The 144,179-nt window shown below is 43.5% G+C and overlaps 1 protein-coding gene and 1 long non-coding RNA gene across 2 annotated transcripts; one reads left to right on the plus strand and one right to left on the minus strand.

The window, feature by feature from the left end:
- Positions 1-6,222: 6,222 nt before the first annotated feature.
- On the plus strand, positions 6,223-97,438 carry LOC126100220 (transcription factor SPT20 homolog). Its single transcript, XM_049910782.1, has 6 exons — positions 6,223-6,318; positions 44,449-44,577; positions 58,127-58,229; positions 77,804-78,690; positions 79,075-80,497; positions 97,152-97,438. Exons 1-5 carry the CDS (start codon positions 6,252-6,254, stop codon positions 80,478-80,480), a joined length of 2,592 nt encoding a protein of 863 aa, XP_049766739.1. The 5' UTR covers positions 6,223-6,251; the 3' UTR covers positions 80,481-80,497; positions 97,152-97,438.
- LOC126100221 (uncharacterized) lies at positions 78,585-79,416 on the minus strand. The gene is made up of 4 exons (XR_007522142.1): positions 79,293-79,416; positions 79,038-79,163; positions 78,780-78,908; positions 78,585-78,650 (listed from the first exon to the last, which is right to left on the minus strand). It is a non-coding gene; the product is annotated as an uncharacterized LOC126100221 (long non-coding RNA).
- Positions 97,439-144,179: the final 46,741 nt, after the last annotated feature.

Consider the following 144,179-nt stretch of genomic DNA (forward strand, 5'->3'; position numbering starts at 1 on the left):
AGTAGACTACATGTTTTTTTAAGTACTTTTCGATTATCGTCTCTTTTACTCTATTTCATATGACACCACGCATTGTTTTTAAGGCTTTGACAGGGGACCTTTACCTGCTGGGATATTTTATGCGCTGTATCCCATGTGCCCACTGTTACCAAATATCAGTAAGTTGTTTTGTATTTTCTTGGTAATCCAGTATCACTAAATAATGTCACACCACTAATATGAAATTTTATTTCTTCCATAGATCAATCCGAGGAAGCCTAAATAGAGGTGTGTGGATATTACAAGTCGTAGATCGGTAATAACACACTTTTGCAGTCGAATGAACATTTATTTAAACACTGAAGAAGGCGAATACAATATGGCTGTACGAACACAGCAAGCAGAGAGAGCTAGAAAGAAGTAGAGTCAAAGATCATCAGGTACAAAGACCTGGCGCTTCACCCCAGAGGCGCCACAGGTGAAACTCTCATTGGGAAATAATAACACTTACTTACTTACTTATACTGGCCACACAAGCTGCATCCGGTCCTTGGCCTCACTCAGTCCAGCCTTCCACATTTTTCCTGTCATCTACATTTCCATCTTTATCTCCCAGACCCAGTATCTGCATGTCTCCCATGTTGTTATCCCTCCATCTCATTCTCGATGGTGGTCTTTCCTTCAGCTTCTCCATCCATTACAGCCTTTATTACCATGTTGCCCCCCCCCTCCTTCTCACATGTCCATACCATCTTAGTCTCTTAATTTTCACATTCTCTATGATGTCAGGCAGTGTGTCTAATTGTCTGAGTTCTCTGTTTTTCCTTATTCTCCACTGTTAATTTTCTTTCACTGGTCCATATTTTTTTTTCTCAGTACTTTATTTTCAAAAGTGGTGAGTTTTATCTCTGTTTTCTTCGTCATGGTCCATGTCTCACTTGCATAGCACACTATTGGCTTGATGATGATCTTATATATCCTTATTTTTGCCTGCCTAGATAGTAACTTCGATCTTATGATGTTGTGCATAGCTCCTAGACATCTTCCCCCAGCTTGAATTCTTGTTACTATCTCTTGTTCTATCAGGTTTTGTTGGTTGATGTTGACACTGAGGTAAGTGAATGTGTATTGTTAGATTTCCAATTTTTAGATAGTTTGATCCCAAATGAGCTCTTCTTCCTACTACCAGGAACTTTGTTATATTTTCATTTATACTTAGACCCACTTTCTTTGCTTCTTCCATTAGCACAGTCCCCATTTTCTCCAGTTCTTACACGTTCTTTCCTATCAGCACAATATCATTCGCAAAAGCGAGGACATTTATCTTTTTTTCCTATGGTGACTCCTTCACTTTCTCGTGTTATCTCCTCAGGGTGTTGCTGAGTGCCATATTGAACAGGGTTGGTGATAAATATCTCCCTCTCTCTCTCCTGTTTTTATTTCAAATACTTCTGAGAACTCCCTCTGTACTTTCATCTACATTTAGATTCCATCACACACATCTGAGTTAGCCTTATCAGCTTGTCAGGTATCCCATACTCTGCCATTATCATCCACATTTCCTCTCTTACTATGCTGTCATATGCTTTGTTGAAATCTCCAGATTTACCTTTTCTGAATCCTCCTTGTGCTGTGTCTAATATTTCCTCAATGTATGGGTCGTGTTGTGTTGGCAGAAGTGCCAACACCATGTTACAACTGGAGGCCGAAATACACGCGTTTTAGCTCACGCAAGCTGGCGTGAGGAGGGAAGAACTATACTGACGTGAAGTCTGGAACATGACAAGGAATTAGAATTCAGAAAGCGGACGGAATTAGTTTGATACTTAAGTTTAATCCATTAATGATGAACGTCGCTCTTGACGGTACATGATTCACAATATTATCTGTTCAGAATACATTCAGTAACTCAATATGGCGCCTTGCTAGGTCGTAGCAAATGATGTAGCTGAAGGCTATGCTAAACTGTCGTCTCTGCAAATGAGAGCGTATGTAGTCAGTGGACCATCGCTAGCAAAGACGGCTGTACAACTGGGCGAGTGCTAGGGAGTCTCTCTAGACTAGACCTGCCGTGTGGCGGCGCTCGGTCTGCAATCACTGATAGTGGCGACACGCGGGTCCGACGTATACTAACGGACCGCGGCCGATTTAAAGGCTACCACCTAGCAAGTGTGGTGTCTGGCCGTGATACCACAGGTTGAGCCTGTTCAGTATAATTCTTGACATTAGTTCAAACCTTGTGCATAGGAGAGATATCACTCTGCACCTCTGTGTCAGCATTTTGTATCCTTTCCTGTATATGGGACACACAGGAGTAGTTTTCCATTACTCCAGCATTACTTCTATTCTCCATACCTCTTTTATTAGTTCGGCTAACCATTCACGTAGCTTCTCTCCCCCTTCTTTGATGAGCTCTGCCGATATCATGTCTATGCCAGGAGCCTTCCCATTTTTTAGTCTTTTTATTGTCTCCTTCACCTCCATCACAGTTGGTTCTTCTACATTTACATCTTCATCTACATCTACATGGATACTCTGCAAATCACATTTAAGTGCCTCGCAGAGGGTTCATCGAACCACCTTCAAAATTCTCTATTATTCCAATCTCGTATAGCGCGCAGGAAGAATGAACACCTATATCTTTCCGTACGAGCTCCGATTTCCCTTATTTTATCTTGGTGATCGTTCCTCCCTATGTAAGTCGGTGTCAACAAAATATTTTCGCATTCGGAGGAGAAAATTGGTGACTGGAATTTCGTGAGAAGATTCAGTCGCAACGAAAAACGCCTTTCTTTTAATGATGTCCATCCCAAATCCTGTATCATTTCTGTGACACTCTCTCCCATATTTCGCGATAATACAGAACGTGATGCCTTTCTTTGAACTTTTTCGATGTACTCAGTCAGTCCTATCTGGTAAGGATCCCACACCGCGCAACAGTATTCTGAAAGAGGATGGACAAGCATAGTGTAGGCAGTCTCCTTAGTAGGTCTGTTACATTTTCTAACTGTCCTGCCAATAAAACGCAGTCTTTAGTTAGCCTTCCCCACAACATTTTCTATGTGTTCCTTCCAATTCAAATTGTTCGTAATTGTAATACCTAGGTATTTAGTTGAATTTACGGCTTTTAGATTAGACTGATCTATCGTGTAACCGAAGTTTAACACGTTCCTTTTAGCACTCATGTGGATGACCTCACACTTTTCTTTATTTAAGGTCATCTGGCACTTTTCGCACCATTCCGATATTTCTTCTAAATCGTTTTGCAGTTTTTTAAATCTTTTTATGACTTTATTAGTCGATAAGCGACAGCGTCATCTGCAAACAACCGAAGACGGCTGCTCAGATTGTCTCCAAAATCGTTTATATAGATTAGGAAAAGCAAAGGGCCTGTAACACTACCTTGGGGAACGCCTGAAATCACTTCTGTTTTACTCTATGACTTTCTGTCAGTTACAACGAACTGTGACCTCTCTGACAGGAAATCATAGATCGAGTCACTTAACTGAGACGATATTCCCATAAGCACGCAATTTCACTACGAGCCGCTTGTGTGGTACAGTGTCAAAAGCCTTCCGGAAATCCAGAAATACGGAATCGATATGAAATCCCTTGTCAATAGCTCTCAGCACTTCATTTGAATAGAGAGCTAGTTGTGTTTCACAAGAACGATGTTTTCTAAACCCATGTTGACTGTGTGTCAATAGACCGTTTCTAGACCGTTTTTCGAGTAATGGTTGTACGTTCTGATTGTTTTCTGCCATGTTTCCATTGTTGCAGATATCTACCGAGTTGTTGAGAAGTTCTTTGAAGTATGTCCTCCAGTTCTCTAAATTTTCTTCATTTATAGTGATCAGTTTTCCAGTCTCGTCCTTCATTATCAGAGCCTTAGCTCTGTACTCTTTTCTATAGCTATTCATTGTCCTGTAAAACTGTTTACTATTGTTCTGGTTACAGTCCTTCTCAGGCTTCTCTACCTGTTTATATATGAGTGCTCTTTTCTCTCGCCTTATTATACTCTTTATTTCTCTCGTGGCTTTCCTCTATATTCTTTGGTTTTCATGGTTGTTATTGTACACATTGCCTGTCTGGCTTTCTTCTTGTCCTGTACTGCTTTTCTACGTGTTTCATTGGACCATGATTTGCGCTTTATATTGCTATCATTATTATCATCTCCTAGTAGCTCATGCACTGTCTCCCTCATAACTGTTGTCATCTTCTTCCATTTTGTGTTGATATCTTCATCTTCTTTTCTATTGTTGTCTTTCTCTAATTCAGCGAATCTATTTTTAAGCTTAATCTTAAAGTGTTCATTCACCTCCTCCTCTTTTAGCCTACTCACATCTACACTTTGGGTTATTTTACCACTGTTGTTCTTACTTGGTGGTTTTGGCAATGATTGTTTCATCTTTATAAGCACAAGAGAACAGTCTGAGCCTATCTTAGCCCCTCTCATTGTCCTAACATCTCTTATTGCCTTTTTATGTCTTTCTCTATAAAAACATGGTCTATTTGGTTCCTAATTAACCCATCTGGTGAGGTCCATGTTGCTTTATGTGTGTCTTTATGGGGAAATGATGTACTAGCTATTTTCGTGTTTCTAGGTATGGCGAAGTTGACAAGCCTTATACCATTATCATTTGATTTAGTGTGAAGGCTGAACATGCCTATATATGGTTGTCATTGCTGTACTTGTCCTATTTTGGCATTTAAGTCTTCCATCACAATTTTGATGTCATATTATGGTAATCTGGAGTACATCTGGTCTGGGGTGTCATAGTATTCGTCTTTTATGTCTTCCTCTTTGCCTAGAGTTGGGGCATGGACACTTATTAATGACAAAATTTTGTACATGGCTGCACGTTCAGAGACCGTGAATGGTTACAATTGAAAGAAAACAGCCCTCGGTCACTACTTTTAACGAATTAACCGGGTTTCAACACCGCTAAGAGTGTCTTCCTCAGAATTTAAATCAAAAAATGGTCTATAACGTGGTCACAGAATTATGACTAAAAACGTATGATACAAGAGCTTAAGTACAGAATCATCGTGAAAGACTGGCAGTACTTATATGTCATTTATAAAATAATAAACATGCCAAAAGGGCATTATTCACAAAGATATTTAAGATAAAAAATTGTGATGGCGAGCCACTAAGGGCTGCTCGTTACTTATGGACTCCATTTGCAACCTGTAACCGCCTAAGTAACGAGCGGTCCTTAGTTGTTCGCCATCACAATTTTTTATCTTAAATACCTTTGTGACTAATGCCCTTTTGGCATATTTATTATTTTATAAATGACATATAAGTACTGCCAGTCTCACGATGATTCTGTACTTCTACTTGTATCATATACTTCTACTCGTAATTCTGTGACCATTTATAGACCATTCTTTGATTTAAATTATGAGGAAGACACTCTTAGCAGTGTTGAATCTCGGTTAATTCGCTAAAAATAGTGACCGAGGGCTGTTTTCTTTCAATTGAACTTATTAATGAGATGTTTCTATACTTGCCTTTGATTCTGATGTAGCATATTCTTTCATTCACATTTTCTAGTGTCATCACATTGGCCATTGTTTTATTCTGAACCGCAAATCCTGTCCCAAATATGTGGTGACTATGCTTGTTTCCGCTGTATATGATCGTATGGGAAATAATGGAAATGAAGTCCCATGCTTCTTTACAGAGCGTAGGGGAACGATGCGGGAGACCCGCACCGCTTTACTAGGCAAGGTCCTAGTGGAGGTGGTTTGCCATTGCCTTCCTCCGACCGTGATGGGGATGAATGATGATGATGAAGACGACACAACAACACCCAGTCATCTCGAAGCAAGAAAAATTCCTGTCCCCGCCGGGAATCGAACCCGGGACCCTGTGCTCGGGAAGCGAGAAAGCTACCGCGAGACCGCGAGCAACGGACGGTGACTATAGATAAAAATAATAAATAACACTGCAGCCAAGACTACTTTTTTCTTCGTATCACAAATACCGGTTGCTGTACCAACCCCGTTATGAACTGGAAAAGGGATTAAATGGAAAATGAAATTACGGATCAGTGATATGTTTGTCTGGGCTGGTGGGGAGGGTGCAGCGGACAACGACCTGCACGCTGCAGAGGGTTCTGAGGACGGAAAACGCCACAGGTGCGATAGTCGACCGCGGTGCGCTTCCTCTGGCGGCCAGGGGGCGGAAGCGGTCGCACTGCGCTTCTCCACATAACGGCAGATCCGCCGCGCACGATACCCAGTGTCCTGAGCGAAGCGACGCCATGAGGACAGTGGTTCTGCTGTGCGCCGCCGCGGCGCTGCTGTCACTGCCGGCGCAAGTGAACTCTGGTAAGGCGACATCGCCGCTACCGCACTCGCGGTTTCCCTGAGTCTGAGGCTCAGGTGCCAACTTGTGAAATTCCTGTTCCCAAAATTTGGCTCTGAGTTGTCGAAATGCCTTCTGCTGCCAGTGTTCCACGGGTGTTTAAATGTTATTTTAATAATTTTAGTTATTTATTGGAATCAATCTGAAATTACCATCACATCGTAAATAGCCCAGTTTAAATACTTTTACATATCCTTCGTTTTCCAGTAGCAGATGCAGAATTTGTACAGCATAACAAGTTACGATCTCCCTGGGTATCTAGTCTTACTGTAAAAGTTCTGGAACTGGCACTGAAAAGTGAAAGATACATAAAAAATTTCAAATATCAATGTAGTTTCTGAATTGTCTCGCGACAAATATGTCGGCTATAGTGACAACTTTGTTTGTTGACGTACGATGTCTGGCTAAACAGTGCCTTTGGATAAATATCGACGAACGTCCCTCCCATAATACCGGGTGATCAAAAAGTCAGTATCAATTTGAAAACTGAATAACTCACGGAATAATGTAGACAGAGAGGTACAAATTGACACACACGCTTGGAATGACATGAGGTTTTATTAGAACCAGAGAAATACAAAGGTTCAAAAAATGTCCGACAGATGGCGCTTCATCTGATCAGAATAGCAGTAATTAGCATAACAAAGTAAGACAAAGCAAAGATCATGTTCTTTACAGAAAATGCTTAATATGTCCACCATCATTCCCCAACAATAGCTGTAGTCGAGGAATAATGTTGTGAACAGCACTGTAAAGCATGTCCGGAGATATGGTGAGGCATTGGCGTCGGATGTTGTCTTTCAGCATCCCTAGAGATGTCGGTCGATCACGATACACTTGCGACTTCAGGTAATCTCAAAGCCAATAATCGCACGGACTCAGGTCTGGGGACATGGGAGGCCAAGCGTGACGAAAGTGGCGGCTGAGCACACGATCATCACCAAACGACGGGCGCAAGAGATCTTTCACGCTTCTAGCAATATGGGTGGTTCTAATAAAAACCCATGTGATTCGAAGCATGTGTGTCACTTTTTACCTCTCTATCTACATTATTCTGTGGTTTATTAAGTTTCCAAATTTATACTGACTATTTGATCACCCGGTATGTTGATAATATTGGCACATCTTACGAAGATCCAAGATCTGAACTAGTCAAAAATAAGAAAATCATTCATATAAGAGCTTACAGCAGTCCTAATTTTGGTTTTCTGGTTCAAGAGTTGGTAGACCCTATGTCGGAACTCCGTTTTTCCACCGTGACTGAAGACGACGTGCCGAGGTGTTTCAACGGAGCAGTGATGTTATAGAAAGGCAATTTTCTCAAGACTGGATGTTAACCCTTCATCCCTAAATTGTTAGATGACTTAATTTTTAAGTTTTACGCTTTTCAAGATAACGCTTTTAAATTAAGAACAGAATTGCGTTAGACCCCTCCAGTGAGAGTACACGCTTCTGCTACACGGAAAGGAATGCGTTTCAAGTCGAATGCAGGCCATTCTGTTCAAGGGGAGTAGTGACAGATTTTCGACATTCTCGACACCTGATTTCTTTTTAAAACGGAAATTGTGGAAAAACTACAGTACTAACGTGATCTTAGATACCTAGCAACACGTTTTTTTCCAGAGATTTAGGTACCTGCCATGCAAGTGGCCGTATTGCAGTGCGATAAGATTAGAATTGTCTTTTGGAGCTGTTGTTCAAACGGTAGCTACTGTTATCTGAAGGCAAGCAACTTTAAACGTAACATCTACAATAGACCATACATTTTCCAACACATAATCAAGACGCAAGATACAGTTTAGTATCGGCCTTATAGAGAAATCATGTGCACCATCCTGCAAATGGCATTTTTCGCATGAGAAGACTACTCAATAAGGTGGTGTTTTCCTTCGAAAACAGTCAATGAGAATGATCAACAAATTCTACAAATAAAAAATAAGAAAAGTAAGAACTGTTTATTTAGGACCTTTTCATTTACTCTTCTTCTGTCGTTACGTAGCTGGTCCTTACTCCAATATTTAATCCATGTCTGAATCAACTGAAAAGATGTGTAAGGGCGATGAAAAAGTTTCCGTTCTACGGCTGTACAGTTCCAAAGTAGGTATGCTGATCAGGCAAAATTTCCGTTTAGCATTGAGGCAATCATCACAGCGAGGTAGATTGAGATACCCTTCTGGCAAAACACCGTTACCTGCTGCGTAAGAAGAACGTAACTGCCGGTTGCACATCGCCATCCGATAGGAAATGGAGAACCTTCAGTGCCTTTTATAAGGCATTTGCGATGTGGGGACGTTCGCTATGACGAATTTCGGCGCACCTTCCGACAACGGTGGTTTCGACAGACATGCTGGGCCATACTCTTTGTTCAGTCACCGATGGGTGTGTACCGACGTTTGTCCTTCGGCAGCCAAGAAAAGAATAGCGTCATGTTGGTACTGCTTGGGCGGATTTGGTAACAACGTCGCCATAGTTCACGTTTCCGTATTTACCGCTCGCACGACCGAAAGTCACGGATGCCACACTAATTGCTTGCCTATATGTAGGCGCTGATAAACCCGTATCTGAGTCGCGCTACGATGCATATACCTGCAGCAACGCCCTCAAACAGTAAATGTTTGATCGCGTCTTATGTTTAGGTTGCATTTACTATGTAATAAAGTCAGTGATCTAGAATTTTTTTAAAAGTCTGTATTATCCCTTCGATTCGTGACTGGCTGCCTGTACTGTGATCGCTCAGGAACATTTAGGACGCTCTGAGAACTAAACCACTCAAAAAGTTGTAACGAAATGAATTTGCTACGTCACAACTACGAGATAACCAAACTGCCGGATATTTAGGTAGCGATATGTACATAAAAACCATCGTTCTTCTTAATACAAAACAACTACATTTCACCCGATAACTGCACTGATTCTTTGATATGTCAAGAAATAGCTTGCAGACCGTCTCTAAAGTAACTTACGTAGGACACAGATTACTGAACTCATTCCAGAACCGCATGTACCACTGTTTTGTAACACTTCTTTTCATATTGAAGCACTGAAGCACATATTATTAACTGAATGTTGTACCTAGAAGCGAAAATTGTGCTTAAGCAAGACAGCTATACTCTTAAAGACAATGTTATCTCTGAAACTTCCTGGCAGATTAAAACTGTGTGCCCGACCGAGACTCGAACTCGGGACCTTTGCCTTTCGCGGGCAAGTGCTCTACCATCTGAGCTACCGAAGCACGACTCACGCCCGGTCTCACAGCTTTACTTCTGCCAGTATCTCGTCTCCTACCTTCCAAACTTTACAGAAGCTCTCCTGCGAACCTTGAAGTTTCATATCAGCACACACTCCGCTGCAGAGTGAAAATCTCATTCTGTAAACATCCCCCAGGCTGTGGCTAAGCCATGTCTCCGCAATATCCTTTCTTTCAGGAGTGCTAGTTCTGCAAGGTTCGCAGGAGAGCTTCTGTTAAGTTTGGATGGTAGGAGACGAGATACTGGCAGAAGTAAAGCTGTGAGACCGGGCGTGAATCGTGCTTCGGTAGCTCAGATGGTAGAGCACTTGCCCGCAAAAGGCAAAGGTCCCGAGTTCAAGTTCCGGTCGGGCACACAGTTTTAATCTGCCAGGAAGTTTCATATCAGCGCACACTCCGCTGCAGAGTGAAAATCTCATTCTGGAAACATCCCCCAGGCTGTGGCTAAGCCATGTCTCCGCAATATCCTTTCTTTCAGGAGTGCTAGTTCTGCAAGGTTCGCAAGAGAGCTTCTGTTAAGTTTGGAAGGTAGGAGACGAGATACTGGCAGAAGTAAAGCTGTGAGACCGGGCGTGAGTCGTGCTTCGGTAGCTCAGATGGTAGAGCACTTGCCCGCAAAAGGTAAAGGTCCCGTGTTCGAGTTTCGGTCGGGCACACAGATTTAATCTGCCAGGAAGTTTCATATCAGCGTACACTCGGCTGCAGAGTGATAATCTCATTCTGTAAACATCCCCCAGGCTGTGGCTAAGCCATGTCTCCGCAATATCCTTTCTTTCAGGAGTGCTAGTTCTGCAAGGTTCGCAGGAGAGCTTCTGTAAAGTTTGGATGTTAGGAGACGAGATACTGGCAGAAGTAAAGCTGTGGGACCGGGCGTGAGTCGTGCTTCGGTAGCTCAGATGGTAGAGCACTTGCCCACGAAAGGCAAAGGTCCCGAGTTCGAGTCTCGGTCGGGCACACAGTTTTAATCTGCCAGGAAGTTTCATATCAGCGCACACTCCGCTGCAGAGTGAAAATCTCATTCTGGAATGTTATCTCTATTTACCTGACAAAAATTATCTGACCTTATAAAAATTTGAGTACAGGTGTCCCGACTTCAGGAAATCGTTTGACACCGTCCTACAATTCCTAAGGAAAAAAAAAAAACTTAACTCCATCCGAACAGGCCTTGGAAGGTCCAACGGTTTCGATCGGTCGCCGTGTCATCCTCAGCCCACAGGCGTCACTGGATGCGGATATGGAGGGCAGGTGGTCAGCATGAGTTTACGAGGCCGGAGCCGCTCCTTCTCAGTCAAGTAGCTCCTCAGTTTGCCTCACAAGGGCTGAGTGCACCCCGCTTGCCAACAGCGCTCGGCATTACCGTTTAGTGAAAAAAATACGAGCTTAGTATCCGACGAGGTTTGCGACTTGTTTCAAGACTTCCTTACAGATAGAAATCAACGCGTCGGTTTTGAAGGAAAAAAAAATCGACAGATGTAAAGGTAATTTCCGGAGTACCACAAGGAAGTGTGATAGGACCATTACTCTTGTACACGGTATAAAAAAATGATGTAGCACAAAAAGTCGGGAGTTCCTTAAGACTGTTCGCAGATGATACCATTAACTACAGCAAAGTACGAGGGTCTTCCCAAAAGTAAGGTCTATTTTTTTCATAAGTACATATACCTGTTTATTTCTACAATGGTTTACACCAGTTTACAGCCTGAACATTTAGATATTTTCCGACATAATTTTCATTTCATTTTCATTTCATAATTTTCATTTCTGTCGATGGATTTTTGTAGACGCCGTGGCAGTTTTTGTGTGCCCCTGTCATACCAGCTCGCTGCCATGCTGATCAGAAAGTTATGAACCTCTTCTTTCACCTCGTCGTCGGAGCTGAATCGCTTTCCGGCCAAATATTCTTTTAACCTAGGGAACAGGTGATAGTCACTGGGCGACAAGTCAGGACTATAGGGTGAGTGGATGATTATGTTCCACTGAAACTGTTACAGGAGAACAACGGTTTGCCGAGCGAAGTGTGGGCGAGCGTTGTCATGGAGCATGTGTACGCCCTTCCTCAACATTCCTCTTTTCCGGTTCTGAATTTCCCGTTTGAGTTTCTTCAGACTCTCACAGTACCTGTCAGCGCTAATTGTGATCCCAGCGGTTCAGCTCCGACGACGAAGTGAAATTAGGGGTTCATAACTTTCTGAACAGCATGGCGGCGAGCTGGTATGATATGGGCATACAAAAACTGCCATAGCGTTTACAAAAATGCATCGACGGAAATGATGATTATGTCGAAAAATAGCGAAATGTTCAATCTATAAACTGATGTAAACCATTATAGAAATAAACAGGTCTATGTTCTTATAGAAATATAGGAGACCTTACTTTTGGGATTACCCTCGTAGAACCGCCAGGAGACAGTATCAATTTTCATGACGACCTACAGAAGATTGATCAATGGTGCAGGCTCTGGCAGTTGGCCCTGAACTTAAATAAATGTAACATATTGCGCGTACATAAGAAAAAAATCCACTACTGTACAACTTCATTATTCATGACAAATTGCTGGAACCCGTATCTGCAGTAAAACATCTATCTAGAGCATCCTTAAGTAGAATGACCACAGAAAACAAATAGTAGGAAAAGTAGGTGCCAGACTGAGATCCACTGGATGAATCTGAAGGAAATGTAATTCATCCACGTAGGGACTGGCTTGCAAGGCGCCTGTTTGATTTATCCTTCAGGATTGTTCATCAATTTAGGACCCTTACCAGGTAGGACTCATAGAACAGATAGCTAAGATCCAACGAAGAGCGGCGGGCTTTGTCATGGGATCTTTTAGTCGGCACGAGACCATTACCGAGATTCTCAACAAACTCCAGTGGCACACATTACAAGTGAGGGGTTGAGTTTCACGGATTACTAATGAAATTCAGGGAGAGAAATTTCGGGGAAGAGTCGGAATACATATTACTTCCTCCCACATACATCTCGCAAAATGGCCACGATAAGAACATTTGAGAAATTAGAGCTGCTACGGAGGCTTGCGCTCATTCATTCTTCCCACGCGCCGCTCCCGAGTGGAACAGGGAAGTGATCATCAGTTTGTTGAACCAAAATGGTTCAGATGGCTCTGAGCACTATGTGACTTAACATCTGAGGTCATCAGTCCCCGAGAACTTAGAACTACTTAAACCTAACTAACCTAAGGACATCACACGCGTCCATGCCCGAGGCAGGATTGGAACCTGCGACCGTAGCAGTCGCGCGGTTCCAGACTGAAGCGCCTAGATCCGCTCGGCCACACCGTCCGGCGTTTGTTGAACCAGAAGTACCCTCGGTCACATACCGTCAAGTGGATTGCGCATTATTCATGTAGATGTAGATATTTACCGTCACATCACAACGCACACCAAGTCTAAGGACCACAGTATAGGCCTATAACAAAGACGAATAACTCTGTAGTGTCCGACTATATGAGTAGTGGCGAACATCATTAGCGCGCCTCAACGTACTGGGAAAAAATTGATAAGCCCTAGGAAACACGAAGCTAATACCGTGCAAAACGGTGAGGAAGAGTGCACCAGGTGTTCAGGTAAGCCATATGCACGTCACGGCTTGGATCCTTACGGCTACCAAACTGCGGGCCCGTTGATTACTGCGCTTCACTCGCTGTTGTAACTACTGCCAGACGTTTTCCATGGAATTAAGGTCGGGTGATTAACCGGACCAGCTGACGTGTGACAGGGCGCCAGAGTGGTTTTCAAATCGGGAACGTTGGCGTGAAGTCCTGTTCACACCGTTGTTGCCATCTTGGAACATGGGAATGTAGCTGATATAGAAAACGTCGAAGTAAACATCGCGATTCATGTTTATGTTATCCTGAATGGGTGATCCGAGTCGATGCAAAAAATAGCACCAAATAATTAAACAGAGAACCGACTCGTGGAGATAACATCTTGGACCTACTAATAACAAACAGAACCGAACTTTTCGACTCTGTACGCGCAGAACAGGGAATCAGTGATCATAAGGCCGTTGCAGCATCCCTGTATATGGAAGTAAATGGGAATATAAAAAAACAGCAGAAGGTTTATCTGTTTAGCAAGAGTAATAGGAGCAGATTTCAGACTACCTAACAAATCAAAACGAAAATTTCTGTTCCGACACTGACAATGTTGAGTGATTATGGAAAAAGTTCAAGGCAATCGTAAAACGCGTTTTAGACAGGTACGTGCCGAGTAAAACTGTGAGGGACGGGAAAAACCCACCGTGGTTCAACAACAGTTAGGAAACTACTGAGAAAGCAAAGAGAGCTTCACTTCAAATTTAAACGCAGCCAAAACCTCTCAGACAGACAGAAGCTAAACGATCTCAAAGTTAGCGTAAGGAGAGCTATGCGTGATGTGTTCAGTGAATTCGAAAGTAAAATTCTATGTACCGACTTGACAGAAAATCCTAGGAAGTTCTGATCTTACGTTAAATCAGTAAGTGGATCGAGACAGAATAGCCAGACACTCTGGGATGATAATGGCATTGAAAAAGAGGATGACACGTATAAAGCTGAAATACTAAACACCTTTTCCAAAGCTGTTTCACAGAGGAAGACCGCACTGCAGTTCGTTCTCTAAAACCTCGCACGAACGAAAAAATGGCTGACATCGAAATAAGTGTCCAAGGAATAGAAAATCAACTGTACCTGACGGGATAGCAATTCGATTCTACACAGAGTACGCAAAATAACTTGCCCCCCTTCTAACAGTCGTGTACCGCAACTCTCTAGAGGAACGGAAGGTTCCAAATGATTGGAAAAGAGCACGGGTAGTTCCAGTTTTCAAGAAGGGTCATCGAGCAGATGCGCAAAACTATAGGCCTATATCTCTGACATCGATCTGTTGTTGAGTTTTAGAACATTTCTTTTTTTTGCTCGCGTATCATGTTGTTTCTGGAAACCCAGAATCTATTCTGTAGGAATCAACATGGATTCGGGAAACAGCGATCGTGTGAGACCCAACTCGCTTTATTTGTTCATGAGACCCAGAAAATATTAGATACAGGCTCCCAGGTAGATGCTATTTTCCTTGACTTCCGGAAGGCGTTCGATACCGTTCCGCACTGTCGCCTGATAAACAAAGTAAGAGCCCACGGAATATCAGACCAGCAGTGTGGCTGGATTGAAGAGTTTTTAGCATACAGAACACAGCATGTTGTTCTCAACGGAGAGACGTCTACAGACGTTAAAGTAACCTCTGGCGTGCCACAGGAGGGTGTTATGGGACCATTGCTTTGCACAATATATATAAATGGCCTAGTAGATAATGTCGGAAGTTCCAACGGCTTTTCGCGTATGATTCTGTAGTATACAGAGAAGTCGCAGCATTAGAAAATTGCAGCAAAATGCAGGAAGATCTGCAGCGGATAGGCACTTGGTGCAGGGAGTGGCAACTGACTCTTAACATAAACATATGTAATGTATTTCGAATACATAGAAAGAAGGATCCTTTATTGTATGATTATATGATAGCGGAACAAACACTGATAGCAGTTACTTCTGTAAAATAACTGGGAGTATGCGTACGGAACGATTTGGAGTGGAATGATCATATAAAATTAATTTTTGGTAAGGTGGGTGTCAGGTTGAGATTAATTGGGAGAGTCCTTAGAAAATGTAGTCCATCAACAAAGGAGGTGGCTTACAAAACACTCGTTCGACCTATACTTGAGTAGTGCTCATCAGTGTGGGATCCGTACCAGATCAGGTTGACAGAGAAGATAGAGAAGATCCAAACAAGAGCGGAGCGTTTCGTCACAGGGTTATTTGGTAAGCGTGATAGCGTTAAGGAGATGTTTAGGAAACTCAAATGGCAGACTCTGCAAGAGAGGCGCTCTGCATCTCATTGTAGCTTGCTGTCCAGGTTTCGAGAGGGTGCGTTTCTGGATAAGGTACCGAATATATTGCTAACTCCTACTTATACCTCCCGAGGAGATCACGAATGTAAAATTATAGAGATTCGAGCGCGCACGGAGGCTTTCCGGCAGTTGTTCTCCCCGCGAACCATACGCGACTGGAACAGGAAAGGGAGGTAATGACAGTGGCGCGTAAAGTGCCCTCCGCCACACACCGTTGGGTGGCTTGCGGAGTATAAATGTAAATGTACATCACGGAACTACCTCCGGTCTGAAATAAACATGCAACTTAATGCGTGTGAAACACCTCGTTGGAAAGTCCACTAGACTCTTTGCATCGCTTTGAAAATAGAGAAAATGGCAACTCGACGAACAACTTTACACGCTTCTACTCAGCTATCTTCCAGCATCTGTGCTGTTTGGCCTATTCTCCAGCTGTATGAACCACTGCGAGCAGCAACCGTTTTGTTAGCTATCCGATACCAGAGCGCCACTACCTGCAGTTCCCTTAGCAATGTTCGTTCAGAATCTGGCAGAGACGGACCAGCATTCTCTGCCACTAGCATCTGCTCATCAACAAATCGGGTAATGTCTTTCAGTCTGTGGTCCTGGGCACGTCAAAACACGGCAGTTCCTTTCTGTGTTACATCGTCGTCGACCCATATTACAGATTCCATGCAACCGAGTGGACATACTGCTGAATAACTTCCATGACTTACGGCAGCTGTGCAGTGTCACGTGATCCGAATGTGACCTGTTCTGCTCCGCATATAGTGCTCCAAAGTGACCAGTGTGCACTTTTTAGAGAGTGATGACATTTTATTCGGGGCACTTATTTTCGAGTAACACCAAGAAGCGATATGAAATGAGACTAACACATGAAATATCTGATGGGTAACGTGAATGGAATATTTAGATTTAAATGATAATTAGTTGAAACCCTCAGCTGCCGACAGGTGTTGTTGATATACCTCGATGGGGACAGCTGAAAATGTGTACCCCGACCTGAACTCGAACCCGGGATCTCCTGCTTACATGGCACACGCTCTGTCCATCGGAGCCACCGAGGACACAGATGAATAACGCGACTGCAGGGACTTATCCCTTGCACGCTTCCCGTGAGACCCACATTCCCAACTGTCCACCATCTACATACGTAATGTACCTAATAGATATTTTCCCATCCACTCATTACTCGCGCACACTAAGGTCACGATTCCCGTAAGAGTTCGGGCAACTTGTGCGCATTCGCACAGACGAAGGTCAATGTCTGGGAAGCCTTTAACTATATGTATGAAGATAGTAACTGTTCTCGAAAGAACAAGGTAAGAAGGTATATCAACAACACCTGTCGGCAGCTGAGGGTTTCAAGTAATTATCATTTATTGTAGAGAAGCTGCACAGTCATCAGTGGTATCAGTTCTTTCGAGAACAGTTACTATCTTCATATATTTATATTTGTTGCAAGGATTTTGAGGAAGTACGTTTCGTAAACCAGACCAAAGGCAAGGTGCTAATGCGAACAATCTGTAGGACTATGTCTGTGCTTTGAGTCTTTACCAAGAACGCATGACAACAGACAGTGGAGGGAAATAAACAAGTGGTGCTAAGACAGTAATAGTTTACAATAGCTTAATCGAAAGCGTAACAGAGGAGGTTGGCGAACTTAGGAAAGCCAGGAAAGAAACCGACATAGTTCCCTAGAAACCATACTGCAAAAATTTTGAGATCCGGTACTCGTGCAAGACTCACAAACAACCTCTTGAGTGCGAGGTTGCATGTTCAACCTTCAGTAAAACTCATCTGAAAGTGTCGTGTTAACAATTATGACAGCAAAATATTAGCAGGTAATGACTCACCATGTTCAGAAAATGGGTGTGCAGGAGGTGCAGAGATCAATTTTCTATGGAATGTATGTACTACGCTTCACAAAACGGACATAACCTACATTCAAGAAACGTTCAAAACAAATTGTCAGCTTGTACTATGAACACCGAATGAAAAATTGCTCCGGCCGGTGTGGCCGAGCGGTTCTAGGCGCTTCAGTCGGGAGCCGCGCGACCAGTGCGGTCGCAGGTTCGAATCCTGCCTCGGGCCTGGATGAGTGTGATGTCCTTAGGTTAGTCAGGTTTAAGTAGTTCTAAGTTCTGGGGGACTGACGATCTCAGATGTTAAGTCCCATAATACTCAGAGCCATTTGAACCATTTTTGAAAAATTGCACACCAAAGTGATCACAAAGATCGGAAACATCAAGATCGAAGGCAATCTCCTTGGTTCATCTAGGTATTCACTCTGAAAGAACACACATAGAATCATGTTGGTGTGCCGTGCTGATGAGAACTGATGGAATGTGATGGCACTCTTTCGTGGAGCTTATAGCAATTACCCTTTAAGGCGTAGCTGCAGATAGTGCAACGACATGTTTAACAGGTACGGAAAAAGAACAAACATTCAGAGACTGAATTCGTCAAGTGGTTCATAAACTGCAATGTTTTCTCTAAAGGAGTACGACTTTTATAAGCAGACCAGGAATCAAGCAAAAGTAAGTTGTTTTGACCAGCTGTTGGCTAGAAGCAGTGCTCGTACCGCAGCTGTAGTTCTCTTACGCGTATTTTCCCAGTCTTGCCTGCTGTGACGTAAATATTCTCTACTGCCCTTGCAAGATCACGCACACGAGAAAGAGACGTAGGGAGCGCAACAGCCGGCCGTTGTGGCCGAGCGGTTCTAGGCGCTTCAGTCTGGAACGGCGCTGATGCTACGGTCGCAGGTTCGAATCCTGCCACGGGCATGGATGTGTGTGATATCCTTAGGTTAGTTGGGTTTAAGTAGTTCTAAGTCTAGGGGACTGATGACCTCAGATGTTAAGTTCCATAGTGCTTACAGCCATTTGAACTATTTTTGGAGCGTAACACCTTCAACTTTTCACAGCACTATGAATAACTTTCCAACCATTTCACCACCTATATTAACAATCGGAATAATTATATATGAATGTGTTAAGGCATCGATGTTAGCTGATCTGATCCAACCCTCTTGGTGCTTCTAATTTCCAGGGTTCCTTTCACATGCGTTTCCTCTCCAAATTCTGATTGTTACGTGTTAAAACCAAATTCCTTACTGAACGATCGGATAAGTTCGTTTATCTCGTTACGAATTTTCTGGCCGATTCCGCTGTTTGTTTCGCATCGTAAAGTTGACATTTCGTTTGTAATTTCGTAACCTTGTGCTTCCAATTGTGTTGCGCTGTTTGAAGCTATGTAAACATCCACTGCTTCCCTTGAAATCACTGTAATCTATACCGCGCAAAATTTGATGTGCTTATCGTAGTAGGCCATTATCATGCAAATCCTGTAAATTGTATGGAGCATCCTTCAAACGCACAAACACCAGTTTCTGTAACAAGTGCGCCTTCTCCTCCTTTGAATATCCGTAGTTTTTCTTATACACTACATGGTATATTGCTGCGGACTTATTCGCAGTCTTTTCATAGTTACTTTTCTACTATGCTGTGGAAGTTCATCCACATACGTAATGACGTTTAGCGTCCGCTCCTTGGGCAACGGTTGTCCTTTACTACGTTTCACTGGAGGCTGGATTTGTGGCAACCTGTCCGACAGGGGTGATGAACTACATGGTTCGACGCCGGCTTCAGTATCACTTTCACGTGTAACGGACGTATCGTCATCATTGTATTCCTCAAGTACATTGCTCGAACCAGTACGACATCCAACATTTCACTGACTCATTTTGCAGAAACGCTAATATTTCATCAGCTACTTATTTCTATGCGAAATTCCCTGGGTTCGTCTCTAACGAATGTCAAATTTGGCACCTGTTGTTGTAGATATAATGCACAGTTTGCTTTGTTGATCGTTGACAGTGCTCTGTTTTTTATCAACACTGCTAACACTGCAGCAATGTTGTGAGCCGCTCGTCGACTACGCAGTTCAACTACCCTCCGCAGCCTCATGCTGTGCTCACCATAGCCGGCCTGAGTGGCCGAGCGGTTCTAAGCGCTACAGTCTGGAGCCGCGCGACCGCTACGGTCGCAGGTTCGAGTCCTGCCTCGGGCAAGGATGTGTGTGATGTCCTTAGGTTAGTTAGGTTTGAGTAGTTCTAAGTTCTAGGGGACTGATGACCACAGCAGTTAAGTCCCATAGTGCTCAGAGCCATTGTTTTGTGCTCACCATAGGATACATCCAGGCCCATCCCTGTTCCCATTAGCAGCCAAAATGCTGCCACAATAGTATGTCTCGCTGAGTACCATGGGAATAAAATGCAGCGTGTATGGATGCGTACAACGATACATAAACAATCATTTTACCTTCCCTCAGTTTACGGACGGAACAGGGCAGAAAACGACTTATTTTAGTACGATATACTCTGCACCACGCACTGTAGAGTGGAGAGGGAAGCACTCATACTGACGTAGAATTTGCAGACTAAAGTACATAAAAACGTATCAGAAACATCAGGATAATGACGAAGACTATAACAGAATTTGCAAACAGACTGAAACAATAAATATCTCAAGATAATAATGATTTAGAAAATAAGCAGAGTCAAGACAAGAGACAAAGTAAGTAAAAGACGGATCAAATTGCGATAAAAGTAAACTGAAATACGAGGGTAAGTCAAATGAAAATCTTAAATTTGTAATAACAAATCGAAAGTTCGCGCCGTTATCCTGTAAGTTGGTAAGCGTGCTACAAACAGCCTACAGAATGCCCTGTAGGTGGCAGCATAGTGCAGATGTACTCATGTCATCGCAGTATCATTATAAAGATGGCCGCCCCATTTGCGACTTGCACCAGGCAAGAAAAGCGTTCTGTTATAATGTTTTTGCGTAGTGGAGGTGTGAAACCTATTGAAATTCATCGACGAATAAAGGTTCAAACGGTGATTCACATTTGTCACAGCAGCGAGTCTATGAATGGAGTAGGAAGTTCGCAAATGGTGTGACTTCAGTGGAAGATTCTCCTCGTCCAGGTCAGGCACAACGAGTCGTGACTCCACAGAACATTGCAGCAGTTGAAGCCATAGTGAAAGAAAACCGCCGAGTGACACTCAATGACATTGCAGCATGTTTACAGATTAGTCACGGGTCAGCACACCACATTGTGCATGATGTGCTCCAGTTTCACAAAGTGTCTGCAAGATGGGTGCCACGGCAGCTGACTCCTGAAATGAGAGAACGACGTGTTGATGCTTGTGAAGAACTTCTTCGGCGCTTTGAACGAGAAGGTGATGGCTTCCTTGCAAGAATTGTACTGGGGTCAAAACCTGGGGTCACTTCCACCAACCGGAAACGAAGAGAGCGAGCAAGGAATGGCGCCATTCCTCATCACCAAAACCAAAGAAGTTTCGAACAGAACCATCAGCAGGGAAGGTTATGCTGACTCTCTTTTGGGATAAAAAAAGGCGTCATTTTGGAGCATTACGTGCCTAGAGGGACCACTGTCACCAGTGCATCATACACAGATCTCCTAAAAAATCATCTGCGGCCTGCAATCAAATCAAAGCGGCGTGGATTTCTGTCAGCAGGTGTCCTTTTCCAACGTGACAATGCAAGGCCCCACACAAAGTACGACAGTTGCAACAATCACATACCTGCATTTTCAGTGTCTTCCTCATCCACCATACCCACCAGACCTTGCCTCAAGTGATTTCCATATGTTTGGACCACTCAAAGACGCAATGGGAGGAATGACGTTCCGTTCTGATGAAGAGGTACGCCACACGGTGCATGAGTGGTTGCGCGGACGACCAAAAGAATTTTTTTCTAAAGGAATTTATGCACTTAGTAAGTGCTGGAGGACTTGCATTAAGCGTGGGGGAGATTGTGTTGAAAAGTGATACAGCTTTGTACCACTTCTGCACAATAAATAATATTTAAAAAATATTTAAGATTTTCATTTGACTCACCCTCGTACGAACTCGGATTATACAGATATGGGGACAGAGTCAGCCGCCAATTTGGTGAAAGACTTATCTCAAGCTGCGCGCGTAGGCTTCCGCGGACGTTGTCACAGTTAATAAAATTCTTCTGGGTGTGTGACTGCATTGTCAGTGTGTAAAATTCACCGACGTTTCGGCCACAGTTACAAATGGCTTTTCGCAGTGTTTTTCTACTAACTGCAGAATGAGTTCTGTACTGGTGGAAGAGGGTGTTACCGCAATCTAATATAATAAAGTTGTGGGATAGACGAAATTTGCGAGACTAAGCTGCGCTTCTGAGTATGGGATAGATGGCTATTGTAATAGAAGGTGGACAATTAGCTGTCTTTTGTAAATTGGAAGGGATTTGGTTTCTCTGATATTTTGTGGAAGACTGTTCCCGTTACGGATACGGTGAATGATTTAGAGTATGTGGCAGTGTTATGTGCTGGTACAGAGAGAATTTTACTGTATTGTGAGCGGGTGTTTCTGCTGTGCTGTTCAGATAGTGGTGTAAAACTTGACGATATTAATCCATTGTCTTCACCTAAGAAGCACCTCACTCGGTAACTACACACTGGAACTAAATTTGTGAAATTATCATGACATGCGTAAGTTACTTCTGAGCCTATCTTCAAGGTACACATTACCCGTTGTTAGAGCACATAAGAAATTACTGTTAATATTTTTGTGGCGTACAGGAAACATCATCTAGTGGAGTGCAAAAGATCAGATTAGTGAGGAAGCAAAACATTGCACTAGACGGAAATGTATACCGTCGCCAGACAGTAAAACGTATAGAGTTGGGCTTAACGATGGTATTACAGTTTCTGTATTGATGACAATTTTATTTTCTATGTCCAATGCCTACTTTGATCGTTATACAGTCTTAACTTTAAGAGTCCCCTGACATGACAGCTCACGCATCTTAGTAGTTGCCACACGCACTGTCAGTGATGTATCGTATTTAGCATCTAATGGTGGGTTTTCTATTACTGTCCATGAAGCTAGTGCTCACACCGTGGCTTTGGTTTCCTGCAACTGTTATCTTGTTGAGACTGCCAGGCGACGGTGTAGTTCCATGTATGATAGCGAGGCTTCCGACACGTACTTTTTACTTCCTCCTTTTCTTCCTACGACAACTTCCCTCTCCGAAACCGCCGTACAGAAAGAGAGGCTTGGAAATGCTTTACCAGCTTCTAAATAATACAAACTTTCACAATGCAGGACATTTTATTCTTTTTTCCGCACCTAATCATAAAGGGGCAATAGTTGCTACAATATTCACGCATCACAAAATTTGAATGTTACCTGAATTATTTCTCACGATGCTCAGGTTACGAAAACTATTTTCATATCTTCGTCGTCTTACATACAGAGATTACTCAGCTGCATGTTCCGCCAAAGTTCACCACTCCCCTCTCCGACCTTTGTCCGTTCTTATTTTCGAATTATAATACAAGATTATCTCGGGAGGTCTTCCATCCTTCAGTCTACTCACATGTTGTTGCCACCTACACTTGTATTCAGTTATTTCCCCATTAACATACATTCATTCCTTTCTAATTAGATATCTTCCTGCACAGTCTTTAACTCCACTCAAGAAAAAAATGTGTGTGGAATCTTATGGGACTTAACTGCAAAGGTCATGAGTCCCTAAGCTTACACACTATTTAACCTAAATTATCCTAAGGACAAACACACACACCTATGCCCGAGGGAGGACTCGAACCTCCGCCGGGACCATCCGCATAGTCCATGACTGCAGCGCCCGAGACCGCTCGGCTAATCCCGCGCGGCCCACTCAAGAATCTTGTTTGTGTTAGGCTGTCTTTTATTTTTCCATCTCTTGCTTCCTCACAACAGTCATAGTATCGTTATAGTTACAAGGTTCCTTGAGATGATTTGTGTAAGATGAATTAATTATTTAATTTTTTGTATATTGCTGGATTTTTAGTTATGCATACTGTTTATTGTTCCACAAATTGCTTGAAAAACGCAGCCTGACAAAAAAATTAGGTACACAGATGGCCAGGAGCAAACGAAATGTAACTTTCGGAATGGAGAGGGTATGTGGTGTTATTTCAGTGACTACAAAGTCGAGTTAAAAATACTTGACGGCCTGAGTCCACTCATCAGTATGACGATGCACACCCTCTTGCATGGATGCATACACTGATTCTCTTGGGAAGGGTGTCTGAACGCCATTGCGTCCTCTCCTGAGACAAGCTCGCCCACAACCCTAACTCTTCTTTGATATCCTGGATACTGCCTCTTTGATGGCGTTCACGTTTGAGCTGATCCTGGGGTCCCGGGTTCGATTCCCGGCCGGGTTGGGGATTTTCTCTGTCTGGAGACTGGGTGTTTGTGTTGTCCTCATCATTTCATCATCATAATTCGTTAAAGTTGCTAGTTTGGTCTGTGTAAAGATTGGGACTTTGTAAGGACGCTGAAGAACGCGCAGTTGAGCTCCCCACGAACCAAACATCCTCCATCATCATGAGCTGATCCCATACGCGTTCTGTCGGGAAAACGGTGGGGATCTTGCAGGTCACGGAATTACCTCAACATCAGACAGTTCATACAGGAACGTGCCGTGAGTAGGCGAGCATTGTCCTGTTGAAAAGTGGGATCACGGTACTGTCATGTCAGAGGTAACACGTATGCCCATGACGTATCGTTGTGCCGAAAGAGTTCCCTCATTCACTAGCAACCATGACCTGAAGTCAAACGCGATGCCTCCTCACAACATGACGTCTGGTGCAGTATCACTGTGCGTTACCAAACCATTGGAAGAATGAGACTTCTTCTCAGGTCAACGCTATACTCACTGATGATGGACATGCGGAGTAGTGCAAACCGTGATTAATTCGCAATGTGACAATATTCATCAGCAGTCCACACTTCTTGATCATAGCATCACTCTCACGGTTGGTTGTTTGAGTTGTGGGAGGGGACCAAACAACAAGGTCATCAGTCCCATCGGATTAGGTAAGGATGGGGAAGGAAGTCAGCTGTGCCCTTTAAAAGGAACCATCCCGACATTTGCCTTAAGCGATTTGGGGAAATCACAGAAAACATAAATCAGGATGGCCGAACGCGGGTATGAACCGCCGCCCTTCCGAATACGAGTCCATCATTCTAACCACTGCGCCAGCTCGCTTGGTAGCATCATTCTAAAGGCAACCGTTTGTGTTGTGGTGTTAACGGCCATTCCCTATTCTAACTGCTGGAATCCACTGCCCAATGGTGTGGGACAACAAAGGGTGTTGCAAGGAGTCCGTTACTTAGACTTGGGTGGTAGGAGGAGATGTGAAAGAGCTCCAGTGTGGAAATGCAGAGGTCCTCCCTTGTGATGGTCAGACATGGACGACAGAAACCTTGAAGATGAATATTCCTGCACTTACATACCCAAGCCATCCAATATCGGACTGTCACATCTGAATGTCCCACAAATACGAACACTGTACGATGCGACCGACTGCCCAAATAGAGCCCCACAACGAGCCCCTTTCAAACTCTGTCGGATGCGGATGTCGCAGTCCCACTCGAGACCACACCGTTTCTGTGTCCTTCGACGACGTTCAGGCCCCTGATATTCCCTACTAGGGCTGGTAACAGCACTAAACACAAACAATACTAAAGCACTCTGAAGGTGTTCTGCCTGCCAAAGGTAATTACAACTGTAATCATTTACATACCCACCAATGGTGTATACATGTGCGAAGTGACATGTCTTCCGGTTGCTTCACTTCTTGCCAGTATACATGCAGTTTTTCTCCTACATCGTTATCATATAATACAGGGTGTAAAGGGGAGTAAGTGCAGATATTTCTGTTGGTGACTGAGGACAGTATACTGAGCAACATTACATCAGTATTTACATCATTTGCAGACTGATAATGATAGCTGTTGCAAGCTCTATGTTTTTAGGTTTGGTAATACCTCCTAGTACACTACTGGATATTAAAATTGCTACAACACGAAGGTGACGTGCTACAGACGTGAAATTTAACCGACAGGAAGAAGATGCTGCGATATGCAAATGATTAGCTTTTCAGAGCATTCACACGAGGTTGGCGCCGGTGGCGACACCTACAACGTGCTGACATGAGGAAAGTTTCTAACCGATTTCTCATACACAAACAGCAGTTGACCGGCGTTGCCTGGTGAAACGTTGTAGTGATACCTCGTGTAAGGAGGGGAAATGCGTACCATCACGTATCCGACTTTGATGAAGGTCGGGTTGTAGGCTATCGCGATTGCGGTTTATCGTATCGCGACATTGCTACTCGAGTTGGTCGAGATCCAATGACTGTTAGCAGAATATGGAATCGGTGTGTTCAGGAGGGTAATACGAAACGCCGTGCTGCATCCCAACGGCCTCGTATCACTATCAGTCGAGATGAAAGGCATCTTATCCTCATGGCTGTAACGGATCGTGCAGCCACGTCTCGATCCCTGAGTCAACAGATGGGGATGTTTGCAAGACAACAACCATCTGCACGAACAGTTCGACGACGTTTGCAGCTGCATGGACTATCAGCTCGGAGACCATCGCTGCGGTTACCCTTGACACTGCATCACAGACAGGAGAGCCTGTGATGGTGTACTCCACGACGAACCTGGGTGCACGAATGGCAAAACGTCATTTTTTCGGATGAATCCAGGTTCTGTTTACAGCATCACGATGGTCGCATCCGTGTTTGGCGACATCGCGGTGAAAGCACATTGGAAGAGTGTATTCGTCATTGCCATACTGGCGTATCACCCGGCGTGATGGTACAGGGTGCCATTGGTTACACGTCTCGGTCACCTCTTGTTCGTATTGACGGTACTTTGAACAGTGGACGTTACATTTCAGATGTGTTACTATCAGTGGCTCTACCGTTCATTCGATCCCTGCGAAACCCTACATTACAGCAGGATAATACACGACCGCATGTTGCAGGTCCTGTACGGGCCTTTCTGGATACATAAAATGTTCGACTGCTGCCCTGGCCAGCACATTCTCCAGATCGCTCACCAACTGAAAACGTCTGGTCAATGGAGCTGAGCAACTGGTTCGTCACAATACGCCAGTCACTACTCTTGATGAACTGTGGTATCGTGTCGAAGTTGCATGGGCAGCTGTACCTGTACACGCCATCCAAGCTCTGTTTGACTCATTGCCCAGACGTATCAAGGCCATTGTTACGGCCAGAGGTGGTTGTTCTGGTACCGATTTCTCAGGATCTATCCACCCAAATTGCGTGAAAATGTAATCATATGTCAGTTCTAGTATAATATATTTGTCCAATGAATACCCGTTTGTCTTCTGCATTTCTTCTTGGTGTAGCAATTTTAATGGCCAGTAGTGTACATGTGGCAAGAGCCATCCATTAACGCCAATTTTCCCCTTGGCAACAGGTCAGGTTTTGCAGCGTCGATGCGGGTAGTCTATACTGACTGGCGTAGTCCACTTAGTGGTGCAGTAACAACCGTGCAGAAAACATCAGCTCTTAAAGTTTGTGATGTGTTTTTGAAAAGAATGTTCGAGGGAGACATGAAACAATCATCACACTGATGTGTGTACATATTAAGGTAACCACACAAAAATATCTGCAACTTATAAACGTTACACTCTTTACATAGTGCCACAGCCAATACAGGGTTATTACAAATGATTGAAGCGATTTCACAGCTCTACAATAACTTTATTATTTGAGATATTTTTACAATGCTTTGCACACACATACAAAAACTCAAAAAGTTTTTTTAGGCATTCACAAATGTTCGATATGTGCCCCTTTAGTGATTCGGCAGACATCAAGCCGATAATCAAGTTCCTCCCACACTCGGCGCAGCATGTCCCCATCAATGAGTTCGAAAGCATCGTTGATGCGAGCTTGCAGTTCTGGCACGTTTCTTGGTAGAGGAGGTTTAAACACTGAATCTTTCACATAACCCCACAGAAAGAAATCGCATGGGGTTAAGTCGGGAGAGCGTGGAGGCCATGACATGAATTGCTGATCATGATCTCCACCACGACCGATCCATCGGTTTTCCAATCTCCTGTTTAAGAAATGCCGAACATCATGATGGAAGTGCGGTGGAGCACCATCCTGTTGAAAGATGAAGTCGGCGCTGTCGGTCTCCAGTTCTGGCATGAGCCAATCTTCCGCGGGCTACGCGTGAAATTTGCCCGCACGCGTTCAACCGTTTCTTCGCTCACTGCAGGCCGACCCGTTGATTTCCCCTTACAGAGGCATCCAGAAGCTTTAAACTGCGCATGCCATCGCCGAATCGAGTTAGCAGTTGGTGGATCTTTGTTGAACTTCGTCCTGAAGTGTCGTTGCACTGTTATGACTGACTGATGTGAGTGCATTTCAAGCACGACATACGCTTTCTCGGCTCCTGTCGCCATTTTGTCTCACTGCGCTCTCGAGCACTCTGACGGCATAAACCTGAAGTGCGGCTTCAGCCGAACAAAACTTTATGAGTTTTTCTACGTATCTGTAGTGTGTCGTGACCATATGTCAATGAATGGAGCTACAGTGAATTTATGAAATCGCTTCAATAATTTGTAATAGCCCTGTATATGTAAAATGTGACATCTCTTCAACTATTGTGTTGTTTGTTACTATCCACATATGTATTAATATTTATCAACAAAGGCCATAAATTTCATCTGACGTAATGAGATTTTAAGACTGTATTCTGTACGCATTTCGCTTGACCATAATACTCATGGCTAGAAGTTATCTTCAGTTTCTTGTATTATTACTTATCTTGATTTCCTCAATAACTCCCTGATTATCAGTTATAAAGGAATCATCAATGAAAATGACTGATTTTTATCTCATTTGTCTCTTTCTTCAGTATTATTTATCGCTATTTTTATTTCATTAATTAAGCTTTCGATTGTCCTTTTGATGTGTGGCCTGTAGCCCTGTTACTCATTGTGCCCATAGCATATTTCGATTATCTACCCAAATATGTATATAAAAATGTGGATTTAAAGATGAAACGTTCTTCATCTGTCTACGAGTCGTTTTATTACAAAAAACAATGGAAGAAAGTACTTTTCAAAATCATCTTTCTTGGAGAACTCACTCAGTAAGAACTGTTGTTCTATTATTTCGTATTTTTTACTAGATCTTGTACATAGGATACAGCAGACTAAAGCTCTGCTTGTACGACGTTTGATTCTTCTGTCCTTTTCCAATAAAGAGATAACTTCCACTGTCTTCTACAGGTTTAGGATTCATCACTCTTTCATGTAACTGCATAATCAACATTTTATTGTTGTAGGATGCATTGAACGTTTTATATTAACTCATCATCAGTTTTTTGTACTGCATATTTAATGGTGGATGAATTTCATAGTCGTCGATTATTATACCGAAAGAAGTTCTGAGTCACACATCGTTAGTTTAGTGCTTTTGCACACGACTTACTTTTTCCTTTCCGTCCGTTTCATTTCTTCTCACCATCCCCGCTGTCAGCTGCACACTGACAGGTCTGCGGGCTGTTTGATGACTTAAAGTCCTTCTTCTGGTATACGACATTTGCTTAAGCTACCATCATATCTACAGCGATCTTGCAGTATTGCCAACTTAAGCAGTTCTAGAATGTCGTATTTTTCTCATCGGTTACCCACTCTTCAAAAGCGGTTCTTGTGCACATCTTCTGTTCTTTGCCATGCTACATTTCATCGATGCTGAATTATCTTATAGAATGCACCATCTTATTGGACGCATGCCATCCATTTGAAACTATTTTCTTCGAACCACGTCTTCCCCAACAACACAGCACGTCAGAACTGTTGGTAACATCATTCCTGCATGTGCAGTTCTAAGAAGCTTCCCGATTATTCGATACCTTGTGGGCTGTAGCAAATTACTTCTGTCTTAGTCCGTCACAGCGATACAGAGTGGTTTAAAGGTTGGCCAGTACCGTGTGCAATTATTACTCGTAGTTCCTCAGGTCTGTTTTGTGACGAAGTGATTTCGTTTTCCCATGGTGATTCTCTCAAGTAAATAGTTTTGAAGTAAGTAAATATATTGTTTCAGAGAAAGTCGACAAAGAAAAGTGAACAAGATAAAAATTTAGAAAGATAAATCCGTTTTAAGGCGTGAGTTACTCGAAGTGATAGGCATTTCCATGGGATGCAACATAGAGAGGATGAATTTACTTAACTATATTTATCATCTTGGAAAGAGATTACGTCAACACCTATCCTTGTAGAGTGTGTTTACAGCTAACACTAAGCGTGTGTTGAAATGTGCCTTCAAGTTCGAGAAAAGTAAGAAATCATTCAACAACGTGGCATTTAAAGATGCGAGTAATTTAAAAGTTTCGCGTAGAGATTTTGCGTCATGAAGGAATATTCCAACAGCGATCGGGTGTATGTATCGGAGATTCGCTCAATCTCTGCGCTTCTCCAGAAGGTGTTGAGAGTGGCACTAGTCGAAGCGTCGCGGACGTCAAAGCACGCAAATGGAAGCCCAAGAACATGTCATATACAGGGTGAGTCACCTAACGTTACCGCTGGATATATTTCGTAAACCACATCAAATGCTGACGAACTGATTCCACAGACCGAACGTGAGGAGAGGGGCTAGTGTAATTGTTTAATACAAACCATACAAAAATGCACGGAAGTATGTTTTTTAACACAAACCTACGATTTTTTAAATGGAACCACGTTAGTTTTGTTAGCACATCTGAACATATAAACAAATACGTAATCAGTGCCGTTTGTTGCATTGTAAAATGTTAATTACATCCGGAGATATTGTAACCTAAAGTTGACGCTTGAGTACCACTCCTCCGCTGTTCGATCGGGTGTATCGGAGAGCACCGAATTACGTAGGGATCCAAAGGGAACGGTGATGGTCTTTAGGTACAGAAGAGACTGGAACAGCACATTACGTCCACATGCTAACACCTTTTTATTGGTCTTTTTCACTGACGCACATGTACATTACCATGAGGGGTGAGGTACACGTACACACGTGGTTTCCGTTTTCAATTACGGAGTGGAATAGAGTGTGTCCCGACATGTCAGGCCAATAGATGTTTAATGTGGTGGCCATCATTTGCTGCACACAATTGCAATCTCTGGCGTAATGGATGTCGTACACGCCGCAGTACATCTGGTGTAATGTCGCCGCAGGCTGCCACAATGCGTTGTTTCATATCCTCTGGGGTTGTAGGCACATCACAGTACACATTCTCCTTTAACGTACCCCACAGAAAGAAGTCCAGAGGTGTAAGATCAGGAGAACGGGCTGGCCAATTGATGCGTCCTCCACGTCCTATGAAACGCCCGTCGAACATCCTGTCAAGGGTCAGCCTAGTGTTAATTGAGGAATGTGCAGGTGCACCATCATGCTGATACCACATACGTCGACGCGTTTCCAGTGGGACATTTTCGAGCAACGTTGGCAGATCATTCTGTAGAAACTCGATGTATGTTGCAGCTGTTTGGGCCCCTGCAATGAAGTGAGGACAATGTTTCAAGCGTCAACTTTAGGTTACAATATCTCCTGATGTAATTAACATTTTACAGTGCAACAAATGGCACTGATTACGTATTTGTTTATATGTTCAGATGTGCTAACAAAACTAACGTGGTTCCATTTAAAAAATCGTAGGTTTGTGTTAAAAAACATACTTCCGTGCATTTTTGTATGGTTTGTATTAAACAATTACACTAGCCCCTCTCCTCACGTTCGGTCTGTGGAATCAGTTCGTCAGCATTTGATATGGTTTACGAAATATATCCAGCGGTAACGTTAGGTGACTCACCCTGTATATGACATGTTCTTGGGCTTCCATTTGCGTGCTTTGACGTCCGCGACGCTTCGACTAGTGCCACTCTCAACACCTTCTGGAGAAGTGCAGAGATTGAGCGAATCTCCGATACATACACCCGATCGGCGGCCATCCCTCCCTATCTCTTCCCCCAGGCGCGGAGTGCTGCAAGCTTAGGTGCGGGGCGCGGATTGATTCGACTCTCGGTGCATTCAATGCACCCAGACTCGAGTAGCGTCAACTGCTGCTTGCGTTCTTGGTAAAGGTTCCAGTGCGCGGTTCCATGCCGAACTTACCTGTTATCTCTCGTTCATGTTGACGAGACTGTCAGTTTATTCTTTAATGATGCTCTCTCAAAAGGGCCAGCCGGTGTGGCCGAGCGTTTCTAGGCTCTTCAGTCTGAAGGCGCGCGACTGCTACGATAGCAGGTTCGAATCCTGCCTCGGGCATGGACGTGTGTGATGTCCTTAGGTTAGTTAGGTTTAAGTAGTTCTAAGTCTAGGGGACTGATGACCTCAGATGTCAAGTCCCATAGTGCTCAGAGCCATTTGAACTATTTTTTTTCTGTCAAAAGCCGCTTTTGTGTTTCTTCAAATTCGAACGCACGTCCCTCATTGAGGCTGTGTTCTGCCACCACAGATTTGTTTTTATGTCCCAGACGTGGGCATCTAATGTGCTCCATGCACGGTTGTGAGATGCAGGGCATTGTTTGCCCAATGTACCGACGCCCATACACAGGACATTTGCAGTTGTAGTTTTTGACACTCGTCGAAACGGCGCGGAATTTCGACGTAGTAACCTGAATGGAAGCCCGAGAAGGTTTCATCACAAGTTATATAGTTCTGTAATCATGTTAATATTCTGTTAAGTACGTTTTCCACAAAATAACATTCCTTTTGAATGATAACAATTTATATAGTAAAAGAAATGTATGACTTCAGTGGAGAATGGATCAAATAGAAAGAAAAAGTTGAAGAAGTTAACTGTTCAGGTGAAGAGCAAGAAATAAGTGGGCACATGAGGTGTAAGAAGGAAAACATCTATACAGGGTGGTCGATTGATCGTGACACGGCCAAATATCTCACGAAATAAGCGTCAAACGAAAAAACTACAAAGAATGAAGCTTGTCTAGCTTGAAGGGGGAAACGAGCTGGCGCTACTGTATGCTCCCTAGATGGCGCTGCCATACGTCAAACGGATATCAACTGCGTTTTTTTAAAATAGGAACCCCCATTTTTATTGCATATTCGTGTAGTACGTGAAGATATATGAATGTTTTAGTTGGACCACTTTTTTGGCTTTGTGATAGATGGCGCCGTAATAGTCACAAACATATGGCTCACAATTTTAGACGAACAATTGGTAACAGGTAGGTTTTTTAAATTAAAATACAGAACTTAGGTACGTTTGAACATTTTATTTCGGTTGTTCCAATGCGATACATGTACCTTTGTGAACTTACGATTTCTGAGAACGCATGCTCTTACAGACTGATTACCGGTAAATACCACATTCATGCAGTAAATGCTCAAAATGATGTCCGTCAACCTCAATGCATTTGGCAATACGTGTAGCGACATACCTCTCAACAGCGAGTAGTTCGCCTTCCGTAATGTTCGCACATACATTGACAATGCGCTGACGCATGTTGTCAGGCGTTGTCAGTGGATCACGGTAGAAAATATCTTTCAACGTTCCTCCCGCGCCCGGGTTCCCGGGTTCGATTCCCGGCGGGGTCAGGGATTTTCTCTGTCTCGTGATGACTGGGTGTTGTGTGATGTCCTTAGGTTAGTTAGGTTTAAGTAGTTCTAAGTTCTAGACTTAGACCATAGATGACCATAGATGTTAAGTCCCATAGTGCTCAGAGCCATTCTTTCAACGTTCGCCACAGAAAGAAATCCGGGGACGTCAGATCTGGTGACGACCAATTCACCTGTCATGAAATATGCTATTCAATACCGCTTCAACTGCATGCGAGCTATGTGCCGGACATCCATCATCTTGGAAGTACATCGCCATTCTGTCATGCAGTGAAACATCTTGCAGGAACATCGGTAGAACATTACGCAGGAAATCGGCGTATATTAAACCATTTAGATTGCCATCGATAAAATGGGGGCCAATTATCCTTCCTCCTATAATGCCGCACCATACATTAACACGCAACTGTCGCTGATGTTCCACTTGTCGCAGCCATAGTGGATTTTCCGTTGCCCAATAGTGCATATTATGCCGGTTTACGTTACCGCTGTTGGATAATGACACATCGTCGTTAAATAGAAAGCGTACAAAAAATCTGTTATCGTGGTGCATAGAAATATGGTACGGGTGCAATCGATGTTCATCTAGCATTCTCAACACCGACGTTTTTGAGGTTCCCGATTCTCGAGCAATTTGTCTGCTACTGACGTGCAGATTAGCCGCGATAGCAGCTTCAACACCTACTTGGGCATCATCATTTGTTGCAGGTCGTGGCTGACGTTTCACATGTGGCTGAACATTTCCTGTTTCCTTAAATAACGTAACTATCCGGCGAACGGTCCGGACACTTGAATGATGTCGTCCAGGATACCGAGCAGCATACGTAGCATACGCCCGTTGGGCATTTTGATCACAATAGCCATACATCAACACGATATCGACCTTTTCCGCAATTGGTAAACGGTCCATTTTAACAAGGGTAATGTATTACGAAGCAAATACCGTCCGCACTGGCGGAATATTACGTAATAATAATAATGTCGTGTGACGAGGGCCTCCCCTCGGTAGACCGCTCGCCTGGTGCAAGTCTTTCGATTTGACGCCACTTCGGTGAGTTGCACGTCGATGGGGTGAAATGATGATGATTAGGCCAATACAACACCCAGTGCCTGAGCGGGGAAAATCTCTGGCCCAGACGGGAATCGAACCCTGGCCCTTAGGACTGACAGTCCGTCTCGCTGACCACTCGGCTACCGGGGGCGGAAGGAATGTTACGTGATACCACGTACTTATACATATGTGACTTTTACAGCACCATCTATCACAAAGCGAAAAAAGTGGTCCAACTATAACATTCATATTTGTTTGCGTACTGCACGACTATGTAATAAAAAATGGGGGTTCCTATTTTTAAAAAAACCGCAGTTGATATCCGTTCGACCTATGGCAGCGCCATCTAGCGGGCCAACCATAGCGCCATCTGGTTTCCCCCTTCAAGTTAGACAAGTTTCGTTCCTTGTAGTTTTTTCATTTAATGCTTATTTCGTGAGATATTTGGCCCGGTCACTATCAGTGGACAACCCTGTATGATGAGGAGAGCTATGGTCGTGTTGATAATAAGACAGAAATGCAGGTTCGCTGTTTGACACAACGCCGACAGCTGGAAGATAACCGTAGGGAATCTATGCCTGTGATGATTGGAAACCCCTCAAATCTCGTACTGAACACAGAGTGTTTTTTAACCAGGTGCAGGTTATTGGATACTTTATTCGAGAGCCGTACTGCTGAAATGGAAAAGCACCTTGTCTCAGTCTCCTGCTAGGAGCGCCACCTGCCGATCACAGCCGCTCGCGTGCGGTGCCGCTCCCCCTTTCAGCCGTGTGGACCGCACCTCGCAGCACGCTGTTTCGTGTGAAGACCCGACGGCTGTCATCTTACGTGCTCTATTATATTCTCTGAAGGCAGGTACCGACCCTGCTATTAGGCCATCATCTCTGTCCTCTCTGATCTCTCGTAAACCGGCAGGGAACATTCTCGGTTTATGGGCCATCCATTTGCCTGGCTACTGATCCTGCCCACTACAATTTGATTTTTATTACAGTTATAATTACGTCTTCCACTTGAGCCTATTGTCTTGTCCATTTTTATGTCTTCTTGTCTCTCATACACATACACTACTGGCCATTAAAATTGCTACACCACGAAAATGACGTGCTGCAGACGCGAATTTTAACCGATAGAAAGAAAACTCTATGATATGCAAATGATTAGCTTTGCAGAGCATTCACACGAGGTTGGCGCAGGTGGCGACACCTACAACGTGCTGACATGAGGAGAGTTTCTAACCGATTTCTCATACACAAACAGCAGTTGACCGGCGTTGCTTGGTGAAACGTTGTTGTGATGCCTCGTGTAAGGAGGAGAAATGCCTACCATCACGTTTCCGACTTTGATAAAGGTCGGATTGTAGCCTATCGCGATTGCGGTTTAGCGTATCGCGACATTGCTGCTCGCGTTGGTCGAGATTCAATGACTGTTAGCAGAATATGGAATCGGTGGGTTCAGGAGGGTAATACGGAGCGCCGTGCTGGATCCCAACGGCCTCGTATCACTAGCAGTCGAGATGACAGGCATCTTATCCACATGGCTGTAACGGATCGTGCAGCCACGTCTCCCTCCCTGAGTCAACAGATGAGGACGTTTGCAAGACGACAATCATCGGCACACACAGTTCGACGACGTTTGCAGTAGCATGGACTATCAGCTTGGATACCATGGCTGCGGTTACCCTTGACGCTGCATCACAGGCAGGAGCGCCTCCGATGGTGTGCTCAACGACGAATCTTGGTGCGCAAATGGCAAAACGTCATTTTTTCGGATGAATCCAGGTTCTGTTTACAGCATCATGATGGTCGCATCCGTGTTTGGCGACTTCGCGGTGAACGCACACTGGAAGCGTGTATTCGTCATTGCCATAGTGGCGTATCACCTGGCGTGATGGTATGTGGTGCCATTGGTTACACGTCTGGGTCACCTCTTGTTCGCACTGACGGCACTATGAACATTGGACGTTACATTTAAGATGTTAGGACCTGTGGCTCTACCCTTCATTCGATCCCTGCGAAAACCTACATTTCAGCAGGATAATGCACGACCGCATGTTGCAGGTATCACCAATTGAAAACGTCTGGTCTATGGTGGCCGAGCAACTGGATCGTCACAATACGCCAGTCACTACTCTTGATGAACTGTGGTATCGTGTTGAAGCTGCATGGGCAGCTGTACCTGTACAAGCCATCCAGCTCTGTTTGACTCAATGCCCAGACGTATCAAGGCCGTTATTACGGCCAGAGGTGGTTGTTCTGGGTACTGATTTCTCAGGATCTATGCACCCAAACTGCGTTAAAATGTAATAACATGTCAGTTCTAGTATATTTGTCCAATGAATACTCGTTTATCATCTGCATTTCTTCTTGGTGTAGCAATTTTAATGGCCAGTAGTGTAGTATTTCCCAGAATGTCTCTCTCGGTTGATCAGTGAGTAAACCATGGTGTTTGAATGGATTTCAGATTCAATGTCCATTTCTCGCTGACATACGGCAGTAGTGGAGTAGTGGAGAACACACTGACTGTAAACTTTCCTTATCAGTCACACCGAAAGTACAGTTACAGAAAACACAGGTAGTGTTCCAAAAGCAACACCGTTCTCACACTTTTTCTCCAGTCAGTCCAGTCATTGTCTTCAGTTGATCCGAATATAAAAATTCCCATAATTCTTCTATAAATTCTCTATTACTTTGAACTGTTTTCTTTTCGATACGTTTCGATTTTGCCTTCCTCCAATCTTGTTTCCAATTTATTTACGCTAGAGGTACACAGTACAATATCTTTCGCAAAATATATGTTTCATTAACTCGACATTCCTTTGTCGTTCTCCCAGTTTCTTGTGCTGGAACCTATGGTTGGCCGGAATACTTCTGATGATGCGAAGTACCTTTGCCTCAGACGAATTGCGGTTATGAATTTTCTACTATTCATCTGCAGTTCAGTAACGTATGTGCTGTTGTTGTTGTGGTCTTGAGTCCGAATACTGGTTAGATGCAGCTCTTCACTTCCGTCTCTAAGCAGGTCGTAGGTTGTGTTCCAAAAATGAACAGCATAGGGACAGAAGTGATGACACTTTCTGTAGAACCTGACCATCATTTTTCAGGACAATGCTCAAGCACGTACAGTGCAAGCTGTTACTGATTTGTTTCACTGATGGGACTGCTAAGTGCTATACCACCCCTGACTTGAGGCCTCGTAAGTTCAACTCAACCTCTAAACTGAAGGAAACACTTCCTGGCATTCGTTTCAGAACTGCTACAAATTTATCGGGCAATAGACCGCGCCGCTCGAACTGTCAACACAACTTGCACTGCTAATAGTATCCTACGACTTCCACATCGCTGGTAACGGGTTATACAAAGTGCTGGTGACTACTTTGAAGGTCAGTAAAACTTTAAAACACGTATTTATTTTGTACGAGCTGTAAATAAATATTTGCCACTATTAAAGTTCCAACCCTCGTATTATGCCTCTCACGAGGCGCAATGTAGTAAACGTAACAAACTATTTAATGAAGATACGTAGGGGGATATGTGAACAGAAGAGAATAAGCAAAAACAGTATATCAATACGGTTTCATTGTTCAAAATGTGTGGTCTCTAAAATATTTCAAAACACTGATGGACTCACAACGAAACTTTGATATGACTATTTGCTTTACAGGTACTTTACCTTTGTGTATGCTGCACTATCTGCGTTGCAGATCCAGAAACGAATACCGTCCGCCATCAAATTCTGCGCTGGCCTCAGAAAACATCTGAAATCTAAGTAGCTGCTCTTTATTGTAAAATACTTCACAACCGCATGTAGATACACATTGTAAGGAAATTAGATACCTCCTACGTTGTTTTTTTAGAGGAAAATTATACTGTGCTCTATTTTTTTATCTTTTATTCAACAGGTAGATGTCCTACAAGAGTCAGGAGAAAAGGCGAGGGTACAGTTAACACCATTGTTACAGTACCATTGATGAATGAAATTTATTGGTTTAAGATTTGATACGATTATAAAATACTCCTGTTTTGGCACACATTCTCATCAGGGGAAAGAAAATAGGTTACAGAAACACATCCGACTTAGAAATGCAAGGAGTTGCTTTCAAACTTAAACGAATGATAGATAATGTGACAAATAAATTATTAGGAATGACAGAGGATTGAACCCGGCATCTTTGGGTATGTACGGTAGTACATAGTAGTAGTACATAGCTTACGCAATTACCTACCAAGCCACAAAGAGACACGGTTTAAGACTCACTATTGTTGCTCTCTGCTTGTAACGTTACATGTAGTAGCTAATACAGACCTTGCTGATCGTCTTAGAACTGCAGACTTGCATTGCATTTAATTTAAAAAGTAATTTACAGACAGCATTTCACCAATAAAGTAAATGATCAGTGCAAGTTGTAAACTAATAGTGAAGGGGAAGAGTCAGTCGCTAAGAACGAAATCAGGAATAAAAGAAGATAGCTGCCTAACTTCGTAATTCAAATTATCTGCTAAAGGAAACCACAGGTCAGAAATACAGCGTTTAACATACCTTTCCCTAGCTAAAATCCGTTGTGCGAGCGCCGTTACTGATTAAATAACTAAGTAATTGTTCACGCTGCACAATTAGAAGCCAGGAAAACTTTTCAGTTTCTAGCCACCGATAATATTGTTAGACGCGATTTTTCTATGATGCTAGTGAGTATTGAGTCAAGTACACTAAATTTAGCATAACTAATAGAAATTGTTTTGTGAAGACAGTAAGATGCAATACAGGAATATCACTACAGCGTGGTAATCGACATGTGACAGCATTCAGTGCAATGTGTTTACTAAAGAATCCTGACGCCCAAGAGTTTAATGTTTAAACTTCTTACTGAGGGCGTGAACGAACTTTTATTCAAACAAGGCCAGGAACTGTAATCTACCACGCTAACGAAAAAGATGATATAAATTACATACTGATTTTCTCAAACAGTTTTTAAAAAATGTCCGCAATTTCTGCTTCCAACGCCACTACAAGTTGGCATCAAAGAAGAAATGTTTTGTTTCTCCCTCGCAAAAATTCCTGGCATGCTGCGAATGATTACTGCGTCCTCTAAACCTTTTTTACTCTTCGAGAGTGTAGACTTCCGTGCTTTCGTCGCTGATTTTGGCTATCCTTTTGTGGCCACAGCTACACAGCGATGCCTTCTCGTCCACTGGTTATCTGAAACGTCTGCTGTATTCGGCATCACCTATCCTGTCAAGACATTATTTTCAGGATGCAGCCTGTAAAGCCAGCTGCATTGGCCGTAAGTATGCAACGACGTGTATCATTTTGATTAACAAGCGCTTACATGCCGGGATAATGCATCGTTAGTAATACTGCAAATAAGCCCGTTCTACGTGGAAACAGCGCTGTATTGTTAAAGGAAGGACAGTCGAAGTAGGAGGGATGCTTGGAACTGAGCCCATTGCTATGAAGAACGACAATAACAGTTAAAATGTCAGAATTTGATTATCTGTATCTAAATCACCTGTACACACTTTCTGTATGGATATTACGAAGAGATAAACAAAAGCTCCTGAACTTTGACTTTTGTTTACAAATGATTGCAAGTACACTGAAATTCCGCTAGGTGTCTCTCCATACAACCATTTTGAATCACTATGAAAAGTTGTCGCGAGCTGACTGCTTTGAATAGTTGTCAGCGAGCACATTTCCACTGTCATGTATACGTGAATTAGCAGTTTTTCGAGGGAAGTTGTTGTTGTTGTGGTCTTCAGTCCTGAGACTGGTTTGATGCAGCTCTCCATGCTACTCTATCCTGTGCAAGCTTCTTCATCTCCCAGTACCTACTGCAGCCTGCATCCTTCTAATTCTGCTTAGTGTTTTCATCTCTTGGTCTCCCTCTACGATTTTTACCCTCCACGCTGCCCTCCAGTACTAAATTGGTAATCCCTTGATGCCTCAGAACATGTCCTACCAACCGATCCCTTCTTCTAGTCAAGTAGTGCCACAAACTTCTCTTCTCCCCAATTCTATTCAATACCTCCTCATTAGTTATGTGGTTTCCCATCTAATCTTGAGCATTCTCCTGTACCACCACATTTCGAAAGCTTCTATTGTCTTCTTGTCTAAACTATTTATCGTCCATACGTGGCTACACTCCATACAAATACTTTGAGAAAAGACTTCCTGACGCTTAAATCTATACTCGATGTTAACGAATTTCTCTTCTTCAGAAACGCTTTATTGCCATTGCAAGTCTGCATTTTATATCCTCTCTACTTCGACCATCATCAGTTATTTTGCTCCCCAAATAGCAAAACTCCTTTACTACTTTAAGTGTCTCATTTCCTAATCTAATTCCCTCAGCATCACCCGACTTAATTCGACTACACTCCATTATCCTCGTTTTGCTTTTGTTGATATTCATCTTATACCCTCCTTTCAAGACACTGTCCATTCCGTTCAACTGCTCTTCCAAGTCCTTTGCTGTCTCTGACAGAATTACAATGTCATCGGTGAACCTAAAAATTTTGATTTCTTCTCCATGGATTTTAATACCTACTGCAACTTTTTCTTTTGTTTCCTTTACTGCTTGCTCAATATACAGATTGAATAGCATCGGGGAGAGGCTACAACCCTGTCTCAGTCCCTTCCCAACCACTGATTCGTGTCCCTCGACTCTTATAACTGCCATCTGGTTTCTGTACAAATTGTAAATAGCCTTTCGCTTCCTGTATTTTACCCCTGCCACCTTCAGAATTTGAAAGAGAGTATTCCAGTCAACATTGTCAAAAGCTTTCTCTAAGTCTACAAATGCTATAAACGTAGGTTTGCCTTTCATTAATCTTTCTTCTAAGATAAGTCGTAGGGTCAGTATCCCGTGTTCCAACATTTCTACGGAATCCAAACTGATCTTCCCCGAGCTCGGCTTCTACCAGTTTTTCCATACGTCTGTAAAGAATTCGCGTTAGTATTTTGCAGTTGTGACTTATTAAACTGATAATTCGGTAATTTTCACATCTTTCAACAGCTGCTTTCTTTGGGATTGGAATTATTACATTCTTCTTGAAGTCTAAGCGTATTTCGCCTGTCTCATATATCTTGCTCACCAGGTGGTAGAGTTATGTCAGGTCTGACTCTTCCAAGGCTGTCAGTAGTTCTAATGGAATGTTGTCTACTCCCGGGGCCTTGTTTCGACTCAGGTCTTTCAGTGCTCTGTCAAACTCTTCACGCAGTATCATATCTCCCACTTCATCTTCATCTACATCCTCTTTCATTTCCATAATATTGTCCTCAAGAACATCGCCCTTGTATAGACCCTCTATATACTCCTTCCACCTTTCTGCTTTCCCTTCTTTGCTTAGAACTGGGTTTCCATCTGAGCTCTTGATATTCATGCAAGTGGTTCTCTTTTCTCCAAAGGTCTCTTTAATTTTCCAGTAGGCGTTCTACGGATCGGAGCGTGTAATGTCCGATCCCTTAATCGGGCAGGTAGGTTAGAAAATTTAAAAATGGAAATGGATAGGTTAAAGTTAGATATAGTGGGAATTAGTGAAGTTCGGTGGCAGGAGGAACTTATTGTAAGGAGGAAAGGACATGAATAAATTTTTGCTTTAAACTAGTAGGAATCGCTGCACGATTGCACCAAATGTTGAATGAAGAGTTTAGAGACAATGCTTTAATGTCAGGTACACACTTAATTTACGACTGTAAAAGTATTCTGTTAGAAGAATTGAACATAAGAAGGACTGTGGTAATGTTTGTGCCACAAATATCTCAAGGCACACAGAGGCAGCATTGCGTATTTGCAGGGAACTTAACATCGTCTTCGAGTCGATCCGGTCTTTATTTCAATGAAATCCCTCTGCAAGTCAGCTTCCAAGGTTTGGAAGGTAGGAGACGAGATACTGGCAGAAGTAAAGCTATGAGTAGCGCGCGTGAGTCGTGCTTCGGTAGCTCAGATGGTAGAGCACTTGCCCGCGAAAGGCAAAGGTCCCGAGCTCGAGTCGCGGTCGGGCACACAGTTTTAATCTGCCAGGAAGTTTCATATCAGCGCACACTCCGCTGCAGAGTGAAAATCTCATTCTGGAAACATGCCCCAGGCTGTGGCTAAGCCATGTCTCCGCAATATCGTTTCTTTCAGGAGTGCTAGTTCTGCAAGTTTCGCAGGAGAGCTTCTGTTAAGTTTGGAAGGTAGGAGACGAGATACTGGCAGAAGTAAAGCTGTGAGTACCGGGCGTGAGTCGTGCTTCGGTAGCGCAGATGGTAGAGCACTTGCCCGTGAAAGGCAAAGGTCCCGAGTTCGAGTCTCGGTCGGACACACAGTTTTAAGCTACGTTGTGCAAGACGCGATAGTTGACTGCGACTACGACGCTGCCCCCTCCTCTTTTCCCACCCTGGCAGACGGCGACAAGGCCGCAACACGACAGGAGTCGTCACTGTTTCCCAAGCTCCGGTCGGCGGCGGCGGATTCAAATACATAAGAAAAATAAGAATTCCGATTTTCTTGCTGTAAAAAATACTGTATGTTAATGGAACAAAGTTACATCGGCTCTCACAGTTAGTTTTTCGATACAGATTCTCCTTTTACATTAAAAAATTGAAAAGTATCTCTTCCCGTTTTGCGTGTTTTTTTCGCTGTATATTACTTCTCTATCGATTGTGAGGAAAGTAAAAGGCACAAAAAATTGATATTTGCGTATCTTACAGTTTCACATCACAGCTTGATAATGAGATGTCTATTTTTCCGATATTCGTCACAGTTATTCCGATATTTAATTTACAAGTAACATACTGCATAAAATTTGAATTGTGTACAGTGAAAAATGTGGACACTGGCTACTTTGCGTATGGTTCACGTTAGGTCATACATCGTTGCCGATAAAAAGAAGCTAACATATAGAAATTATTTTTAAAGTTGAGATCAGAATGATATTGATCTCCGTTTCCGAGATTTGGGCTCATACATCTCCGGAAGCGTCGCGACTAGCCGCCAGTTCTGTCGACGCGCAACGTGAATCATGTGGTCATCACACGATAGAGAATGCATTTGCTTTGTTTCGCTGTCACATTTGGACCTAATGAAACTATTGTATGTCACATATTTCTCCGGTATGAGTTACTAATATTTCTCTATATGCTCTTGACAATTTCATTTAAAATGCCACAAATTGTAGGTTTCTTAAAAGTAAAGACATGCTGCCTTCAATATATTTTCTTCTCATTCTTGGGAAGAGGATAAAATACTCACCTCTAGTATTTTCTTCTGAACCTGGATGAGGATACCCAAGTAGACGTCCTAACAAAACCAACAAATGTCAAAAATTTACGTTTTTCAACAGAGCGAAAAAACGTTCAAATTAGTTTAATATCCTCTTGCCATCAATTATATTTTTTATATGATGTGGTAGGTAAATCATAGCGACACGACTGAAAAATTTGCATTATTGGGAAAATAATATATATTTCACTTACCTGCCAGTTTCAACTGTGCACCAATTTCTTTCCAATTCTGTCTCTGAACAAAGTGTCCTTATATTTAGGGTTCTTCAAATCGTAAAGGCAAGGATGCTGCGAGACCAGCTTACAGAGCATCACATCCTGTGAGTGGCTCATTTCAGTTTTCCTTGACTGGCTCGACATCTTTCTGGCAGCCGCACGTCTTTGTGTCGTCCGACTTCCGTCGCAACACTGCTCACTGGTGCAGTGCTGCGGCAGCTGCCGCAACAGTCGCGCGTCGCATCCCAAACTCGAACTGCGCATGCGCCAGCAGGCAACTTCTGACGTCACGTAGCGACCCGTCGCAGTCGCTAGTGTGCATCGCGTCTTGGACAACGTACCTTTAATCTGCCAGGAAGTTTCATATCAGCGCATACTCCGCTGCAGAGTGAAAATCTCATTCTGGAAGCATTTTTTTTGTCCATGATTATTTAATAAAACTCTGTATGTCTTATGTAATAAGCTGATTTGAATGTCTGTGGATGTTTTTAAATGATAATTACTTTCGAGTAAATAAGAAAAGTAAGTCCAGAAACTGATTTAGCAGTAAACAGGCGGTGTCTTACTAAGTTACTGTAGCGTGCAGATGTCGGCAAGACAGCTAAGGACGTAACGTGCAGGTTGTTGCCCTCACTTACCTGTACGTGTTCATTACTTCAAAAGGGCCACCGTTGATTGCGCTACACGTACAAACCGGAAAATAAAGGAAACAAGAAGTAAATTAGTAATTTTGTACAGGCTGTATCTCCTCATTCTTTGAAGAGCAACTGTTGTTGCAGCTCATGAAGAAGAACGTGAATAACACCGACGATGACAGAAACTTGACAGAAATGTCTGACTGAGAATAGCGCCTCAAATCAGTGCGGGCGCACATGACTTATCCCTTACGCTGCTGCTTCGAACTGATGTTACCTTCGTTTGCAGGTATCATACGGCTGTGCACCCCGAACGAGGTCAGCTGGAAGGAGTGCAACACGTGTCAGTGTGACCAGTTTGGGTCGTTCCAGTCTTGCACACAGAGGCGGTGCCGGGAACTCCATCGACTCCGCAGAGGTGAGTGTTCTTACATATTGTTACATGGCCTCTAGCTGGTAAGTTATTTAGGTTCTCACAAATTGAATAATTATTTGATATAGTTAGGGTACGTTTGTCATTCTAGTTATCACCATTCTTAATTACATGTTGTCACTCCGAATAACTCAAACATATAAACCAAATATTCCTTTGACAGTAGTAGTAGTAGTAGTAGAGGGGTTTTTTTGGGCGCACGACAGCAAGGTCTTCAGCGCCCGTTCAGTAACATAGTGAGACGGGTGTCAAGAAAAAAACTCAGAACATTTATATAAAACGGAACATAAAACACGGGGAACAATCATTGAAAAATATGTGCTCACCCACACCGAAGCGTGGGATGAAGCTGGGCGTCAGCAGTAAAACATGGACAACACAGGAAGAAAATGGTAGAGGGAGCTAAAACAATGTAGCAGATGGAAGTGGCTGGCTGACCACAAGGAAAATAGGGAGGAGTCAGCCACTCTGCAATACACTAAAACCTCCAGCCTAAAAGTTTAGGCCAGAGTCCAGACACATCACAAAACTTAAAAACCCTAGACACACACGTCTCATCATTAGCTAAAACACATGGCAGATCCCCATCAACTTGTGCTTCTGCCCTTGCATCACGGTATAAAATGCAGTCTGTTAAAAATTCCTTTGACAACTGACCATTACATGTCAGTAATTATCCCAAAAGTAAGGGCTCCTATTTTTTATAAGTTCATAGACCTGTTTATTTCTTCAATGGTTTACATCAGTTTACAGCTTGAACATTTAGCTATTTTTCGACATAATCACCATTTCTGTCGATGCATTTTTATAGACGCTGTGGCAGTTTTTGTATGCCTGTGTCATACTGTAAGTAGGCTGTTTAGGTTTTTATGTTGGTAACGCCATGTAGCGCTCTATATGAAAATCACTGACGTTGCTTGTGTGCAGTCTGTGGCTGGTTTGCATTGTTGGAAGTCGCTACTGTAGTGTTGGGCAGTTGGAGGTGAGCTGCCAGCAGTGGTGGATGTGGGGAGAGAGATGGCGGAGTTTTGAGAAGCGGATGATCTGGACGTGTGTCCATCAGAGACAGTAAGTTTGTAAGACTGGATGTCATGAACTGATATATATATTATGACTTTTGAACACTATTAACGTAAATACAATGTTTGTTTCTATCGAAATCTTTCATTTGCTAACTATGCCTATCAGTAGTTAGTGCCTTCAGTAGTTAGAATCTTTTATTTAGCTGGCAGTATTGGCGCTCGCTGTATTGCAATAGTTTGAGTAACGAAGATTTTTGTGAGGTAAGTGATTCATGAAAGGTATAGGTTATTGTTAGTCAGGGCCATTCTTTTGTAGGGATTATTGAAAGTCAGATTGCGTTGCGCTAAAAGTACTGTGTGTCAGTTTAAGCACAGTCATGTATAATTTTTCTAAGGGAACCTTTCAATACCAGCTCGCCGCTATGCTGTTCAAAAGGTTGTGAACCTCTTCTTTCACCTCGTCATTGGAGCTGAATCACTTTCCGGTCAAATGTTCTTTTAGCCTAGGGAACAGGTGATAGTCACTGGACACCAAGTCAGGGCTATAGGGTGGGTGGGTGATTATGTTCCACTGAAACTGTTGCAGGAGAGCAACGGTTTGCCGAGCGATGTGTGTGGGCAAGCGTTGTCATGGAGAATGTGTACGCCCTTGCTAAACATTCCTCTCCTCCGGTTGTGAATTGCCCGTTTGAGTTTTTTCAGAGTCTCACAGTACCTGTCAGCGTTAAATGTGGTACCAGCGATTCAGCTCCGACGACGAGGTGAAAGAAGAGGTTAATAACTTTCTGAACAGCCAGCATGGTGGCGAGCTGGTATGACATGGGCATACAAAAACTGCCACAGCGTCTACAAAAATGCATCGACAGAAATGGTGATTATGTCTAAAAATATCTAAATGTTCAAGCTGTAAACTGATGGAAACCATTGTAGAAATAAACATCTCTATGTACTTATAAAAAAGTAAGAGACGTTACATTTGGGATTACTCTCGTAACAGCGTATGACCTCCGTTGTGAGTTTTATCGGTTTCAGCATTAGACATAGGCCTGAATGACACAGACTTGGCATTAACGCTGTGGTTGGAAATAACCAGTTAACGAGCAAATGACTACTGATACTAGGTAGTAACCGGAGTGCACCTCTACTGAAGTCTGTGAAATAGTACCATTTCCGTAGGACGGTGTTTTCCCATCTTGGAATATTCAGACAATGTCAATCTCTTGGAAATATCTTGCTGTGTGAAATTAGAGTTTTGGTTGTCAAAGGTTAATGATTACCTTATGAAACTTAGCCAGGAGACTGGTGTAGCAGCAACAGACGATCGCCAGAAGATTCAGACCTGCCAAGTATTATGTTCAATATTCGAAGTGTGGCGACAGTGAAACTCGAATTTCGTGGAGATGCGCAGGGTAAAATCCGTGTCGGATCCGCTTTCTTATTGTTGAAACGCATTCTTCCATAAACAGTGAAGCAACCTAAAGAATGTTTGTCCTATAATGCAAAAAGGAAATACAGATAGCTAGTTCGGTTGAATAAGAAACTGAATAATATTGCATAACTTAATAAATACTGATCTATCAAACTGTTTAACATGTGCCATGATGCAAATATGTTTGTACAAAAACGCACGTATTGTTGATTCGAAAGTAAAGTTCTGTGTACTGACTTGGCAGAAAATCCTCAGAAATTTTGGTCTGATGTCAAAGCGGTAGGTGGATCAAAACATAATGTTCAGACACTCGGTGACCAAAATGGTACTGAAACAGAGGATGACAGACTAAAGACCGAAATACTAAATGCCTTTTCCCAAAGCTGTTTCACAGAGAAAGACTGCTCTGTAGTTCCTTCTCTAAATTGTCGCACAGATGACAAAATGGTATATATCGAAATAGATGACAGAGGGATAGAAAAATAATTAAAATCGCTCGAAAGAGGAAAGGCCGCTGGACCTGATGGGATACCAGTTCGATTTTACACAGGGCACGCGAGGAACTTGCCCCCCCCCCCCCCACCCTTCTTGCAGCGGTGTAGCGGAGGTCCCTAGAGGAGCGTAGCGTCCCAAAAGATTGGAAAAGGGCACAGGTCATCCCCGTTTTCAAGAAGGGACGTCGAACAGATGTGCAGAACTATAGACCTATATCTCTAACGTCTATCAGTTGTAGAACTTTGGAACACGTATTATGTTCGAGTGTAATGGCTTTTCTGGAGACTAGGAATCTACTCTGTAGGAACCAGCATGGGTTTCGAAAAAGACGATCATGTGAAACCCGGCTCGTGCTATTCGTCCACGGGACTCAGACGGCCATAGACACGGGTTGCCAGATAGATGCCATGTTTCTTCACTTCCGCATGGAGTTTGATACAGTTCTCCACATTCGTTTAATGAACAAAGTAAGAGCATATGGACTATCAGGCCAATTGTGTGATTGGATTGAAGAGTTCCTAGATAACAGAACGCAGCATGTCATTCTCAATGGATAGAAGTCTTCCGAAGTAAGAGTGATTTCAGGTGTGCCGCAGGGGAGTGTCGTAGGACCGTTGCTATTCACAATATATAAGACCCGTGGATAACATCGGAAGTTCACTGAGGCTTTTTGCGGATGTTGCTGAGGTATATGGAGAGGTTGTAACAATGGAAAATTGTACTCAAATGCAGGAGGATCTGCAACGTATTGACGCATGGTGCAACGAATGGCAATTGAATCACAATGTATACAAGTGTAATGTGCTGCGAATACATAGAAAGAAAGATCCTTTATCATTTAGCTACAATATAGCAGGTCATCAACTGGAAGCAGTTAATTCCATAAATTATCTGGGAGTAGGCACTAGGAGTGATTTAAAATGGAATGACCATATAAAATTAATCGTCGGTAAAGCAGATGCCAGAATGAGATTTATTGGAAGAATCCTAAGGAAATGCAATCAGAAAACAAAGGAAGTAGGTTACAGTACACTTGTTCACCCACTTCTTGAATACTGCTCACCGGTGTGGGATCCGTAAGAGATGGGGTTGATAGAGGAGATCGAGAAGATCCAACGGAGAGCAGCGCGCTTCGTTACAGGATCATTTAGTAATCGCGAAAGCGTTACGGAGATGATAGATAAACTCCAGTGGAAGACTCTGCAAGAGAGACGCTCATTAGCTCGGTACGGGCTTTTGTTGAAGTTTCGAGAACATACCTTCACCGAAGAGTCAAGCAGTATATTGCTCCCTCCTACGTATATCTCGCGAAGAGACCATGAGGATAAAATCAGAGAGACTAGAGTCCACACAGGCATACCGACAATCTTTCTTTCCACGAACAATACGAGACTGGAATAGAAGAGAGAACCGATAGAGGTACTCAAGGTCCCCTCCGCCACACACCGTCAGGTGACTTGCGGAGTATGGATGTAGATGTAGATGTACATGTACATGTACATGTACTTACTATCCAAGTAATTAAAAGTATGTAGTATCATCGCAGCTGAATAATCTTTGACATGTGAACTATTGTGCGAAGTAATGGTGTTGTGCCTGTTCCTGTGCTACTAGTGTCAGATAAAGATATATTCCCGCAACATTTAAGTCATGATATCGTCCAGACTATCCAAATATGAAATATCTAGATTATAGCACAATAAAGTAAATTAATTTATCGGGACTGGGACATTAACATTCGAACACAACCTCACTGGCACTCTCAGCAGGAAGCCTTCTCGTCATGTCACTGAAACCGATGCATAAATAACAGTTAGGCAGATGATGATGGCAACAGGCAGCCGAAACGCACTGGTTCTGATCAATATCGGATCATAAAAGTGACTTAAACTGAGAAATTGATATTTTATAAAATTCTTGTTATTGATGTTACATGACGTCGAACAAATTTCAACTCTGAATGCAGCTTTCTTTTCGGAATAACTAGGTGCATTGTGTCTTCCTCTCATCAGCTTATAATACCCCCTTCCACCTGTGTGTGTATTTTATACTATTGTTAGAAAAAGAATTTGATCGTACTGTAAGAATTTTCGTTACTGTATCTGTCACGAAAGTGAAAGATGGTTAGGACCATGTGTGTGTTGCCTTGACTTTTATCTAAAAAACTCGGATTTTAGTTATATTAATGAAACGAAACAGACGCGAATACGACCACACGTTCTCTATACTTGAACAGTTACACCGAAGGTGCAAAATCATAATACTGCAGAAGAGCGCGAGTACTTCACTGAGATACTATTCATGAATAATGCAGTACGCCCTTTGTGGTATTCTTATAATAACGCACGCCAGTCATACTAGGATATTTACTTACATCTATCTTTCATTTCTTTAATAGTATCGGATAGACGCATTAATTCACAGAAATAATAGCACTCCATTTTTAAATTTTCATTCACGCTGTGCAAAGAGAGGCATGTAGTCAATTTCACAAGGTATCAACACTGAACAATTTAGAAGTGGAATAAAACTTCAGACTGAAACCTGAATCACCATAGTAGCGTGTATTATCTATTACCTCAATATTTTAGTACTGAGAATTTCTCTCACACATCAAATAAGAGAAATGGACCATAGCAGTGTTGGTATCAACACCGTACACAGTGTACAGAATAATCACGAAAAATACACCAAACATGACACAGTTGAAGATAATGGACGGCTTTAAAAGTTATTTACAAATACTTTTCGCAGAGTTTTTAAACGGAGTGATTATTTTAAAACTGCAAGAAAAAGCAAGTGTCTTACTTTGATATTGCTAAAGGCCCTAATTCATCTACATCATTGTTCTGTTTTTTTAAATCAAATACGTTATATTACTCACAAAATATTAACAAGGCACTTTTATCACCATTCGTATTTTATTCTCTTATATGTTTATTGTTTCGATCCTAAAGTTCAGAACTGAGAATGCGGGTTATGAATCTGTCTCAGATAAGGTGCTAGTCGATGCTCGAACAAAAATATGGAGAAGAAAATCCATATACTGAAAAAAAAAAAATTCTGACTCTTGCGCATGCAAGTCCAGTGGTTACTTTGTCTCAAGATAGTGGGACAATGAGTCGAGTACAACGTACGAGGGCATGAGAAAAGTAATGCCTCCGAATTTTTAATGTGAAAAATTTAAAGCATTTTAAATAAAATAAATGTTATTAACCATGGACCTTGCGTGCCTCAGCGATACAGATAGCCGTACCGTAGGTGAAATCACGACGGAGGGGTATCTGTTGAGAGGTCAGACAAACGTGTGGATCTTGAAGAGGGGTAGCAGACTTTTGAGTAGTTGCAGGGGCAACAGTCTGGATGATTGACTGATCTGGCCTTGTAACACTAACCAAAACGACCTTGCTGTGCTGGTACTGCGAACGGTTGAAAGCAAGGGGAAACTACAGCCGTAATTTTTTCCGAGGGCATGCAGCTTTACTGAATGGTTAAATGATGGCGTCCTCTTGCGTAAAATATTCCAGAGGTACATCCTCCCCCATTCGGATATTCAGGTGGGGCCTACTCAGGAGAAAGGAAACTGGCGTTCTACGGATCGGAGCGTGGAATGTCAGATCCCTTAATCGGGCAGGTAGGTTAGAAAATTTTAAAAAGAGAGACGGATATGTTAAAGTTAGATGTAGTGGGAATTAGTGAAGTTCAGTGGCAGGCGGAACAAATAGGGGTAATAGAGGAGTAGGTTTAATAACGAATAAAAAAAATAGGAATGCGGGTAAGCTACTACAAAGAGCATAGTGAACGCATTATTGTGGCCAAGATAGATACGAAGCCCACGCCTACCACAGTAGTACAAGTTTACATGCCAACTAGCTCTGCAGATGGCAAAGAGATTGATGAAATGTATGACGAAATAAAAGAAATTATTCAGATAGTGAAGGGAGACGAAAATCTAATAGTCATGGGTGACTGCGATGGTAGGAAAAGGACGAGAAGGAAACGTGGTAGGTCAATATGGAATGGGAGTAAGGTATGAAAGAGGAAGCATCCTGGTAGAATTTTGCACAGAGCATAACTTAATCATATCTGACACTTGGTCCAAGAATCATAAAAGAAGGTTGTATACATGGAGGAAGCCGGGAGATACTAGAAGGTATCAGATAGATTATATAATGGTAAGACAGAGATTCAGGAACCAGGTTTTAAATTGTAAGACATTTCCAGGGGCAGATGTGGATTCTGACCACAATCCATTGGTTATGAACTGTAGATAAAAACTGAAGAAATTGAAAAAAGCTAGGAATTTGAGGAGCTGAGACATGGATAAACTAACAGAATCAGAGGTTGTAGAGAGCTTCAGGAAGAGCATTAGGGAACGATTGACAAGAATGGGGGAAAGAAATACAGTAGAAGCAGAATAGGTAGCTTTGAGAGATGAAATAGTGAAGGCAGCAGAGGATCAAGTTGGTAAAAAGACGAGGGCTAATAGAAATCCTTGGGTAACAGAAGAGATATTGAATTTAATTGGTGAAAGGATAAAATGCAAAAATGCAGTAAATGAAGCAGGCAAAAAGGAATACAAACGTCTCAAAAATGAGTTCGACAGGAAGAGCAAAATAGCTAAGCAGGGATGGCTAGAGGACAAATGTAAGGATGTAGAGGCTTATCTCACTAGGGGTAAGATAGCTACTGCCTACAGGAAAATTAAAGAGACCTTTGGAGAAAAGAGAACCACTTGTATGAATATCAAGAGCTCAGATGGAAACCCAGTTCTAAGCAAAGAAGGGAAGGCAGAAAGGTGGAAGGAGTATATAGAGGGTCTATACAACGGCGATGTACTTGAGGGCAATATTATGGAAATGAAAGAGGATGTAGATGAAGATGAAAAGGGAGATACGATACTGCGTGAAGAGTTTGACAGAGCACTGAAAGACCTGAGACGAAACAAGGCCACGGGAGTAACAACATTCCATTAAAATTACTGATAGCCTTGGAAGAGCCAGACCTGACAAAACTCTACCACCTGGTGAGCAAGATATAAGAGACAGGTGAAATACCCTCAGACTTCAAGAAGAACATAATAATTCCAATCCCAAAGAAAGCAGGTGTTGAAAAATGTGGAAGTTACCGAACTATCAGTTTAACAAGCCACAGTGCAAAATACTAACACGAACAGACGACTGAAAAAACTGGTAGAAGCCGACCTCGGGGAAGATCAGTTTGGATTCCGTAGAAATGTTGGAACACGAGAGGCGATACCGACCCTACGACTTATCTTAGAAAATAGATTAAGGAATGGCAAACCTACGTTTCTAGCATTTGTGGACTTAGAGAAAGCTTTTAATAATGTTGACTGGAATACTCTCTTTCAAATTCTGAAGGTGGGCAGGGGTAAAATACAGGGAGCGAAAGGCTATTCACAATTTGTGCAGGAATCCGATGGCAGTTATAAGAGTCGAGGGGCATGAAAGGAAGCAGTGATTGGGAAGGGACTGAGACAGGGTTGTAGCCTACCCCCGATGTAATTCAATCTGTATATTGAGCAATCAGTAAAGGAAACAATAGAAAAATTAGGAGTAGGAGTTAAAATCCATGGAGAAGAAATAAAAACAATGAGCTTCACATATGACGTTGTAATTTTGTCAGAGACAGCAAAGGACTTGGAAGAGCAGCTGAACGAATTTTACAGTGTCTTGAAAGGAGGACATGAGATGAACATCAACAAAACAAAATGAGGACAATGTAATGTAGTCGATGTAAATCGGGTGATGCTGAGGGAATTAGATTAGGCTATGAGACGCTTAAAGTAGTAAAGGAGTTTTGCTATTTGGGGTTCAGAAGAAGTGTTTATGGTCGAAGTAGAGGGGATATGAAATGTAGATTGGCAATGGCAAGGAAAGCGTTTCTGAAGAAGAGAAATTTATTAACACCGAGTATAGATTTACTTGTCAGGAAATCGTTTCTGAAAGTATTTGCATGGAGTGTAGCCATGTATGGAAGTGAAACGTGGACGGTAAATAGTTTAGACAAGAAGAGAATAGAAGCTTTCGAAGTGTAGTGCTACAGAAGAATGCTGAAGATTAGATGGGTAGATCACATAACTAATGAGGAGGTACTGAATAGAATCGGGGAGAAGAGAAATTTTTGTCACAACTTGACTAAAAGAAGGGATCGGTTGGTAGGACATATTCTGAGTCATCAAGGGATCACCAATTTAGTATTGGAGGGCAGCATGGAGGGTAAAAATCGTAGAGGGAGACGATGAGATTAATACACTAAACAGATTCAGAAGGATGTAGATCGCAGTAGGTACTGGGAGATGAAGAAACTTGCACAGGAGAGCTGCATCAAACCAGTCTCGTGACTGAAGACCACAACGACAACAACGTACCACATTTTTGTACTTCATGTCCGCATATTCACTTCTCAGCACAGCATCGTGGCAACCAACACATTTCTCTTAACGAGAGCCCAGTTGCTTGATACCGTTACCGAAGGATGTTTTGCTTTGTTGACGGAGCCACAACCTCATCTCTCCTTGCACCTCTTCATCGTTAACGGGGTGATGTCCTCGAAGGTGTTCTTCAAGTTTTAGAAATTTTAACCATATGGTCCTTTCAACTAGTATGGGTAAGTAATCTTAGGATAGAATTCTATCCACCACACACGGATCACCGTCTCCTTCAGCACGACAATGCCAGGCCACTCACGAAGGCTGCGGCGTCTGCAACAATCCGACACCTTGGGGTAGTGTCACCAACCATCCTTCATGCGATATTCATGTCCCAAGTAAGATACTGACGACGCTTGTGGGAAATATGTTAACCAACCACTACTTCAAGGTTAGCGTTGGACAAAAACAGAGCAAGTCATTTACATTGAAAAATGGGCTCCCCCAAGGGTCCGTCCTAGAATCCCTATTTCTCAATCTGTACAACAGTAACATGCCAAGCACTGCTAGTGAAACATTTTCCTATGCCGACGACCTTGCCATAGCCGTACAAACCACCACACTTGAGTAAGGAGAAGCTATGTTATCTAGAGACTTAGAAACTCTCAACACATACTACAAAGCTTGGAGACTCCAGCCAAATGCAGCAAAGACGGAAGTCTGAGCATTCCATCTAAACAGCAGAATTGCAAACCGGCAGTTGGATGTGACCTTCTGCCAGCAAAAGGTTAGACATAGTTTTGCAGCCTAAAGACCCGACACAATAGTGTAAACAAACTACCTGGTACAACATGGGGTACCGGCGCATCGACTCTACGTACTGCAGTACTTACGCTGGTGTAACCAGTTGCCGAATTCTGTGCTCCAGTGTGGCAACATAGTGGCCACACGAGGAAGCTGGATGTACACCTGAACGAGTCAATGAGGATTATCAAGTGCACATTAAAATCCACCCCCTGGCTGTACACTATCAGCAACACCCCACCACCTGAAATACGACGCCAAGAAGCAATCAATCGAGAATGAAGGAAACTACACCACCCTGACTACCACAAAAACCGCCCAGTTCATACAGTCTTAAACAACCCTCCCCCAGACCGCTTAAAATCTCGCAGTCCTCTGTGGTATAATGGAAGGAACGATAAGAAGTTCGACCTTAGAGAAGAGTGCGCAGGAGGTGGAATGCTACAACAATAGCACATCAAGGAGTCCAAGACCCAACTGCCAGCCTACCAGGATTTCATCTGCAGAGAAGTGAGTGGACAAGGCCGAACAGAATAAGAACTGGCCACGCCAGGTGCAACGCTATGATGCACAAGTGGGGACTCTGAGATTCTCCAGCCTGTTATTGTGGGGCCCAATAACAAAGTGTTCAACATATTGTTAGAGACTGTCCTCAGTGGAAGTATCCTGGACCATATAGTGACTTTATTAATGCTAGTCCCTCTGCTGTTAGCTGGCTTCAATTATTAGATATTGAACTATGATTAAATGTATCTGTCTTTTTTTCTTTTAACTTGCAATTACATCAGTTAAAGTAGTAAGTAATTTTAAATTAGTAATTTTCATAATTTAAAAATGTGTATAAAATTTGTGCCAAAAGTAAAACTAAACTATATGTAAATATTTAACTAGATATAAATGTAAAATTAAACTCTATGTACCTGTCAGTGTTTGCTGTTGTTGCCATAAGATAAATAAATAAATAAACTTTCAATTAATACATACAGGATAGAATTCGAAACTCGATTACAGTTCATTGTTTCTCACGCAATGGCACAGTTGCGTTACACACCGCTATATTACGCGCTAAAATTCGGGGCCCTCTGGTGGCAGAGGGCTGAAAGCACACAGAAACTAAGAATAAAGGTGCAGAATGTTAACAGCTTTTGTTTTACTTAAAAAGCTTCAAAGGTTTAAAGCATTTTAAATAAAATCTGTCGATAGACGTTACAGCCTGTCTGCTCACAGTAAAACTTCTAATGGCCGATATCTAGCAGCCGACTGAATGTACTGTTCGTCGATCACGACACTCCTGATTCGGTGTGTCTGGCTTAGCAAGTGTTCACTCCTGTTCTCTGCCTTTTACTTTTGGACCCATATTCGTACCTAATAGAGAGGTATTTTTCCCATGATTTTCCTTCACTAGCATTACAAAATTTATGTTGCAGACGAACAAAAATATTATTAAGTATATGTGTATAAGATCATGTGACAAATGAGCTAGTACTGCAATCGCAGAAGCCTCCCATAACCGTCAGAATTCATCGAATTCCCCAATATTCGTTCTAGCTTCAATGTCTGAATGAGGTAGATGTATTACTCTTCTCCTATTAGTTGACAATTTCTTTGTGTGTCATTCCAGAATAGCCTTTGGCACAGAGAAATTCGACTCTTCTGTAATTCCGTGGAGCTCAATAGCTTGGTAAAAATCCTATTGGACAACATTTCGACGACTTGCGCGTCCCTAACCTACACTATGTGATCAAAAGTAACCGGACACCCCAAAAATATACATTTTCGTATTAGGTGCATTGTGCTGCCACCTACTGCCAGGTACGCCATGTCAGTGACCTCAGTAGTCATTAGACAACGTGAGAAAGCAGAATGGGGCGCTCCGCGGAACTCACGGACATCGAACGTGGTCAGGTGATTGGGTGTCACTTGTGTCACACGTCTGTAAGCGAGATTTCCACACTCATAAACATATCCAGGTCCACTGCTTCCGATGTGATAGTCAAGTAGAAACGTGAAGGGACACGAACAGCACAAAAGCGTACAGCCCGACCTCGTCTGTTGACTGACAGAGACCGCAGACAGTTGAAGAGGGTCGTAATGTGTAATAGGTAGACATCTATCCAGACCATCACACAGGAAGTCCAAACTACATCAGGATCCACTGCAAGAACTATGAAAGTTAGGCGGGGGTGAGAAAACTTAGAGTTAATAATCGATCAGCTGCTCATAACCCACACATCAAGCCGGTAAATGCCAAACGACGCCTCGCTTGGTGTAAGGAGCGTAAACATTGGACGATTGAACGGTGTAAAAACGTCGTGTGGAGAAAAGAATCACGGTACACAATGTGGCGATCCGATGGCAGGGTGTGGGTATGGCGAATGCCCTGCGTACGTCATCTGCAGAGTGTGTGGTTCCAACAGTAAAATTGAAGTTGGTGGTGTTACGGTGTGGTCGTTTTTTTCGTGGAGGAGGCTTGCACCCTTTGTTGTTTTGCGTAGCAATATCACAGCACAGGCCTACGTTCATGTTTTAACCACCTTCTTGTTTCCCACCGTTGAAGAACAACTCGGGAATGGCGATTCCATCTTTCAACAGGATCATGAGTCTGCTCACAATGCACGGCCTGTGTCGGAGTGTTTACACGATAATAACATCCCTGTAATGGACTGGCCTGCGCAGACCTGAATCCTATAGAACACCTTTGGGATGTTCTGAAACGCCGACGTCGTGCGAGGCCCCATCGACCGACATCGATACCTCTCCTCAGTGCAGCACACCGTGAAGAGTGGGCTGCCATCCCCCAAGAAACCTTCCTGCGTCTGACTGGACGTATGCCTGCGAGAGTGGAAGCTGTCATCAAGGCTAAAGAGGGCTAACAACATATTGAATTCCAGCTTTATCGATGCTATGAACTTGTAAGTCATTTTGAGCCAGGTGTCCGGATACTTTTGATCACATAGTGTACCATAGCAGTCCTACCATGGAAATAGACAACTTAACGTGAATTCTAACACACTTGTCGGTCTCGTCGAATTTTCACGTCATTGGCAGTTGAAGGCGAGGTTAAAGACACACTGAAATGTTTCCGTGACACGATCATATTTTGAATCCGCGACCTTTCAGTTTACCACTGAACCACCAGGCATGATTGCTGATAAATTAATTCATGTACACCTAAGAGTAATAATTCATTTTCGAGTCACAGGATTCATGTTTCTAGTTTCCCGAGGTCTCTCCATGAATTTGTTAGAGTTTTAGGAGAGGTGAGTTGACCAGTTCCCTCATGTGCTGCAAAATCTCAGTATACTTCAATAGTGCCACTAGACTGAACGTTATTACATTAGTAGAGGGAGCCTAGGTGTAGCTGCCATAGCTAGTATTACTTTCATGTTGCAGATACGCTGTGTCCACCGGGGCAGACTTTCCAGACCGGCTGTGACATTTGCCACTGTGCGGACGATGGGAACACCATCTGGTGTACCAACGATGGCTGTTCTGGGTAAGCATCCGCGCCGACTCCTTCCTATATTTCTAAGGAAATTTATGGTCTGATGTTTCATTGAGGCAACCGGTTTCTATAGAGGAGTTTAAACTCACATATAGGTACACATAGGAAGCTGATTGTCTGCCCAGTATCTAGGTTCTTGTTGCTAATTTAATAAACTCTGATTATTACTCATTTCAATTCATTTGGATAATAATTAGTATGTAGACGGCTTATATTAAGTAATTCAGAAAGAAAAAAATACGTAGATGCAGTCAATGTTTATATAACCATCATTTCATCTCTAAAAATTTCGGTTGCCACTCATAACTGTTGTTACAAAACTTTTCTCACTACAGTCATTGTGACTCTCGTTTGTTTCCGTTGAAAACCGTAAGAAGCTAGGTAAAACGTTGTAAATTACATTTACTGTTTTTTTTTATCATTCACACGTTACTCTTGAGCCACTTTAAATCTAATCGCTGATACCTTAATAATACCTTATTACCATCTGCGAACTACTATTTAACGTTCCTCTTCTCATCAAGTTTCCCCAGTGTCACTTAATGTCTACCTAAATCTCACATTTCACATTACAGTTGCAGTTGACATTCATGACTGTTGTTTCAATGTAATTCTAACTGTGGGCAGTGTCACTCTGGATTGTCCCCCATGAAAACCACAAAAAGTGAGACGAAACATTATAAATTACACTTACTGTTTGTATCATTCACACTTGAATGTTGAGCCACTTTAAATCCGAACTCCGCTATCTTAAATTTTGCCTGTGTGTTATTAGATAATATTCTCCTTCTCATCACGTATGCGGTGTTACTTAACGTCTACCTAAAACTCACCTATAATATTCATTAATATTCCACATAACGCCGATCCTCAAAAATTTGGCAGCCTGCACTGATGGGTCATCTGAGAACCGAGATCTACGAAGTACTCGATTACAAAGACTTCTTGGTGTTCTTGAGAATCGATTTCTGTTCTCGCTTCTCAATTCTCGAATCTCGGTTCTCTGTTCTCAGTTGCCACTCCCCAGTTTTCGCTCCACAGTGCTCCCTCCGCAGGCCTCAAATACGAATTCGTTTCTGTTAATCGAAACGAGACCAACGTTCTCGGTTTCCGGATTTGTACATGACTCAGTTTGGTGTCTTCTGCTCCTTACTGTAGTAATTCGGCACTGATTCGCTTTTTTTTACGAGGTAGAACATTGAATTGAAAGTGGCGTTAAAGATACACACGTGGAATACATTATATTTGTGATAAAAACAGTATTGCACTACGAAGTGTTTCATTAAACGTCATAAATCATTATGAAAAAAGCAGGGGACAAAGTATTTTGAAAACGAATGCTGGTGAATATAATTAAGTGGTCTTAGGACTAACGGGATGAAAAGCGGCAACCATTTTTGAGCGATCCCTGAAAATACGAGTAAATGCTGCCTGGGAACATCATAGCGATCAAGTCACTGAGTCCATGAACGGCTGAAAATAGTCTGCAAGAAGCCGAGCATAACCATTTCACTATAAGTCCATCCTTAAACAGATGTTCTTTTTTTTAATTTTATCCATATTTTGCAGCTTCAAACGTAACTGTATTCAATACACTGGAAGTATGAATTAAAAAACGACTTCAGTCATAACTTTTCGTGTTTTAGTAAATACACGATGCATTTCGGACCCTGTGGGTCCATCGTCAGGTGTAATTTGTCTTAATACATGTTTCATTTCTTTTCTTGAATGAGGTGAAATGCATATTCCCGTCACGAAAAGGTTTAACGTTAGGTTATTAATTTCGTAAGTCGAACTTTGAAGGTATGTGCAAAATAGTGGGAAAGATGAACAGTGTAAACTTACCACATAATTCAGGAAAAGCGTTTTTAACGTTTTAGCACCATCAAACATGCTTTTCTCCGTCGTTTTCGTACATGTCACTTCAGTCGAGAGGCACATTTGCACACACATGTTTCTAAACACTTCACAGTTATTTTTGTACATGGTGTTGTCAAAGATGAATTTATTCGTAGTGCTAAAGATGTAATTATTAAAATTACTGAAATAGCTATGACTTGCGAAATCTGTTTGTTCAATTAACATAGGTTCTGGTTTTCTGATTTTGTGGAGGTATCTCTGCAGTTGTTCTAACAGATTTACGGTCTTATTTACGTAGTACTACCAAATTGTTTTCTAGACTGTTGATGACATGTTTCGTTGCCAACATACGTTGTGCAATATCTGACTTTTCGAAATGGTTGAGCCTGAAAGCATTTACGTGTTCCTGAAACCGTCCGCAGCTCGTGGTCGTGCGGTAGCGTTCTCGCTTCCCACGCCGGGGTTCCCGGGTTCGATTCCCGGCGGGGTCAGGGATTTTCTCTGCCTCGTGATGACTGGGTATTGTGTGCTGTCCTTAGGTTAGTTAGGTTTAAGTAGTTCTAAGTTCTAGGGGACTGATGACCATAGATGTTAAGTCCCATAGTGCTCAGAGCCATTTGAACCATTTTTTTTTTTTTTTTTTTTTTGTTCCTGAAACCGGGTTTTGAAGTTTCTGCCCGTTTTCCGGACATAGTGGGCAGGAAAACTAGGGCATGATACTTTGTACACTCCTCTGTTGTCGTATGTTTCCGTATTTGGTTTTACGTTATGGACGAGTAAGTTTCCCACCTTATTATTAGTTGAGAATGCAATTGTTACATTTGTTTTCTGAAAAAGTCAGAAATTTTTTGTGATATGGGGTCCAGGTATGGGATACTGGCGAATATTTTTCCTTCTTTCACAGCGTGGCCATTCGTTGTCTTACTTTTGTGTATTTTTAAATTGTCAATTGTTTTTTCTGTATAACCATTCCTTACGGCAATGCTCTTTATTGTATCTATCTAATTCTTGACGGTGTTTCCTTCTAAATCAAGGGAATGTGCTCTGTGTAGCATGGACCTAAATGACGTATGTTTCTGTGTGGTGGGATGGCATGATGAGGTCTCCCGTGTTATGTCTACGTATGTGCGTTTTGTGTGTATGCTGAACTTGTGTTTTTCTTGTTGGTTGGGGATTTTAAGATCCAGGAAATTTATGCTTTTGTTGTCCTGATGTTCTATTGTGAATTTTATGTTTTTGTGGAAAGAATTGAATACTGCTAGTACATCTTCGAGCTCATCTTTTGTTACATCAAATAGCAGCAAGGTGTCGTAAACATATCTCCAGTAATATATTATTTTGCTTTCGAGTCTATTGTCTTCATTAAAGAACTTACTTTCCAGATGACTGAGAAATATGTCTGCCAGAAAACTTGATATGCTACTGCCCATGGCAAGCCCTCATTCTGTTGGTAAACTTTCCCATTAAATGTAAAGTAATTGTGAGATGATATTAGCTGTGACATGTCCTGGACTTCTGGTATTTGAGCAATTCACAGTTTTTTTATGTTTTATTAAGTTTTCAAACTGTCCTGCCTACTATGTAGGGAAAACAGGCAGAAACTTCAAAATCAGATTTCAAGAACACATAAATGCTTCCAGGCTCAACCATTTCGAAAAATCAGTCATTGCACAGCATATGTTGGAAACGAAACATGTCATCAACAGTCTTGAAAACAGTTTGGTGTTACTACATAACCACAACCCTAAATCGTTAGAACAACTGGAGAGATACCTCCACAAAATCAAAAAATCCGAATCTATGTTAAATGAACAAACAGATTTCGCAAGCTACAGTTATTTCATTAATTTTAAAGACCTATTCTAAAGTTATTTCCTGCATGTGTCAATTGTTTACTAGTTATATCTTTAGCACTACGAATAAATTCAATAAATTCATCTTTGACAACAACATGTGCAAAAACATCTGTGAAGAGTTTAGAAACACGTGTGTGCAAATGTGCCTCTTGACTGAAGTGCACATTCGAAAACGACGGAGAAAAGCATGTTTGATGGTGCTAAAACGCTAATAACGCTTTCCTTGGATTATTTGGTAAGTTTACACTGTTCATCTTTTCCACTATTTTGCACATACCTTCCAAGTTCGACTTACGAAATTAATAACCTAACATTAAACCTTTCCGTGACAGGAGTACGCATTTTACCTCATTCAAGAGAAGAAATAAAACATGTATTAAGACAAATTACACCTGATGATGGACCCACAGGGTCCGAAATGCATTGTGTATTTAAAAAGCACGAAAAGTTGTGACTGAAGGCGTTTTTTAATTCAGTTTCTTAGTGTTACCAGAACGCGACCCGGCTATTTGCCACAAAAAATTACCATTGGCAACGCACACAGTTGGCGTCAGCTGCTGTTCCTCGCTGCACACAGTAGAGTGTTGGAGTCACATTCTGAACTTAACAAATCTAATATTATTTGCTCAATAAATATCTTTTAAACCACTTTGGAACAAAACTTTTGACCTGTGTACTTATTCCCGTAGGTACTAAGGAATGAAGAGATACGCCTGAAATCCTCTGACGGTACAGATACTGTGATAGGGAATGGCTGAGTAGGCAGTACAGTCAATGAGGAATGAACATTTCTAAAAAGGACAGTCACAAAAGCTGGAAAGAAAAAAAAGTAGGTACAAAGAAGGTAGCTGAGGAAAAACCATGGGTAACACAATAAATATTTCAATCGGCCGATGAAAGAAGGAGGTACAAAAATGTTCACGGAAATTCAGGAATACAGAAAAACAAGTCGCTTATGAATGAAGTAAATACGAAGTACAATGAAGTTAAGGCGCAATAGCTGCTTGAAAAATGTGAAGAAATCAAAAAAGAAATAATTGTTGGAAGGACTGACTCAACATACAAAAAAGTCAACAAAACTTTCGATGAAATTAATAGCAAGGGCGGTAACATTAAGAGTGCAGTCGGAATCTCATTCTTAAATGCAGACGAGAGAGGCGATGGGTGGAAACAGTACACTGAAGGCCTCTATCAGGGGGAAGACTTGTCTGAGGACGTGATAGAAGAGAAATAGGAGTCGATATAGGAGAGACAGGAGATCCAGTATTAGAATCAGTATTTAAAAGAGCTTTGGAAGATCCAATAAGGCAAAAGGGATAGCTAACATTCTTTCAGAATTTCTAAAATCATTGTGGAAGTGTCAACAAAACGAGTATTCAGGTTGGTGAGCAGAATTTATGAGTCTGAGAATATGCTATCGGACATTCGGAAAAATATCATCCACATAATTCCGGAGAATGCAAGAGCTGACAAGTGCGAGAATTATCGCACAATCAGTTTAACAGTTCATGCATCCAAGTTACTGACAAGAACAATGTAGAGAAGCATGGAAAAGATGTTAGATGACGACCAGTTTTGCTTTAGAAAAGGCAATTCTGACGATGCGCTTGATAATGGAAGCAAGACCGAAAAAAAATCAAAACACGATCATAGGATCTGTCGACCTGGAAAAAGCGTTCGACAATGTAAAATGTTGCGTGATGCTCGAAATTCTGAGAAAAATAGGGGTAAGCTATAGAAAGAGATGGGTAATATACAATATGTACAAGAGCCAAGAGGGAATAATAAGAATGGACGACGAAGAACGAAGCGTTCGGATTTAGAAGGTTGTAAGACAGGAATGTAATCTTCTGCCCCTACTGTTCCATCTGTACATCGAAAAATCAATTATAGAAATAAAAGAAAGGTTCAGGAGTGGAATTGAAATTCAGGGTGAAAGTATATCAATGATACGATTCACTGGTGACATTGCTATCCTGAGTGAAAGTGAAGAAGAATTACGTGATCTGCTGAATGGAATGAACAGTCTAATGAGTACAGAATATGGATTGAGTGTAAATGGAAGCAAGACGAAAGTAATGAGAAGTAGCAGAAACGAGAACAGCGAGAAACTTAACATCAATAACGGTGATCAAGATGTAGATGAAGGAATTCTACCACCTAGGCAGCAAAATAACCCATGACGGACCGAGCAAGGAGAACACAATAGAAGATTAGTACTGGAAAACCCGTCTTTCCTGGCCGAGAGAAGTCTGCTAGTATCAACCTGAGGCCTAAATTTGAGGACGAAATTTGTGAGAATGTACGTTTGTAACAACGTGTTGTGTGGTACTGAAGAATGGACTGTAGGATAACCAGAACAGAAGAGAATTGAAGAATTTGAGATGAGGTGCTACAGGAGAGTGTTGAAAATTGTGTGGAGTGTCGAGGTAATGAGTGAGGAGGTTTTCCAGAGAATCAGATAGGAAAGAGACATGTGGAAAACACTGACCACTGACAAGAAGAAGGCACAGGATGGTAGGACATATTTTAAGAGATTTAAGACTAGGGTAAAAGGTGTAGAGGACAACAGAGGTTGGAGTACATCCACCGAATAACTAAGGACGTACGTTGCAAGTGTTACTCCGAGGTGAAGACGTTCGCACAGGTGGGGAATTCCGTGCGGCCCATATCAAACCAGTCACAAGACTGATGACAATATAAGTAAATAAATAAAATAAAAAAATAACGCAAAAAGTCTAATCTGAGGTGAAGGGTTTAGCACAGGATAGGAATTCGTCGTGGATCGCTTCTATCTGGTCCTGCTGTTTATCGTGGATTTAATTTTGTTTTTGGGTTTACGATCGTAGATGTTCATGGAGGACAAGAAAAATGCTATGTTTATTACGGCACAGGAGAATATTTCTCCTCGTGATGGTGTGGCTTATAAAACTTCGATGTTGAATTAATCCGTTTGGAGTTTCTCTTGTGCTGCTAATGTACCTGTTGACAAAACTTTATGTCTTCTTTCCATATGTGTTTGTAAACTGAGTCTCGATAATAAGCTTACTATGCGGATTTAAGGTCGTGGTGATGATCTTAAATTTTTCGCAATGGTACTGCATATACTAATTTTCATGTGTTGTATATTTAAGACAAATGGCACTACAAATTGATCTTATCAAAAACCGAGAAGTGATTTTTTCTTTTCTTTTGTGCCCCTCTGGCTGCGCAACACAGTATCCTGTCACTGGGTGTGTTCTTAAAGGCGAAGATCTGTTAGAATTGGTAACAGTTCGCTCAAATAAAGAAAGAAGAAATAAATTCTAACGGAATATATATTTGATTTAAAGTAATCAAAATCAAATGAACTATCCAAAGCACAATGGTAATAGGAGAGTGCATCATGGTAGACACATAAATGCACTTGTATTCGTCTACTGCACTGCCTACCTTAGCGATAATCTTTACGACAGGTTCCATAATCATGGTAGTGGCACTTAGACTCGGAGAGAACTAGTTTCAATCGCTCTGAAATGAATACAAAGCTTTGGTCGCCAGCTGTGAAGGAGCAAATGAATTTAATGTTCCACAAATGAACCTGAATTTATTTTAAACTAAATAATCCTTGTGTTTAATGTAGAGGACTTTCACTTAGAGAGGATATGGATCAATGCTTTCATATTATACGTAGCACTGTACCACCACTCACGCCCGGTCCTCACAGCTTTACTTCTGCCAGTATCTCGTCTCCTACCTTCCAAACTTTACAGAAGCTCTCCTGCGAACCTTGCAGAACTAGCACTCCTGAAAGAAAGCATATTGCGGAGTGCTTTCAGGAGTGCTAGTTCTTGCCCGCGAAAGGCAAAGGTCCCGAGTTCGAGTCTCGGTCGGGCGCACAGTTTTAATCTGCCAGGAAGTTTCATATCAGCGCACACTCCGCTGCAGAGTGAAAATCTCATTCTGGAACGTGCATGTATTCAGAAAAAGATTGTACTATACTACATGAATCGAAATCACTGACTGTGCTTCTTAACAATTCTGAGTTACCTAAAACTGTGCAAAAGTTCTTTTCTTTGGTGATGGTAATGTTGTATTGCTGTCAGTGTAATTTGGTGACTGATGGTTTCTTCTTCACGTCTTAGTAGTGGTGGAAAATAATGCCACTTGCCATTTCGCTCGCCGCCACCATTAAGTTTGGAGCTGCTGCGTCCAACATTTCCATCTAGATAAAGTCCGAAAACTTCGCATCCTGAGCCTCGAATATTTTCATGCAAATGATGTAGCCGCAGCAGATATTGGCGGCCAAGACACTCGATGAGCACATGCAAACTTTTACCTCCGAATGTGCACAAGGGCACATGCTTTCGTTTGCAACCTTTACAAGACTCCCTGCCGGACCCTATTAAGTATTCTTCGCTTGCTCGCCCTGTGACGCTCGAGGCTTATCCAGACGACGGGCAGCTACACTGAAAGGCCAAAGAAACTGGTGCACCTGCCTAGTATCGTGAAGCGCCTCCGCAAGCAAGAAAAGTGCCGCAAGACCACGTGGAATGCACTCGACTAATGTCTGTAGTAGTGCTGGAGGGAACTGACACCATGAATCCTGCAGGGCTGTCCGTAAGTCCGTAAAAGTACGAGGGGATGGAGATCTCTTCTGAATAGCACGTTGCAAGACATCCCAGATATGCCCAATTTTCATGTCTGGGGATTGTGGTGGTGGTGTGTTGGGGCTTATGGGCGCTCAACATCGAGGTCATCAGCACCCTGACACACATTAAAAGGAACGAATGTGGACAGACCTAAGAAAACTAAAGCACATACTCAAAGAAAGCAGGAAAAGAAGAAAAATGCTACATAAGAAAGTAAAACCTAAGGAAAGGGGAAACATAGCAACAAAAATGCACAGGAAATTGTTATTGGCTGGCCACTTACATAAAATATGGGCGAGCTTGTCACACAGTGAGCAAATTAAAATCCTCTCCCTAAAATCTTTGTAAAAACATTTGACAGGGCACAGAACTTTAAAACTTTAACCACATTCGTCCGAGTGTTGCCTAAAAGAGATGGCAGGTCCGCTGGCAAGTCAGCCGCGACCCGCTGGTCAGAAAATAAAACGCAATCCAATAAAACGTGGTGCACAGTGACCTGGACGCCACAAGCACCACGCATTGGAGGGTCCTCTCGCCGGAGAAGGAAGCCATGCGTCATAGGGCTGTGGCCTATTCGAAGCCGAGTGAGGAGAACCTCGTCCCGTCGATGGGGCTGAAAGGAAGTACACCACACACGCGTTGTGGGCTTGACTATACGGAGCTTATTGTCAGTCACTTCCAGCCACTCATCCTCCCACCGACGCATGACCCGGTTTGGTAGCCAGCAGAAGTGTTTAAACTCGGAAGAGTATTCCTGGAGCCACTCTGTAGCAATTCTGTACGTGTGGTGTGTCACGTTGTCCTGCTAGAATTGCCCAAATCCGCCGGAATGCACAATAGACATGAATGGATGCAGGCGATCACATACGATGCTTACGTACGTGTCACCCCTCAGAGTTGTATCTAGTCCCATATCACTCCAACTGCACACGCACCACACCATTACAGAGCGTCCTTCAGCTTGAACGGTACCTAGCGGAAATGCAGGCTTCATGGATTCATGAGGTTGTCTCCATACCTGTACACGTCCATCTGCTCGATACAATTTGAAACGAGACTCGTCCGACCAGGGGATATGTTTCCAGTCATCAAAAGTCCTGTGTCAGTGCTGACGGGCCCAGGCGAGGCGTAAAGCTAAAGGGGGGGGGGGGGGTGGTTAGTGTTTAACGTCCCGTCGACAACGAGGTCATTAGAGACGGAGCGCAATCTCGGGTTAGGGAAGAATTGGGAAGGAAATCGGCCGTGCCCTTTCAAAGGAACCATCCCGGCATTTGCCTGAAACGATTTAGGGAAATCACGGAAAACCTAAATCAGGATGGCCGGAGACGGGATTGAACCGTCGTCCTCCCGAATGCGAGTCCAGTGTGCTAACCACTGCGCCACCTCGCTCGGTGTAAAGCTAAAGGGAACACGAGTACGACGCCTTCGGCTCCGAAAGCGCATATCGATGTTTTGTTGAATGGTTCGCACGCTGACAGTTGTTGATGGACCAGCACTGAAATCTGCAGCAGTTTGCGGAAGGGTTGCACTCCTGTCACGTTGAACGATTCTCTTCAGTCGTCGTTGGTCCCATTCTTGCAGGATCTTTTTCCGGCCGCAGCGATGTCGGAGATTTGATGTTTTACCTGATTCCTGATATTCGCGGTACACTCGTGAAATTCTCGTTCGGGATAATCCCCATTCCGTCACTACCTAGGAGATGCTGCGTCCCATCGCTCGTGCGCCGACTATAACACCACGCTCAAACTCACTTAAATCTTGATAACCTGCCAATGTAGCAGCAGTAACCGATGTAACTGCGCCAGACACTTGTTGTCTTATATAGGCGTTGCCGACCGTAGCGCCGTATTCTGCCTTTTTACATATCTCTGTATTTGAAAACGCAGTCATATATGAGTTTCTTTTGCACTTCAGGGTAAAAACCACAGTGGATACCTCCCTCTGTATACAATTTGTTCTTTGTTACTGCATTAGGTCAAATGTACAAATGCGTGCTGAAGTCATCGGTGTCTAGACTTACACACTACTTAAACTAACTTATGCTAAAGACAACACACACCCGAGGGAGGACCCGAACCTCTGGCTGGATGGGCGGCGGAATCCGTGTCATAGTGACTCTAACCGCGCGGCCACTCCGCATGGCTATTGCATTAGTCGGATATAGTCAAGTCACTTTATACTAAACGAAAATTCATTTCAATTAAAACTGATAACATATGGTTTATTCGTCCACCTTCAGTCAGAATCAATGAGTATTTAGGTGATGACTAGTTGATACGTCTGTATTGATCTTCCAAGATTTCACGTGTTTTATAATTGCTCGTTACAGTTTCAGCACTTACATTGCAAGTTGTACGAAGGTATGAGGCATATGTACTATTTGATCAAAAGTATGCGGACACCTATTAGTGGATAGTAATATGGCGTGTGTGCACCTTCCGCCCTTATGATAGGTTGAATTCTGCTGGGGACATTTCCGTAAGGTGTCTGCTGAGGAATGGCAACCCATTCTGACTCACGAACTAAAACCAGAGGTTGTAGTGATTTTGGATCTACATCTACATCTACACCTACATACATATTCCGCAATCCACCATACGGTTGGTGGTGGAGGGTACCTTGTACCACAACTATCATCTTCTCTCCTTGTTCCACTCCCAAAGAGAACGAGGAAAAATTACTGCCTATATGCCTCTGTACGAGCCCTAAGCTCTCTTATCTTTATGGTCTTTCCGCGAAATATAAGTTGGCGGCAGTAAAATTGTACTGCAGTCAGCTTCAAATGTTGATCCTCTAAATTTCCTCAGTAGCGATTCACGAAAAGAACGCCTCCTTTCCTCCACAGACTCCCACCCGAGTTCCTGAAGCATTTCCGTAACACTCGCGTGAAGATCAAACCTACCACTAACAAATCTAGCAGCCCGCCTCTGAATTGCTTCTATGTCCTCCCTCAATCCGACCTGATAGGGATCCTAAACGCTCGAGCAGTACTCAAGAATAGGTTGTATTAGTGTTTTATAAGCGGTCTCCTTTACAGATGAATCACATCTTTCCAAAATTCTACCAATGAACCGAAGACGACTATCCGCCTTCCCCACAACTGCCATTACACGCTTGTCCCACTTCATATCGCTCTGCAATGTTACGCCCAAATATTTAATCGACGTAACTTTGTCAAGCGCTACACTACTAATGCAGAATTCAAACATTACGGGATTGTTTTTCCTATTCATCTGCATTAATTTACATTTATCTATATTTAGAGTTAACTGCCATTCTTTACACCAGTCGCAAATCCTGTCCAAGTCATCTTGTATCCTCCTACAATCAATCAACGACGACACCTTCCCGTACACCGCAGCATCATCAGCAAACAGCCGCACATTGCTATCCACCCTATCCAGATGATCATTTATGTAGACAGAAAACAACAGCGGACCTACCACACTTCCCTGGGGCACTCCAGATGATACCCTCACCTCCGATGAACATTCACCATCGAGGACAGCGTACTGGGTTCTATTACTTAAGAAGGGCTACGGCTTGCAGGGAAGTGGACGTTCTGTTTCGTTCCGAAGGTGTCCAGTAGGATTCAGATCGAGACTCTGGACGGGTCAGTCATTTTCATGAATGTTACTTTCTCCAAATCGTTGTCTTACAATTACTGCTATATACCAGAGTGTAGTGTCAGGCTGACACAAAAAATCATCCGTCTCTGAACTGGTTCTCTACTGTACACACTACACAATGCTGTAAAATATCTAATGTCCTTCAGCAGTTATTGTTTTCTTAAGTGCAATAAGGGGACCATATCCCCCATACCGTAACCTCATCTTCTCTCTGCGTCGCAGTTGGCTCTAAATAAGGCGGCGGGAGACGTTCTCCAGACATTGTCAAATCCAGAGTCTTCCAGCGGATTGCCACAGGGAGTAGCGTGATTAATCATTTCAAGTCACTCGTTTTGAGGTATCTACAGTCCAGAAGCGTCGCTCAATAATGACTGCAAAACTAAGTGACTTTTACGGAGCTCCTCAACCATTGTACCCCATTCCTTTTTAACTTGCCACGGACAGTAGTCATGTTACATGGACTGCTCGTGGCCGTTCGAAACTTGCGAGTGATTCCTTCCACCGATTTCATGCGATTTTTTACAACCAGCCTCAGCAGCGCTCGCTGTCTATCAGTACTTGACGTACGCCTAGTTTCGTTGTGGCTGTTCATACGTCTTTCCACTTTACAGTCATTCCGTGAACAGTCGACTCCGTCATCTTAAGAAGGCTTTAAATTTTCCTGATGGGTTTGTTACTTAGATGGCATCCAGTGTCTAATCCAAGTACGAAGTCATTGAGCTCTCCAAGTTCACCACCTCTGTTAATACTGCTACTGGCCATTAAAATTGATACACCAAGAAGAAATGCAGATGATAAACGGGTATTCAGTGGAAAAATATATTCAGTTTGGGTGCATAGATTCTGAGAAATCAGTACCCAGAACAACCACCTCTGCCCGTAATAACGGCCTGGATGCGCCGGGGCATTGAGTCAAACAGAGCTTGGATGGCGTGTACAGGTACAGCTGCCCATGCAGCTTCAACACGATACCACAGTTCAACAAGAATAGTGACTGGCGTATTGTGACGAGCTAGTTGCTAGGCCAACATTGACCAGGCGTGTTCAATTGGTGAGAGATCTGGAGAATGTGCTGGCCAGGGCAGCAGTCGAACATTTTCTGTATCCAGAAAGGCCCGTACAGGACCTGCATCTTGTGGTCGTGCATTATCCTGCTGAAATATAGGGTTTCGCAGGGATCGAATGAAGAGCCACGGGTCGTAACACATCTGAAATGTAACGTCCACTGTTCAAAGTGCCGTCAATACGAACAAGAGGTAACCGAGACGTGTAACCAATGGCACCCTGTACCATCACGCCGGGTGATACGCCAGTATGGCGATGACGAATACACGCTTCCAATGTGCGTTCACCGCGATGTCGCCAAACACGGATGCGACCATCATGATGCTGTAAACAGAACCTGGATTCATCCGAAAAAATGACGTTTTGCCATTCGTACACCCAGGTTCGTCGTTGAGTACACCATCGCAGGCGCTCCTGTCTGTGATGCAGCGTCAAGGGTAACCGCAGCCATGGTCTCCGAGCTGATAGTCCATGCTGCTGCAAACGTCGTCGAACTGTTCTTGCAGATGGTTGTTGTCTTGCAAACGTCCCCATCTGTTGACTCAGGGATCGAGACGTGGCTGCACGATCCGTTACTGCCATGCAGATAAGATGCCTGCCATCTCGACTGCTAGTGATACGAGGCCATTCGGATCCAGCACGCCGTTCCGTATTACCATCCTGAATGCACCGATTCCATATTCTGCTAACAGTCGACCAACGCGAGCAGCAGTGTCGCGATACGATAAATCGCAATCGCGATAGGCTACAATCCGACCTTTATCAAAGTCGGAAACGTGATGGTAGGCATTTCTCCTCCTTACACGAGGCATCACAACAACGTTTCACCAGGCAACGACGGTCAACTGCTGTTTGTGTATGAGAAATAGGTTGGAAACTTTCCTCATGTCAGCACGTTGTAAGTGTCGCCACCGGCGCCAACCTTTGGTGAATGCTCTGAAAAGCTAATCAATTGCATATCACAGCATCTTCTTCCTGTCGGTTAAATTTCGCGTTTGTAGCACGTCATCTTAGTGGTGTAGCAGTTTTAGTGGTCAGTAGTGTATAATGACAACAAAATACTCCACGCCTCCTTTCTTACTGGCGGGTTCATCCATCGTGACGTCTAGTGGTCAATTCCGCAATCCATGGGGTGTTCGGATACTTTAATCAGACTGTATATTTGGCAACTACGCCTTTCGGTAGCGATCTATGCAACGCAGAGCCGAGCTACGAGGACCGTAACAGGTCAGTGCAGTTAACACAAATGTGTGTGAATATGCTCGGTGAAGTGAAATAGTAATAGCTGGAAGAAAAATGATGTTGTCTCCCGAAACAAGATAGCGTTAATTTCAAGGATTGTTATTCAAGCACAGGTGTCTGACAAGTCTACTTCCATTACCATGTTTCTCACTCATTTAGCGAATGGTTCAAGATATCGAAAGGTTTTCGGTAAACGGTATTATAAAAAGGAAACGTAATCGTTTTGCATGTTTAATCATTTTAAATATAGTATCAACCGAAATTTTGAACCAAGTGCGCTTTATTTAGTGAAGCAATATACTTTTTTTACCTACGATCAAAATATCTTGGCCAGCCGGTAGTGGCCGATCGGTTCTAGGCGCTCCAGTCTGGAACAGTGCGACCGCTACGGTCGCAGGTTCGAATCCTGCCTCGGGCATGGATGTGTGTGATGTCCTTAGGTTAGTTAGGTTTAAGTAATTCTAAGTTCTAGGGGACTGATGACCTCAGACGTTAAGTCCCATAGTGCTCAGAGCCATTTGAACCATTTTTTGAACCAAAAGATCTTGAAAAGTTCAGTGACATAACGTTTGATAATTATGGTACTCAAACCTTTTGCAATAAACTCCGAGTAAAAGCAGCACCAAATGGGTTTCTCATGTCAGGCTCCTTAGCGAAAGATCTGGCAGAGAACCAGAGAAAATTCTGGTCATATGAAAAATCGCTAAGCGAGCAAAGGCTTCCATTCCGTCCCTTGTCGATCAGTCTGATGTGGCGGCTGAAGATAACATAACGAAAACCCAAGTTTTAAATTTCGCATTGAAGAAATCGTTCACACAGGGGAATCGTACAAACATACAGTCATTTGACCATCGAACAGACTCCCATATGGACGACATACCTGGACATACCTGACGTAGAGAAACAACTGAACGTTTTGAAAGCAAATAAATCACCAGGTCCGGATGGAATCCCAATTCGATTTTGCAAAGAGTACCGTACGGCATTGGCTTCTGATCCAGCTTGCATCTGCCGTGATCTCTCGCCCAGCACAGAGTCCCAAGAAACTGGAAAAAAGGCGCACGTGACTCCAGTATATAAGAAAGGTAAAAGAACGGACCGCAAAATTACAGACCAATATCCCCAACTTCTGTTTGCTGCAGAATCCTTGAACATATTCTCAGTTCGAATATAACAAACTTTCTTGAAGCTAAGCAGCTTATGTCCACGAATCAGCGTGGTTTTAGAAAGCATCGCTGTTGGGAAACTCAGCTTGCCCTTTTCTCACCTGATATACTGACAACAATGGACGAAGGGCAACAGGCAGATTCCATATTTACAGATTTCCGGAAAGCATATGACACGGTGCCCCATTGCAGACTGTTGACTAAGGTACGAGCATATGGAACAAGTTCACAGGTATGAAAGTGGCTCGAAGACTTCTTAAATAACAGAACCCAGTACGTTGTCCTCGACGGCGAGTGTGCGGCTGGTCCTGGCGGAGGTTCGAGTCCTCCCTCAGCCATGGGTATGTGTGTGTTTGTCCTTAGGATAATGTAGGTTAAGCAGTGTGTAAGCTTAGAGACTGATGACCTTAGCAGTTAAGTCCCATAAGTTTTCACACACATTTGAACAATTTTTTTTCGACGGCGAGTGTTCATCAGTACAAGTATATCGTCGAGAATAAACCAGGGAAATGTGATAGGACTGCTCTTATTCTCTGTATACGTAAATGATTTGGCGGACAGTGTGGTTAGCAATCTGCTGTTGTTTTCTGATGATGCCGTGATGTAAGGTACAGTATCGGAGTGACTGTAGGAAGTTACAAGACGACAAAATTTCCAGTTTGTTTGATGAATGGCAGCCAGCCCTGAATGTAGAAAAATGTTGGTTAAAGCGGACGATTAAGAAAAACAAACCAGTAATGTTCGGATACAGTATTACTAGTGTCCTGCTTAATACTGTCACGTCGTTTAAATATCTGGGCGCAACGTTGCAAAGCGAGCATATGAGAACTGTGGCATCGAAGGGGCACGTCGACTTTGGTTTATTGGGAGAATTTTAGGAAAGAATGGTTCGCCTGTAAAGGAGACCGCATATAGGACACTGGTGCGACCTATTCTCGAGTACTGCTCGAGTGTTTGGGATCCATAGCAGGTCGGATTGAAAGAAGACATCGAAGCAATTCAGAGGCGGGCTGCTAGAGTTGTTACCGGTAGGCTCGAACAACACTCAAGTGTCACGGAGAGGCTTCGGGAAATCAAATGGGAATCCCTGGAGGGAAGGCGACGTTCTTTTCGAGAAAACCTTTTTGAGAAAATTTATAGAACCGGCATTTGAAGCTGACTCCCGAACGATTGTATTGCCGCTAACATACACTGCGAGTAAGGATCACAAAGATAAGATACGAGAAATTAGGGCTCATACGGAGGCATACTGGCAGTAGCTTTCCCCTTGCTCTATTGGCGAGTGGAACAGGAAAGGAAATTAGTGGTACAGGGTACCCTTCGCCACGCTCCGTTCGGTGGCTTGCGAAGTATCTATGTAGATGTAGATATATGCAGCAACAGGGTAGTCGTACGGTACTATGGTGTTTCTCTCTGAGCTCTACTTTATTCCTCGTAGATACAGCGTCAGCTACGAGTCCAACGAGTGTTGTATCTTCAAGCGTTTGAGAGAAATATTATTTCAGATATTTGTACTTACACATGTGTAAGCGGACAGCTTCTGAGGAGACAAATAAACAGAAGGAAGACCTTATACAACGACAGAGCCTGTCAATTTGAGTACACTTCTCGGATACTTTTATAAAAAGTTAATATGCCATCATTAACAATTTCTATATTACCCAGTATTCTCTTTTTAAAGAACATTTGAATGTCTTTAAGAAACATATATCATTACACTTGAAAAACGGAAATAGCATACCTCCGTTGCTCGGCTAGTGGACGAGTTAAGGAGATAAAACGTGCGACAAAATTACGTGACTGTCTCTGCAGTACCATTCGCTGAAAACTAGTTCTGATACGTCGAACCGTTCACGAAATAAAAGAGGTGTTACGTCTTATGTGATTTTTTGTGCATATTTAAATGTATACGAGTTCGGAAAGTAAGGTCCGATTGCTTGCGAAATAGAAGACTACAGTGAAAGAAACGATTTATTTCCAAGAGTTTGCTACACCTCTCATCTATTTTTTTATAAAGTCACCGCTCTGACTGAAACGTTTGTCATAGCGTTGTAGCAGCTTTCTAATACCCTCGTCATACAAGACAGCCGCCTGTTCTTTCATTCAATTCTCTGTGCTGATTCGCAGTTCGTTGTCGGTGACAAAATGTTGTTTCATGTGAGCAGAGATGAGCATCAGAGGGAGCCAAGTCTGTCTTATATGTAGCTCGAACAACCACTTTCATCGAATACGTTGCAGGGGCGTCATCATTGCCCCTGCAGTGTACCGTCACGAATTATCATGAAGAAGGAAGTAGTACACTACTGGCCATTAAAATTGCTGCACCACGAAGAAGACGTTCTACAGACGCGAAATTTAACCGACAGGAAGAAGATGCTGTGATATGCAAATGATTAGCTTTTCAGAGCATTCACACAAGGTTGGCGCCGGTGACGACACCTACAACGTGCTGACATGAGGAAAGTTTCCAACCGATTTCTCATACTCAAACAGCAGTTGACCGGCGTTGCCTGGTGAAACGTTGTTGTGATGCCTCGTGTAAGGAGGAGAAATGCCTACCATCACGTTTCCGACTTTGATAAAGGTCGGATTGTAGCCTATAGCGATTGCGGTTCATCGTGTCGCGACATTGCTGCTAGCGTTGGTCGAGACCCAATGAGTGTTAGCAGAATACGGAATCGGTGGGTTCAGGAGGGTAATACGGAACGCCGTGCTGGATCCCAACGGACTCGTATCACTAGCAGTCGAGATGACAGGTATCTTATCCGCATGGCTGTAGCCACGTCTCGATCCCTGAGTCAACAGATGAGGACGTTTGCAAGACAACAATCATCGGCACAAACAGTTCGACGACGTTTGCAGCAGGATGGACTATCAGCTTGGAGACCATGGCTGCGGTTAACCTTCACGCTGCATCACAGACAGGAGCGCCTGCGATGGTGTACTCAACGACGAACCTGGGTGTACGAATGGCAAAACGTCATTTCTTCGAATGAATCCAGGTTCTGTTTACAGCATCATGATGGTCGCATCCGTGTTTGGCGATATCGCGGTGAAAGCACATTGGAAGCGTGTATTCGTCATCGCCATACTGGCGTATCACCCGGCGTGATGGTATGGGGGTGCCATTGGTTACACGTCTCGGTCACCTCTTGTTCGCATTGACGGCACTTTGAACAGTGGACGTTACATTTCAGATGTGTTACGACCCGTGGCTCTACTCTTCATTCGATCCCTGCGAAACCCTACATTTCAGCAGGATAATGCACGACCGCATGTTGCAGGTCCTGTACGGGCCTTTCTGGATACAGAAAATGTTCGACTGCTGCCCAGGCCAGCACATTCTCCAGATCTCTCACCAATTGAAAACGCGTGGTCAATGTTGGCCGAGCAACTGGCTCGTCACAATACGCCAGTCACTACTCTTCATGAACTGTGGTATCGTGTTGAAGCTGCATGAGCAGCTGTACCTGTACACGCCATCCAAGCTCTGTTTGACTCAATGCCCAGGCGTATCAAGGCCTTTATTACGGACAGAGATGGTTATTCTGGGTACTGACTTCTCAGGATCTATGCACCCAAACTGCGTGAAAATGTAATTGCATGTCATTTCTAGTATAATATATTTGTCTAATGAACACCCGTTTATCATCTGCATTTCTTCTTGGTGTAGCAATTTTGATGGCCAGTAGTGTATATAGATCGAATAAACACCTTCATCGAATACGTTGCAGCGGCGTCCTCTTTGCCCCTGCAGTGCACGGTCACGAATTATCATGAAGAAGGAAATGCATGACACTTACGTTATGTGGGGTTGCATGAAACCAGGCGAAACTTCTCAGTGGGCACCCATAATTCTCCTAAACATCTTTACTTTCTCACCTTATACTCACAACTGCATAGGGCTACGTGTCACGATTGATAGGCACACCAGACACACGGCCCAACACATCTGCGCAAAACTTCGTCCATATTCGCTGTCGTTTCCATTTCGCGACTGAGCGGACCTTACTTTCCGAATAACGCTCGTATATACTGTAGACTTTGCATGCTAACCTTTGTTTAACCTACGAAATGAGCATTAGTTAAAAATTTATCGCTTCTCATTGTCCACAGGAAAGACTACATGCAGAACGTGGACCAGGTGCAACACCAGTACCAACAAGTCGGCAGCATGGAACCAGGGCACAAACTCGCGGGTGATAAGTTCTCTGAAATAGGAGATCTTTTGCGGCCGTACCAACACCACCAACGTTCAAATGCGTACAGCTTGCCAGCATGGTATAGAGATGTCCTGAAAGACAGGCAAGAGATGTGGCAGCAGATGCAGCATAACCAGATGCCCGAGTTTGACCAGTCTGGGCAGCTGTACCAGCAGGACTACGATTACGACCTGGACGACAGCCAGCAGCAGCAGCAGCAGCACCACGACCCCAGTTCAGACTTCGATCAGGCGGTACAGCAGATTCATCGATACGGAGATCCTCAGTCTGGTAAACTAGTAAACGACCAACAAGAATCTGAAGAAGGTCTTCAGGTGTATCAGCAAAGTGAGACATCAGATGCAGATCAAATTGCACAGCAATCACTGCAAAATCAATATTCTGAACAGGTTAATTGGCATCCACAGCAAGACCAGATTTCAGATACAGGAGACGTCTTGCAACAACATCAACAGATCGATACACCAGGCAAAGACCAAGACCTTCAACAGACACAGCAAGAATTAGATTCTGATAACGAACTAATAAGTCAACATTCACAGCAGGATCAATCTTCCGCTTCTGGAGACAATCTGCAACAGTATCAAGAGACCGATGCATCAAACGGAGACCTACAACAGACGCAGCAAGAACAAAATTCTGATAATGAACAAATCAGTCAGCATTCACAGCAGGATCAATCTTCCGATTCTGCAGACGATTTGCAACAGTATCAACAGACCGATACATCAAATGGAGACCTACAGCAGACGCAGCAAGAACAAAATTCTGATAATGAACAAATCAGTCAGCATACACAGCAGGATCAATCCTCCGAATCTGAAGACAATCTGCAACAGTATCAACAGACCGATGCATCAAACGGAGACCTACAACAGACGCAGCAAGAACAAAGTTCTGATAATGAACAAATCAGTCAGCATTCACAGCAGGATCAATCTTCCGATTCTGGAGACAATCTGCAACAGTATCAACAGACCGATACATCAAATGGAGACCTACAGCAGACGCAGCAAGAACAAAATTCTGATAATGAACAAATCAGTCAGGATTCACAGCAGGATCAATCTTCCGATTCTGGAGACAATCTGCAACAGTATCAACAGACCGATGCATCAAACGGAGACCTACAACAGATACAGCAAGAATTAGATTCTGATTCTGAACTCAGTCAGCATACACAGCAAGATCAATCTTCCGATTCTGGAGACGATTTGCAACAGTATCAACAGACCGATACATCAAATGGAGACCTACAGCAGACGCAGCAAGAACAAAATTCTGATAATGAACAAATCAGTCAGGATTCACAGCAGGATCAATCTTCCGATTCTGGAGACAATCTGCAACAGTATCAACAGACCGATGCATCAAACGGAGACCTACAACAGATACAGCAAGAATTAGATTCTGATTCTGAACTCAGTCAGCATACACAGCAAGATCAATCTTCCGATTCTGGAGACGATTTGCAACAGTATCAACAGACCGATACATCAAATGGAGACCTACAGCAGACGCAGCAAGAACAAAATTCTGATAATGAACAAATCAGTCAGCATACACAGCAGGATCAATCTTCCGATTCTGGAGACAATCTGCAACAGTATCAAGAGACCGATGCATCAAATGATGGCCTACAACAGGTACAGCAAGAATTGACTTCTGATACTGAACAACTCAATCAGCATACACAGCAGGATCAGTCTTCCGATACTGGAGACAATCTGCAACAATATCAACAGACCGATACATCAGCAGGAGACCAAGTCCTACAACAGACACAGCAGGAATTAGATTCTGATTCGCAACTAAGCCAGCATATACAACAAGATCAGTTTTCAGACTCTGGGGAAAATCTACAGCAATATCAACAAAGTGGTACACTCAACGAAGAACAAGATTTACAACAAACACAGAAAGAATCTGATTCTGATTTTGAACTTAGCCAGCATACGCAACAAGAGCAGTCTTCAGATTCCGGAGAAAATCTGCAACAATATCAACAGGGCGAAGATCAAATTCTGCAACAGACCCAGCAAGAATTAGATTCTGATTCTGAACTTAGCCAGAACACACAGCAAGAACAGTCTTTAGATTCTGGAGATGATCTGCAACAATATCAACTCGGCGAAACCCAAAACAACGATCAAATTCAACAGCAGAACCAACAACATGTTGACTCAGATTTTGAACACCTCAGCTTGTATCCCCAGAAACAAGATCAGTCTTATTCTAGCGATGACCAGCAGCAGTACCAGCAGAGCAGTATCTTCGACTCAGACGAGTTAGAACAGCAAGCACACCAAGACGATACTGAAGGCAATAGTCATGATCGGTATCAGCAGTATCAAGAACCTGGATCAGAACAGATTGTACAGCAATATGAGAAGGAACAGTTTCCCATCAGTAATCAGGACTTACAGCAATATCAGCAAAGCCACTTTGGGAACGACGCGGACGTTTACCAGCAGTCCCATGAGCCAGACGAATTCCTTGAAGGCTATCAGTACGATCAGAATAATCGCTTGCATAAAATAGACCAACAGCAGCATGAGGCTATATTCTAATAGCACGCATCAATAACGTGAGTAAGATTTTATATTTCTTTCCAAGGCACCAGACACCTGGACTCAGTTGTACCTTTAATATGTAAGTTATTTATAATGAAATCACCTCAATAAGTTTCTAATCGTCAACAGGGATCTTCATTAGTTTTCATTTTTCCTCTTCAATACGAATTGAGCTGGTGCTGTGTTAAATTAACTGATTACGTACATTGGACAAGCAAAGTTAAAATCCCAGTCTGGCCACAACTGTTTAATTTTTTCCATGATTGCAGAAATCACTTGCGACCAGTAGAAGGGAGGGTTCTATCACATTAAACAAGGGTTCCTGTCGAGCTGAGCTACTGCTCTGTCTGCTGTGATAAATTATACTGGAGCATTTTTTCCTTCCTTTATTTCTTGCCTTCGTTCCTTCCTTTCCTCATGTCTTAAATCCTGACTTCCTGCTTACACTCCTCCCTTCTTTCACTTCCTTTTCCTTTCCCAATATTCTACTATCCTTCCTTTAATTTTTCCCATTTTTACCTGTGATGTAAGATAGTCGGTACTCGTGCCACACTCAGTAGAACTAATACGCTTATAATACGGATTAAATTTTTTGTAGATGTTTGAAATGAAGCTCTTGTGCTCAGATTAATTTGGTACATGTCTTATAAACTTGTAGAACTACTTGTAGTTCGGTCATAATAAAAGAAAATGAGGTCAGATGATTTTTCATTTAGGCAATATTGCGCATTACACTTAAAATATACTATCTTTGATGCAAAGAAGACGAGATTATTATGTGAATTTGTCTCCACTTCCCGCTTGTGGAACATATTTCTGTACTTTGACCAGGTTAACTAGTTCAGAAATATACACATGTGAATTAAATTCTCTTGTATTATTGTGTGTGGTGAGTAACGCCATTTTTAGCATGTACTGCCAAGCTATTATGCATAACTGCCTTAGCTTAGTTAAACAGGTACCTTTAATTAAATGTGTACAAATATATGATTGTTCTACTACAAGCAGTAGTTATACAGCGCATGCTGGGTGCTTGCAAAGTTTCATAACTACGGTGTATATACATAGTGAAAAGTGGGTGATGTGTTGTTACCAGCTGTACATCACAATGGAAGCTGACAGATGGATATCAACAAGAAAGCCACCCAGCAGCCAGCATCCAGAATTACGCTTTGAAATAGTCAACTGATAGATGGATATTAACAAAAAAGCCGTGCATACTGTCGCAAGGCAGCACCCAGAATTATACCTCGATATAGTCGTGTATCATGTCGTGCACCATCTGAAGACGAACCGGAAAAGATTCGAAAACCAGTTTATGGAATAAATAAGTATTTCAGTTGTCTGTGTTTATACTGAAGTATAGTGCCTACACTATGCTTGGCCATCCTCTGTTAGAGTAGTGGTGTGCGGTATGGGATCCTTACCAGATAGGGTTGACGGAGGACATCGAAAAAGTTTAAAAAAAAGGGAGCTAGTTTTATATTTACGCCAAATAGGGGAGAGATTGTCACACATATGATAAACGAGTTGGATAGCAATCATTAAAACAAAGACGTTTTACGTTGTGGCGACACTTTTTCACGAAAGTTCTATCAGCACCATTCACCTCTGAATGTGAAAATATTCATTGCTGCCAACCTACTTAGGGAGAAATGATCATTGTAACAACATAAGAGAAATAAAAACTCGTACAGAAAGATTTAAGTTTTCATTTTTCCCACGCTCTGTTACAGAGTGGGACGGGGAAATGTTTTATTAAAAATGAAATTTCTCCAGCTGTACTTAAGATTTTATATTTGCTTCGCTACTAGTTTCGACGTTGCGTCAACGCCATCTTCAAGCCCGTACGCTTTGATGAAATCAGTTGTGTGTGGCTCAGTCTAGAAGTCCGCGGTGCGACCAACACGTGCTCCCCATGGATGGAGGGATGGCGGGATGGAGTTACTGCCCGCCATCCAAGTGGAGCACGTGTTGGTCGCACCGCGGACTTCTAGACTGAGCCACACACAACTGATTTCATCAAAGCGTACGGGCCTGAAGATGGCGTTGACGCAACGTCGAAACTAGTAGCGAAGTAAATATAAAATCTTAAGTACAGCTGGAGGAATTTCATTTCTAATAAAAATTATACCAGCTGTGTCCCACCTTCATCCAGTTTAAATATGGATGTACGAAGGGTAGAGAAATAGTCTGCAGGTGCCTCTGACAGGCACTTAAGTGTGAATTGCAAAGAAGTCGTGTAGTGGCAGATGCACAGTGTAAATGCATGGAGAGATGAGCCTCATCAAGTTCTTCGATGTGTCGATGACCTCTGTAGGCTATTTCAACAAGATGCAGTTATCATTATAGGAGATGACTAACGCTATCAACTTTATAGGAGACGACTGTTGCATATTGTTTTAGTGACTGAATGCGTCATTTGTGTAAGAAGTACGGAGGTGTCGTGGGTATCAGCATGTTTCGCTCTTTACTCTCTTAATGAAGGTCTACTCTCTATCTTATATAGCAGTCACGATACAAGAAGACAAGTAAAATGCCACAAAATGTAGCATAGCGCCTGCTTGAACGACCAGGACGTGGAACTTCCATACGAACAGACGAGTGAAATACTACAAAAACTAGCATTGCGTGTGCTTAACCGACCAGGGAAGTGTAACTTCCGGTTACGTCGAAGTTTGACAGATCCACCACGTACACACCTCGTACGTCCACCTGACCAGCACTCGAAAACTCGGCTAAACTCTGACAAAGTGGCCGCGCCAAACACATCTTCCGCCGGGAGTTCCGTCTCTTATTTCATAGTAGGAGGTCTTCCGTACTGAGAAATGTTATCCTGCGCGAGTGCAGTACATATTTCAAAACAGGCGTTGCTAATGGAAATATATTAGGAAATAAGACACTAGAAGTAGTAAGTAAGCACTACTATTTGGGCAGCAAAAATAATTGATGATGGTCGAAGTAGAGAGGATATTTAAAGTCGAGAGTTTCTATAACAAGGAAAGCTACTCTGAAAGAGAGGAATTTGCTATCACCGAATAGAAATATGTTAGAAAGTCTCCTCTGGAAGTATTTGTCTGGAATGTGGCCTTGTACAGAAGTGAAATGCGGATGATAAGCAGTTAAGACAGTTAGAGAATACAAGATTTTGAAAAATGATGCTGTAGCAGACTGCTGAAGATTTGATTGATACATTGCGTAACTGACTAAAAGAAGGTTCAGGAGACAACCTGATGCGCCAAGGGATCGTCAATCTCGTAATGGGGGGAAGTGCAGGTGAATAGAAATCGTAGACGGAGATCATTATTTATGTACGGTAAGCAGCTTCAGATGGATGTTTGTTACATTAATTGGTTCAAATGGCTCTGAGCACTATGGGACTTAACATCTATGGTCATCAGTCCCCTAGAACTTAGAACTACTTAAACCTAACTAACCTAAGGACAACACACAACACCCAGTCATCACGAGGCAGAGAAAATCCCTGACCCCGCCGGGAATCGAACCCGGGAACCCGGGCATGGGAAGCGAGAATGCTACCGCACGACCACGAGCTGCGGACTTATATTAATTATACAAAGAGTCTTGCACAGGTTGCAACAGCGTGGAGAAAAGCATCAAATGAGTCTTCGGACTGAAGACCACAAAAGCATCAACAATAACCTGACATTTCTTGAACGAGGGTGATGCGGAGAGTAAGTTCCGCTTCCATGGAGGTTGGGAAGTAAGAGCATACCGCTGTCAATTAAAACAGCAACGCCGTGAAGGCGGCGCAGCAATTGCGACCTACATCGTCAAATACTTGCTGGATGTATTCAGATCTGTGTCTTCCTCTACAGTCTTTAGCCTCTACAGCCCCTTCTAGTACCATGGAAGTCATTCCCCGACGTCTTGACATACATCCTGCTATCCTGTTGCAAGATCCCCTCGCTTCTAAACTGATACTGTTATTACTCAGCTTAGCCGCGAGTCCGTAGAGCGTGGTATATGTGACGTACAGTATAACTGGTCAGCATTTCAACCCGGAATTTGCGAGTGTAAGTCGGACCTTCCTTGATCCGCCTTGGTGGGTCGTGTCGTCGTCGGATTTCCTCCTGCCTGTGCGCCGTGCAGCTCTCGTAAATGTCGTCCCGTACAGATTCTTCATTGGCGCATTGGATGTCTCTGTCGGTGGAAGCTAATTACCTGAAATTGCTGTCGATCAACTTTGGTGTATCTATTTACTCGAAATTAACATTCAGAATGCCGTAATATCACTTTTATTCCTATTAGATCAATAATGAAACACTCATGTCACGTAACCGAGATCATGGCTACCATCGAACAAGACAGGAAGAGCTCTTAACGCCGACTGCCGACTTTGGTGCGCAGTCCGTATCTCTTACTAGTTTCGTAACAGTTCGTGGATTTCCGATCAAGTTCATACTTACTAAGATATGCATTTGTTAATGAACGGGTGTGAATTTTAACGACGCAAAATTATGATAGATAGTTTTAAACATCCAGAGGCTCCTCCTAGTGTTCATGTTGTCATAAATGACTTTAATTATTAAGTATAAATAAACATAATCGGTGACTTTGGCGCCAAGATGGCGGTACTTCCCGTCATGTACAGGGTTATTACAAATGATTGAAGCGATTTCACAGCTCTACAATAACTTTATTATTTGAGATATTTTCACAATGGTTTGCACACACATACAAAAACTCAAAAAGTTTTTTTAGGCATTCACAAATGTTCGATATGTGCCCCTTTAGTGATTCGGCAGACATCAAGCCGATAATCAAGTTCCTCCCACACTCGGCGCAGCATGTCCCCATCAATGAGTTCGAAAGCATCGTTGATGCGAGCTCGCAGTTCTGGCACGTTTCTTGGTAGAGGAGGTTTAAACACTGAATCTTTCACATAACCCCACAGAAAGAAATCGCATGGGGTTAAGTCGGGAGAGCGTGGAGGCCATGACATGAATTGCTGATCATGATCTCCACCACGACCGATCCATCGGTTTTCCAATCTCCTGTTTAAGAAATGCCGAACATCATGATGGAAGTGCGGTGGAGCACCATCTTGTTGAAAGATGAAGTCGGCGCTGTCGGTCTCCAGTTCTGGCATGAGCCAATTTTCCGCGGGCTACGCGTGAAACTTGCCCGCACGCGTTCAACCGTTTCTTCGCTCACTGCAGGCCGACCCGTTGATTTCCCCTTACAGAGGCATCCAGAAGCGTTAAACTGCGCATACCATCGCCGAATGGAGTTAGCAGTTGGTGGATCTTTGTTGAACTTCGGCCTGAAGTGTCGTTGCACTGTTATGACTGACTGACGTGAGTGCATTTCAAGCACGACATACGCTTTCTCGGCTCCTGTCGCCATTTTGTCTCACTGCGCTCTCGAGCGCTCTGACGGCAGAAACCTGAAGTGCGGCTTCAGCCGAACAAAACTTTATGAGTTTTTCTTCGTACCTGTAGTGTGTCGTTACCATATGTCAATGAATGGAGCTACAGTGAATTTATGAAATCGCTTCAATCATTTGTAATAGCCCTGTATATTTCCCAGGCTGAAGCTCTGCTGCTACGATCCAGCGCCGAGCACCACCCCACTACGCGCAACATACCGTCTTTTCGTCACCTAGCCAGACAGCGTGCGAAATGCTCTCCGACTCATGGCCGGCTACGGACTACAGCACTTCCTAACTATCGCGAATACATCAATAAGAGACAATAATTTGTTAAAACTAGTAAAAATGTCTTCCTCACGTAAGCAGCACCTTACACTGTCCCTTCTTCTTGCCAGTGTTTTTCATGTATTCCTTTCCTCGCGGGTTCTACAGAGAACCTCCTCATTCCTTACCTTATCAGTCCACCTGATTTTCAACATTCATCTGTAGTACCACATCTCAAATGTTCGATTCTCCTCTACTTCGGTTTTTCCACACTCCATGCTTCACTACAATATCGCGCTGTGCTCCCAAACGTACATTCTCAGAAATTTCGTCCTCAGATTAAGGCCTACGTTTGATAGTTGCCCAGGCATGCCCTCTTTGTCAGTGCTGGTCTGCTCTTTATGTCCTCCTTGCTCCGTCCCTGATGGGCTACTTTGGTGCCTTAACTTCGTCTACTTCGCCGTCCCCATTTCTGATGTTAAGTTTCTCGGTGCTCGCGTTTCTGCTACTTCTCATTTCTTTCGTCTTTCTTCTATTTAGTCTCAGTCTATATTCTGCACTCCTTAGGCTGCTCAAGACAATTCCAATCAACACATGCTGTAATTCTTCTTCACTTTCGTTGACGATAGAAATGTCATCACCGAATCGTTTCACCTTGAAACTTTTTTTTTTTTTTAATTTCCTTCATTGGTTCTTCGATGTATAGTCTGAACCGTAGGAACGAAAGATTTTATCACTGTCTTACACCCTTTTTAGTCCGAGCACTTCGTTCTCGGTCGTTCAATCTTACTGTTTCCTCCCGGTTCCCTCTTGGTCTTCCATTATAGCTCACCCCTACTTTTCTCAGAATTTCGGACATCTTGTATGATTTTATATTGCCAAACACTTTTTATAAGTCGATAAATCCTATGAACGTGTCTCTGATTTTCTTCAGTCTTGCTTCCATTATCGAACGCAGAGTCAGAACTGACTCTTTGTGCCTGTGTCTCTATATACTGACATGTGCAAATGATTAGCATTAACGCAACCGGAGAAAATAGGTAGGATTAATGCCAACTGAAATCCATATATACGCTACAGTCTGAAACCGCGCGGCCGCTACGGTCGCAGGTTCGAATCCTGCCTCGGGCGTAAATGTGTGTGATGTCCTTAGGTTAGTTAGGTTTAAGTAGTTCTAAGTTCTAGGGGACTGATGACCTTAGAATTTAAGTCCCATAGTGCTCAGAACCATTTGAACCATTTTTGAAATCCATATATAGGCATGATTACATAGCAGCTTTCTCATTCGTAAATCTGATTTGAATATCAGTGATTTGAGAGAAGACCGTGTTATGCCTCGTGTAAGAAGGAGAAACGTCCGTCAGTATGTGTCGGGATTAGACAGCAGCAGGATCGCGGCCTATCGGGAGTCTTGTTTATCGTTCAGTGAGATTATTTCTCGGGTAGGTCGATATGCCGCGACTGTTATACAAATATGGAATCGATGGAATAAGGAAGGTCACACTCAACGCCATGCCGTAGTTATATTGTTCCAAGCGTCTAGGCCTGCGAGGACAGACACAATGCTAACCCTGCCGTTCAGGATTGTATAGACACATCACGTACCCCGAATCAGGAAATGGGATTGTTGGTTACAGGACGAGAATCCTCGCGTATAATGAAACGTGTGGAGCAAAGTGACCATGTTGCAGCTTTCCTGGACACGGAAGAACAGAGAGGCGCACCGCCACATGTGGGATGCAATGGCAGCACACGAGCACTACCACGTCGTCGTTTCAGAGGAGTCACGGTTCTGCAAATATCACGACGGATGTATCAGTAGCAGTATCAGATTCGGTACCAATGTCATATGCGCCCAGCAGCAGCCGTGTTGGTAGGGAGACGTCACTGGGTACGCAATACGATCACATTCGGTTCGAAAAGCCCGTTATTCCGAAAGCAGTAAAAACAGTTCTGACATGATAAGCTCGGTGGGTGTGCTCCATCTCCGACGTCATTGTGAGGCGTTATCTTTCAACAAAATAAGGCAAGACCTTCGTGGTGTCGCAACTTCATGTACCTGTAATGTACTGTGGGGAAAAAGAACAGCCGGTACGCTGTTTAACTCGGTACGTCAATGTGCTTAGAGCTGCGATAACGGTAGAGCCGCATCACAACTCATTCGCCTAGAGGAGCCGTTCAAAGTGAGCGACACAACTAAAAATACTGCCAAATGTCACATCCGTTCTATAACAGTGGTCTAGGTGTAGCTTCCATGATTGGTAAGCAAACCGTCCTCGGTCCATCGTTCGAAACTCGGCGCTGCTTAAATTTTGAATAACAATCAACACTGGCGGCCGAAGACTTCCGGCATAAGAGGTACTCTCATTCTGCCCACAGCCTTGTCAAAGAGGGTGGAGAAGCAGTCAGAGGTTCAGGGCTCTCTTTTGTTTCAGTGATCGGAAACTGCCCCTAAAGGTGGAAGAATCAGCAACGACCAACGACGTGAGGATGCATAAGGCACTGGAAACCACAAAACGCGTAACGTGTATCCACAGGACAAAATGGTTCAAATGGCTCTGAGCACTATGGGACTTAACATCTATGGTCATCAGTCCCCTAGAACTACTTAAACCTAACGAACTTAAGGACATCACACAACACCCAGGCATCACGAGGCAGAGAAAATCCCTGACCCCGCCGGGAATCGAACCCGGGAACCCGGGCGCGGGAAGCGAGAACGCTACCGCACGACCACGAGCTGCGGCCATCCACAGGACATGTGGCCTGTAATTGGGAAAGTGTCATGATGATCTCTCCATTGGCAAAAGATTCCGGAATACTCCCCAGTTCGGGTCTCTAGAAGGGGGTTGCCAAAGGGGAGGTGACTGTGAGAAAAACATTGAATAACCAACGAGAGGATAATGTCTTACGAGTCGGGGCGTGACATGTCAGAAGCTTTAACGTGCTAGGAAAGCTACAAAATATGAAAATGAAAATGCAAAGGCTCGGTGTTGGTGTAGTAAGGGTTGTAAAGTGAAGTGGAAAGAAGACAAGGATTTCTGGTCAGATGAATAGAGGGTAATTTCAACAGCAGTAGAAGATGGTATAACGGGAATAGGATTCGTGATGAACAGGAAGGTAGGGCAGAGAGTGATATACTGTGAACAGTTCAGTGACAAGGTTGTCCTTATCAGTATCGCCAACAAACAAACACCGACAACGATAGTTCAGGTATACATGCCGACGTCGCAAACTATAGACGAAGAGATAGAGAAAGTGTATGAGGATATTGAAAGGGTAATACAGTGTGTAAAGGGATATGAAAATATAATAGTCGTGGGTGATTGGAATGCAGTTGTTGGGGAAGGAGGAGAAGAAAAGGTTACAGGATAATATGGGCTTGGGACAAGGAATGAGAGAAGAGAGATACAACTGAGTTCTGTAATAAAGTCCATATAGTAATAGCGAATACTTTGTTCAAGAATCTCAAGGGAAGGAGATATACTTGGAAAAGGCTGGATGATACGGAAAGATTTCAGTTAGATTACATCATGTGTCCTCGGAGTGTTTCGCGACGGCATACATGAATAAAACGTTCTAGGCTTTCAAGCCGCGTCAATTCGAATAATATCCTCGAGCTTTCGATTACCAGCTCCGTCATCGTCGTCAGGAGTTCACTGACTGCCAGGGCTGCTACGGTTTCGCCGGCCGCGGTGACCGAGCGGTTCTAGGTGCTTCGGTCCGGAACAGCGCGACTACTACGGTCGCACTTTCGAATCCTGCCTCGGGCATGGATGTGTGTGATGTTCTTAGGTTAGTTAGGTTTAAGTAGTTCTAAGTTCTATGGGACTGACGACCTCAGATGTTAAGTACCATAGTGCTCAGAGCCATTTGAACCATTTGAGCTACGGTTTCTCACTTATATAGGCTCCGCAGACATGTTGCGCCCTGTTAAAGACGACGTTGTTCTTCGAGTTTCCGACGTATATGGTGTAACCTGTAAATTTGGCAACATGTATATCGGACAAACAATTCGCACGGCTGCGGAGCGTTGTACTAAGCCCAAGCGCCATACAAAACAAAGGGAGCTTGACAAGTCGGCCATAGCGGGACATTGCCTAGAAAACGGACATAAAATACAGTTCGAAAATACAATGGTGTTGGCTCATCGTCTGCATATTGGGACTCCGTTATAAATGAGGCGGCGTTTAAACAACTACAATTTCAACAGAAACCAGGGGTACACACTCAGCAGGGCATGGGGACGGGCGTTGGCCATCGAAAGAAAGCAGAGACAGATGCGCGACGCGGGAGCGGCAGTTTCAAACGTAGCGCCTGCCCCTGGCGCCACCTGACGTCACCGGTGCTGCCACGGGCAATAGCTCCGCTGGCTGCACGGGTCGACTTACGCGCTCGCGCCACATTGGGTGTATCTGATTGGCTGCTGATGATGTCATCATGCCTATATAAGCGAGAAACCGTAGCAGGCCTGGCTCACCCCCACCCTCACCTACCCTGGCCTCACCAATGACCGTTAACTCACCAGGATCCCTCATCTCCGCTCCACCCAATCCAAATCCCACAACCGTCTCCGTCTCCTCAAACTCCTCTCTGGCCGGACATGGGGGTTGCACCCCTCTACCATCCTCCACACCTACAAATCCTTCGTCCGCAGCTCGTGGTCGTGCGGTAGCGTTCTCGCTTCCCGCGCCCGGGTTCCCGGGTTCGATTCCCGGCGGGGTCAGGGATTTTCTCTACCTCGTGATGACTGGGTGTTGTGTGATGTCCTTAGGTTAGTTAGGTTTAAGTAGTTCCAAGTTCTAGGGGACCGATGACCATAGATGTTAAGTCCCATAGTGCTCAGAGCCATTTTTTACAAATCCTTAATCCGTCCCATCCTATGTTATGCCAGTCCCACCTGGATATCTGCCCCCCCCCCCCAAAATTCTATAAGTCCCTCCAGATCCTTGAGCGTCATGCACTTCGCCTCCCCTTCCATATATGCCTCCCGTCCTCCACGCAGATCCTCTATGACCTCATTCCTTCCCCCATCTGCTCCTATTCCTCGAACATATCCACATACTCTACACCTCCCGCCGCCTTGATCCCCCTCAACCCCTGGTTGCTCCTCTCCTCTCCTGTCCCCACCCCCTGCCACGTCTTCACTGTTGTGTCCCCCCTAACCTCCATCTCTACACCCTCAATCTCCTATCCCAAAGTGGCTTCCATCAACTCCCCCTCCTAGATGATGCCCTCTCTCCCTCCATTTATCCCTCCTATCAACTCTGATCCTCATCCTCCCTCCTTTCCTCCGTCCTTTCCCTGGGCTCCCTCTTCTCCCCTTCCATCCTGTGTTTCTCCCCACCTAACCTCTCCCTACCTCCCTTCTCCCCCCCCCCCCCCACCGAGTCCTTTTGTCTTCCCGTCCTCTGCCTTCCCCACTCCCTGTTGCGTCTGCCCAGCACTCCCCACCCCTATTATGGGTCCTCATCCTCCATTGGCTCCTTTCCCCCCCTCCCCCCTTCGCTTTTCCTCACCTTCCCCCCTTTCTTATTTTCCCATCATCTGACCAGTTTCCACCCACCTGCTCTCGGCTGTGGTATGTCATATTTTAGTGCAGTGTTCCAGTGACTGTTCAGTGTTGTTTCGTCTTTTCCCGTGTTGCAAACAGAAACCATGCTGTCGCTGGGTGTGAATTTTATGTCTTTTGCGACCAGAAACGAGACTGTCGCCGTGTTTTTAATTGTCTGTCTATTATTTTACCTGTCTGCTTCATATGTATTTTATTAGCATCATCATCCCTTTGTTTCTCTGTTTTAAGTTCCACGATTTTTTCACCATGTTACCCTTTGTCTCCGATTTTGTCGCCTGTTTTTTTATTATATATTATCTTCTCCTTTTTTAAAACAAAGTCTATAGGCTGAAGAGCGGCATACTAAGCTGCTGCCAGCCCGCCCCCTTTGGGGGGGAATCGAAATTCAATAAAGAAAAAAAACAGGCCTGGCAATCAGGGAACTCCTGACGACGATGGCGGAGATGGTCACCGAAAGCTCGAGGATTCTATTCGAATTGACGCTGCTTGAAAACCGATAACGTTTTGTTTAGATAACATCATGGTCAGACAGAGATTCCGAAATCAGATACTGGACAGTAAGGCGTAGACTCAGATCACAGTGTAATAGTGATGAAGAGTAGGCTGGAGTTTCAGAGATTAGTCAGCGAAAACCAATACACAGAGAAGAGGGATATGGAAGTACTAAGGAATGACATACGCTTGAAGTCCTCTAAGGCTATAGAAACAGCAATAAGGAATAACTCAGTAGGCAGTACAGTTGAACAGGGCAGTTAAAAAGGGCAGTCACAGAAGTTGGAAAGAAAAGCATAGGTGCAAAGAAAGTAGCCGCCAAGAAATCATGGGTAATAGAAGAAATACTTCAGTTGATCAATGAAAGAAGGAAGAATAAAAATTTTCAAAGAAGTTCAGGAGAACAGAAATAGAAATCGTTGAGGAATGAAACAAATAGGAAGTGCAAGGAAGCTAAGACGGAACGGCTGCATGAAAAAATGTGAAGAAACCGAAAAAGAAATGTTTGTTGGCAGGACTGACTCAGTACATCTAAGTCAAAATAACCTTCGGTGACATTAAAAGCAATGGTGTCAACTTTAAGAGTGCAACGGGAATTCCACCGTTAAATGAAGAGGAGAAAATGGATAGGTGGAAAGATTACATTGATGACCTCTATGAGAGAGAAGGTTTGTCTGACGTGATATAAGGAGAAACAAGAGTCGATTTAGAAAAGATAGGGGATCCAGTATTAGAATCGGAACTTAAGAGACCTCTGCAGGACTTAAGATCAAATAAGGCAGAAGAGATAGATAACATTCCATCAGAATTTCTAAAATTATTGGAGGAACTGGCAACAAAACGACTCTTCACGTTGGTGTATAGAATGTGTATAGAGGTAAGCTAAAGGGAGAACGGGTAATATACAGTATATGCAAGAACCAAGACCCTTACTGTTCACTCTGGACATAGAAGAAGCAATGATGGAAATAAAAGAAAGAATCAGGAGTGGAATTATAATTCAAGGTTAAAGGATATCAGTGATACGATTTGCTGATGACGTTGCTATCCTGAGTGAAAGTAAAGAATAATTACATGATCTGCTGATTTCAATGAACAGTCTAACGATAAACAGAAAGTGGACTGAGAGTAAATAAAAGAAAGACTAAAGTAATGAGAAGTAGCAGAAAAGAGAATAGCGAGAAACTTAACATCAGGACTGACAGTCACGAAGTAGATGAAGGCAGACAAATAACCAATGACGGACGGAGCAAGGAGGACATCGAGAGCAGACTAGCACTGGCAAAAAGGGCATTCCTGGTCAAGATAATTCTATTAATATCAAACGTAGGCCTTAATTTGAGCCGGCCGGAGTGGCCGAGCGGTTCTAGGCGCGGCAGTCGGGAACCGCACGACCGCTACGTCGCAGGTTCGAATCCTGCCTTGGGCGTGGATGTGTGTGGTGTCCTTAGGTTAGTTAGGTTTAAGTAGTTTTAAGTTCTAGGGGACTGATGACCTCAGATATTAAGTCCCATAGTGCTCAGAGCCATTTGAACCTTAATTTGGGGAAGAAATTTTTGAGAATGTGCGTTTGGAACACAGCATTGTATGTTAGTGAAACATGGACTGTAGGAAAACTGAAACATATCTAGAATCGATGCGTTTGAGATGTGCTACAAACGAATGTTGAAAATTTGGCGGACTGGTAAGGTAAAGAATGAGAAGGTTCTGCGTAGAATTGGAGAAGAAAAGAATATGTGGAAAACGGTGACAAGAGGGAGCGTCAGTATGATAGGACATCTGTTAACACATCAGGGAATGATTTCCTTGGTATTAGAGGCTGTAGAGGGCGAAAACTGTAGAGGAAGACTAAGACTGGAAAACATCCAGCAAATAACTGAGGTCGTATGTTGCAAGTGTTACTCTAAAATGAAGAGGTTGGCACAGGATAGGAATTAGTGGCGGGGCGCATCAAACCAGTGAGGAAACCAATGGCTCGAAAAAATGAAAAGAAATCTGCATTCGTCGTGAAATTTGTGTCTTATACAGACGGAGTGTGTACAGTAAGTACCTTTAGCGTAATAATGTGAGGCCAATGGTGATGATGAGACATGCGGCAATCTGTCTGTAGTCAGCAACCAATTGTGGTGAGACATCGGTTTTCTCTGATGACGCGAGACAAGGCGGCAGATAATGGTGTAAAGTCATATCTTAGAGTCCAACAAACAAAACAAAAACATGACCACCTCCGCCAGCCAGATGGCTTATAGCTGTTGTTTCTTTAGTATGCTAAAGGAATCTTCATTGTGGATAGAATGAAATGTAAAAGTACAGTCACTTCTGAAGCCTGTTGTGACATATTAAGTAAACTGGAAGGAGTCATTCAAAACAAGCGACGCCTTTTGTTAAACACCTGTGGATTGACATTTACACTACTGGCCATTGAAATTGCTACACCAAGAAGAAATGCAGATGATAAACGGGTATTCATTCGACAAATATATTATACTAGAACTGACATGTGATTACATTTTCACGCAGTTTGGGTGCATAGATCCTGAGAAATCAGTATCCAGAACAACCACCGCTGCCCGTAATAACGACCTTGATACGTCTGGGCATTGAGTCAAACAGAGCTTGGATGGCGTGTACAGGTACAGCTGCCATGCAGCTACAACACGATACCACAGTTCATCAAGAGTAGTCACTGGCGTATTGTGAAGAGCCAGTTGCTCGGCCACCATTGACCGGACGTTTTCAGTTGGTGAGAGATCTGGAGAATGTGCTGGCCAGGGCAGCAGTCGAACATTTTCTGTACCCAGAAAGGCCCGTACAGGATCTGCAACATGCGGTCGTGCATTATCCTGCTGAAATGTAGGTTTTCACAGGGATCGAATGAAGGGTAGAGCCACGGGTCGTAACACATCTTAAATTTAACGTCCAATGTTCATAGTGCCGTCAATGCGAACAAGAGGTGACCGAGACGTCTAACCAATGGCACCACATAACATCACGCCAGGTGATACGCCACTATGGCGATGGCGAATACACGCTTCCAATGTGCGTTCACTCCGATGATGCCAAACACGGATGCAACCATCACGATGCTGTAAACAGAACCTGGATTCATCCGAAAAAATGACGTTTTGCCATTCGTACACCCAGGTTCGTCGTTGAGTAAACCATTGCAGGCGCTCCTGTCTGTGATGCAGCGTCAAGGTTAACCGCAGCCATGGTCTCCGAGCGATAGTCCATGCTGCTGCAAACGTCGTCGAACTGTTCGTGCAGATGGTTGTTGTCTTGCAAACGTCCCCATCTGTTGACTCAGGGATCGAGACGTGACTGCACAATCCGTTACAGCCATGTGGATAAGATGCCTGTCATCTCGACTGCTAGTGATATGAGACCGTTGGGATCCAGCACGGCGTTCCGTATTACCCTCCTGAACCCACCGATTCCGTATTCTGCTAACAGTCATTGGATCTCTACCAACGCGAGCAGCAATGTCGCGATACGATAAACCGCAATCGTGATAGGATACAATCCGACGACCTTTATCAAAGTCAGAAACGTGATGGTACGCATTTCTCCTCCTTACACGAGGCATCACAACAACGTTTCACCACGCAACGCCGGTCAGCTGCTGTTTGTGTATGAGAAATCGGTAGGAAACTTTCCTCATGTCAGCACGTTATAGGTGTCGCTACCGGCGCCAACCTTGCGTGAATGCTCTGAAAAGCTAATCATTTGCATATCACGGCATCTTCTTTCTGTCGGTTAAATTTCGCGTCCGTAGCACATCTTCGTTGTGTAGCAATTTTATCAGCCAGTAGTCGAACTGGTTGCTCGTATAAATCTGACTGCGGCTGATATAAAGTAGTAATGCAGCGATATAGTTTTAAGATCTTTTAAATTTGTTTTAGCTATCTAAGTATTTATTTGTAGGCTAATAGACTTTACTTTCCGCAAAGCCCTCCTAGGTTGGAGTGACATACAATGTGGTACACTTCGTTATTCCTGCAAGTTACGGTAAACTGATGCCAGAACAGGCGCCAGTCCCTGTACGTATTCACTTACTTACTACAGACGCTAACGGGGTCCGCATCAACGATTGTGGTCGTACCTCTAGCGAGCGATTTGCACTGTTCCTACTTCTACGCTTTTTCATTTCCGTAGTTATCGTTTAGGCGCTTGTGGTACATTCAAAAGTAGGAACTGAAATGTGATAATCTTACGTGGCGTAGTTTCTGAAGGCAGAGTTCAGCATGGACAGACGGCCCTATTCCCTTGACTGATACTATGCAGAACAAAAGTTTCTAAGGATTTTGACAGCTCAGTCGGTAAAATCTTTCTTGCAGATTCTGTAAACGCTAGTTGCATTGATGTTTCTTCAAATAGCACGATTCTTTTAATTTAGTTTTAGCCGGCCGGGTGTCCGAGCGGTTCTAGGCGCTACAGTCTGGAACCGCGCGACCGCTACGGTCGCCGGATCGAGTCCTGCTTCGGGCATGTATGTGTGTGATGTCCTTAGGTTAGTTAGGTTTAAGTAGTCTTAAGTGCTAGGTGACTGATGACCTCAGTAGTCAAGTCCCATAGTGATCAGAGCCATTTTTAATTTAGTTTTGTTTTTGTCTGCCAGAGAAATTATAACATTTGTTTCTGGGAAAGTTAGCTGAACTAGTCTTTTAGGTTATTCTAGGTATATTAAGCGCACAAGAACCACCTCATATGAATCACTGTTATTGAAAACCGTGATACTTATTGCACATAAAAATTTCAAATGTGAACAGGTTTTTCTTCCAGTGCTTTTAAACAAGTCACAGTTAATCACGTCCCTATTTACCTAACTGTACGTTTTCCTAACTTTCTAAGCCACATGAAGTACATTGATTTTATATCATGCAATGTATGACTTCGGTGGTATGAACCACAACTGAGTCTGATCTAGCCTTCTCTGTTACAGGTGAGAGACTTCTGTCTGTATCATCCGTCGGCTGCAGACAATAAACGGAATCAGTTTACTGAGATCCGTGGAAATGTCCTAAAAAGGGTTTTCGTTCTATCACAAGACCATGTGAAACTTCGTTTACGTAATAGGTGTCTCAACATAGTGTCCCCGTTACACAACTTGCGTATGAATGCCCAAATAGTGTTTTCTGATGTTATGAACATTACATTCGAAAAATCGAAAATTGTGTATTTTTTTTAAAATAAATGTGATAAATGGGAAAAAAGTTTGATGGACCGATACCCAATGCTCTTTTATTTTACCATCCCTGTCGTTTAACTGCTGTCTAGAAAACATATGAGATTCAGGTTCGCAGTTTGTTATAGAAATGCCACATCTTCACTCTACAAAGTCCACATTCTACTCTTGCTTCTAGGAAATATAAGAAATAAATATTTTTTCTTACTAAACTATTATAATTATTGCTATCAGGATCAGTATAGCTATACTTATTGCAACGAAACAAAAATTAATTGATCATTTGATTCTAGGGTTCAAATCACGTACAGCCATTCACTTTTAGGTTTAACCTGATTTCCCTGAATCGCTCCAGGTAAATGTCTGACTTGTTCCTCTGACAGGGCATGGCCATTTCCTTCCCCATCCTTGAAACAATCTAAACTTGTGCTCTGTCTCTAATTAGATTATTGTCAGAGGAACTTTAAGTCCTAATCCTCCTCCCTTCCTTTAAATATGAGTTTTTATCATGAAACTGAAAAATATCGTAAATATTGTTGGCATTTGAAAGTAAGGTTATTGTCTCCCAGGCGTAAAATGAAAAACCCATCTCCAACGAAGCCAAGGCACGACATACTAAAGAAGGAACGACTGTTCAGCGTCCGTGCTACGTGGTTCTCAGAACTGTCTTAACAGGTGAACTGTTCTCTATCATTACAGTGTATCGACGACGTTTATTTTCAGCAGAACAAGTGAAATATTTATTTGTAATTTACTAGATGCTATCCATGTTTTTTTCCGAGAAATTTCTTGTATTTAAACTGAATAACAGAGAGGAAAAATAAGGCTTGTATCAAAAGTATTCAACCCATTTTGCAAGATTACACTTTCAACATGAATGGAGATACGAACTTGTGGTAGATTTTTAACTTATATGACGAAATGAGAAGTCTACCTTGGAGTCAGCCGGTTCACATATTCGCCAGTAGGTGTATCCATGGTACAGGTCATTCGCACACTTCTCACTCACAAGGAAACCACATGGAAGCTGCCAAAACCCAGCGGTGTAGAATTTTCCTTAATCTTCCAAAGCCAGTATTGGGTACGCCACCACTAAAAGAACTAAGCTCGAAATGTCTGCGTGCGATGTTAAATGAATAACCCGAAAATTACAGCCCTTGGCATAGCTCTTAAAGTGGTGAATTTGCACAAAATTTCGCTCTCACGCAACGTGACTGGACTATTATGTTGTTTATGATTTAGACTTGATTGCTAGCACCTTCTTGCAAAGGCCCACCATATAACGTACGTGAAGACGCGGAACAGAAAACAATGATTAAACTCAGTACTCATATTTCTCCATAGTTACGTTTACATAATTACATTCCATTAGAACAACTGAAGGCCTTGGGAGAGCCAGTCCTGACATAACTCTACCACCTGATGAGCAAGATGTATGAGACAGGCGAAATACCCTCAGACTTCAAAAAGAATATAATAATTCCAATCCCAAAGAAAGCAGGTGTTGACAGATGTGAAAATTACCGAACTATCAGTTTAATAAGCCACAGGTGCAAAATACTAACGCGAATTATTTACAGACGAATGTAAAAACTAGTAGAAGCCGGCCTCAGGTAAGATCAGTTTGGATTCCGTAGAAATGTTGGAACACTTGAGGCAATACTGACCTTACGACTTATCTTAGAAGAAAGATTAATGAAAGGCAAACCTACATTTCTAGCATTTGTAGACTTAAAGAAAGCTTTTGACAATGTTGACTGGAATACTCTCTTTCAAATTCTAAAGGTGGCAGGGGTAAAATACAGGGAGCGAAAGGCTATTTACAATTTGTACAGAAACCAGATGGCAGTTACAAGAGTCGAAGGGCATGAAAGGGAAGCAGTGGTTGGGAAGGGAGTGAGACAGGGTTGTAGACTCTCCCCCATGTTATTCAATCTGTATATTGAGCAAGCAGTAAAGGAATCAAAAGAAAAATTTGGAGTAGGTATTAAAATCCAGGGAGAAGAAATAAAAACTTTGAGGTTCTCCGACGACATTGTAATTCTGTCAGAGACAGCAAAGGACTTGGAAGAGCAGTTGAACGCAATGGACAGTGTCTTGAAAGGAGGACCTAAGATGAACATCAACAAAAGTAAAACAATGATAATGGAGTGTAGTCGAATGAAGTCGGGTGATGCTGAGGGAATTAGATTAGGAAATGAGACACTTAAAGTAGTAAAGGAGTTTTGCTATTTGGGGACCAAACTAAATGATGATGGTCGAAGTAGAGAGGATATAAAATGTAGACTGGCAATGGCAAGGAAAGCGTTTCTGAAGAAGAGAAATCTGTTAACATCGAGTATAGATTTAAGTGTCAGGAAGTCATTTCTGAAAGTATTTGTATGGAGTGTAGCCATGTATGGAAGTGAAACATGGAAGATAAATAGTTTCGACAAGAAGAGAATAGAAGCTTTCGAAACGTGGTGCTACAGAATGATGATGAAGATTAGGTGGGTAGATCACGTAACTAATGAGGAGGTATAGAATAGGATTGGGGAGAAGAGAAGTTTGTGGCACAACTTGACTAGAAGAGGGGATCGGTTAGTAGGACATGTCCTGAGGCATCAAGGGATCACAAATTTAGCATTGGAGGGCAGCGTGGAGGGTAAAAATCGTAGAGGGAGACCAAGAGATGAATACACTAAGCAGATTCAGAAGGATGTAGGTTGCAGTAGGTACTGGGAGATGAAGGAGCTTGCACAGGATATATTAGCATGGAGAGCTGCATCAAACCATTCTCAGAACTGAAGAGCACAACAACAACAACAACGTTTATGGGATCAACACATAAACAAATAATCAAAACCTGTGATAGTTATTTCTATCCTGGTTTGCGTTAAGATTAAATGGAAATCAGTGTCACTCCACTGTCAGTTAAATTACTTCTTGCTCTCCTAAGAATTTACACTCTCTCGATGTCCAACGATAACTGAAAACTATTTAGTCCCGTAATTGTCGATCGGAACAGTAGCTGGAAGTTGATAACTAAAAACCCAGCACTCTACACATTCATTACCAGGGCAAAGGAAATGAGACAGGCGATCGTCCAGCATTCCACAAGTGTGAAATCAGACTGAATTAGTCTTCCGGTGCTGCGAATTATGCCCACCGTGCGACCTTATGAGTTGTATGGAAGTGTGCATGTGGTGTGAATGACGAAATAAAATACAATCTCTCTTATCAACTCGCCGAAAATCAGAATTATATACTGTTTTCAAGTTCTGTATCAGCTCGGAGTCCCCGGGTGCTCTTGCGTGAATCGATTTACCCACGCATTGCACAGCACAAACACTTCAATAGCCCCACCGTAAATGTGGTTGGACTTAAAAGTTTGGCTACGTTTCGTCTAAGGAGCGACAGCTCACATTCGTAGCAAATGTACCCAATCTTCTACAAAAGTACACTCCTGGAAATTGAAATAAGAACACCGTGAATTCATTGTCCCAGGAAGGGGAAACTTTATTGACACATTCCTGGGGTCAGATACATCACATGATCACACTGACAGAACCACAGGCACATAGACACAGGCAACAGAGCATGCACAATGTCGGCACTAGTACAGTGTATATCCACCTTTCGCAGCAATGCAGGCTGCTATTCTCCCATGGAGACGATCGTAGAGATGCTGGATGTAGTCCTGTGGAACGGCTTGCCATGCCATTTCCACCTGGCGCCTCAGCTGGACCAGCGTTCGTGCTGGACGTGCAGACCGCGTGAGACGACGCTTCATCCAGTCCCAAACATGCTCAATGGGGGACAGATCCGGAGATCTTGCTGGCCAGGGTAGTTGACTTACACCTTCTAGAGCACGTTGGGTGGCACGGGATACATGCGGACGTGCATTGTCCTGTTGGAACAGCAAGTTCCCTTGCCGGTCTAGGAATGGTAGAACGATGGGTTCGATGACGGTTTGGATGTACCGTGCACTATTCAGTGTCCCCTCGACGATCACCAGTGGTGTGCGGCCAGTGTAGGAGATCGCTCCCCACACCATGATGCCGGGTGTTGGCCCTGTGTGCCTCGGTCGTATGCAGTCCTGATTGTAGCGCTCACCTGCACGGCGCCAAACACGCATACGACCATCATTGGCACCAAGGCAGAAGCGACTCTCATCGCTGAAGACGACACGTCTCCATTCGTCCCTCCATTCACGCCTGTCGCGACACCACTGGAGGCGGGCTGCACGATCTTGGGGCGTGAGCGGAAGACGGCCTAACGGTGTGCGGGACCGTAGCCCAGCTTCATGGAGACGGTTGCGAATGGTCCTCGCCGATACCCCAGGAGCAACAGTGTCCCTAATTTGCTGGGAAGTGGCGGTGCGGTCCCCTACGGCACTGCGTAGGATCCTACGGTCTTGGCGTGCATCCGTGCGTCGCTGCGGTCCGGTCCCAGGTCTACGGGCACGTGCACCTTCCGCCGACCACTGGCGACAACATCGATGTACTGTGGAGACCTCACGCCCCACGTGTTGAGCAATTCGGCGGTACGTCCACCCGGCCTCCCGCATGCCCACTATACGCCCTCGCTCAAAGTCCGTCAACTGCACATACGGTTCACGTCCACGCTGTCGCGGCATGCTACCAGTGTTAAAGACTGCGATGGAGCTCCGTATGCCACGGCAAACTGGCTGACACTGACGGCGGCGGTGCACAAATGCTGCGCAGCTAGCGCCATTCGACGGCCAACACCGCGGTTCCTGGTGTGTCCGGTGTGCCGTGCGTGTGATCATTGCTTGTACAGCCCTCTCGCAGTGTCCGGAGCAAGTATGGTGGGTCTGACACACCGGTGTCAATGTGTTCTTTTTTCCATTTCCAGGAGTGTATTTAATATTAACGCAGGCAGGACTTGGTATTTAAAAATCACATACGCATTCACGTATTTTTTAAAGTTTCATAAATTCGAGTTAATTTCCAATAAGAACATAGAAAAATTGAAAGAGACATTTCACAATAAATTAACTTCAGAGCCTGACCGAGTTTCTCAAGATCTAGGAGGCGGTTGAATAAACCACGATAAATTGCGTGAATTATCTTTCTGAAACCATTAAAGTTCCAAAGTACCAAAAATTTCAAATTTCGCAATGGCTACACATCGAAACCTTCTACGTAAGACTTGTGTCACATGCAACCCGAAGAGTAACAAGTCCACGAGATGCTGAAAAATATCTTTTATGCACGTATTTTCCGAGAAATATTATGCTGTTATCAGTTTTCTTTTGTCTGCCAGAGTTTATTTATAAACAATAATTTCTATGGTTTTTCTGCGTTTTCGGATTTATAAGTGTGAGCATTAACAAACAGTTTAAATTATATATTAAATATTTTTCTGTATAACTAAAGTTTACAGTAATGTCGCTATTTTCAATGTTTCTCTATTTATTTAGTAAGAAGAGCTGTTTTTAATGGTACGAAGTCCACTTCTCATGCTCTCATTTAAATATGATTTCAGTAAATCTACAATCACAGTCCGAAACAGTTCTACACCTCGTTTGCTGCAGCCGCATAATGCATTGCCGAGATATTCATTTTTACAATTCAGTAATTATGTGTAACGCTTAACTCAAAATAACTCATAACTAATGCAGATATCGAAGGCGCGTCTTCACACACTCAATCGCCCGTTTTTCCGCTTCAAAAGAGTCTACTGGCCATACAGTGACAAATGTGGTTCAATATTTATTAAGTTTTGGGGTCAGCTTTAATTTTGCACTGGACGCGAAAAGCAGCCATGATGAACGAGCAGCCATTGTGCAGCCCAACGGAAGGGTTTTCCTGGCCACGTGGTCCACCGTAGAGATCAGTGGAAGAGCAGACACAACCACATCTGTGGAGCCTAACGTGAAACTGGCCCTCCACGTACTCCCGTCAAGCCACCGTGGTACAACAACCGAATTAGAAAACTGCTGCGGAAGCAAAGGGAACTTCAAAGCAAACATAAACATAGCCAAAGCCTTGCAGACAAACAAAAATTACGCGAAGCGAAATGTAGTGTGAGGAGGGCTATGCGAGACTCGCTCAGTGAATTCGAAAGTAAAGTTCTATGTACTGACTTGGCAGAAAATCCTAAGAAATTTTGGATCAAAACAAAATGTCCAGACACTCTGTCACCAAAATGGTACTGAAACAGAGGATGACAGACTTAAGGCCGAAATACTAAATGGCTTTTTCCAAAGCTGTTTCACAGAGGAAGACTGCACTGTAGTTGCTTCTCTAGGTTGTCGCACAGATGAAAAAATGGCAGATATCGAAATAGACAGAGGGATAGAGAAAAAATTGAAATCGCTCAAATGAGGAAAGGCCGCTGGACCTGATGGGATACCAGTTCCATTTTACACAGAGTACGCGAAGCAACTTTCCCCCCTTTTTGCAGCGGTGTACCGTAGGTCTCTAGAAGAGCGTAGCGTTCCAAAGAATTGGAAAAGGGCACAGGTCATCCCCGTTTTCAAGAAGGGACGTCGAACAGATGTGCAGAACGATAGACCTATATCTCTAACGTCGCTCAGTTGTAGAATTTTGGAGCACGTATTATGTTCGAGTATAATGACTTTTCTGGAGACTAGAAATCTACTCTGTAGGAATCAGCGTGGGTTTCGAAAACGACGATCGTGTGAAACCCAGCTCGCGCTATTCGTCCACGAGACTCAGAGGGCCATAGACACGGGTTCCCAGGTAGATGCCATGTATCTTTAGTTCCGCAAGGCGTTTGATACAGTTCCCCACAGTCGTTTAATGAACTAAGTAAGAGCATATGGACTATCAGACCAATTGTGTGATTGGATTGAAGAGTTCCTAGATAACAGAACGCAGCATGTCATTCTCAATGGAGAGAAGTCTTCCGAAGTAAGAGTGATTTCAGGTGTGCAGCAGGGGAGTGTCGTAGGACCGTTGCTAATCACAATATGCATAAATGACCTTGTGGATAACATCGGAAGTTCACTGAGGGTTTTTGCGGATGATGCTGTGGTATATCGAGAGGTCGTTGTTGTTGTTGTTGTGGTCTTCAGTCCTGAGACTGGTTTGATGCAGCTCTCCATGCTACTCTATCCTGTGCAAGCTTCTTCTTCTCCCAGTAAATACTGCAGCCTACATCCTTCTGAATCTGCTTAGTGTATTCATCTCTTGGTCTCCCTCTACGATTTTTACCCTCCACGCTGCCCTCCAATGCTAAATTTGTGATCCCTTGATGTCTCAGAACATGTCCTACCAACCGATCCCTTCTTCTAGTCAAGTTGCACCACAAGCTCCTCTTCTCCCCAATTCTATTCAATACTTCCTCATTAGTTATGTGGACTATTCATCTAATCTTCAGCATTCTTCTGTAGCACCACATTTCGAAAGCTTCTATTCTCTTCTTGTCTAAACTATTTATCGTCCACGTTTCACTTCCATACATGGCTACACTCCATACAAATACTTTCAGAAACGACTTCCTGACGCTTAAATCTACACTCGATGATAACAAATTTTTCTTCTTCAGAAACGCTTTCCTTACCGTTGCCAGTCTACATTTTATATCCTCTCTACTTCGAACATCATCAGTTATTTTGCTCCCCAAATAGCAAAACTCCTTTACTACTTTAAGTGTCTCATTTCCTAATCTAATTCCCTCAGCATCACCCGACTTAATTCGACTAAATTCCATTATCCTAGTTTTGCTTTTGTTGATGTTCATCTTATATCCTTATTTCAAGACAGTGTCCATTCCATTCAACTCCTCTTCCAAGTCCTTTGCTGTCTCTGACAGAATTACAATGTCATCGGCGAACCTCAAAGTTTTTATTTCTTCTCCATGGATTTTAATTTCTAGTCCGAACATTTCTTTTGTTTCCTTTATTGCTTACTCAATATACAGATTGAATAACATCGGGGATAGGCTACAACCCTGTCTCACTCCCTTCCCAACCACTGCTTCCCTTTCATACCCCTCGACTCTTATAACTGCCATCTGCTTTCTGTACAAATTGTAAATAACCTTTCGCTCCCTGTATTTTACCCCTGCCACCTTCAGAATATGAGAGAGAGTATTCCAATCAACATTGTCAAATGCTTTCTCTAAGTCTACAAATGCTGGAAACGTAGGTTTGCCTTTCCTTAATCTTTCTTCTAAGATAAGTCGTAGGGTCAGTATTGCCTCACGTGTTGCAACATTTCTACGGAATACAAACTGATCTTCCCCGAGGTCGGCTTCTATCAGTTTTTCCATTCGTCTGTAAAGAATTTTGTGTTAGTATTTTGCAGCTGTGACTTATTAAACTGATAGTTCGGTAATTTTCATATCTGTCAACACCTGCTTTCTTTGGGATTGGAATTATTATACTCTTCTTGAAGTCTGAGCGTATTTCGCCTGTCTGATACATCTTGCTCACCAGATGGTAGAGTTTTGTCAGGACTGGCTCTCCCAAGGCCGTCAGTAGTTCTAATGGAATGTTATCTACTCCCGGGGCCTTGTTTCGACTCAGGTCTTTCAGTGCTCTGTCAAACTCTTCACGCAGTATCATATCTCCCATTTCATCTTCATCTACATCCTCTTCCATTTCCATAATATTGTCCTCAAGTACATCGCCCTTGTATAGACCCTCTATATACTCCTTCCACCTTTCTGCTTTCCCTTCTTTGCTTAGAACTGGGTTTCCATCAAAGCTCTTGATATTCATGCAAGTGGTTCTCCTTTCTCCAAAGGTCTCTTTAATTTTCCAATACGCAGTATCTCTCTTACCCCTAGTGAGATAAGCCTCTACATCCTTACATTTGTCCTCTAGCCATCCCTGCTTAGCCATTTTGCACTTCCTGTCGATCTCATTTTTGAGACGTTTGTATTCCTTTTTGCCTGCTTCATTTACTGCATTTTTATATTTCTCCTTTCATCAATTAAATTAAATATCTCTTCTGTTACCGAAGGGTTTCTACTAGCCCTCGTCTTTTTACCTATTTCATCCTCTGCTTCCTTCACTATTTCATTCCTCAAAGTTAGCCATTCTTCTTCTACTGTATTTCTTTCCCCCATTCCTGTCAGTTGTTGCCTTATACTCTCCCTGAAACTCTGTACAACCTCTGGTTCTGTTAGTTTATCCATGTCTCATCTCCTCAAATTCCTAGCTTTTTTCAGTTTCTTCAGTTTTAATCTACAGTTCATAACCAATAGATTGTGGTCAGAATCCACAACTGCCCCTGGAAATGTCTTACAATTTAAAACCTGGTTCCTAAATCTCTGTCTTACCATTATATAATCTATCTGATACCTTTTAGTATCTCCAGGGTTCTTCCATGTATACAACCTTCTTTCATGATTCTTAAACCAAGTGTTAGCTATGATTAAGTTATGCTCTGCGCAAAATTCTACCAGACGTCTTCCTCTTTCATTTCTTAGCCCCAATCCATATTCACCTACTATGTTCCCTTCTCTCCCTTTTCCTACGCTTGAATTCCAGTCACCCATGACCATTAAATTTTCGTCTACCTTCACTATTTGAATAATTTCTTTTATCTCCTCATACATTTCATCAAATTCTTCGTCATCTGCAGAGCTAGTTGGCCTATAAACTTGTACTATTGTAGTAGGCGTGGGCTTCGTGTCTATCTTGATCATAATAATGCGTTCACTATGCTGTTTGTAGTAGCTTACCCGCACTCCTATTTTTTATTCATTATTAAACCTACTCCTGCATTACCCCTATTTGATTTTGTATTTATAACCCTGTATTCACCTAACCAAAAGTCTTGTTCCTCCTGCCAACGAACTTCACTAATTCCCACTATATCTAACTTTAACCTATCCATTTCCCTTTTTAAATTTTCTGACCTACCTGCCCGATTAAGGGATCTGACATTCCACGCTCCGATCCGTAGAACGTCAGTTTTCTTTCTCCTGATAACAACGTCCTCCTGAGTAGTCGCCGCCCGGAGATCCGAATGGGGGACTATTTTACCTCCGGAATATTTTACCCAAGAGGACGCCAACATCATTTAATCATACAGTAAAGCTGCATGCCCTCGGGAAAAATTACGGCTGTAGTTTCCCCTTGCTTTCAGCAGTTCGCAGTACCAGAACAGCAAGGCTATTTTGGTTAGTGTTACAAGGCCAGATCAGTCAATCATCCAGACTGTTGCTCCTGCAACTACTGAAAAGGCTGCTGCCCCTCTTCAGGAACCACACGTTTGTATGGCCTCTCAACAGTTACCCCTCCGTTGTGGTTGCACCTACGGTACGGCTATCTGTATCGTTGAGGCACGCAAGCCTCCCCACCAACGCCAAAGTCCGTGGTTCATAGGGGATCGTAACAATGGAAAATTGTACTGTAATGCAGGAGGATCTGCAGCGAATTGACGCATGGTCCAGGGAATGGCAATTGAATCTCAACTTAGACAAGTGTAATGTGCTTCGAATACATAGAAAGAAAGATCCTTTATCATTTAGCTACACTATAGCAGGTGAGCAACTGGAAGCAGTTAATTCCATAAATTATCTGGAAATAGGCATTAGGAGTGATTTAAAATGGAATGATCATATAAAGTTGATCGTCGGTAAAGCAGATGCCAGACTGAGATTCATTGGAAGAATCCTAAAGAAATGCAATCTGAAAACAAAGGAAGTAGGTTACAGTACACTTGTTCGCCCATTGCTTGAGTATTGCTCACCAGTGTAGGATCCACACCAGATAGGGTTGATAGAAGAGATAGAGAAGATCCAACGGAGAGCAGCGCGGTTCGTTACAGGATCATTTAGTAATGGCGAAAGCGTTACGGAGATGATAGATAAACTCCAGTGTAAGACTCTGCGGGAGAGACGCTCAGTAGCTCGGTACGGGCTTTTGTTGAAGTTTCGAGAACATACCTTCACCGAGGAGTCAAGCGGTATATTGCTCCCTCCTACGTATATCTCGCGAAGAGACCATGAGGATAAAATCAGAGAGATTAGAGCCCACACAGAGGCATACCGATAATCTTTCTTTCCACGAACAATACGAGACTGGAATAGAAGGGAGAACCAATAGAGGTGCGCAAGGTACCCTCCGCCACACACCGTGAGATGGCTTGCGGAGTATGGATGTAGATGTAGATGTAGAAGCTGATTTAAGCTGTCAACACGAGTATACCCCGTTCTTAGCCGTCGCCTGCGCGTCCGCAGAATGGTGTTTGTGTCTGAATGAAGGGTCTCTTCCTTTTACAACAGTAAGTAAGATTGTGCTGCGCCAAGCTGTGCGCTACAGACGTTCTGGTTCCTTCGCATGGGCAGAGTTGTCCGGCACTGTCCCGGTACTCCAAGATGTGGCGGTCTCTACCGCACAGGTACGCCAAGTCGGTCAGAACACCATCACGTCCTATCGTAATGTCGAACCCGACAGTCTCGCGTCATATCGCCCAGTCTTTCATTTGGGGTACTCATGCATATTTCTTGCTGCCAAATACTGCAATTCGCAAACCGCGAAATTTCGGACCACTGCTGACCAATCCCGAGGGTTCCCTCCAACAGAGAATCCCGCCAAAAACTACGCGTTTCTTCCGGCCTCCAATGACGACATGACGCTCTCACCTGCTACCAACAAGCATTTATTTCAACGCTGGGATCTGATACCACAAACCTGCCGATGTGGCCTAGCGGTTCTAGGCGCTTCAGTCTGGAACCGCGCGACCGCTACGGTCGCAGGTTCGAATCCTGCCTCGGCCATGGATGTGTGTGATGTCCTTAGGTTAGTTAGGTTTAAGTAGTTCTAAGTTCTATGGGACTGATGACCTCAAATGTTAAGTCCCATAGTGCTCAGAGCCATTTGAACCATTTGTGATATTACAAATACGTATGACAACCGTATGTTTGCCCAGAACTGGGTTCGAAAAATTCAGAGAGAATCGCTGTTAGGGTAGGGTTTCTTTCTGTGGCCTGCACTTATCTTGAAAAGAAGTCTGAAACGCATGGAAAGGCGGCGCTCACTGCCACATGCGGCACCGTACCACCATTGACCAAACCTCAGCCACAAAGAGCCGTGTGGGAGGACAATGCTTGCCACCGCTTGTGGATTCCAGCCCGAATTCACTTCCAAGAATCTTACGCCACCCCTGCCACAATCCCGTCCACGGGTCACAGACCTGCTTGGCCAAAGCGTTTCCTGTTATTCTGCACATTTGTATGCATCCCAGAATCACTTATAATCCATAAAAATCTGTCACCAGTTTAATAAAGAGAGACATGCAAATTACGCAGGGCATGCGACTGCCGGTCACAGTTTCTTATAGCAACAGTAACATTTTTTTATACCGATTTTCCCTGTCGTCACGCTCGGAATTATAAATATACTCTAATTATTGCTGAAACCTGCATGCAAAATGCTTTCCACGTTTCTTGATTTTTTGCTATCTTTTATATAAATAGTACGTGAAGTTCAGAAGTCAAATATCGATGTACCGTGATTGATTTTCAAATAATATTCTTATGAATTTATTTTATTTACTAGCGATCCATCAAGCACATTAACACATTTAATCACACTATGTAAGCAGGGAAGTAGTTGCCAGGGAGTAACTGATGAAGTCATAACCAAATTCCTTTTAACAAATGGAAATTTTAGTCACTTTAATAGTGCCTAAAAGAATTTTTTAAAAGAAACAGATTTACAATTATAATCAGAATGCACCCTCTAAATATCAAAGTTACAATTTATTCAGAGGCAGAAAGAAACAAGTTTTGACTGTATGGGCTTTCGGGCAGAGAACCTTGCCGCTCCCTTTTCACACGGCCGTAGTTACGACCGCCCACAACAGCCTCTGAAACACTACACAGGTGCAAATCTGCAACACACCAGATAACTTTAAACTAAGAGTTTTGACAATTTACACAAGCACACAAACTATGCACCCCCCATAGGAGGGATAGAAATGGTACAAAACGCTAACAATTAAAATATTAACCTTGCCACCGAAGGTGCAACTTGATTTTAACTTCTAAGAAAAGTTTTGCGGTGAAAGGGTGGCAACTTTATATACTGAAACTATCATTTAAATAAAAGCCCATGAAATGCAATCTTATATAAAATTCTACAAGGTTGGCCAAACAATAGTTAAGACGCTCTACAGTACACAGATACTGCCCCTCAAGATAATACGCAATAATATCAAAGTTTCCAAAGATCAAAACATATTTCAGGTATTAGGCCGTTACACTCCAAGCACTAAATTCGTTAACACACCAAATCCGACTAACATGACAGAGGCAGCTACTAACGTACGGTAGATTGATAGGGAGATTACCGAACAACCCGAACCGCAGGTTGCTCTAACCGGCCCCTACTCCACAAGAGAAAATCGGACCACCCAATTTATAAACAACCACCATCCCGTGGGTGGGCAAACGGAGAAGATTGGTGGGACGACGCCAAAGCAAAACGACTGGTGACCTCGCCAAGGAAACAAGTAGAATTTAACAAGAGTAAATCAAACAACATGTCACCGATCACATAACTTCTAATAAACTGCGATTTCTCGAGAAGACCTGGCGTAGCACCCCCAAATCGCTCTCCCGAACCGTCCGCTGCCAGCCCCTTCAACGGACGCAGGAAGGCGCGCCGATCTCCCGTCTCACGGCGTCGCAGCTCGCACCGGTCAGCTTGATGTCGTGGTTTGACTCTTGTTGCTCTCGTGTCGACCGCGAAGTCACTACCCCTCGCTACACGCCGCGGCCCACTGGACTCACGTGGCGACCTCACATGCGTCGACGCTCAAGACGGACAAGTCATCTCGTGTCTCAGTGCGCGACCGACCAACCGATCGATCCAACCGCCAATAACCGTTGCCAGGGCAAACTCGAGAAGACTGGCGGCCTAATGCGCCGACTCAGATGCAGGAACTAAGCGCCGACCGGGCGACCACTCGCTGAGTTCTCTTACAGGCGGAGTGGGAACACTCTTCATTTTGCCGGCTTCAAAGGTTGATCAGAACGACAGACATACTAGCACTCCGAACGACAGACAGCCACTAACTGCCTAACAAATGCGGACGAGAGACTGACCCTGGGGAGCTCATAGCGCCCCTTAAATGAACAGGCAACCTTTCCCCTTTGCCACCAGAGGGAGACACCAAAGCTGCGATTGCCACAGCGGCGGCACCGCCAGATACGGAGGGCGACTGCTTCACACTACGCGCTGCGGCGAGCTCTTCAAAACAGCGTTTTTTCCCACGGCTCAATCGACTCTTCATGGCATGCCGATGTAACTGTCAAAAAATCGACTTTGAAGTTTTCCGAGCCTCTCTAATATAGAAACTAAGGTCCACTATTCCACAGGGAGTGTGGCTTTGTGGTTGAATGCTCGCGGCCTTGGTTCGATTACCTACTTCTGCGAATGTTTGATAAAGTGTAAAATAAAATAAATAAAACAGAGTAATAACTTCCGCTATTTCAGAGGGCCGCCGTGACACACTAGTGATTAAAGGACAATGAAACTTTGTGGAGGCATTTGTACATGTAGAAGAATAAACCATTTAAGGAAACACATTCTAATTTCCATATGAGACGCTAAAATCTGCTACTTGTGTACCAACTTTAAATTCCAGGTGACAAATGTTGCTCAGTGCGACGACCATCTACATCTACGACATCCTGGAACCGCCGTAGAGACTGCTCTACTGCCGCGAGAAACAAATATGAACCACGGAATGTTGAACTGTCGTGACGCAGATCGGGCACTGCCTGAAGACAGTACTCTCCGCCCAACATTCTCAGCCATGGCAACAAGCATCTTCTTCAACAACTCGTGCTGCAATTGGCCGTCGGTATCTCCTGGGAGCAATTCCCAAATCGCAAGGTGATTCCAACTTCCGAATCACGTTCTGCAATACCGATGCGGAAAGAAAAGCCCCCCCGTATTCCTTAATATGTCGATACTCTCGAAGAGCAGAAGCGCTGTTGGTGTCGTTGTGATAAAACAGTTTCTCGAGTAAAGCCCTGCTCACCTTGTCCGGACTCAGGTCGACTGTCTGCAAGTGTAAGGCACACCGATGCTTGTGTTTCAAACCTACGTCGCCGTACCAGTACTGGCGTCTAATGGCAAATCATGACACTAACATTAGTAAGAATCCACACCCTGGAATACTACAGTCTGAACATCATTCCTATGAACTTGGGTACGCATACTGTAAACAGCTTACCATCTACACTATCTGAAATAGCGAATGCTTACACTACTGGCCATTAAAATTGCTACACCGTGAAGATGACGTGCTACAGACACAAAATTTAACCGACAGGAAGAAGATGCTGTGATATGCGAATGATTAGCTTTTCAGAGCATTCACACAAGGTTGGCGCCGGTGGCGACACCTACAACGTGCTGACATGAGGAAAGTTCCTACCGATTTCTCATACACAAACAGCAGATGACCTGCGTTGCCTGGTGAAACGTTGTTGTGATGCCTCGTGTAAGGAGGAGAAATGAGTACCATCACGTTTCCGACTTTGATAAAGGACCGATTGTAGCCTATCGCGATTGCGTTTTGTCGTATCGCGACATTGCTGCTCACTTTGGTCGAGATCCAATAACTGTTAGCAGAATATGGAATCGGTGGGTTCAGGAGGGTAATACGGAACGCCGTGCTGGATCCCAATGGCCTCGTATCACTAGCAGTCGAGATGACGGGCACCTTAACCGCATGGATGTAATGGATCGTGCAGCCACGTCTCGATCCCCGAGTCAAGAGATGGGGACGTTTGCAAGAGAACAACCATCTGCACGAACAGTTAGACGAAGTTTGCAGCAGCATGGACTTTCAGCTGTGAGACCATCGCTGCGGTTACCCTTGACGCTCCATCACAGACAGGAGCGCCTGCGATGGTGTACTCAACGACGAACCTGGGTGCACGAATGACAAAACGTCATTTTTTTGGATGAATCCAGGTTCTGTTTACAGCATCATGATGGTCGCATCCGTGTTTGGCGACATCGCGGTGAACGCACATTGGAAGCGTGTATTAGTCATGGCCATACTGGAGTATCACCCGGAGTGATGGTATGGGGAGCCATTGGTTACACGTCTCGGTCACCTCTGGTTCGCATTGACGGCACTTTGAACAGTGCACGTTACATTTCAGATGTGTTACGACCCGTGGCTCTACCCTTCATTCGATCCCTGCGAAACCCTACATTTCAGAAGGACGACCTCATGTTGCAGGTCCTGCACGGGCCTTTCCGGATACAGAAAATGTTGGACTGCTGCCCTTCCCAGCACATTCTCCAAATCTCTCACCAACTAAAAACGTCTGGTCAATGGTGACCGAGCAACAGGCTCGTCACAATACGCCAGTCACTTGACTTACTTGACTTAATTCCTTTGGCCCCTATGGGGGCATAGGGCATCCAGGAGAACTCGCCATCCGTCTCTGTCTTTGGCCATTTGCCTCAATTCTGCCCAGGTCTTGCCAACTCTTTTTGCTTCCCCTTCCACTGTCCTCTTCCATGTGCCCCTTGGTCTTCCTCTCTTCCTTGTTCCCTGGGGATTCCATTCCAATGCTTTTTTCTCGATGGCTCCAACCAGCCCAACTTTCTCTCTCGTATCTGGTCTTCTATAGGTATCTGGTTTGTTATTCGCCAGAGCTCCTCATTACATATTTTTTCTGGCCACCAGATATTCATGATGCGTCGAAGACATCTATTTATGAAGCTTTGTAACTGGGTTGTTATCTTTTTATCCATTTTCCAGCTTTCACTGGCGTACAGAAGGACGGCCTTCACATTTGTATTAAAAATACGGATTTTTGTTTTGTATGTGATATTTCTATTTTTCCATATTGGATACAATTGTATGAAGGCAGCATTTGCCCTTTTAATGCGGTTTTTCACTACGCCAGTCACTAGTCCTGATTAAATGTGGTATCGTGGTGAAGCTGCATGGGCAGCTGTACCTGTACACGCCATCCAAGCTCTGTTTGACTCAATGCCCAGGCGTATCAATGCCGTTATTACGGCCAGAGGTGGTTGTTCTGGGTACTGATTTCTCAGGATCTATGCACACCAATTGCGTGAAAATGTAATCACATGTCAGTTCTAGTATAATATATTTGTCCAACGAATACCCGTTTATCATCTGCATTTCTTGTTGGTGTGGCAATTTTAATGGCCAGCAGTGTAAAATATCGGTATCGCTTTTAACCGGGCTGTTTTCCCGTCCGTGCTCTGTGGTCTGCAGTAGTGATATTGCCGCCACTGCTGCCACCTGTTAGGAGGAAGTGGAACTCGGCATTCGGCAGACTAGGCGCCGCTCGTGTCGTGTTCCGTCCTGTGCTCTGCCACCGCCCCTCCCCCTCCATCATCCACTCGACGTCAAAGGAAGCGCTGCGGTCAGCAGGGGAAGTTCTTTATCAGCGCTGTGGCTGCGGCCGTGGCTGCCGTCGTACTTCCCACCCTGCACCACTAAGTTGCGCAAAACTGCGGAGGACCCTACTCCAGTCCTACACAGAAACGGCAAGATTTCTCCTGTAAAACTCCTCCTATCTCTGTGGCGAATATTCAGCAGCTACGTGGTGATAGTATACTACCACCTCACAAAACAAAAGCGGCGTGCTGAGAAAAAAAAGGAAAGAAAAAAATACGGATTGTGAAACGTTTATGCTAGGTTACACAAAGATGTTGTTAAGAGTTGTTGCAACATCTAAAGTGATCGCATAATTAAACTAAAGACCTATTTTACTGCCGGCTGGAGTGGCCGAGCGGTTCTAGGCGCTACAGTTTGGAACCGCGCGACCGCTACGGTCGCAGGTTCGAATCGTGCCTCGGGCATGGATGTGTTTGATGTCCTTAGGTTAGTTAGGTTTAAGTAGTTCTAAGTTCTAGGGGACTGATGACCTCAGAAGTTAAGTCCCATAGTGCTATGAGCCATTAGAACCATTTGAACCATCCTACTTTCCTTACACTGATATTCTTTCAGCACAAACGCTCAAGGATGGATATACAGCGTGGTCCATTGATCCTGACCGGGCCAAATATCTCACGAAATAAGCGTCAAACGAAAAAACTACAAAGAACTGAACTTGACTAGCTTGAAGGAGGAAACCAGATGGCGCTATGGTTGGACTGCTAGATAGCGCTTCCATAGGTCAAACCGATATGAACTGCGCTTTTTTAAATAGGGACCCCCATTTTTTATTACATATTAGTGTAGTACGTGAACAAATATGAATGTTTTAGTTGGACCACTTTTCTCTCTTTGTGACAGATGCCGCTGTAATAGTCACAAAGATATGGCTCACAATTTTAAACGAACAGTTGCTAACAGGTAGGTTTTTTAAATTAAAATACAGAACGTAGGTACGTTTGAAACTTTTATTTCGGTTGTTCCAATGTGATACATGTACCTTTGCGAACGTATCATTTCTGAGAACGCATGCTGTTACAAAATGATGTCCGTCAACCTCAATGCATTTGGCAATACGTGTAATGACATTGCTCTCAACAGCGAGTAGCTCGCCTTCCGTAATGTTCACACATGCATTGACAATGCGCTGACGCATGTTGTCAGGCGTTGTCGGTGGATCACGATAGCAAATATCCTTCAACGTTCGCCACAGAAAGAAATCCGGGGACGTCAGATCCGGTGAACGTGCGAGCCATGCTATTCAATACCGCTTCAACCGCACGCGAGCTATGTGTCGGACATCCATCATGTTGGAAGCACATCGCCATTCTGTCATGCAGTGAAACATCTTGTAGTAACATGGGTAGAACATTATGTAGGAAATCAGCATACATTGCACCATTTAGACTGCCATCGATAAAATAGGGGCCAATTACCCTTCCTCCCATTACACCGACGTTTTTGAGATTCCCGATTCTCGCACAATTTGTCTGCTACTGATGTGCGGATTAGCCGCGACAGCAGCTAAAACACCTACTTGGGCATCATCGTTTGTTGCAGGTCGTGGCTGACGTATCACAGGTGGCTGATCACTTCCTGTTTCCTTAAATAACGTAACTATCCGGTGAACGGTTCGGACACTTGGATGATGTCGTCCAGGATACCGAGCAGTATACATAGCACACACCCGTTGGACATTTTGATCACAATAGCCATACATCAACACGATATCGACCTTTTCCGCAATTGGTAAACGGTCCATTTTAACACGGGTAATGTGTCACGAAGCAAATACCGCCCGCACTGGCGGAATGTTACGTGATATCACGTACTTATACGTTTGTGACTATTACAGCGCCATATATCACAAAGCGAAAAAAGTGGTCCAACTAAAACATCCATTCTTTATTTACTACACGAATATGTAATAAAAATGGGGGTTCCTATTTTAGAAAACGCAGTTGATATCCGTTTGACCTATGGCAGCGCCATCTAGCGGGCCAACCATGGCGCCATCTGGTTTCCCCCTTCAACCTAGACGAGCTTCGTTCTTTGTAGTTTTTTCGTTTGATGCTTATTTCGTGAGGTATTTGGACCGGTCACTATCAATGGACCACCCTGTACACTTGGCGCAGACAAAACAGTGAGATGATACTTAAGATTTAAACGTTTATCGTAGATGTTTGCTGAATAGTGCTGTCAGAATCAAATTATAATCAAACTGATAATTAACTTTTCATGAAATTCAAATTTTATTTCAGTATTCCACAACAGCTCATCTGAAGCATCTTCGTCTCCGCTCAGCTAATATATTATTACTCAAGCACCTACTAAAATCAGACAGTCTTTTTTAGGTTAAATTAGACACTGTTTTCATTATAATTGTTGTTGTTGTTGTGGTCTTCAGTCCAGAGACTGGTTTGATGCAGCTCTCCATGCTACTGTATCCTGTGCAAGGTTCTTCACCTCCCAGTACCTACTGCAACCTACATCCTTCTGAATCTGTTTAGTGTATTCATCTCTTGGCCTCCCTCTACGATTTTTACCCTCCACGCTGCCCTCCAGTACTAAATTGGTAATCCCTTGATGCCTCAGAATATGCCCTACCAACCGATCCCTTCTTCGGGTCAAGTTGTGCCACAAATTTCTCTTCTCTCCAATTCTATTCAATACCTCCTCATTAGTTATGTGATCTACCCATCTAATCTTCAGCATTCTTCTGTAGCACCACATTTCGAAAGCTTCTATTCTCTTCTGGTCTAAACTATTTATCGTCCATGTTTCACTTCCATACATGGCTACACTCCATATGAAACGACTTCCTGACATTAAATCTATACTCGATGTTAACAAATTTCTCTTCTTCAGAAACGTTTTCCTTGCCATGGCCAGTCTACATTTTATATCCTATCCTCTTCGACCATCATCAGTTATTTTCCTCCCCAAATAGCAAAACTCATTTATTACTTTAAGCGTCTCATTTCCTAATCTAATTCCCTCAGCATCACAGGATTTAATTCTGCTACATTCCATTATTCTCGTTTTGCTTTTGTTGATGTTCATCTTATATCCTCCTTTCAAGACACGGTCCATTCCGATCAGCTTCTCTTCCAGGTCCTTTGCTGTCTCTGACAGAATTACCATGTCATCGGCGAACCTCAAAGTTTTTATTTCTTCTCCCTGGATTTTAATTCCAACTCCGAATGTTTCTTTTGTTTCCTTTGCTGCTTGCTCGATATACAGATTGAATAACACCGGGGGTAGGCTATAACCCTGTCTCACTCCCTTCCCAACAACTTCTTCCCTTTCGTGCCCCTCGACTCTTATAGCTGCCATCTGGTTTCTGTACGAATTGTAAATAGCCTTTCGCTCCCTGTATTTTACCCCTGCCACCTTCAGAATTTGAAAGAGAGTATTCCAGTCAACATTGTCAGAAGCTTTCTCTAAGTCTACAAATGCTAGAAACGTAGGTTTGCCTTTCCTTAATCTAGCTTCTAAGATAAGTCGTAGGGTCAGTATTGCCTCACGTGTTCCACCATTTCTCCGGAATCCAAACTGATCTTCCCTGAGGTCGGCTTCTACCGGTTTTTCCATTCGTCTGTAAAGAATTGGTGCTAGTATTTTGCAGCCGTGGCTTATTAAACTGATAGTTCGGTAATTTTCACATCTTTCAAGACCCGATTTCTTTGGGATTGGAATTATTATATTCTTCTTGAAGTCTGAGGGTATTTCGCCTGTCTCATACATCTTGCTCACTAGATGGTAGAGTTTTGTTAGGCCTGGCTCTTCCAAGGCTATCAGTAGTTCTAATGGAATGTTGTCTACTCCCGGGGGCCTTGTTTCGACTTAGGTCCTTCACTGCTCTGTCAAACTCTTCACGCAGTATCATATCTCGTATTTCATCATTATAATTATAAAACTATATTATATTTTGGTACTCGGTCCAGGATCATGTCACAGGTAACACGTCTTGGGTCAGTGAAAGATTGGGTACAAACGTAAATTATATTCACAAAATAAAACACAATAAATACTCTCCCATCCCTTTTTACAATACTAAAGAAAGCAGTACTTCACTTGCAGGTAACAATGCGAAGCGCTGCTTTTCTGTACTGAGTAAAATTAGCCGCAGCCTCCACATAGCTCACACATGACGCTTCCTCTAACTACGAATTACCGTGGAGCTCCAAACAATCATCACATGACTTTATATGCAGTGTGTCCACTCTTCGTCATTACGGCGGTTTTAACTCTGCCGTGGACACTTTCAATGATGTGACTCTCTGTGGAGGATTTGCTGGTCATTCTCCCTCGATAGCCGAAACAAGAGAAGGTCGTCACGTCGGATGCTGGGTCTGCGATGAAGTCGACGATATAACTCATACCAAACATGTTACATTGCTTCAGGGCGGTACACTGAGTAAGCCAGTCAGTTTTAGGCATGTTACTCTCCACGTACCTCTGTCTCACAGACCCTGGTGTGTGATAGTGTGCGCCGGCCGGTGTGGGCGAGCGGTTCTAGGCGCTTCAGTCTGGAACCGGGCGACCGCTACTGTCGCAGGTTCGAATACTGCCTTGGGCATGGATGTGTGTGATGTCCTTAGGTTAGTTAGGTTTAAGCAGTTCTAAGTTCTAGGGGACTGATGACCTCAGATGTTAAGTCCCATAGTGCTCAGAGCCATTTTTTTGTGATAGTGTGGACTGTTATGCTTATATTAAGCAATCATCGTTTTCGAAATGTTCCTCTACTGTACGCTATGCACAACGCCGTACAATGTGATCGTATTCATTAAGGACAATAAGAGGACCACGTTCTGACCACAAGGAACACTTGCATACTTAAAGACCACTTCCTACAAAATTCGCTGTTGGCACTAGAGATGATGGCAGAGGGAGTTATCCACCAAACCCACACTTTCCTTTGGTTTGCCACAAGATATAACATGATTCATCTCTTCAAATCACACGTTTCCAGTTATCCACTGACCAGCAGCATCGTTCTCCACACCACCTCAAGCACAATTTAAAATGGACCACAGAAAAGAGGAGCTGCTGGACCATACTCTTTATAACTCCCTACGCTCAATCATGGTGATATTTGGACTGCTGGTAGCTCAAGAGTGATTGCTTCCACAGATCAGGAGCTCCGAATTGTGCCCAAGTGCTGTACTCAACAATCATTTCAAATCAAGTCCATAAACCTGGTAAAGTTACAGACAAGTTCTTACAGAAGAAGCAAAAGAAACCAGCAGCTGTCAATATCGGTGTTTATTACAAACAAATAATACCGTTAGTGGTTCGACAGGCTCCTCACCACTCTCTCAGACCACTTCTCCTCGCTCTGTCCATCTCCACCTTCCTCCCTCCCTCAATCCATCTCCTCTTTTCCCCCTCAGCCCATTTCCTCTCCCCTCTCTGTCATCTCTTCTCTGTCTATCCATCTGCTCCTCCCACCTCTCTCTAACCATCTCCTCCTCTCCCTCACTCTGACCACATGTTCCTCCCTCCTCTCTGTTCACCTCCTTCTCTCTTTGTTTCTGTCCATCTCCCTCTCCCCCTCTTTCTGTCCATCTCCTCTTTTCACCCTCTCTCTGCCCATCTCCTCCCCCATACCTCAGTCCATCGCCTACTGCCCCTTCTAACTGTCCACTACTTCCTCCATCCACTCTTTGAACTCTTCCTCACCCATCTCTGTACACCATCTGCCACCTTTCTCTGTCCTCCTTTCCCCTCTCTCTTCCCCCCTCTCTATCAGTCTCCACCCCTCTCTCTCTCTCTCTCTCTCTATGTCATCTCATTTCTACACTCTGCCCCCACCACAATGGGAAGACTCTTGCCCTGACAGTAATTCTTTTCAGATAATAAGCGGTATGTGTACCAGTCGGTTTAAATCGATTCAGTGGTTTAGCTGGAGAGGTAGAATATATTTACATACAGGGTGATGAAAAAGTCAGTATAATTTTGAAAACTTAATAAACCACGGAATAATGTAGATGGAGAGGTAAAAATTGACACACATGCTTGGAATGACATGGGGTTTTATCAGAACCAAAAAAAAAAGTTCACAAAATGTCCGACAGATGGCGCTGGACAGCAAAACGTCAGTGACTGCGCATGACAATCGTGTATAAAAGAAGCTGTAATGAGAGAGAGAATCAGATGCGCCTGCAGTCGCAGCATGTTGACGTTACTTGAAAAGGAGCTTTTAGTGAAGGTGTATTATCAGAATGGGGAATGTGCTAGTTCAGCGTTACGACCCTTCGCTATAGAAAGGTGATTCGAACGGGTAAAGGTCCGTTGACAAATGCAGCTGTGGCGAGAATGATTTCGGAGTTCGAAACCACAGGTTGTTTAGACGATAGACCCCGTAGTGGCCGACCGAGTACAAGGTGAAATTCTGCTGAGACAGTTCAGAAAGAAATGGAGACTGTAGCGGGTTCGTCTATGCACGGGGAAGTCAGTGCTCGTGCAGTCGCACGTCGCACCGGCATTCCATACACTACTTTTTGGTTGGCACTTAGGCGTACCCTCCGATGCTATCCGTACAAAATCCATCGGCATCATGAACTGTTACCTGGCGATTTAGTGAAGCGGAGGGCATTTGCGGTGTGGGCGTTTCAAAAGATGGCGTAAGATGACGATTGGTTGAGTAACGTGTTGAGGACCGACGAAGCTCGTTTCACGCTCCGAGGGCCTGTCAACGCCCACAACTGCAGAATTTGGGCTACCGAAAATCCTAGAACTCCACTACACAACGAGAAAGTCACGGTATGGGTTGGGTTTACCGCATCTACCGTTATCAGGCCTTTTTTCTTCGAGGAAATGCGTGATTCTGGTTTTGTAACTGCTACCGTGACGGGTGAGAGGTACGCCGATATGTTACAGAATCGCATCATCCCCAGACTGGCTTATAAACACCTGCTAGAACGTACGATGTTTATGCAGGATGGCGCTCCACCCCATATTGCTAGACGCGTGAAAGATCTCTTGCGCGCGTCGTTTGGTGCTGATCGTGCGCTCAGCCGCCACTTTCGTCATGGTTGGCCTCCCAGGTGCCCAGACCTCAGTCCATGCGATTATTGGCTTTGTGGTTACCTGAAGTCGCAAGTGTATCGTGATCGACCGACATCTCTAGGGATGCTGAAAAACAACATCCGACGCCAGTACCTCACCACAACTCCGGACATGCTTTACAGTGCTGTTCACAACATTATTCCTCGACTACAGCTATTGTTGAGGAATGATGGTGGACATATTGAGCATTTCCTGTAAAGAACATCATCTTTGCTTTCTCTTACTTTGTTATGCTAATTATTGCTATTCTGATCAGATTAAGCGCAATCTGTCGGACATTTTTTTGAACTTTTGTATTTTTTGTTTCTAAAAGAACCCCAAGTCATTCCAAGCATGTGTGTCAATTTGTTCCTCTCTATCTACATTATTCCGTGATTTATTCAGTTTTCAAATTTATACTGACTTTTTGATCACCCAGTATACACACTTCTGTAATTTTTAACTGCTTCATTTTAATCAAAGCTAACAACAAACAACAACAACATAAACAACTTTATAAGTAGGTACTGGGTTTATTTTGTGCTATCGACATCGATATTACTACTTTATTTAGTTGCACTGTCTACCGTTTTTGAAAGGTCAGCGAGAGTGCAATGTAATCTTAGGTAAGTATATAAAGTGTCATCTAACTTATGCTACGTCTTAATGGGACTCAATTGTATACCCAGTCATAGTGATCAGATGTGTACCAGCAAATCGAATAGAGACTGTGGTCATAGCCTTGGTAGGCCTTAGGGATTCGTGGTAGAAACGAAGTACTCTCAATTAAACAAAGCGAGATTTCAAGGGGAAGTGATGGCCAAGGGGACAGTCTCCGTTCTCCTTCCATCCTATAAACCACCGTTGGAAGGGACAGTGTGAAGACAGGAGAATATGCATTTTGTTCACTCTCCGTTGCGCATGCAAGTTCTGCCCAAGGTGATATCACTCCGCTAATAGTAACCCATTTTCCTAAAACAGAAACGCATTTGTGAGATTAAGGAAAACACACACGAAAATTGAAAGGGTAATAAAGTGTATATATGAGGAGGCAGAAACAAGAGGGTATAAGTGACAGTCCTCACAAAAATAAGATAAGTGCATCTAGACTGTGGTAAGGCATGTAAAATAGTTGTGGAAAAGAGATACAAGTGAAATCCCACTCTGTGCTGCTGCGTGGTGAACGAAAATAAAACTTGTTACAAGATGTTACGAAATAGTTACGTGCATGTAGGATTATACTGATTTTTCAGGTTAGTTATTATCTAAATAATCTTTTTATTATTCAAAAGAAAAAGGAAGTGACCCAAGTGATACGAAATATTTTCAGTAATGGAATAACACTTTAAACAGTAATCTTTTACTACTGTAGTCCACAAAAGACATGGTGTTCATATAGTATTGCAGAAATGATTTATTATAGCACTAAACAGCAATTTTATGATAACAACTAATAATAAAGCATTATACAGAAGATGAAGTAGGTGAAAGGAAATAAGAACATAACAAAATTAGATTGACAGAAAGTGCAAATTGGCTAAGGAGAAATGACCAGAGGGCAAATGTAAGGCCTTAGAAGCATCTTTCACTAGGGGAAAGATTGATACCGCCTACAGGAAAGTTAAAGAGGCCTTTGGAGAAAGGTGAAGCAGCTATATGAATATCAAGAGCTCAGATGGAAAACCAGTCCTAAGCAAAGAAGGGAAAGCTGAAAGGTGGAAGGCTTACACAGAGGGAAATTAACTTGAAGGTAATATCATAGAACTGGAAGAGGACGCAGACGACTATGATATCGCTAGAAGAATTTGACAGAGCACTGAAAGACATAAATCGAAACAAGGCCCCGGGAGTAGACGACATTCCGTCAAAACTGCTGATAGCCTTGGAAGAACCAGCCATGATAAAACTCTTCCAGCTGGTGTAAAAGATTTATGAGACAGGCGAAATACTCTCAGATCTCACAATCTGTGTAATAATTCCAATTTCGGTAAGCAGGTACTGACGGATGTGAATATAAACGCGAATTCTTCACAGAAGAATGGAAAAATTTGTAGAAGCCGACCCTCGGAAAGTCAGTTTGGATTCCGCAGAAATGTAAGAATATGTGAGACAGTACTAACCCTACAAATTATCCTAGAGGATACATTGAGGGAAGGTAAACGTACGTTTATAGCTTTTGACAATGTTGGTTGGAATACTCTTTTGGAATTCTGAAGGTAGCAGGGGTGAGATCAAGGGAACGAAAGGCTGTTTATAAATTGTACAGAAAACAGACGGCAGTTAGAAGAGTCATGGGTCATTAAAGGGAAGCAGTGACTGATAAGAGAGTGAGGCAGTATTGTACCCTATCGCCAATTTTATTTAATCTGTACATTTAGGAAGGAGTACAGGAAACAAAAGAAAAATTTGGAATACGAATGAAAGTTCCAGGAGAAAAAATAAAAACTCTGAGAATTTTCGATCAGACTGTAATTCTGTCAGAGACAGCAAAGGACTTGGAAGAGCTGTTTAATGAAATGGACAGTGTATTGGAAAGGAGATATAAGATGAACATCAACAACAGCGAAACAAGGATAACGGAATGTAACAGAATTATATCAGGCGATGCTGAAGAAACTAGATTATGGAATGAGACATTTAAAGTAGTAGATGAGTTTTGTTGTCTTGGCAGCAAAATATCTGAGGATATAAAATACGGACGGGCAATAGCAAGCAGAGCATTTGTGCAGCAAAGAAATCTGTTAGAGTATAGATTCTGGTGTGAGGAAATCTATTGTGAAAGTATTTCTATGAAGTGTAACCATTTAAGGAACTGAAACACGGACGATAAATAGTTCAGACAAGAAGGGAACTGGAGCTTTTGAAATGTGGTCCTACAGAAAAATGTTGAACATTAAATGGGTAGATCACGTAACTAATGAGGAGATACTGAATAGAATTGGGCAGACAAGAAATTTGTGGCACAGCTTGACTAAAAAAAAAAGGATCGGTTGACGTGACACATTTTGAGACATCATTGGCTCGCCAAGTTAGTATTAGAGGGGAATTTGGAGGTGGGGGTAATCTGTAGAAGGGGACCAAGAGATGAATACAGTAAGCAGATGGAGAAGGATGTAAGTTGCAGTAGTTATTCAGAGATGAAGACGCTTTCACAGGACATAGCCGTATGGGAGTTGCATCAAACCAGACTTCGGACTGAAGACTATGGCACAACAAACACAGAGCAAACTTAAATCACATCAGAGGTTGAAAATACCGCTTCAGTTGTAAATTTCGTTTATTACCACGACCGCTTTCGGGCTCTCATAAGCCCATCCCCAGGTGTCGCAACTGTGCTGTGGCACCCCGAGCGCCGCGGTGGACGTGTATTAGCAACACCGACTGAAAGGAAGGCCTCGGCGCTTGTTCGTGACGTCACGTGAGCTATGCACGGCGAACGACAGGTCTGTTGCAGGCATACTCATAATGGTGGTGTCTCCCTCTCTGACACAGGAAAATGTGAAACTATTGGCGGTAGTTGACCAACATACACTCCTGGAAATGGAAAAAAGAACACATTGACACCGGTGTGTCAGACCCACCATACTTGCTCCGGACACTGCGAGAGAGCTGTACAAGCAATGATCACACGCACGGCACAGCGGACACACCAGGAACCGCGGTGTTGGCCGTCGAATGGCGCTAGCTGCGCAGCATTTGTGCACCGCCGCCGTCAGCGTCAGCCAGTTTGCCGTGGCATACGGAGCTCCATCGCAGTCTTTAACACTGGTAGCATGCCGCGACAGCGTGGACGTGAACCGTATGTGCAGTTGACGGACTTTGAGCGAGGGCGTATAGTGGGCATGCGGGAGGCCGGGTGGACGTACCGCCGAATTGCTCAACACGTGGGGCGTGAGGTCTCCACAGTACATCGATGTTGTCGCCAGTGGTCGGCGGAAGGTGCACGTGCCCGTCGACCTGAGACCGGACCGCAGCGACGCACGGATGCACGCCAAGACCGTAGGATCCTACGCAGTGCCGTAGGGGACCGCACCGCCACTTCCCAGCAAATTAGGGACACTGTTGCTCCTGGGGTATCGGCGAGGACCATTCGCAACCGTCTCCATGAAGCTGGGCTACGGTCCCGCACACCGTTAGGCCGTCTTCCGCTCACGCCCCAACATCGTGCAGCCCGCCTCCAGTGGTGTCGCGACAGGCGTGAATGGAGGGACGAATGGAGACGTGTCGTCTTCAGCGATGAGAGTCGCTTCTGCCTTGGTGCCAATGATGGTCGTATGCGTGTTTGGCGCCGTGCAGGTGAGCGCCACAATCAGGACTGCATACGACCGAGGCACACAGGGCCGACACCCGGCATCATGGTGTGGGGAGCGATCTCCTACACTGGCCGTACACCACTGGTGATCGTCGAGGGGACACTGAATAGTGCACGGTACATCCAAACCGTCATCGAACCCATCGTTCTACCATTCCTAGACCGGCAAGGGAACTTGCTGTTCCAACAGGACAATGCACGTCCGCATGTATCCCGTGCCACCCAACGTGCTCTAGAAGGTGTAAGTCAACTACCCTGGCCAGTACGATCTCCGGATCTGTCCCCCATTGAGCATGTTTGGGACTGGATGAAGCGTCGTCTCACGCGGTCTGCACGTCCAGCACGAACGCTGGTCCAACTGAGGCGCCAGGTGGAAATGGCATGGCAAGCCGTTCCACAGGACTACATCCAGCATCTCTACGATCGTTTCCATGGGAGAATAGCAGCCTGCATTGCTGCGAAAGGTGGATATACACTGTACTAGTGCCGACATTGTGCATGCTCTGTTGCCTGTGTCTATGTGCCTGTGGTTCTGTCAGTGTGATCATGTGATGTATCTGACCCCAGGAATGTGTCAATAAAGTTTCCCCTTCCTGGGACAATGAATTCACGGTGTTCTTATTTCAATTTCCAGGAGTGTAGATTGTTCTGAGAGATTTCTGCAATCAATTAATTGTGCAATTCATTATACATCTCAACAAATAGTGTACTCCTGAACTTAAATTTCACCTGTTTTAACGATTGACATACGAAAACAACTTCATGGTCCAGCAGCAACAGAATTCGTGCTTCTTTATCTTATTTGTAAGTCTGAGGAAGTTACCTTTGTACTGGGTTGCTTTTACAAGAAATTGTGAACATATTGTTGCTCTTCTTTAGGTATCTTGGTTGACTATGGGGTGAGAAGCACTGAATGTTAATGAAATATCTTGCGATTGTACACGTTGGGGGAGGGGGTGGGGGACAGAAGAAGAGGTAAAAGAGAGATACTTGTTTTATCAAATAAATTTTTTTTATCTTATAAAGTTTCTCCTTTCAGTTGCAAGAGGGGAACATTTATCTTTTCTAATGTGCATGTTTAAAAAAGTTTAAGCTCACCAGTATTTTCGATGTATGAAGCTATTTTGTTTCCTGTTTAGAATTCCTTTCGTTGAAAACGACTGTAATCTAATGACTGGCAACAGTTGGACATTTACACATGTAAATTAGTTCACATTTCCAGTGACGATGTCAAACGAAAATAAATAAATAAATAAAAGAAACGAGTTAATTGTAAGAGGGTTGGGGTAAGTTTCGATAAAAAAATGGATCAAGTAAATATAGTTGCTTCAACGTAAAATTTCCGAAGTTTGCAATGGGCAAAGCATCTTCTCATATTGATCGACGTTTGTTTCGACAGGATTCAGTAATACAGAACTATGATCTTCATTTGTAGCTTTACGATAGTAAGATAATGTTTCATCTAAATAAAACTGCTGAATCCAAAACAATACCAAACATTTTGTCCAAAAATAAGAGATTTATAGTGATAAGCACGCCCAGGCGTTTCTGTCTGCAACAGACCTGGCGTTCGCCGTGCCTAGCTGACGTCACGTCACCAACAAGCGCCGAGGCCTTCCTTTGAGTCGATGTTGGTATTAGGCGCGGTGTGCTACCTCGGAGGGCAGACGTCCTTGTTCTGGATCGGTTCCCTCTGTTCTGCGCTCCGGGAGCGGTATTTTCAACCTCTGGTATAATGCTCAGTTGCAGATGTTCTTCCAACAGGACTGTTTGTAGTTAAATCACATCCTTCTTAATTCACAATGTTCTCAAAGCAAAGAGATACAAGGACATATAGATTTTGATGAGCCATGATATAAAACTGATCATTTTATTAACCTGTTATTCTGGCATGCGAACAGAGAATTCTGCAAAATATTTGTATCTCTAATATACACAAAGATTTCGATATTCCGTTTTGCAATCTCGAAAGGATTCTGAAACACTGTGAACTTAAACTTCAGTTTTCTCGAAACAACAAGTAGTGTACTAATACCTCTTTGCTTTTTAACCCTCATATATTATTTATGACTGTTGAAGGCTTAGCCGCACGGCTAGAATGTTATTCAGAGTGGGCACCAAGAAGCACCGTTCTGCCTGCACTGACGTTCCGTCAGTCAGCTAGCTACCAACTGACGAAGGGGCTGGTGAACACTTTCGAAAGCTTGAGTTTTACCTCAGACGTAATGCTTCTTGATCACCAAGAAAGTTTCATACATAGGTGAAACATCGATAAATTCTGAAACCGGATCACAATGTACAGAACAGCCAGGCAGCGGTAAGAGATGGAAGACAGGCGTGGTTTAAAAGAGGGAGTAAGTATGTAATATGATAGTGACAGAAACGTTTCGCAGAAACGGTACTTCCTCATGTCGCAAAATAACTACCAATGGATAAAAAAGACCTTTCGCCCACGGTTTCAGTAGCTGTCCTCTGGATCGGTAGGAACGTCTACTTTATTCGATGACAGCTATTTTCCGTCATGGTGAGGTATCGCTCGCAGAAAACTTTTGTGCCAACGGACTCAGGCCGTAGAAGGTTGCTCACTTGCAGGTGTAGTTTTCAATATAGCAGCTACACTGTTCATGTATAATAGTGAGTAGACTGTGGAGAAAATGGAAAATAAAGCTATAATAGGATCAGTGTGCAATATTTTTGAACTTCGCAGATGACATTATCTGCTGATTTGACTGCGGCGATGGATCTGCGTGGCGTCGGGTTCGGGCTGGGGATTGTGAAGGAGTCTGGGCTGCAGGCACGGACCTTTAAAACCAATTGATTGAACATAAAATATTCTTCTAGACAATAGAGAAACAATAATAAACAGAATTTAATTTACACCGCAATATAGTTCTTGAAGGCAGGGCTTAACAAGAAAGTAACATCACAAAATACCTTAAGCAGAATGAATACAAAATCCACAAGACTTCGCCCCAGCAAATGGAATCGGTTCAACAACAGTAATAGTTGCTGTTATACATGTCACAGGGAGATGCTTGATAAGCAGTACTAAAATACAGGTAAATAAAAACCAAAGATTTATTACAACCACAATAGAGAGATTTCATAACAAAGGAAACACTCTGCTCAATAAAAGTAATACAACTTCTCAGACATTAACAGGGATATGCCTGCAACACATAGTGAGTAAACGTAGTGAGGTGTGAAGACTATGCCACTGATAATCCCCAATAATGGAGGTGGAGCTCTCTGCGTAGTCGGCTGACAGACAAGTCTCAGGATAACGCTGGAAAGTCGTAGGTACCGCTGCGATGGCTTCTGACCATGCATGAGTTGGACCAGAGCTTCAGTGAAGCGAACTGTTGGCCTGTTTCTTTTTTTTTTTTTTCTTCTTCTTTATTGAATTTCGATTCCCCCCCACCCCCCGCATAGGGGGCGTGCTGGCAGTAGCACAATACGTCTCTCTCCAGCCTACAGAAAAGTTAAAAAACAAAATGAGGAAATATGAGAACAATAAAAGCAGGCGATAAAACGGTGACTGTTAAAAACTGAAACATGGAGAAACAGATGCGAAGAAAATATAAAAACAAACGGTCGGTGACGCTGATTAAAACACATAGTAAACAGATGGGCACAATTAAAAAATACGGCGACAGTCTGGTTTCTGTTCGCACGAGATAAAAAACACAACTAGCCACAGTATGGAGGCTGTTCGCAACACTGACAGGGGATGCACAACACTGAACACTCACTTAAAACAGCACTATAGAGGTGACACAGTGTCAGATGTGGGAGGGGGGGGGGACCCGGACCGATGAGGGAGAAAAGGGGAAGGAGGAGAGGAAAAGGAAAAAGGAGGGAGCCGATGGAGGGAGGGGACATTGAAAAAGGGGGGTTGGGCGGATGCGAGAAGGAGTGGGAAAGGCAGTGGAGGGGAGAGCAAAAGGACTTAGGGGAGAGAAGAGCGTCAGAGAGAGGTTAGGCGGGGAAAAAACAAGATGGAAGGGGGGAAGAGGGAGCCCGAAAAAAGGACAGAGGAAGGGAGGGGGTGGTGAGGATCAGAGTTAATAAGGGAGAGTGGGCATCATCTGAGAGGGGGAGTTGATGGAAGCCACCTTGTGAAACGAGATGAAGGGTGTAGAGGTAGAGGGTACAGGGACACAATGGTGAAGGTGTGGTAGAGGACAGGGGTTGCAGAGGGGAGGAGCAACCAGGGGATGAGGGGGACCAAGTTGGCGGGAGGTGTAGAGGACGCGAATTTGTTCGAGGAAAAGGAGCAGGTGGGGAGAAAGGAATCAGGTCATAGAGGATCCGCGTGAGGGACGGGAGGCATATACGGAAGGCGAGATGGAGTGCATGGCACTCAAGGATCTGGAGTGACTTATAGAATTTGGGGGGGGGGGGGGGGCAGATATCCAGGTGGGACTGGCATAACAGAGGATGGGACAAATTAAGGATTTGTGGGTGTGGAGGACGGTAGGAGGGTTCAACCCCATGTCCAGCCAGAGAGGAGTTTCAAGAGTCAGAGGCAGTTGTGGGCTTTGGATTGGAAGAGCGGAGATGAGGGATCCAGGTGAGGTAATGGTCAATGGTGAGGCCAAGGTAGGTGAGGGTGGGGGAGAGGCAGACAGGCATTGGCCTGTTGACTTGCACCACCCTATATACAACTAAGGCGGGGCACAGAGGAATTCCTGCCAATCCAGTCCCGCACACGTGACGCCGTGCAGGAAATAGGTCCCTTGCACGGAGGACCTCTGGTGGCGCTTGTACTGCTGTCTGTCGTCCTTGTGACCACGTATCTGGGGAGGAAACGCCTGGTGATAAGCAACCCTGTGATTCGTCGGTGTCTGAGGGCTTTCCTATAATTTTGGGCGAACGTTGTGCACATGGCAGTTACAGTATATGGTCCCTGGCTACAGGCAAAATGATGAAGAAATTACAGTTATTAACTGCAGGACACAAAACCAGGAGACAACTTCTTCTCCCTTCCTCTTCTTGCGCCTCTGTCCAACATCGACGCAGGTTCAGCACTGCTATTAACGCATTTGTCACGGTCAGTTTAAGGGATGGTCAGATGCCTTCCTGTCCCACTGCACTACCGCCTGAGTCAGTGCAGTGTAGACTGAGTCATATTAAAGTGAACAGAAGTTTTCTAAATTTTTGTCAACCGTGTAACTGAGGTGGGACTGGGGTACCAGCCCAGCATTCACCTAGTAAGATGTGAGAAACATCCAAAATCCACATCGAAGCTGAGAGGCACACCGACCATCATTGTTAATCCACTAAGTGGATTCGATCTGGGGCTGGTGTACCTCCGTGTCCCACAAGCAGCACTTAAACACATTTCGCTATCAGTGTGGGTAAATTAAGAGACAATTCTACCACTTAATTAAGGCTATTTACGTCAGGACTTAACTAAATTTTTCTGTAAGAGCGTGCAAAAATTTAACAAGATATACTGGATGCTCCAATAAACAATTTCTGGTAGGGAGCCTGGAGCTGCAGAAGCCAGCTTAAGGCGATAGTAGGAATACAATCACATTACTGTGTACTTTTTTATTTACATTAGTTAACTGCAAATACCATCATTGACCCAATGAACGTACCATTTGTACTGTATATGACAAAATGTGCTGAAACTGACGGCCATCAACCTCAAAGCAGGCACGACGTCAACGAACAAGATTCTGAGGCACCCTGAAAAATATTCCTGGTGTGTTTCGGATCACATCAGACGCAGCTACAATTCTGGCAACTAATTCCATCTCTGTATCCTCATAGGAAATAGTCAAGGGGATTCAGTTCAGGTGACCTCGCAGGCCTTCGAATAGGACCTCCCCTTCCAATTCAGCAACCAGGAAATACAGCATTGAGATGGTTGCGGACATCCACACTGAAGTGAGGCGGTGCACCATGATGTTGTATCCACATCCACTCACGAACAGCCAAGGGTAGGTTCTTCAACAACTCTTTGCATGAACGTCAAGTACAGGTGGCCATTCAGACGGCCAGGTAGAAGTTATGGGCCAATGAGATTGTCGCCTACAATGGCGGCCCAGATGTCCACAGCAAAACATACTTGATGGTGTGACGCCTCTACAGCGTGAGGATTTTGCTCATCCCACACATGGCTATTCCCGGTGTTCGAAGTACCGTCACGATCAAATGAGGCCTCGTCAGTAAACAGTACAATTTGGGGGAAATCTGGTTGATCAATCCAATGTTGGAACAAACACTGACACAATGCAACCCTTGGTGCAAAGTCAGTCACAAGCATTGCATGGACTGGTTGAGGGTGATGTGGATATAATTGTTGTTCGTGTGGTGTTCGCCACACGCCTAGTATGTGCAGCCCCCACTTCACGTTCAATATGACAGTAGTTGCAGTGGGGTCCACTGCAACATGTTCCAGCAAGAATGTACACTACTGGCCATTAAAATTGCTACACCACGAAGAAATGCAGATGAGAAACGGGTATTCATTGGGCAAATACATTATACTAGAACTTACATGTGATTACATTTTCACACAATTTGGGTGCATAGATCCTGAGAAATCAGTACCCAGAACAACCACCTCTGGCCGTAATAACGGCCTTGATACACCTGGGCATTGAGTCAAACAGAGCTTGGTTGGCGTGTACAGGTACAGCTGCCAATGCAGCTTCAACACGACACCACAGTTCATCAAGAATAGTGACTGGCGTATTGTGACGAGCCAGTTGCTCAGCCACCATTGACCAGACGTTTTCAGTTGGGGAGAGATCTGGAGAATGTGCTGGCTAGGGCAGCAGTCGAACATTTTCTGTATCCAGAAAGGCTTGTACAGGACATGCAACATGCGGTCGTACATTATCCTGCTGAAATGTAGGATTTCGCAGGGATCGAATGAAGGATAGAGCCACGGTTCGTAACACATCTGAAATGTAACGTTCACTGTTCAAAATGCCGTCAATGCGAACAAGATGTGACCGAGACGTGTAACCAATGCCACCCCATACCATCACACCGGGTGATACGCCAGTATGGCGATAACGAATCCACGCTTCCAATGTGCGTTCACCGCGATGTCGCCTAACACGAATGCGACCATCATGATGCTGTAAACAGAACCTGGATTCATCCGAAAAAATGACTTTTTGCCACTCGTGAACACAGGTTCGTCGTTGAGAACGCCATCGCAGGCGCTCCTGTCTGTGATGCAGCGTCAAGGGTAACCGCAGCCATGGTCTCCGAGCTGATAGTCCATGCTGCTGCAAACGTCGTCGAACTGTTCGTGCAGATGGCTGTTGTTTTGCAAACGTCCCCATCTGTTGACTCAGGGATCGAGACGTGGCTGCACAGTCCGTTACAGCCATGCGGATAAAATGCCTGTCATCTCGACTGCAAGTGATACGATGCCGTTGGGATCGAGCACGACGTTCCGTATTACCATCCTGAACCCACCGATTCCATATTCTGCTAATAGTCATTGGATCTCGACCAACGCGAGCAGCAATGTCGCGATACGATAAACCGCAATCGCGATAGGCTACAATCGGACCTTTATCAAAGTCGGAAACGTGATGGTACGCATGTCTCCTCCTCACACGAGGAATCGCAACAACGTTTCACCAGGCAACGCCGGTCAACTGCTGCTTGTGTATGAGAAATGAGTTGGAAACTTTCCTCATGTCAGCACGTTGTAGGTGTCGCCACCGGCGCCAACCTTGTGTGAATGCTCTGAAAAGCTAATGATTTGCATATCACACCATCTTCTTCCTGTCGGTTAAATTTCGCGTCTGTAGCATGTCATCTTCGTGGTGTAGCTATTTTAATGGCCAGTAATGTACATCTAAATAAACAGCACAGTATGTGTAAACTTGTATGCATGTTACCTGTAAGTAAGTTGGAAAACAGTAATGTTAAACAAACACGGTAGACAAGATTACTTGCATATCTCCTTAACTGATTTCTCCGACCCCAAATTGTTCAGTGGAGCACTTTCTCTGTCCTGTTACATTTTTGATTATGAAAATATTCTGTATAGATCTACAGCCACTCCGAACACCAACTGATCATTAAAGGAAAGCTGCTGTCAACCATCTACAGAACTACCTACGCAAATTTCCCAATTCAATTCCCTGTATAAAATGATGAACCAAATGCATGACACTCACAAAGTAAAGTTACAAGACAATTTTTGTTAAAATGTTGCAAACAATACCAGCCACCTACACAGAGTAATAATAAGACCACTGTCTGTACAAAAGCACATACAAAATTTATCACCCTGTGTAGTTGTTCCTCTAAACAGCATCCCATACAAGCAAACCAGTTGCAACTTCACCTCATATTGGTCGCAACTTAGGCGCTTGAGCTTTGCATGACTGTTGAAACGGAATGGCTCGCTGTAACCATAGGGTCACGCCACGTATGTCCGCATTCATGCCCAGCAGCTAAAACGCTGCAAATACTAATCTGTAATTGTGATCCTGCAGTCGATCAGTATATGCATTGGCTAGAATTGCGAATTAATAGAATAAACAGGAATATAAAATAACAGGCTAATGAATAATTTATTAAAAATGGTTCTGGTCTAACGTCTGTAACTGATGTAGATTACAGAGAATTGTGTTGAATAATGTTTCTTCAATAAAGTGAGATGCAAATAAATGGTATGTGGTACTACGGTAATGAAGTATAAAACAGACAAAAATACTCTAGTAAAATGCAGTAAAGTTACGTTGAGAGGATAAAGAGAATGATAATGGAATCTCCAAGCTAAATAGTCAGCAAAGAAAATCAAGTCCATTTCGTGATCATAATTCACGAAATATTCACTAGCTCAAAACAGTTCAGAGCTTGCAATGGTCGCCTAGTCGTAGATATAGCTAATTGCTATAATCGCACTATTTCACTCCCATTTACGGAGCTTGTTAGCACTTGATGTTAGGTTGGCGCCATTAAAATGCATTGTGTTGTGGTAATCGCTGCTACTTGCTGGACCGCTGCTGTCACTCGATGCTGATGCTGGCTCTACATCTGGTTGTCTAGGGTTAAAAACATGAGGTCCCGTGTTTTTTATGTGCTTTTGATGATAAAGAACGAGCGAAACCAACAAATATGTAAACTTCAAATATTTATTACTCTGGTGGCCATCTTAATTCCACTGTCCACCAAAGACCATGACTCAACACAAAGTAGTACTTCCGTTACATGTTCTTTGCATTGTTTATCCACCTCAAACAATAACACACAAAAACACTTTACCAAAGTGACATTCCGACTGCCTCTCGATCCTTCTTGCTGCTCGTATTTATAACATTGTCAAAGAACTACTAAAAAGAGATATAGTTTATAAGTCACATGTACATCTGTTATCATAATTTGTGCAGAAAAGTTATTAATTTGCATTGAGTGACATAATTTAACATGTTATTAAAATGACAGACAGATTTGTTGACTTGACAGAATAATTCTTTGTTACAAAAGGCCGTTTTTTAGAAGTTTGTCAATTGACTTCTCTAATTTGCATAAATAAGTAAATAACATGAATTATTAAGAATTACATTGGTTTTCGTCTAAAATAGGATTGATTACGTGAATACTGAGTGAAAACGCTCCTAGTGAACAAATAGGTTTCACTGGGTGATTTTTATTTAAGGAGATCCAAAATACCTAAGTTGTCCACTATTTTTCGTACTTCATATTAATTATTTAAGATGAACTCAGTGTTTTTACATGATGACATTTGCTGTATCAGTGATCAAGTGATATAAACTTTTGTGTGGGTCAGTTATTCAGTATAATTTAATGGGTTGACTGTTTATGGAGACATGTTATGCAATCATTATTAACATACACAATACCTTTGCTATAATCATAAATACTCATTAAACTGGTTGAATTTGGAGGGTATCGCATACTTCGGTACAGTAAAGCCTTTAATACGTTCCGTTACAAGCTCAACATGATGATGTACAAATTAACACATGAGAAATGACGAGTAGAAACTCATACTCAGTCTATCCTCTATTCGGTAACGCAATCGGAAAAAGTTAGAGTATCTACATCTACATCATACTCCGCAAGCCACCTAATGGTATGTGGCGGATCCACAATCTGATCCCTCCAACCCTGTTCCACTCGCGAATAGTGAATGGGAAGAATGATTGTCCGTAAGCCTCTGTATTGGCTCTAATTTCTCGAATTTTCTCCTCGTGGTCAATACGCGAGACGTATGTGGGGGGAAGTAAAATGTTGTCCGACTCCTCCTTAAAAGTGCTGTCCCGAAATTTCAGTAGTAAATCTTTCGGTGATGCACAACGCCCCTCATGTAATGACTGCCAGTGGAGTTTGTTTAGCATCTCCGTAACGCTCTCTCGCCAGCTAAAAGATCCCGTGACGAAACGCGCCGCTCTTCGTTGGATCTTCTCTATCTCCTCTATTAGTCCTACCTGATAGGGATCCCAGATAGATGAACAATACTCAAGACTCGGGCGAACAAGCGCCTTATAAGCCACATCTTTCGTGGATGAGTTACATTTCCTTAAGATTCTTCCGATGAATCTGAGTCTTGTATCTGCTTTTCCCACTATCTGTTTTATATGGTCATTCCACTTAAGGTCGCTCTGGATAGTTACGCCTAGATATTTTACGGCAGACGCTGTCTCCAGCTGTTTTTCATCAATAGTGTAGCTGTACAGTAGTGGATTTCTTTTCCTATGTATGCGCAATGTGTTACATTTTTTTACGTTCAGGGTCCACTGCCAGAGTCTGCACCATTCATCAATTCTCTGCAGGTCGTTCTGCAAATTCTTACTATCTTCTGGCGTTGCTACTTTGGTATTGTGGGGAGGCGCATGGAGAATTTTTCTCTATTGTTGCCGTTCTCAACACAGGCTCTCTGACTACACTGTTGGCAACCGGAAAGTCATTAGCAAAAACTTGATGCATGTAATTAAAGTTCACTGTTCCCACTCTGATGGAGATATAAAATTATTGATTATTGAAGTTCATAACGCTGAGGATTTAGGATGATGTCTGGGATTCATAGAATTTACAGTTTACTATAACAGTTTTCACTATATTCTGAAAATGATAAAGCGTACAGTTCCAGACAATTGTTTACCCAAGCAATGCTACTATCTGCTACTGTACTATCAGAGCTGTTCAGAGTCTATTGCGCAGTTCCTATTATCCCTAGATAACGAAACTGTTCAATAATCGTTATCGATGTAAATGTTCAGAGTGAATGCTCGCCAAAATTCGATGTTAATACTCATCAAATGCCATGCTAGTAATGGTAGAAGGTCTGTCCTGCGGCGACACGTGAAAATACGACTTGCGCAAACTGAGAATAAATCACTGAAGTCGTTCCACAATTAATACTTTACCACAGTGCGAACTCATTGTTATGTGCATACCACTTTAGGTAATACGGCATCCAGGGCTATTCCTTGCAATTGCACAGACACGACGCGGCTTCCGACATGGACTGTGCGCGCTGATACAAATCTAGAAGAGAACTGGGGCCTGACTCCAGCTCGCAGTGCTCTTATTTACGAGTGTAGCCGCGGTGCAGACCGCCGAAGGCGCAGCCGACAACATTTGCCTTCCTGACTAGCTGCTGGGGCTAGCAGAACACCACTTCAAGTTACTAAATAATTAATTGCTTCATTCGCTGAAGGCCAATGAAGCTCTCAATTTAATTGTGCTATCAGCACACAGGTAAGTATCTGTAATAAAATTCTGATGTGGCTAGGTTAAATACTTTTGGCGATAGAATTATTTTAGTTGCACTGCACGCAATAGATGAGCTTTGAACTTGCCCTTTGGAGAAACGCTACAGCTATAGTTTTATAGCTTCCTTTTGGAGACTTCTCACATCTTTGTTATTATATCGTATCTCCTTTCTACCTAAATCTAAGCATCCTAGCTTTATCTAATCACTTACTTAATCTATCTTGCTTCCATACTTTTAGGACACAAAAACAGAAAATCTTGAATTTCAACCAAAATATTACTTTGTGAGGTCCAGCATGCTGTTCACATTAAATTACAATGAAAAAGGAATCTGAATATAAATTTTGAAGTTTCTAGCTCCTTCCTGTTGCGCCGCTTATGTTTACGTAAAATGTCCAAATTTCGAAAACTGTTAAAGTTACTAAACTGAAACGTAAAACATTGTTATTTTAGCATCACTCCTGACATGCTATTAACTTTTCAGATCATTTTCTTTACTTTTAAGATATTTCACAACATTTGTGACGTCATAGCTCGTTAGAACTAGGCTGGCACATAATGGAAAGCATTGAATTCTATATGGCGTGAGTAGGCTGCTTCCCTACACTACAAACAACTGCATCATCTGCGAATAGCCTTAAAGATCATCCGACGCTTGTAGTGTAACGACGTAAGTTTCTTATAAATGATTTTCTTTCGACATATGACCATGTGTAGACTTCGTCACCTACGTCAGTTACAACCCACTTCAAAATTATTTATATTCTTCTTAAATTGTCTCAGAATGGTTCTTGAACGAAACTGTAAAACATCATCGTTTGAGTCGTATGCGCAGAATTACGTCACTCGGGTCAATTGGTTTGCGTAAACTTTTTCAATTTTAGATGTCGTTTGTTTCTCCTCAGAAATTATATTGATACACGTTATCTGATTTAATCGATATTAGAACCACATTGAATAAACTTTTGAGATTCAAAGTCGCGATGAACGCTGTCAAAATTCAATAATCTTGTCAAATATATTATTAATTCATTCACATAATTCTTCATAAATAAATCCTCGGAACACGTATTTCAACTTTAGTAGCATCCACTAGTTTATTATCTTCCTACATACAGACGTGAACCTGAACCTTGACGAGACAAAACTAACATTTTCAATAAGATTAAACTTCCCATGATGTCATTGTTGTACAAAACATTACAAATTCTCAGTTATTTGATTTTTAGAAGCACGACGCAACAACTCGGTTCCAGGATCTTCTGTTGCTCTTTGGCTGTCGACCCGCGACGTATAGTGGCCAGCAATTTTCTCTCTGGTCCCGGCAGCGAAGATACTGTCTCCGTTCGTTGCGCCGCCCTCTCCGTACATGAAACATAAAAAATAAATACAAAAACTTTAGACAATTCCCAACCATTACAAATATTACAAAAATACATAAACAAAACTAAATTAAACTTATATTCACCTGCAAACTGGGCTGACACTGGTGGATGAGTGACGCTTCAATTTCGCGTCACACTACACGCTTTCTACTAGATCACTTACATATATATTGTTAACAGCAATGGTCCTATCATATTTCCCTGTGGTACTCCAGATGTTAACTTTACATCTGTCCATTTAGTTCCGATAAGAGCGACGTGTTGAGTTCCATCCTGTATCCAGTCGCACGTCTGCTCTGATACTCCGTAAGCTCGTATTTCTTTCATTAAACGGCAGTCAACCTGAGCGCCGTTGTCCACTGCGCTGTGGATCTCATGGAGGAACAGAGCGAACTGAGTTTCGCTGGATCACTGTTTGCGGAATCCATGTTGATTTTTATAGAGGATGTGTTCATTTTCCAAGAACGCCATAATTCTTCAGTGTAAAACATGTTCCACAATTCTACAACAGATTGACGTCAACGGTATAGGTCTATAACTGTGTGGCCTTTCTTAAAAACAGGAATGACCTGCGCTTTTTTCGCACTGGCCATTCACCGTCCAGAATCAATCACCCACGCAACGGACATCACACATTACCATAGGCACGTCTGCCTTCCACCATATCTTAGCATAAGGTGTTCTCTTCAACATCTCAATGAAAAGTGCTTAGACTCGTCCCCTGAGGTCTTCGCTCGCTCAAAGAAGTCTCTCCGCGTCACTGAAGTGGTGTTCCGCGCCTGTCTACTTTTCCATTGGCTGAAAGCTGTCCCCGCCAAAATTACACCTTTCTTAAGGTCTGCAGACATGATTTGACTGAACTTGACGGCTCCCCGCACTAAACTGATATGCCACTGCAATTTTTGAAATATAAAAACGTTATAAACGTTCAGGCACACTCAGACAATTCCCATTAGTTACAAATACTGGTTTCCAGAATGAGATTTTCACTCTGTAGCGGAGATTGCGCTGATATGAAACTTCCTGGCAAATTAAAACTGTGTGCTAGACCGAGACTCGAGTTCAGGACCTTTGCCTTTTGCGGACAAGTGCTCTACTGTCTGGGCTACCCAAGCACGACTCGCAGGAGAGCTCCTGTAAAGTCTGGAGGGTAGGAGACGAGGTATTGGCAGAAGTGAAGCTGTGAGATTTTTAGATTAGATTAGGTTAGATTAGTTTTTCGTTCCATAGATCCGCGCTGAGGAGATCCTCGTGGATGTGGAACATGTTTTTTTGTTTGTTTTTTTTTAAGCTGAAATAACAATACGAACAGTATGAGTATATACAATACATCATTTTTTTCTTTAAGCTGAAATAACAATACTAATAGTAAGAGTATATACAATACATCATTTGTTTCTATTAAAAAATTCGACAATGAAGTAGGAGGAGTTGGCCACTAGTAATTCTTTCAGGCTCCTTTTGAACTGATCTTTATTTGTAACTAAATTTTTTATGTTTGCTGGCAAATTATTGAAGATGAGTGTTCCTGAGTAGTGGACCCCTTTTTGAACTAAAGTCCTTGTGCAGATCATTTTTGTTCCTGGTATTGTATGTATGAACTGAGCTGTATGTTGGAAAAAGAGATATATTATTTAGGACAAATTTCATTAAGGAGTAAATATACTGAGAGGCAGTAGATAGTATACCCAGTTCTTTGAAGAGGTTTCTACAGGACGTCCGTGAATGTACTCCACAAATAACACGTATTACACGCTGAGGACGTGGCGTGATCGTGCTTGGGTAGCTCAGACGGTAGAGCACTTGCCCACGAAAGGCAAAGGTCCCGGGTTCGAGTCTCGGTCCAGCACACAGTTTAATCTGCCAGGAAGTCTGAAATAATGGTTTGTTTACAAATAAATAAGTCAGTATTCTTCAGCAAGTGCACTCACATTAAATGACAACAGATTATCACCAAATACTGTTTAAGCAATTACACTCCTGGAAATTGAAATAAGAACACCGTGAATTCATTGTCCCAGGAAGGGGAAACTTTATTGACACATTCCTGGGGTCAGATACATCACATGATCACACTGACAGAACCACAGGCACATAGACACAGGCAACAGACCATGCACAATGTCGGCACTAGTACAGTGTATATCCACCTTTCGCAGCAATGCAGGCTGCTATTCTCCCATGGAGACGATCGTAGAGATGCTGGATGTAGTCCTGTGGAACGGCTTGCCATGCCATTTCCACCTGGGGCCTCAGTTGGACCAGCGTTCGTGCTGGACGTGCAGACCGCGTGAGACGACGCTTCATCCAGTCCCAAACATGCTCAATGGGGGACAGATCCGGAGATCTTGCTGGCCAGGGTAGTTGACTTACACCTTCTAGAGCACGTTGGGTGGCACGGGATACATGCCGACGTGCATTGTCCTGTTGGAACAGCAAGTTCCCTTGCCGGTCTAGGAATGGTAGAACGATGGGTTCGATGACGGTTTGGATGTTCCGTGCACTATTCAGTGCCCCTCGACGATCACCAGTGGTGTATGGCCAGTGTAGGAGATCGCTCCCCACACCATGATGCCGGGTGTTGGCCCTGATTGCCTCAGTCGTATGCAGTCCTGATTGTGGCGCTCACCAGCACGGCGCCAAACACGCATACGACCATCATTGGCACCAAGGCAGAAGCGGCTCTCATCGCTGAAGACGACACGTCTCCATTCGTCCCTCCATTCACGCCTGTCGCGACACCACTGGAGGCGGGCTGCACGATGTTGGGGCGTGAGCGGAAGACGGCCTAACGGTGTGCGGGACCGTAGCCCAGCTTCATGGAGACGGTTGCGAATGGTCCTCGCCGATACCCCAGGAGCAACAGTGTCCCTAATTTGCTGGGAAGTGGCGGTGCGGTCCCCTACGGCACTGCGTAGGATCCTACGGTCTTGGCGTGCATCCGTGCGTCGCTGCGGTCCGGTCCCAGGTCGACGGGCACGTGCACCTTCCGCCGACCACTGGCGACAACATCGATGTACTGTGGAGACCTCACGCCCCACGTGTTGAGCAATTCGGCGGTACGTCCACCCGACCTGCCGCATGCCCACTATACGCCCTCGCTCAAAGTCCGTCAACTGCACATACGGTTCACGTCCACGCTGTCGCGGCATGCTACCAGTGTTAAAGACTGCGATGGAGCTCCGTATGCCACGGCAAACTGGCTGACACTGACGGCGGCGGTGCACAAATGCTGCGCAGCTAGCGCCATTCGACGGCCAACACCGTGGTTCCTGGTGTGTCCGCTGTGCCGTGCGTGTGATCATTGCTTGTACAGCCCTCTCGCAGTGTCCGGAGCAAGTATGGTGGGTCTGACACACCGGTGTCAATGTGTTCTTTTTTCCATTTCCAGGAGTGTATTTATGGTCGCTTGACACAAACGTCTTTTGGCATTCTTTTTAATGGTGTCACCTACCACAAGTGACTGACAACTTCTTAAATTCCCATAATTTTGTATTGGGAGTTCTCATTAATATTTACATGAAGTCACTGGTAAAATAGTACAAAATTCAATAGATAAATACACAAGTATGACCAGATACGAGGTATTCACTCTCCATTTATTTTCTGTCTTATTGTGAAGAATACCATTTTCTGACAAGCATTTACGGAGTGAAAAGATATAAAAAACGCAATAATTCAAAAATTAAAGCAGATACAGGTACGTAACTTTCAGAGATGATAGCTATAGTCCTAATGTTGTCGAGATATCGTTTGCTGAAATTGCACGAAACATTTAAAAGTTCTTAATTCAGAGCTTCACTGCATTAATGTTTAGACCCTGTAAAACATTACCTTTCACTGGTATAAGCATAGTGAAAATATTGTTGTGTCATTAGATGCACCACGTTTATCTGAGACGGCAGATGCATTCAGATTTGCTTTATTATTTAACTGTTATATGCTGTCGAATTTCAAAGAGCTGTAATTTAGCGCCGGCCGCTGTGGCCGTGCGGTTCTAGGCACTTCAGCCCGGAACCGCGCTGCTGATACGGTTGCAGGTTCGAATCCTGACTCGGGCATGGATGTGTGTGACGTCCTTAGGTTAGTTAGGTTCTAGTATTACTAAGTCTAGGGGACTGATGACCTCAGATGTTAAGTCCCATAGTGCTTAGAGCCCTTTTCTTGGAGCTTAAGAAAATGAATGGTGAAGATTGCTGACTTTGGTCACTTCTTGAAGAGAGACAGGTTGGTTTTCAACTTTCGTTCTCTATGAGAAATTCCAGCGTTTATCAGCGAGTTCTTCAAGCATATAAATGAGCTTGTTCAAAAGCAAAGCACTTTTTTTTGCGTCGTCAGGCTACTGACTAGCTATGTGCGGCCCACCGAGCGAGATGGCGCAGTAGTTAGCACACTGGACTCGCATTCGGGAGGACGACGGTTCAATCCCGCGTCCGGCCATCCTGATTTAGATTTTCCGTGATTTCCCTAAATCGCTCCAGGCAAATTCCGGGATGGTCCCTTTGAAAGGGCACGGCCGACTTCCTTCGCCATCCTTCCCTAATCCGATGAGACCGATGACCTCGCTGTTTGGTCTCTTCCCCCAAACAACCCAACCTCAAACCAGATGCGGCCTTCTACGAGTTCCTCTCCCGTGCCAACCTTTTCTTCTCAGAATAGGACTTTCAACTTATGCCCTCAATCCTCAATCAGTTGCTGGATCTGTTTCACTCTCGGTCTTCCTCTACAGTTTTTACCACCTTAAATTCCCTCAAATAACAGGGGAGTTTTTCTCTGGTGTTTCAACAGACGTCCTATAATCTGGCCCCACTTCTAGACAGTGCATTCCATGTATTCCATTCCTCGGTGATTCTGAGGACAACGTCGTCATTTCTTACTTTATCAAACTAATTTTCATCATTCTTTCTGTAGCACCACTTACCAAATGCTTCGATTC

Source organism: Schistocerca cancellata, chromosome 9 (genome assembly GCF_023864275.1).
Source record: "Schistocerca cancellata isolate TAMUIC-IGC-003103 chromosome 9, iqSchCanc2.1, whole genome shotgun sequence".
NCBI lineage: Eukaryota > Metazoa > Arthropoda > Insecta > Orthoptera > Acrididae > Schistocerca > Schistocerca cancellata.

What these genes read in the sequence shown, in the direction of transcription:
- LOC126100220 (XM_049910782.1), top strand. Translation starts at nt 6,252, where the DNA reads ATGAGGACAGTGGTTCTGCTGTGCGCCGCCGCGGCGCTGCTGTCACTG. An exon ending in GCCGGCGCAAGTGAACTCTG is followed by an intron (nt 6,319 to 44,448) that starts GTAAGGCGACAT and finishes CTTCGTTTGCAG; the next exon opens with GTATCATACGGCTGTGCACC. An exon ending in ACCAACGATGGCTGTTCTGG is followed by an intron (nt 58,230 to 77,803) that starts GTAAGCATCCGC and finishes CATTGTCCACAG; the next exon opens with GAAAGACTACATGCAGAACG.